Here is a 144,179-nt window from a genome sequence, read left to right as displayed (position 1 = left end):
AATTGAGACTTCATCAAAATAAGAAGCTTCTGCACAGCTAAAGAAAACATCAGCAAAATGAAAATGGAGCCAACCATATGGGAAAATATATTTGCCAATGATACCTCAGACTGGGGTTTGAACTCCAAAATATATGAAGAATTTACACATCTTCTCTCCAGGAAGATAAACAATCCAATTTAAAATGGGCAAAGGACCTGAAGAGACACTTCTCCAAGGAGGACATACACAGGGCCCAGAGACATATAAAAAGATGCTCATCATTTCTAGCCATCAGAGAAATGAAAATTAAAACCACAATGAGATACCACTTCACACCAGTCAGAATGGACATCAAAAATAAACAATGGGTGTTGGTGAGGTTGTGGTGAATAGGGAACCCTAGTACACTGTTGGTGAGAATGCAGACTGGTGCAGCCACTGTGGAAAACAGTGTGGAACTTCCTCAAAAAGCTAAAAATGTAACTACCTTTTGACCCAGCTATTCCACTGCTGCGATTATACCCTAAGAATCAGAAAACATGAATTCAAAAGAACCTATGTACCCCAATGTTCATAGCAGCACCATTTGCAATAGCCAAGTGCTGGAAGCAACCTAAGTGCCCATCAGTAAATGAGTGGATCAAAAAACTGTGGTACATTTACAGAATGGAATACTATGCAGCAGAAAGAAGGAGCTAATGCCCTTCCCAAAGGCATGGATTGAACTGGAGTGCTTTATGTTAAGTGAAATAAGGCAGGAGTTGAAAGACAAATACCATATGATCTCATGTATAAGTGGAACCTAGCCAGAAAACAAGGAGGCAAGGAAAATATGACCAGCAACATTGAAATAAAGAAGAAACCAACTGGGACAGGAGGGATGGAGGGAAGAGTGTAGCGGGGAGAGGAAGGTGACAGGTCAGATCAAGGAACAGGTGTGATGGACACATGGATGAAGCCAAGGTAGGGAAGGATTAAGGGTGGTAGGTGGGAATGGTTGGGCTATGGGAGAGTGGTGGCGGGTAAATGGAGATAAATGTATTAGAACAATAAAAAAATTTAAAAAAATAAAAAATTTAAAAAATATATTGTGAAGAATAAATGAAGTAATTTAGTGAAAACATTTTGTTTACTATGGAAGAACTAAACAAGTATTTTTATTTGTTACTACTGATATTTATGATATATAATGATATCATAATTTGTATATACAAATTGGGACACCAATATTCAACTGAGAGAAACTATGACTATCTAAATTTTAATCTCATGTTATTGAAAGAAAAGTGAGAAATGCACTGTAGCACAGGAGCCCCAAACTGGGGAGCTGTTTAGGTGTTCATGATTTCAAAAAAACCACCTGGAGGCCTGGCAGATGTGGACATGCTGTTTATTACATTACAGGGGAGTGCACTGATGGCGATGGGTCGGTGGGAGAGAGACTGCATCTTCTCCAATCTGAGGTTCATTATAAGGGATCCCAGACAAAGGCAGCATGAGTTCAGGCAGCACAACCTATGTGTGCCTGGAGCTACATTACATCAGCGTGCATGTCCAGAAGGAACAGGTCACAAAGCAGTCACAGGACAAGAAGCTGCTCCCAAGAGATAAAGAAGGAGTTAAAATCCATTCCCCAAACAATACACATTCCTTCTGACCAGGTACACCCCTGGCCAGCCCTCATAATGAGTGGTGGGAGATCCATGTATTGGTCCCACACTCTACCCCAACATTGCTCTTCTACCTCATATTCTTCACATTAATTTTTCTCGTAGGGGACCTGTGTGGTAAGCATGTTGGCACTTTGCATCCATATAGCACAGATACAGTAAAGGCTACACTACAAGACCATAAGTGTAATGCAGAAGCCAAAGACATCCAGAAGGAGAGAATATCACCAAGAACCTAAAGATTAATCTCAGTTTCTAGGGCAGTTAACGCTTGGGAATACATTGTGAGAATTTTCAGGGATATATACATAACATTGAGTATGCAGAATAGCCCAGGTGACCCCCTTGGGCAGGAGTGAGTAGGTCTAATGCTATTCTTTTTTTAAAAATATTTTATTTGTTTATTTTTAGAGAGGGGAAGGGAGGGAAAAAGAGAGGGAGAGAAACACCAATGTGTGGTTGCATCTCGCGCTCCCCCTGCTGGGGACCTGGCCTGCAATCCAGGAATGTGCCCTACACTGGGAATTGAACGAGCAACCCGTTGGCTTGCAGATGGGTGCTCAATCCACTGAGCCACACCAGCTAGAGCTAAAGCCATTCTATTCTACAACAAAACTTTCCTCATTTGAGTTACTTCACAGAAAAAAGAGCTATAGCATGTCTGGTATGTTTAAGGGCTACCACACTGTGATTTGCTAGGGCCTGAATGTTTTTGTATAAGGCTGCCAGCATCCAACCCATGAGCTGAACAGTTTCATTTGCCATCCCATTTCTGCATTCATTGCATATGGACACAAATTGTCACACCTCTACCTGTAATGCTGACAGCCATCCACACTGTTTCAAACTGCATTCATGAGCTACAGCTCGGTGTGGTTAGCCTGCTCTCTCATGTGGTAAAACACCTTTTCACATATCTCTTTAAAGAAGGGGTCAGAAGCCTTTCAGCCTTGCAGCCAGTCCTAGCACGTCTGGTTCACAAGTGAATCCACCATGGGTGGACAGAAGAGGCCACGGTTGGGAACTTTGTGCAGACCCAATAGTCTGAGTGGCTTTTCATAGTACCTAGCATTCCCACCCATTGAGGGAAGGTGTTGTTTCCACAGAATCTAACCAGACATTGCCCAAGAATTTGACAGAGAAACCAGGCAAAAAATGTCATAGTATACATTCTTTGAAAACAGAAAAAAACACAAAGGTTAATAAACATAGTAAATCATAAACCATTTTATGAGTCCCCAAGTACATCAAATGAGAAGACTTCCGAATGCAAGGCTTTTGCTCAGATGGAATTAAGCAGTGACAATGTGATATATCCTCTTTATCTGTAGTTTAAACATCTCTGATGAGATCATCAGGTGCTCAGGTAAATTCTGTATGGTTGATATTGCATCAATAGTTCTCAGTAATTCCAAATCAAATGATGAAAGAAAAAAGAAACAATAGTTTGAAAGAAAACTGGAGAAATTTAGGGCCCAGTCTAGTTCATAGGTAAGAAATAAAATTTTACATTCAGTTCACTGAATTAGAGTCTACTTTCCATAATTGTGTATAATAGATTTTATTGAAATATAATTTTTCTCCTAAAATCACCCTCATTTTTATCAAAGAGCCAAGTCAAGACCAATTCATTTACTACTTTAAGTCTGATTTCAATTTGGCCAGATTATTTGCATAAACATAACAGGAATAACAATGGATCATACAGGCTCTCTTAAATCTATCGTGCTTTGTTACAAATCTATTGTGGAATGTTACAAGGAGTTCCTAAACTGAGCTTTAATTAGCCCCTCAGGGCTGGGAAGCCAAGCCACATGGCGGCCATCAGGCTTTGCCTGTATTACCTGTCAATTTGGATGAGTTTCTCAAGTTTCCCAGGTCCCCAAAATGTCTTTAGGTTCCTTCCTTGCCATCTTTCCAGAAGTAACCTTTGCTCCTTACCTAGGAAGACTGCCATGAACCACATAACCAAACTAGATACCAGACCATTTCTCCAAGGGGCTTTTATTGGCTCCAAAGTCAATCTCAGCTTTTCAAGGCTTTCTGGTAACAACCAGAGTCCAGGCATGCCTCCTTCAGGAATGATATTCTAGTCAAAGTCTTGGTTAATATAATCACAACTGGGGGCTTCCTGTCAAGATGGAGGCATAGATACACATACTTTGCTTCATTGTACAACCATAAGAAGGAACACAACAAACTTAAAAATGAAAAACAGCCAGAATTTCCAGAAAATCATCCAGAAAAAAACACCCAGAACTGTATGGAGTCTAACAACCAAGGATTCAAAAAAGCTATATATATCCAGACAGGTGGGGATGGTGGAGACGGGGAGTCAGGGTGGAGAGGATGCAGTGTGGCAACAGTGAGCTGGGGGAATCTGGTAGAATAGGAGGTCCCACATTCACCTGTGGTGGATAAAAATCAGGGGTACACCTTGTGAGCAAGCAATCTCAGCCTGTGTCTAGACCATGCAGCCCAGGGTTCCATTACCAGGAAAAAAATTAAAGCCTCGTCACATCTGGCTGTAAGCCCAGTGGGGGTTGGGGTGGCAGAAGAAAATGCTTGTTTCTCAAAAGAGCCTGAAGCATATGCAAACCCACCTATTCTAGGAACGACAACCAGGACAGCAGCTGGAGGGGCGCCAGTCCCATATGGGAACTGGGTGAACTGACTGGAAAAGGGACGAATGCCAGGAAAGCCCCCAGAAGTCATCCAGCAGCAGCACTGTCCCTTCTTCAACCCCTCCCCCAAACACAGAGCCACAAAGCAGCAAAGAAGGTTGCCCTGCCCTGGTGAATAACCAAGGCTCCACCCCATACAACTTAACAGGTACATTAAGACAGAAAATCAAAGCAGCTCTACCTAAGACACAGGGAGGCTTCCAAAATGAGGAGACAAAGAAATATGGGTCAAATGAAGGAACAGAACCCCAGAAAAATAACTAAGCAATGCAGAGATAGCTAACCTATCAGACCCAGAATTCAAAACAGTGGTGGTCAGAATGCTCAAAGTTCTTGTTGAATAAGACAAAAGCATAAGGGAGAAAATGAAAGAGACACTAAGGAAAATAAAGAAAAATTCACAGGGAACCAACAGTGAATGGAAGGAAGCAGGGGTTCAAATCAACAATTTGGAACATAAGGAAGAAATAAACATTCAGCCAGAACTGAATGAAGAAACAAGAACTCAAAAAAAAAAAAAAAATGAGGAGAGTTTAAGACTCTGGGACTTCTCCAAACGTGCCAACATCCAAATCATACAGATGCCAGAAGCAGAAGAGGAAGAGCAAGAAATTTAAAACTTATTTGAAAAAATAAAGAAAACTTCCTTAATTTGGCAAAGGAAATAGATATACAAGTCCAGGAAGCACAGAGCGTCTCAAACAAGTTGGACTGAAAGAGGAACACACCAAGACACGTCATAATTAAAATGCCAAAGATTAGCCTTGCCTGGTGTGGCCCAGTGGATTGAGCATCAGTCTGTGAAATGAAGTGTCACCAGTTCGATTCCCTGTCAGGGTACATGCCTGGGTTGCAGGCCAGGTCCCCAGTTGGGGGTGTAAGAGAGACAACTGACTGGTGTTTCACACATTGATGTTTCTCTCCCTCTCTTTCTCCATTCCTTCCCCTCTCTCTGAAAATAAATAAAATCTTCAAAAAAATGCCAAAGGTAGAGGTAAAGAGAGAATCTTAAAAGCAGCAAGAGAAAAGCAGAGAATTACCTTCAAAGGGGTTCCCATAAGACTATCAGCTGATTTCTCAAAAAAATCTTTGCAAGCAAGAAGGGACTGGCAAGAAGTATTCCAAGTGAAGAAAAGCAAGGACTTACAACCTAGATTACTCTATCCAGCAAAGCTACCATTTAGAATTGAAGGACCGATAAAGTGCTTCCCAGACAAGGTAAGCTATGGGTGTTCATCATCACCAAGCCTTTATTATATGAAATGTTAAATGGTCTTATTTAAGAAAAAAAACAACAACAAAACTGAACGTTAAGTTGACAACAAACTCATGACTACCAACAACTGAACCTAAAAATCAAAAATAAACTAAGCAAACAGCTAGAACAGAAATAGAATAATAGATATGGAGATCATTTGGAAGGTTATAAGCTGGGAGGGGAAGAGGGAGAATGAGGGAAAGGTCTAGATTTAGAAGCATAATTGGGTAGGTGCAAAATAGGGTGATGCTAAGAACAGTACAGGCAATAGAGAAGCCAAAGAACTTATATGCATGACCCATGGACATGAACTAAGGGAGGGATTTCTGGAGGGAAGAAAGGTACTGGGAAAAGGGGTGCAAAAGGGGAAAAATTGGAACTGTAATAGAATAATCAATAAAATATACTTAAAAAGTAAAATCACATTTGGAAACTGACTATGCATCCTGTTTTGAAGAAATTAGATTCCTTTTGGATTTATACAAACAAACATATTGCCATAGAAAGAACAATATTCATTAAGAACTCCACATTCCAGCAGGATATGGTAAGGAGAAAATTTAAGTGCCTCAATATTGCTTAAGAAAGTATAGTTTACCAAATTGCTTTAAGAGGGTTTTCTTATGTTTGAAAAAAACAAATGACTAAAAATTAGCAATATTTTTCAACAAATGGTTATAAAAGCCACAATTATCTTCAGTTTATTATGTCCCATAATTAACCTCTGTTTATCCTGATCATCTACAAGCATCTCGATAAAACCAGTCATTTCACAGGGCTCCAGCAATCTTCACTCAGTTGAAAGGTATGATCTGAAAATCCCTTCTCAGAAATATGTAATCCAAAAACAGTCAGAGTCCTCTCTATGAACCCCTCCAAAGATATATTTTTGCAAATGCATTAGAGCAAAATAATGATTTTAAGTGAAAAAACTTAAAATTGCATGGTTACAGAGTTGACTATAATGCAATTGACAAAGGAATTTGCTTTCCTACAACTCTATAACAACTAAAATTACAAATAAAAGTATATCAGAATTTATATCATTAGAACATCTACTTTAATAATTAAAAAATAGGTGTATACAAATAGAACGTTTTTATTATTTCTTTATTTAACAGAGCTTCCCATGTACTTTAAGCATATTAAATAGGCCTAAAGCTCCAAAACTTCTCTTTTATAAGAGAGGGAAAACAAATACTTGAGGTATCCAGGGGCCAATTGGAATAATCTAATGTCATTTCTCAATTAAAAAGCCTCTTAAAATTTGAACTTTGGGAAGGCTGTGGAACAAACTTGACCAAAAGATTATAACATAAACCTTTGTAAAACAACACATATTTTATGCTTATAACTTTAAAAGACAGTGATTAAAGTTAAAAGTGGCTTTTCACATCAAATAATCTGTGCAGACCACAGGATCCTGCTAAATTTATGTAAGTGTTTAGTTTCTTTAAGCCAATGAAATATTATACCCTAATTATGCCATTTAGGGGTAGAAAACATACCACATGTAATACACATACAAACACATATCCCATAAAGACCATACACGTGACGACTGAACACATAAAATCTATACACATAATTTGACTTACTAATTTGGTTAGAGAAAGAACACAATGTTCTCGCTTGCTTGTCTTTTTGCTTCTTCACTCTACACAAACCTTCTGCGACATTCCTAATCCCTTTTAATTCATTCAAAAATGAGAACAATCTACTTTTAATTGTATTTCTTTAATTTTTTTGCCATAATTTACATCTTTTATTACTAAAGCCATATATTCCTCCCTAACTTAAATGTAATTAATTAGCATTCTTTTTTATTTTTATTTTTAAATCATGTTTATTCTATTACAGTTCTCTCCATTTTTCCCCCTTTGCCCTCCTTACACATCCCACCTCCACCCAGACTCCAACAGTCAATTCCTACTCTGTTGTCCATGTTCATGGGTCATTCATACATGTTCTTTGTTTAGTCCTTTCTCCTTTCCACCACTGTCCTCCTTCCCCATCTCCTCTGGTCACTTTCAGTCTGCTCCATGTTTCCATGCCTGTGGTTTATTTTGTTGAGTAGATTCCAATTATAGGTGAGATCATATGGTATTTGTCTTTCACCAACTGGCTCATTTTACTTAGCATGATATACTCCAGTTCCATCCATGTTGTTGCTAAAGGTAGGAGTTCCTTCTTTCTTTCTTTCATTTTTTAAATACAGACTCATTTTATTTATTTTTTTTTAATGTCAAGATCCATTATAAGAAAAACAAAGTAGGAGGGATCACAATACCGGACATCAAACTCTACTACAAAGCCACTATACTCAAAACAATCTGGTACTGGCACAAGAACAGATCCATAGACCAGTGGAACAGAATAGACAGCCCAGAAATAAGCCCAGGTCTCTATGGGCATCTCATATTTGACAAAGGGGGCAGAAGCACAAAACAGAGCAATAATAGCTTCTTCAGCAAATGGTGTTGGGAGAGCTGGACGGCTACATGCAAAAAATTGAAATTGGATCATCAGCTGATACCATACACAAAAATAAACTCAAGATGGGTAAAAGACTTCAATATAAGTCACAACACCATCAAAGTCCTAGAGGAGAACATTGGCAGGAAACTCTCAGATATCCCACGCAGCAATATTTTCACTGATATGTCTCCTAAAGCAAGGGACGTAAAGGAAAGAATAAACAAGTGGGATCTCATCATAATAAGAAGCTTCTGCACGGTTAAAGAAAACATCAGCAAAACGAAAAGGGAGCCAACCGTATGGGAAAATATATCCGCTAATGATATGTCAGATAGAGGTTTGATCTCCAAGATATATAAAGAACTCACTCGACTCCACTCCAAGAAGACAAACGATCCAATTAAAAAAATGGGCCAAGGACCTGGGCAGATACTTTTCCAAGGAGGAGATACAGAGGGTACAGAGGCATTTGAAAGGATGCTCAGCATCACTAGCCATCAGAGAAATGCAGAGCAAAACCACCATGAGGTACCACCTGACACCAGTCAGAATGGCCATCATAAACAGATCCACAAACAGCAGGTGCTGGCGAGGCTGTGGAGAAAAGGGAACCCTAGTCCACTGTTGGTGGGAAGGCGGACTGGTGCAGCCACTGTGGAAAGCAATGTGCAATTTCCTGAAAAAGCTGAAAATGGAACTGCCTTTTGATCCAGTGATTCCCCTGCTAGGACTATACCCTAAGAATCCCAAAACGCCAATACAAAAGAACCTCTGCACCCCAATGTTCATAGCAGCACAATTTACAATAGCCAAGTGTTGGAAGCAACCTAAATGCCCATCAGTAGATGATTGGATCAAAAAGTCATGGTACATATACACAACGGAATACTACACAGCAGAAAGAAAAAAAGAACTACTGAACTTTGTGACAGCATGGATGGAAATGGAGAGCATTATGCTAAGCGAAATAAGCCAGGGAGCGAAAGACAAATACCATATGATCTCACCTATAAGTGGAACCTAACCAACAAGACAAAGATCCAAGGAAAATAAGACCAGCAACAATGAAAGGAAAAGAAACCAACAGAGACAAGAGGGAAGGTGGGGGCAGGGAAAAGGAAGAGAAGGGGAAAGTCAAGTAACATATAGCAAGGACTCATGGACAAAACCAAAGGGGAAGAGCTGAGGGAGGGAAGGAGGGAGGGGGCAAGGGAAAGTGGTGCGGGGTAGGCAGAGACAAATGTATTTGAAAAAATAAATTTAAAAAACAAATTAAAAAAAGAGAAATATTTGAGGTTTGATTTCATCATCAGAGTTGATGAAATACCCATTTTGTTTTCTACAGAAAGCTTCAATAATCTTTGTATTATTAAAGTGTCTCCAAAATAATTTTTTACTATTTAATAATTCTATAAAATAAATTTGGCAAATTATTAGTAACTGATGAATTTAGGTAAAAGTGATATTCTTTAAAATTTTTGTAGTTTAAATCTTTCAAAATAAATGTTAGGAAAGCACATAAAAATGAAAGTTTTAAAGAACTGTAAAAATTTCAATGAATATTAAATAATTAAAAATTTAATACATAAATAAATAAAATATGAATGATTTGGCAAGATGTAGATTAAATGTTCTTTAAAGTGTGTGGATTTACAATCTAAAATAATGTGGTAAGGGGGCGCTCTGAGCCTCATGTCATGCCCTGCATTGCCCTGACTAGTGAACAATACAGTCAGGACGGCTAAAGGTGATACCAAGAAGCCAAAGGGCAAGATGTCTGCTTATGCCTTCTTTGTGCAGACATGCAGAGAGGAACATAAGAAGAAAAATCCAGAGGTTCCTGTCAATTTTGCAGAATTTTCCAAGAAGTGCTCTGAGAGGTGGAAGACAATGTCGGGGAAGGAGAAATCTAAATTTGATGAGATGGCAAAGGCAGATAAAGTACGCTATGATTGGGAAATGAAGGATTATGGACCAGCTAAGGAAAGCAAAAAGGAGGACCTGAACGCCCCCAAAAGGCCACCATCTGGATTATTCCTATTCTGTTCAGAATTCCACCCCAAGATCAAATCCACAAACCCTGGCATCTCTACTGGAGATTTGGCAAAGAAGCTGGGCGAGATGTGGAATAACTTAAGTGACAGTGAAAAGCAGCCTTACAACAATAAGGCTGCCAAGCTGAAGGAGAAGTATGAGAAGGATGTTGCTCACTATAAATCTAAAGGAAAACTTGATGGCGCAAAGGGTCCTGCTAAAGTTGCCCAGAAAAAGGTGGAAGAGGAAGAGGAGGAGAAGGAAGAAGAGGAGGAAGAGGAGGAGGAGGATAAATAAAAAAACTTTATTTGTCTCCTTGTGAATACCTTAGAGTAGGGGAGCACTGTAATTGACACAGCTCTTATTTGAGAGGTGTCTGTTGCCCTCATTAGGATTAATTACACAATTGGATCATGATCATATATAGTCTTTCAAAGTGCTCTAGAAATTGTCAGTGGTTTACATGAAGTGGCAATGGGTGTCTGGAGCACCCTGAAACTGTATCAAAGTTGTACATATTTCCAAACATTTTTAAAATGAAAAGGCTCTCGTGTTCTCCTCACTCTGTGCACTTTGCTGTTGGTGTGACAAGGCATTTAAAGATGTTCCTGGCATTTTCATTTTTTAATCTGTAAGGTGGTGCTAACTATATGGTTATTGGCTAGAAATCTTGAGTTACCAATTGTACATATCTATAGTTTGTGAAAAGAACAAAACAACCGAGACAAACTCTTGATGCTCTTTGCCTGGCGTTTAGGCTGTGAGGAAGGTGCCTTTTGGAGAGGCTGTAGCTCAGGGCGTGCACTGTGAGGCTGGACCTATGGACACTGCAGTGGGCATCCATTTAGCTTAAGGTTGTCTTGTTTTTGTATATAGTGACATTGCACTCTGCCATTCTTAGCTGTGGAAAAGAGGGGGGTCAGCTGGCATGAGAAGTGTTTGAATCTTTTTTAGTTAAGTGCAGTCGTTTTAAACTGTTTTTAAACAAACTGTAGAACTCTTGTCAGCAAAGTGCAGTCGCTGCACCAATGAAAATTTCAAGAATTTTCTGTACTAAACAATTTGAAATATTTTGTTATTTTTTGGTATGTTTAGAATGCTGAAATGTTTTTGAAGTTAAGTAAACAGTATTACATTTTTAAAGCTGTTCTCGACTCAGCAGTCTTAGTGGTAAAACAACCAACTCCACTGTATTTGGTGACTAACCTCCATGTAAATCTGGCAACCTAACGTGACCAGTTTAGGATGAGATGGAAGAGGGGTACTTGAAGCTACTGCTTGATTTTGTTGTGTCTGAATGGCATTAAGATGAAGTCTTAACTATTGAATGTAGGAGCTAAGATAACTTGAAACAGGCAAGGTTTAGTAGCCTTTAGAGGTTCGGGAAGGTGGGTGGTTAGGATTGAGTCTACTATGAGATTAAATATATTTGCCTCCTGCCTCACCACTGATACTGTGGGGCCGAACTCATTGCTAACCAGCAAAAACATCTTCCTGAGGGTATAATGTGTCAAACATTCAGATGTCATTAATTTTCTCCATCCAACCTAGAACGATTGTTCCACTCGACACACTCAACAATTGAGGTCTTGAGCTTCTGCTTCTGTCTCTTGGACCCCAATGACCTGGGTGGGGTAGGGAGCAGTATCCATTCCCTTTACTAGCCCCCCTGCCCCCCGCAACTTCAAGGAACCAAACAACCCAAGAAAGATTGCTCAGGCTCCTGTTGGAGGCTCTGTGTTGGGGCACCTGTGAGGTAGGCTGATGGAATCAAATGTTTCTAAGCACTGAATCCATCAGATGGAAAGAATAGTCTACACAAGACGTGGGCTCCTTTATTGGAAACATGGACTATTGTTAAATATTCTTGAAAAAGCTTGGGTTGTGTTCCAGTGCTTATTTCATGTTGGTAGATGGTGTAACATTTTCTTTAAGTTGTGGTGAGGGATGATGGTCACAGTGGCAAAATCCTGACATTAATATTTTGAGGGCTGTTATGTACATATTAACTGTTAGTAATGAAGGGTAGTGTGTTATGGTTGAATGTTGGCATTGCATGTATTGACACTCAGATATGTATGCTTGAGGTTTGGAAGCACTCGAGAGTGTTTTAACAACATTACTCAGGAGAAGGCAGCTTTTTGTTAAAATTGACTATTTGGAAACCTGCATGTCTGCAGATGGTGTCCTCCCCACCCTGTCAGATCCTGGGTTGGTACAAATCATAATCATGATCACTGGCCTGATCTCTGATCTCTAATCTGTATTCATAGCCTTTCCTTCTCACATCAGAACTGTTTGTCTTAAATGTGTTTTTCTAGTTCTTCTATAAAATAGCCACTAATTTAAAATCCCTTGATCCTGCCTTGGCTGGTGTGGCTCAGTGAATTGAGTGCCAGCCTGTGAACCAGAAGGTTGTTGGTTCGATTCCTAGTCGGGGCACATGCCTGGGTTGTGGGCCAGGCTCCCAGTGGGGAGCGCTCGAGGAGCGGCCACATGTTGATGTTTTCCTCTCTTTTTCCCTTCCACTCTCTAGAAATAAATAAAATCTTTTTTAAAAGATCCCTTGGTCCTGAGGTTTGCCCAGAGGCACTTGCACTTGTTCCAGGATTGCCCCTCCTGCTTCAGCCATGCCCGTTTTACTTTCCTCCAGCTATCACTTGGCATTGTAGCCTGAAGCTGCAGCTGCCCAACACTCAATGGTGTCATGCCATGCTAAGATTGGGAAACTGTGGGCAACCTTGTCACACATGTAAGAGAAGCTCAACTTGTCAAAAAGGAGAGATTTCTACTAAGTTGGTGCCCCTCTATCTGGTTGTAGGTTGTAACTGAACATGCCAACTAAAAAAGGGGGTGACTTTCCTTTGTTCTCCCACAGTAGCTAAATAGAAGTAGGGAAGCTGTTAAGTGATCTTTGATTAAGCAGACATTTAGTTCTAAAGAGACTGAAGGCCATTTGGCCCATTAGCTGCTTGCAGCAAGACCACTACTCATCCCATCAAAAGATTGCTTCTTTTGATGGAACAATGTTCTCTAGCTTCTTTGAGATGAGGTAAGTGGCATGGTGTCACTACTGTAAGGCTTAGGCTTACCTTGATTTCTGGGCCCACATTTGGTACTTTTGCAATGTCAACCTGTTACTTTTCTTTTTTAATCTAAAGGACAGTACCTGCTTTCTCTAACCACCTCTCTCTTCCAGTCCCCTCACTGTGTTCTTGAATGGTGTTTTATCCTTTGGAAAGAACAAGGCTGTGATTTAGCAACTATTGTCTGTGTCTCCTGTGTGTCTATTCTTGTCACAAATGTATTTGGGGATGTTGGATATGTTCATTTTCTGTAATAAAGTTTCTTAATCAGTCATCCCCCCCAAAAAATAATGGGATAAATGCATTTCAAATTTTATTAAGCTACATTTTTTACTCTTTTTAAACATACTTAATATCCCTCAGCATCTGCAGTCATTCCTTCACATATTTATTGAACACCTCCATTGTGGCTTGTAATTCTCTAGATGCTATGTGAGATACAATGATCTATAAGACACGGCCTGTGCCCTCAAGGAATTTACAAGCTAGGAGTAGTATCATATTCTTTAAAAAGCTTTGACAGTGTAAAAAGAAAATGTAAGCTTATAAAAGCAAGCAAGCAAATCTACTCCAGAAGTCCATTTTGTAATATTACTACACTTGATTCTGCAGTTGAACTCTTTTTTCTAAAGCAGAGACAATTCCTACCATTACCTCTTCATTTTCTTTGTCCTTCTCTTTCTCTGCTTTTTTCTTCCTTCCCTATTTTTTGCTTCTTTTTTCTTCATTGTTCACATTATCATATTTTCATTCACATTTTTAAAGTGCTTGCAAACATTTCTTGATCCTTAAAGTTACTTACTGGTTTTATGCTTTTAAACAGTAGGAGGGGCAGAAATACAAACTATAATTGACCTAGGAATATTAGAAACAATTTTTAAATAAAACAAAAACATTAGCTTCACATGATCAATGTTCTCTCCACTAAATAGTGTTTTATTGTTTGATCCAATAAGATATTAAGATGTCTTTTAAAATCCCATAATAGAGAACTTCCTGTGTGAAAAGATATCTTCCTTTATGATTCCCATCTTTAGTTCTCCTTTGTCCTAGTCTTAACTCAGTTTTATGAGGATACAGCATAAAATCCTCAGAAATATAGGTGGAGAGGTATGACTTTTACATATTAGCAACAATTATCATAGAATATTATTTCTTTCTGCCTTTTTTTCACTTCTCTTGGTCCTTTTCCATTGCAAAGGAAACTAAGTGATCTAATATATGTGTTTGTATTTAACTACAGAAAAATGCTCATTTTATGTCAACAAAACATGGGGAGTCCATGAACAACAGAAACAAGAAGGATGGTGAGGGGCTTATTCTAATTTAAGATTCAAGGCTGAGTTATTTTTTTTAAGGGAGGAAGGGAGCGACCAATAAGGAGAAGTAAAGAGGGTGCCTACTCCACCTCCTTACGAAACTTGGAGATTTTTCTGTGTCAAGTATAAATCTACTTTATTAATCTGCTGCATCCTATTTTGTAATGTGGATAGGCCTAAATATATTTAGCTTTTCCCGTAGCTAATGGATATTTAGGTTATTTTTATTTTTTTATATTACATACAATCCCATGCATTTTTTACTAAGTGTCTTATACAGAAAGAATTTGCTTTTCACTCCAAAGGGGAGAAAGTGAAGCATCTTTATATTTTGTCTTGTGGTTGAAGATCACAGAAGAATGTCAGAACTGAAAGGGACTTTAGACATCCTCTTTCTCCTCAAACTTCTATACCTCCTCTCCTATCTTCACTTTATTCAGTTGACTTTGTTTCCTATTTTCTTGAGAAAATAGAAGTAATCAGAAGAGATAATCCACAAGTTCCCATTGCCACATTACACAATCTACCTTCAGCTTCTGTACTTTTATACTTGGCCTTCTCTCCAGAAATTATGGATGAGCCATTTGTGCTACTGGCTAAGGATAATGTCTCCTCATACACAGTAGATTCTACTCTCCTTGCATTCTCAAAGATATGGCTGGAACAATTCTCCCCTCTCCCTTCTGCACCTCAATTTTTCTCTCTCTAATGGGTCATTCTTGTTAGCATACAGTCATGTTATTTCTCCCATCTTAAAAAGAGTACTCTTTCTTGACTTGACTTGCTCTACTAGATACTGCCCTACTTTGCTTCTTTTTGCAGCAAAATTTCTCAAAAACGTTGTTTGTACTCATGGACTTAAATTATCCTTCTCTCATTCTGTTTTGAGTTTGATTCACTCAGGCTTTTGTCCCCACTACTTGCCAAAAATGGCCTTATCAAGGTCATACACAGGTGAATTCTACCAGTGGCTTTTTTTTGATCTATCATCATCATGTGACACAGCAGTTATTACTTCCTACTTTGACACACTTCCTCTACCTAGCTTCTAGAACACCACTTGTAATGATTTCTCCTCTCTCATTTCTGACATTGGTAATTTGTATTCTTTTTCTCTTTTCCTGATCAAATAAAATTTATCAATTTTATTGACCTCAATGAACCAGCTTTTGATTTCATTAATTTTCTCTATTGTTGTCCTATTCCCTATTTCATTGATTTCTACTCCGTTGTCTATTTTTTCCTTTCTTATACATACATTGGGGTTTTCTATTATCTTTGTTTTCTAATTTTATTAAGGTGCCAACAGAGGTCATTGATTTCAGACCATTTTTTAAAAAAATACAGGTCTGTAGTGCTATAGATTTCTCATGAAGTACATCTCTTAAGTGGCATACCATAATTCTAATTTGTTGTGTTTTCATTTTTATTCAGCATAAAATACTTTCTAATTTCTGTTTTGTTTTTTTTTCTTTGACCCATAGGTTATCTAGAAGTGTTTTTGTTGTTGTTTGTTTTGTTTCCAAATATTTGGGTATTTTCCACTTAGCTTTCTATTATGTATTTTCCATTTTAATTCCATTGACTCAGAAAACAGACTGTGTTATTTGATTACTTTAAATTTTATGAACACTTGTTTTATAGACTAAAATATGGTGTGTATTGATAAAGTTCCATATGTACATAAAAAGAATGTGTATTCTGCTGTTGTTGTGTGGAGTGTAACATAAATGACAATTAGGTCAAGGTAGTTGATAGTGTTTTTACAAACTAATATATTCTTGCTTGTTTTTTGTTTACTTGTTATATCAATTATTCAGAAAGTTACTGACATATTTAGTCATAATTGTGGATTTATTTCATCTTGTAGTTTTACTCTTCTCCAACTTTCTCCTCCACATTCTTTTAAAAGTTGTCTTGACTATTCTTGTTCTTTTATTCTTACATAAGAATATTAGATTAACTTGTTGAGTTCTGTGAAAAACCCATACTTGGAATTTGTTTGAATTATAGATTATTTAGCAGAAATAATTTGTATCTTTTTTGAAAAAAATTCATACCTGAGGATATGTTTATTGATTTTAGAGAGAGAGGGAAGCATTAATATGAGAAACATCAATCATTTGCCACCTGTATGCACTATGACCAGGAATCAAACTTGCAAGCTATGTATATGCCCTGACTGGGGATTGAACCCACAACTTTTTGGTGTACCAGACAATGTTCCAACCAACTGAGCCACCTGGTCAGGGCAAGAATTTGTATTTTTATGATACTATGTCTTCTCATCCATGAATATAGCACAGTAAGTCCTCATTTAATATCATCAATAGGTTCTTGGAAATTGTAAAACCATGTATAATGAAACCAATTTCACAATCAGCTAATTGATATAAATAAAAGTTAAGTTCCTATGGAATATTTGTGGTTACAAAAACATCACCAAATTTCTAAATAAATAAAAACATCACCTCAAATACTCCTAATATTCAACATTGAAATAAATGTGGAATCTAATGAACAAACTGAACTAATAAGCAAAATAGAGACAGACTCATACATAGAGAGCAGGCTGACAGGTTTGTGGGGTGTGGGCTTAGGGAGTGGAAGGAATGAGCAGAAAGGAAAGAGGACTCATGGACATGGACAATGGTCAATGATATTGTAATGACTATGTATGGTGCGAGGTGGGTACTGGAAATATTAGGGGAAACACTGTCAATTATATGGTTGTTTAACCACCATGCTGTACACATGAAACTAATACAGTAATATTGAATGCAAAATGTAATTTAAAAATTAAAAAAATAAAAATAAAATAGAATTTAAAAATAATGTCCAATCAGAAAAAAATGTGAACTATACAGACATTTAAGAAAATTAAAACAAGCATGTTTTCAACTTTTTCATTCTTGTTCAGGGTCTTGGGTGACAGGAGCCTGTCCTGGCAAGGCAGGAGCTGACCCTGGACAGGAACTCCTTCCATGGAAAGGTGCACTCACACACACCCACACTCACTCAGACTAGCACAACGTAAACATGACAGTTCACCTCACACGCATACCTTTGGGAAGTGGAAGGAAACCAGAGGGCCTGGAGAAAACCCAGGCAGACATGAAGAACATGCAAACTCTACACAGACAGTGGCCTTGAGCAGGAATCATTTTTTTTTTCTCATCAAAGTTGTAAAAAAAAAAAAAAGGATATTGAAAAAAAGTTACTTGAGGAAATGTTATATGTTACTCCATTTATTGAGGTCTTTAATTTGCTTTTCCATAACTTTTGTTAGTTTGTTTCTATAAAGGCTCAGAAAAGGAAATCCATTGATCAAATACATATTGAATTTCCACTTTGCATTAGGCAGTGTTCTAGGCACTAAGGACCCACTGACAAGTAAGCAAAAGTAGACATGGTATTTATCTTCCTGGAGCATTATATTTGGGGATGTAGTGAACAAGTATACAATAAAGAAGTAACAAATAAATAATGAAATTTTTCAAAGAATAACAGGCTCTCTTAAGAAAACAAAACAGAGGAATAAAAGGAAGAATATTGAAGGAAGAATTCATTAGCTTTACATAATCAGGAGAGTCTCTCTTGAGGGGGTAACATTTGAGCAGAGTCAAAAGACATGGAGAGAGCAACCACAAGAAATCCCAGGGAAAGAAAAATGCAGATAGAGACTACATAAAGCACAAAGGACCTGTTGAGGAAATATAATAATATCAATACCCCTAATAATAATAGCTATGTCATTTGTATTGTACCAAGATTATTTTAAACATTGTATTTTTATTATACCATCATTAATGCACACACAGTATCTCTATGAAGCAGGTACTCTTATGGACCCCTTTTAAGATAAGAAAAAGAAATAGAAAAATAAAATAAGTTGCTGAAATTCATACAGCTACTAAGTGCCAGAACAAAACTTTAAACCCAGGCAGCCTGGCTTTTAAGCCCATCCCCTTAATCATTACGCATTACTAATCTCCTCCTTAAATACAAACCAGTGTGGCTAAATTGTATGGTGTAAATTGTATGAATTCTGTGGTAGTATTTGAGGTTAGAGAAGAAATGTTTTAATAAGACCTCTCCCAGGTGATGCAGATACTTCAGAGACTACATGCAAAACAAATATATAGACTTTATGTAATATATTCAGAAAGGTCACTTAACAAACATCCAACAACAAACAAGAACAACAACAAATTCTGGGATTGGAGAGAATCTAATTTTCAGAATTGCCACATTATATTGTTTACGTGCCAAATTTGCAACACAAAAATATCAAACATGCAGATAAAAACTGTGGTCCGTACATAGGAAAAAAATGAATAGAAATGTTTCTGAAGAAGTTCTGATGTGCAATTTACTAGACAATGAATTAAAATCAGCTATTTTAAATATATTTAAGAACTAAAGGAAACCATGTCTAAAGAACTAAAGGAAACTATGAGAAAGATGCCTCAGTAAATATCGAAAAAGGAACATAAATTACATATATAAAAAAAGAATCAAACAGAAACTCTAGATATGAAAAACAGAATAACTGAAATGAAATTGTCACTAGAGGAGCTCATCAGCAAATGCAATTAGGGAGAAGAACCATGGAACTTAAGTCAATTGGAATTATACAATATGACACATAGAAAGAAAAAATAAGAATTAATGAAAATTAACAGAGCTACAAAGAACACTTAAAACTCATCAATAAGTAAACAAAGAATCCCATTAAAAATGGGTAAAAGGTCTGAAGAGATACCTCACCAAAGAAGATATACAGATGGCAAATAATCACCTGAAAAGATTTAGAGAGTTGAGCCATTAGGGAATTACAAATTAAAAACAACAGTGAGATACCATTATATACCTATTAGAATGGCCAAAATTCAGAATACTGACAGCACTAAATGTTGATGAGGATGTGAAGCAACAAGAACATTCATTCATTGCTGGTGGGAATGTAAATGGTACAGCCATTTTGTAAAACAGTTTGGTTATTTCTTAAAAAACTAAATAATCTTTTACCATGTGAAACAGCAATCACACTCCTTGGTATATACCTGAAGGTGTTTAAAACTTATGTCCACACAAATTCTGCATATAGGTGTTTATATCATCTTTATTCATCATTACCAAACCTTGGAAGCAACCAAGGATCCTTTAGTAGATGAATAAAATGAAGTATTATTCAGTGCTAAAAAAAAAAAAATAAGCCATCAAGCAATGAAAAGACATTGAAAAACATTAATGCTTAATACTAAGTGAAAGAAGCCAATCTTCTAAGTGAAAGAAGAAAACATACAAAGCCAGGCTGTATGATTTTGAATTTTGACTACTGACATGATCATCTACCTTAGCTTGGTTATGATTTAATAACCATGGTAGATTCAATAACGTGGTCCTAATTCTTTATTACATCAATAGGCAATGGTGGAAAGAAGGAGAAGGGACTAAACAAAGAACATATATGAATGGACACGGACATGTCAATGGGCATGGACAACAGAGTGGGAATAGACTGTGGGAGTGGGGGTGGGATGGGTGGCGGGAGGTAAAGGGGTAAAAACTGAGACAACTGTAACAGAATAAACATGATTTATAAATTTAAAAAAATTTAAAAATAAAGATAAAACAAGGAAGAAAAATAAAAGCATTCATACTCTTGTCATTACATTATGGTGAATGGATTATACTTTTGAATCTCCTGATATTGGGATTGGTCATATGACTGACTTTATCCAACAGAATGTTGGAGGACATATGCCAGTAGAATATTTGAAATATGCTTGGAGAGTTGAGTTTGCCCTCTTGCAGTTGTGCCATTGCATGTTTTTGAGAAAAACATGTCACTGATAGTTAAGGGCTCTCCATCCTGGGCCCTCATTGACCTGCCAACTTGAAAGCAAGAAATAACTAAATGCCAATGAGATCTTGTGGTTGTTTGTTACACTGCCAAACACATGAAGAAATAACCCAAGCATTTTGGTAGCTTACAATTACAATGATTTAATTTTCAGTCATGTTCCATATACTCTCTGGGTCAGCTTCATTCTGCTCCAACTGTCTTCATTATCAGATCCAATATGAAGGAGTGGCTCCACTCTCAAACACTCTTGGTCTCATGGGACAAAAGAAAAAAAGAACATGGTGAACTCAGAGATGACTTCAAGACTTTCGTTCAGAATGTTTTACTTCTGTTCATATGTCATAGGACAAAGCAAGTGACATGGCCAAAGTAAATGTAAATGGTGAGGTGAAAAGGCACTGAAAGTAACATAGCCAAAGCTAATGTAACCAAGAAACACCTAACATTTTAAACACAAATATAATCCTCAGTAGTGGCCTTGAGCATGTTATTTTACCTCTTTGTGCCTTGGTTCTCTCATTTCTAAAGTAAGAATAATAACAGAACCTAACTAACAGGGTTGTTATAAAGATTACAAGACTTATTCTGGTAGAGCACTTAAAATAGTGACTGGCTAAATAGCAAATAATCAATGCTAGATAAGTTTGTTAAATAAATAAAATACCGTCTATATAATATCTTCTTGCCATAGTGAAAAATCACATATTCAGCGCTCTGCCATTGCATGCCTAGCAATAAATGTAATTTATTTATAGGTGTTAAAAATCAAGACATTGTTATTTTAAAAAAATCTGTAATTTCAAAATTAAGCCCTAAAGAACTATATGACTGTTTAAACTCCTTTGAAGATCTTCCTATTATGGGTTTGCAATCAGATTAGTTCCTTCTGGAAAGGGGAGAACAGTTTCTGTGTGGTAGGAATAGGACAGCAGGTGGTGGTAGCATAAAACAGAAGAGCTTCATGGATGAAACAGGATGGCAGTCAAAAGGTCCAAAAAGCTGTTCACGGCTGTGATGAAAAGAGTATCACAGGAACCCAGATGTATGAACTGCTATTTGAGTTGCCACCACCCTTGGAATAAAAGGATTTCTATTCACTTCTTGCTTTTCTCTTTTTCCTGCTATACTCCCAGTGGCAGTTGTACATTTTGATTGAAATACTCTGCTAACTCAGCAGGCTGGTTATTCCCCTCCAGGAAGATCTGAACACACACCTGGGATTTGCTAAAAGCACTGAAATTTTTTTTCCCCCTCAGTCACTTTGCATCTTGAGTTAAAAAAGGCAAAAAGTGTTCTACTACTGAAAGCAGGGAAAACAATGTAACAAGACAAATGCAGCCTTTTCACCACCTCTTCCAATTTCTTGCAAAAGAACAACTAATTGTGTGAAAATTGGGAAAGAAAGGGCCTGAATATTTTGACTTCTAGACCCTGCCCAGCAGAAAAGGGAGCTTGATAGATGTCTATGATACTACCCTTCTTGTTAAGTATTTTATATACCCTCTCTGAGACCTTTAAGGTGCCTTTCAGTCCTGGAGGTTCTTTACTGGATATAAATATAATTTAAAGCTTCACTGTGAGGCAGGGAATATCTAAATTCCTCTGTCTCTAATCATTTATTCTTTACAATCTTAAATTAGAATGAGGTGATCCATTTCTACCTTAGAATGAATTGACTCATTTTCCAGCTTACCCAGAAAGACTCACTTTACGTCCTAACGTCTGTAGACCAGATACATAATCCACACACTTTACTGACTTCTCCAGGCCTGAGAGTTAATAGTAAGGTTACAGTAACCACCATACTTGCCATTCATTGAGCACTTTTACCTTATGTCAAGTACTTGCACTATTTCATTTCATATTTGAATGAGTTAGGATTTCTCTGTTTCAAAACTAAAGAAATGAAATATCCAAAGCTAGTGTATATTTTTCAAAGTTAGCATATGGTGGTGATTGTGTACATATTGTAGATTGTGAAATTAGATAGCTATGGTTTAAATTCTGACTTTGCTACTTACTACATGTTCTAACTTGTTTAATTTATTTGCCCTTCCTGTCCCTCAGTTTTCTCAACTTTGAAAGATGATGATATTTGATAATAGCTACCTCTTAAGATTGATGTGAGGATTAAATGAGTTAATTTAAAAAGTTAATTGTGAACATAGTAAGCATCATAAAAATTTTTGCTAATTCAACGCCCATTCATGATAAAAAGAAGCTGTCAGCAAAGTAAGAATGGAGACGGAATCTCTCAAAGTGATAAAGAACATGTAAAAACACTGACCACTAAGATAATATTTAACGGTGAAAGATTGAATGCTTTCTCCTGAAGGTTGGGAAAAGGCAAGAATGTCTGCTCTTACCACTCTTACTCAACATAATAGTGGAAGTCCTAGCCTCTGTAATGAGGCATGCAAAGGAAATAAAAACTTTGCAAATAAAAAAAAGCAACAAATAAAATAATGCCTATTTGCAGATGACATGATTGTCTATCTAGAAAACTCCCAAGGAACACAAAAAAAGCTCCTAGAACTAATAAGTGAGTTTAACAACATTGCAGGATATAAGATCAGCATAGGAAAATCAACAGAATTTCTATGTATTAGCAATAAACATGTAGACACGGAAATGAAAAATGCAATACAATTTATAATCACTAAAAATATTGAAATACTTAGGTGTATATTTAACAAAAAATATAGAATTTATATGAAATAGCTACACAGTGCTAATGAAATAAATGAAGTAAGATAGATAAATGGAAAGGAATATTATTTTCAAGGATTGGAAGATTCAAAAGAGTAAAGATGTCAATTCTCCTCCAAACTGACCTATAATTTGAATGTAATTCCTATCAAACTCCTGGTAAGAGTTTTGTGGAAATATTCTAAAATTTATAATAACAATAAAAAAATGAATATGTAACCTACAGATAGGGAAATATTTGCAAATCATATATCAGATAAGGAATTAGTATTCAAAATATATATTAACGATTCACAACTCAATAGCTAAAATCCCCAAATAATCCAATTTAAAATATGCAGAGGGATTGAATAGACATTTCCACAAAGACATACATGTAGCCCACAGGTACATGAGAAGGTACTCAACATCACTAATCAGCAGAGAAATGCAAATTAAAACCACAATGAGATTTCACTTCACACCTGTTAGAATGGCCCTCATCAAAAAGACAAGAGATTACAAGTGTTGGCAAGGATGTGGAGTAATGGGAACCCTTGTTTTCTATTGGTAAGAATGTAAATTGGTGCAGCCACTATGGAAAACAGTATACAGGATCCTCAAAAAATGAAAAAGAGAACTACCATAGGATCTCGCAATTACACTTTTGGGTATATATCAAAAAGAATTGAAATCAGAATCTTGAAGTCATATTTGCACACCAATGGTTATAGCAGCATTATTCACAGTAGCTTAGATATGGAAATAACCTAAGTGCCCATCAGTAGATGAGTGGATAGAGATGTAATATATATCAGAATATTATTCAGCCATGAGACAGAAGGACATCTTGCCATTTGTGACAACATGGGTGGAACTTGAAGGCATTATCTTAAGTGAAATAAGTCAGATAGATAAAGATAAATACTGTGTGACATCATTTATATATGGATTCTTAAAATAGCCAAACTCATAGAAACTGAGATGAGAATGGTGGTTACCAGGGGCTATAGTGTGGGAGACAGGATTTAAAGAGGTTAGTAAAATGGAACAAACTTTCAGTTATAAGTTCTGGGGACCTTACATACAGCATGGTAATTATAATTAATTATTATATACTTGCAAGTTGCCAAAAGAGTTGATCTTAAATGTTTTCACCAGCCCTGGCTTGTGTGGCTCAGTGGATTGAGTGCTGGCTTATGAACCAAAGGGTCACTGGTTTGATTCCCAGTCAGGGCACATGCCTGGGTTACGGGCCAGGTCTGCAATAGGAGGTGCGCTAGTGGCAACCACATATTAAATGTTTCTCTGCATCTCTTCCTTCTTACCTTCCCCTCTGTCTAAAAATAAATTAAATCTTTTAAAAAATGTTTTTACCACAAAAAAAGAAATAATAATTGTGTGACATGATTCAAGTGTTGGTTAATGCTAAGGTGGTAATCATTCTGCAATATATAAGCATATCAAATCAACATGTTGTACACATTAAATTTCCATAATGTTATGTGTCAATTGTATCTCAACAAAGCTGAAAAATATAAAAAAATAAAATTTCTATGGAGCTGTTGCTTAATGGTTACATTTTCTGTTTGGGGTTATGAGAAAGTTTTGGGAATTGATAGTGGTGATGGTTGTACAACATTGTGGATACAATAAATGTCACTGAACTGTATATTTAAATTTAGTTAAAATGGGAAAATTTATTTATATATATTTTACCAAATTTTAAAAATTTAAATACATAAATAATGAGGATGTGTATAGTATGGTGACTATAGTTAATAATACTATATTGTATATTTGAAAATTGCTGAGAGAATAAATCTTAAAAGGTCTCATCACAGAAAAAATTTCTGTAACTATGTATGGTGAAGGATGTTCTTTAGACTTTCTATGGTGATCATTTTACAATATATACAAGCACTTAATCATTATGTTGTACATCTGAAACTAATAAAATATTGTATGTCAATTACACTTCAATAAAAATAATAAAAATTTGAAAAAAATACATATGGTATAATCATGCCATAGAATACCCTACAACAGTGAAAAAGAATGAATGACAGCTGTACTCATCAATATGGATGAAGTTCACAAGCATATTATAAAGACACAGCAAGTTACAAAGAAACATGCATATTATAATTTCACTTGTATAAATTTTAAACATAAGCAAGCATAAACCACATTGTTTAGGGACTCATCTACAAGTACAAATATATAAAGAAAAGCAAGCTAATGATTACTATGGCAATCAGGAGAGTGGTTAACTTGAAAGTATCCAGGAATGGATTGATGGATTTTCGGCATGGGGGCAATATTCTGTTTATTGATGAAGATGGTGACTACATGGATGCTGGATTTTTATTTATTGTTTCAATTCTTGCTACCAGAAGCATTGGAAATGCAGAATGTCAGGCTTTATCTTAGACTTGCATTTGAACAGATCCCCAGGCGATCTCTGTGCATATTAAAATTTAAGAAGCACTGCCCTGTGAAGTTTATATGTTTAATGCACTTTTTCTGAAGATGTGTTACACCTCAGAATTTAAATTATTATTTTTATTTTTTAGTTGTTGTCACATTACAGATGTCCTCCATTCCCCCCCTTTGCTCCCTTCATCCAGCCCCCAACCCCCCACCTTCACCATATCGTTGTCTGTGCCCATGGGCTATATGTATATGCATACTTGTATATGTTCTTTGGCTAATCTCTTCCAGCTACTCCCACTCCCTCCCCTCTGAGATTTACCAGTCTGTTCCATGTGTCCATGATTCTATTTCTATATTGTTCATCTGTTTCTATTTTGTTCATCAGTTTATTTTATTCATTAGATTCCACAAATGAGTGAGATCATATGGTATTTGTCTTTCTCTGACTGGCTTATTTTGTCTAGCATAATAATCTCCAGGTCTATCACAAAGGATGAGAGTTCATTATTTTTTTACAGCCTCGTAGTATTCCACTGTGTAAATGTACCACATCTCTTTTATCCACTCATGTTCTGATGGGCAATTGTGCTGTTTCCAGATCTTGACTATTGTAAATAACACTGTTATGAACATAGGGGTACACATATTCTTTCAAATTAGTGTTTTGGGAGTCTTAAGATATATACCCAGAAGTGGCGTCCCTGGGTCAAATGGAAGTTCCATTTTTAGCTTTATGAGGAATCTCCATATTGTTTTCCACAGTGGCTGCACCAGCCTGCATTCGTACTAGCAGTGCATTCAGGTTCCTGTTTTGCCACATCCTCTCTAACACTTGTCCATGGAATTGTTTACACATTTATAGGACAGGAGGCAGGGCTACTGGAGCTTAGGTTCTTGGGTTACCTGGCAGGACCTGGAGCCTTCCATGAGATATAGCCACTGCTGGGGACACTAAAAAATGTGATGTATTTTTTTTCAGGTTCCATTAGGTTATCAACGGAGCAGTTGTCTATCACTGTTAAGACTCGAGTCATGCATACATATAATAATAGTTATAATGCTAATAATGAACATCTATGTGCCAGACACATGCACAATTCACTTCGAGTCTTAAAGCAACCTCAATGTAAGCTCTATAATTCTCTTCCTTTTACAAATAAGGAACCTGAAATGGAAAGCAGTCAAGTAGCAAATCTGGGATTCAAGAAGCTTCTGTTAATCTTCAAAGCCTACACTCTGAAGCCCCACATTAAGATTAGTGAATCCCTTGTTTGTTGCAGCAGGAAGGAGAGCTGTGGGCAGCTGCATTGGTCAAGGAGGGCCTGGGCCTCCTTGGGCTGCTGTGGTGGTTTCCACCTGCCCCCATCAGGCGGCTCCTCCAGACCACTCTGACGGTTCCCCTTATCCTCTGTAGGCCGAGTCTACAGCCCTCATATGTCTGCAAGGCATGTTGGGGTGAGTGTTGGGATACAGCCTGCCTTGCCTGCCTGGCCTTCCTGGCCTGCCTGCGAGCCTTCCCTGCTCCACGTGCCGCCTGGGTTGAAAACACCCACTTGGGAAAAGGCAATAGAAGTCTTGGACTCTCTCCTGTGTCGGTATCACCTGAAATCTGGAGCCCTTCACTGAGCATGCCTACCCTGGGACTGGCGGGCCGCTCCCCATCTGAAATAGAGGGATTTTCAAAAGGTAAATGGGGCCAGGCTAGCAAAGGACTGCTGGAGCACACGGTGAAAGGCTTGGGCCTTGAACTTCTGGAGCTCTTCACCTCTCAGAGGTGCTAGCGTAGCCTTCCCAGAGCCTGGACCTGGCACACCGAATTTGGGCTCCCAGTTTCCGATCCTGGACAGTGTTATTCCTTAATTGACAGATTTTGTGCTTTAGCTCCTTCCAATCTTCAATAATAAATAGACCTAAATGCTGCAATTTTCTGATATTCCCCACCTCAATTTTTTCCTACACGAACTCCTTTAATGTGAATCACAATATAACGAAAGGTATGATGCATTTAAAGATGCTTTGAGAATTACCTCGGGTTTCTACCTAGTGTCCTTGGTTAGCTGATGATCCACAGTATTATTTTCTAAGTGTAAAAATTATTTGTGGTGAGATGGGAATGAGAAGACATTATTCTTGTGGAAAGCCATAAGTGAAAAATGCTTTTAAAAATCAGTACCATAGTTGGTAACCTACTACAGGAAGCGACATTATTTTTCTAGTAATTCATTATTCATTACAGTTACTGTACAATAAAAGATGCATGGTATTAGTATTTAATATAGAATGAAATATTCTTTCTTCAAGGTTTACAAATACAGCTGTTTGTTTTCCATATTTCTGGGTACCTATTAGTTTTAATTACAATAATAACTTCCCTGCATTCTTAAATTTACAATAGCCTGTGAAATGTAGAGAAAATATTTCTCATATAATTTAATCATTTGCACAAATGGAAGACAAGGGAGTTATTGGTTTGTATTGTAATTATTGTAGTTCATGTTTTGAGCTCATTCATACAATTGCTAAATTAATAATTATCATTTACGTAAGCAGGTCATCTGTACTCATTTACAATTATAATTCAGAAATGATTAGATGTTCTTCAAATTTACCAATTTCTTTAACACCTTTATTAAAATTGTACATTAAAGAATTTTCCAATTAAGTCTATTATCATAAGTAAATTTGGCTTACTACATATAATTACTCCCATGCTATTGCATATGAATTTTCAATTAATCGTCTCTTTTCCAAAGTGTATGGCAAAACAAGTTGATTGCCATAATGTTTGCAGCATTTGCTTAAAAGCCATCCTTGTTAAAATTCACAAAGCCAAACCATTATGAGTAGTATAAAATAGTATATGAAATTATTCTATAAAAGAGATATCACACCAGGTATAGCTTGAATGTTCCTTTCTCTTTAGTGTGATGTTTGTGGGAATAAATTTTGACTTACTTCATAGATATTTTCAATATGATAGAGTGCAATGTTTAAAATTTACATATAGTTTAAAAGACAATGACTTGTTTCAAATTATAAATGTAATACATATTTATTGTATAGCATTTGTAAATACAGAAAAACATGAAGAAAGGAAAGAGGTTATATATAATTTCACCCAGAGATAATCTTTGTTATCGTTTGGTTTTTATGTTTCAAAGCTTTTCAATGGATTTTTATCTATTGATCCATTTATGTGTGTGCTATGCAGTAACAATCTTGGAGTTATATTATACACACTGTTCAAATTCTTAGTTTGTATGGCTCTAATGAAAAGAATGGTTTCTTCCATTTTGTCTTTCCCATAGAACTGATTATTGTATTTATTATAAAAGTTCTATGTTTTGAAGAACAAAGGTCCTTGTAAGCAAAGATAATTGAATCACAACTCACACTTACTAACTGTGTGACCTTGGGCAAAATACTTAACCAATCAGTGCCTCAGTCTCCTCATTAGTAAAATACTAATTATAGTATTGTAAAGTTCAAATGGATTAATTTAAGATGAAGGTCATAGAATAGTGCCTGATACATAGTAAGTGTGATGTAAATGTTTACCATATAAAGCATTTGACTAGTTTTCTGATAGTTATTTTGCTGCTAAGGAATACAATTATTGGAGGTTTTTTAGGTTAGTGATATTATTACTCTGTGAGAGTAATACAGTCATCTTAGATGGTACATGTACAAACCACAGGAAGACCAGCCCAGGGAGTGGAGAATTGGAGGTAGAGGAGGAGAGACAAGCAGGAAAACAATTTAGAGATAGTGTAGAAAGGGTAAGAATAAAGGATACTTTTTAAGTTAAAGATGGATTAACAATGTACTTTCCCAAGGTGCTAGAACTACTCAGTGTAGGATTTTTATGAATGCTTTCAAAGGAAGATTGTATATTTAAATGTGTGTGTGTGTGTGTGTGTGTTTGTATAAAATTAAGTTCTTCCATTAGTGAAAAGCCAAAGTAATGGACATAAACTTGAGGGAAAGCTTCCTAGTCAGTGGGCAAAAATTAAAAAAATAAACTTTTTAAATGAACTGTATGGAGATACAATTCACATATAATAAACTACACCTATTTAGAAGATAGTTTGATGAGTTTCAATAAATATATCCACTTGAGTAAATGCTATCACAATCACCTTCACTACCACCCCACTTAGAGATTCTGAGAATCACTGATCTTTTTCCTGTCATCTATTTTTTGTTTGCATCTTCTAGAATTTCATATAATAGAAGTATAAGTATGCACTCTTTTGTGTCTGGGTTTTTTCATTTAGAATGTTGTGTTTGAGATTCATCCATGTTATAGTACGTATCAGTAGTTTACACCTTTTAATTGCTGAATGGCATTCCATTACATTGAATATACAGTTTGTTTATCCACTCACTGGCTGATGAATGGGTCATTTCAAAATTTGAGCTAAAAATGAGTGGTGTGCTGAAACTGTTTCATACTCATTTGCAAGAGCTGATGGTACACACCCCTTCTCATCTCCCTGTTCAATGACACCAGGTTGGTAGCTTGAAATAAACCATGGTGGTAGTTACACCAAGGAAATTGACAAAGCAGGACTTTTTCTACCAAGGAGCCAGTTTTACTAGTATTCTAGTGGCTATTAAGAATAAAGATGCAGGGGGTGAATCAAGATGATGGAGGAGGGAGTGGAAGTCATGCTGACCTCCTCCCAGGACCAACCTGGAATTACAACTAAATTATGGAGAAATCACCTGGAACAAACAACTGAACAAGAGAGAGAGGAGAGCCTTGTACCCTTGGAGACAGAAAAATCAGCTTTAGCGCAATCTAACCGGTAAGTAGTGCGGTAGAGACTTGAGAAAGCGGACGAGGCACCGACAGGCGGCAGCACAAGAAGGATATTGAAACGGCCAGTTGGATCCCATGAGAAGAGCAGGGTCTAAACCAAAAGCGGGGATCTCTAACCCACAGCACCAGAGCACAAAAAGTGCATGGAAAACAACCAGCTGCAAAAAGCAGCAGGGTTGCTCTCTGCCAGAGACAGAGGGCTGGAGATGCAAAGAACTGTTTAAAGGGCCAACACATAAATTTTTATTTGCAGCCACTTACCCTGGTCTCCAGCAAAGTCGAGGACACTGTGGGCTAGAGACGCCCAAGGAGAGATTGGGGAAGGAGGCTTTGGGGAGAGAACTGGGAGAGTAGCCAGTGGGATCTCGGTGCTGACTCATCCCCCATGCGGCAGCAGCCATTTTTCTCAGGAAGAGGCCACTCCCTCTGAGCGGTACCAACATAAAAGGACCCAAGAGCCCCACGCCCAGGTGGGATTCCACTCTGTCCTGTGCTGTCTAAGCTGCCTGCTGAGTGCAGAGTGGCAGCCACAGACAGTAGATCCCTGGATACAGGGGGCACAGACAGGTCTGGCGACACTTGAGGACAGACGGGGGACTGAGACGCTGGGGAGAGAATGGAGAGAGTAGCCTACGGGATCTCGGTGTGGACTCCTCCCCCATACACACCAGCCAGAGAGGACCCAATAACCCTGCTGCCAGGAGGGACTCTGCCCCACCCTGAGCTGTCTAAGGCACCCTTTTGAGTGCAGAGTGAATAGATTAACAGCTGAAGGAGACAGCCACAGACAATAGATTCCTGGAAGTCTCGAACAGACTGCTTAAGGTCAGCTAGGATCAACATCTGACATCATCAGAGGCAGATCGAGAAAGTTAAAAAAACAGCAGTCTCCAACCATAGAGGTTCACACCACAAAGTAAGGAAATCAAGACAGATCAACTTAAGAATCAGAAGCAAATTAGAAGAGCCTGACAAATAATGGGAAGACAAAGAAATATGTCCTATTTGAAAGGAAAGGAGGAATCCCCACAAAGACAACTAAATGAAACAGAGGCAAGTAAACTATCAGATCTTGAGTTCCAAACATTGGTTCTAAGGAAGTTCAATGAGCTCAGTGAGCTCAGAGAGCTCAGAGAGAATTACCAAAAACTACAGGGAAACTATGAGGAACTTACTACAAACTAAATCAGCATGAAAAAGGACATAGAAATTATCAATAAGAGACAAGAGGAAATGAAGAATACAATTTCTGAATTGAAGAACACAGGAGAAGGAATCAAAAAGCAGGCTAGATGAAGCTGAGGACCAAATCAGCGAGCTAGAAGATAAGGTAGAAAAAAGCTCCAGAATGAGCAAGAAAATGAAAAAAAGACTCAGGAAGAATGAAGACAGATTGAGGGAAATGCAGGACAACCTGAAACGTAATATCTGTATAATACGGATACCAGAAGGAGAAGAGGATGAGGAAGGGATCGAGAACCTGTTTGAAAAAGTAATGATGGAAAACTTCCCTCGTTGGAGGAGAGAGAAAGTCACAAAAGTCCAGGAAGCCCAGAAGGTACCATGCAAGAGGAACCCAATGAGGCCCACTCCAAGACACATCATCATTAAAATGGCAAATATCAAAGACAAACAGAAAATCCTTAAGCAAGCAAGGGAGAAAGAGGTAACAACATATAAGGGAGCCCCAATACAGTTAGCAGCTAACTTCTCAACAGAACACTGCAAGGCAGAAGGAAATGGCAAGAAATATTCCAAGTATTGAAAAGCAAAGCCTGCAACCAAGACTGCACTACCCAGCAAGGCTCTCAATTAAAATGGAAGGCGAAATAAGGAGTTTCCAAAACAAAAGAGGGCTGAAAAAATACACCTCCACCAAACCAGCACTGCAATGTATGCAAAAGGGACTGTTTTAAGATGAAGAAAAAGTTTCAATGAATACTTACTTCCTTTCAGGTTTGCAACACTTGATATTACCAATATTTGTAATACTCATTAATCTGATTGTGACAATGATATTATTTTAATTTTTCCTTTATATTTGTTGAAACTAAACCTGTTTTAGTATTTTTCTTGACTATTTCTATTATTTAAAAAAACAACTTTAAATGACTATTTGGTAGTCTTATCTATTTATTGATTAAAGGTTTGTAGAACTTTTTTGAAAACAAAAACAAAAAACTATTAACCATGTTTTAGATGTGTTGCAAATACTTTTATAATTTATCCTTTGTCCTTTAACTTATTTATATGTATATTACTATATAGTTGAAAGTTTAATATAGTCATATTGTTAATATTTACTTCATAGTTCTGGGTTTGAATATTTTACTTCAGGTCATGAAAAATATTAGTTCTATTTTCTCCTAAAACTCCTTAGACTGTATATATTCACTTTTAACTCACCTGAATATTTCTTCTATAATGTGTGAAATAGGCTCTATATTTGTTTTATTTCAAGTTATACTGATCCATGCACCTTATTTGTTGAATAAGCTTTATTTTACCCATTGATTTTAAATAGCAACTGAATCATATATTATTAGACAGATATATACGTTTGTCTCTAGAATTTTCATTATATTTCATTGTTCTACTTGATTATTTCTGTGCTGGTGTAACGTTGGTTTAACTGCTGAGACTTTATAATAGTATTAAAAAATTTATTTAATTTTATTTAAATTTATTTTTTCAAATACATTTGTCTCTGCCTACCCCTCACAACATTCCCTTGCCCCCTCCCTCTTTCCCTCCCTCAGCTCTTCCCCTTTGGATTTGTCCATGAGTCCTTGCTATATGTTACTTGACTTTCCCGTTCCCTTCTTTGTCCCTGTCCCCCCTCCCTCCTTCTCTCTTATCTCTGTTGATTTCTTTTCCGTTCAGTGTTGCTGGTCTTATTTTCCTTGCATCTTTGAATTGTAGGTTAGGTTCCACTTATAGGTGAGATCATATGGTATTTGTCTTTCGCCTCCTGGCTTATTTCACTTAGCATAATGCTCTCCAGTTCCATCCATGCTGTTGGGAAGTTTAATAGTTCTTTTTTTTTCTTTCTGCTGCGTAGTATTCCATTGTGTATATGTACCATTACTTTTTGATCCAATCATCTACTGATGGGCATTTAGGTTGCTTCCAACACTTGGCTATTGTAAGTTGTTCTGCTATGAACATTGGGGTGGATAGGTTCTTTTGTATTGGCGTTTTGGTGTTCTCAGGGTATAGTCCCAGCAGGGGAATCCCTGGATCAAAAGGCACCTCCATTTTCAGCTTTTTGAGGAAATTCCACACTGCTTTCCACAGTGGTTGCACCAGTCTGCCTTCCCACCAAGAGTGGATTAGGGGTCCCTTTTCTCCACAGCCTCGCCAGCACCTGTTGTATGTCGATCTGTTTATGATGGCCATTCTGACTGGTGTGAGGTGGTACCTCATGGTGGTTTTGATCTGCATTTCTCTGATGGCTAGTGATGCTGAGCATCCTTTCAAATGCCTCTGGGCCCTCGGTATCTCCTCCTTGGAAAAGCGTCTGCCCAGGTCCTTTGCCCATTTTTCAGTTGGATCGTCTGTCTTATTGGAGTGGAGTCGAGTGAGTTCTTTATATATCTTGGAGATCAAACCTCTATCTGATGTATCATTAGTGAATATATTTTCCCATATGGTTGGCTTCCTTTTCATTTTGCTGATGTTTTCTTTAGCCGTGCAGAAGCTTCTTATTATGATGAGATCCCACTTGTTTATTCTTTCCTTTACGTCCCTTGCTTTAGGAGACATATCAGTGAAAAAATCGCTGCGTGGGATATCTGAGAGTTTCCTGCCAATGTTCTCTTCTAGGACTTTGATGGTGTTGTGACTTATATTGAAGTCTTTTATCCATCTTGAGTGTATTTTTGTGTATGGTGTCAGCTGATGACCCAATTTCAATTTTTTGCATGTAGCCGTCCAGCTCTCCCAACACCATTTGTTGAACAGGCTATTATGGCTCCATTTTATGCTTCTATCCACTTTGTCAAATATTAGATGCCCATAGAGACCTGGGCTTATTTCTGGGCTTTCTATTCTGTTCCACTGGTCTATGGGTCTGTTCTTGTGCCAGTACCAGATTGTTTTGAGTATAGTGGCTTTGTAGTACAGTTTGATGTCCGGTATTGTGATCCCTCCTACTTTGTGTTTCTTTCTCAAAATTGCTGAGGCTATTCGGGGTCGTTTATGGTTCCATATAAATTTTTGAACTGTCTGTTATATTTCTGTGAAATATGTCATTGGTATCTTAATAGGGATTGCATTGAATCTATAAATTGCTTTGGGTAGTATGGACATTTTGAGGATATTAATTCTTCCAATCCATGAGCACGGTATATGCTTCCATTTATTTGTGTCTTCCTTAAATTCTTTTTTCAATGTTTTATAGTTTTCTGTGTACAGGTCTTTTATGTCTTTGGTTAAATTTATGCCTTGGTACTTTATTTTTCTTCTTGCTATATCGAGTGGTATTTTTTTTTCTGATTTCTTCTTCTTCTATTACATTGCTAGTGTACAAAAATGCCTTTGATTTCTGAATGTTGACTTTGTATCCTGCTGTTTTGCCAAATTCACTTATAAGGTTGAGGAGTATTTTGGTAGAGTCTACAGGGTTCTCTATGTACACTATCATGTCATCTGCAAACAATGATAGCTTTACTTCCTCCTTTCCTATTTGGATGCCTTTTATCTCTTTCTCTTGTCTGACCGCTGTGGCGACTACTTGCAATACGATGTTAAAAAGAAGCAGTGAGAGCAGACATCCTTGTCAAGTTCCCGATCTTAGTGGGAAAGCTCTCAGTTTTTGCCCGTTGAGTATGATGTTGGCTGTAGGTTTTTCATATATGGCCTTTATTATGTTGAGGAATGTCCCATTTATTCGCATTTTGCTGACTGTTTTGATCATAAATGGGTGCTGTACCTTATTGATTGTTTTTCTGCATCTATTGAAATGATCATGTGATTTTTGTTTTTTCTTTTTTTTATGTGATGTATCACGTTTACTGATTTGCGTATATTGAACCATCCCTGCATGCCTGGGATGAATCCCACTTGATTGTGGTGGATAATCTTTTTAATGTATTGCTGGATGCGGTTTGCCAATATTTTGTTGAGGATTTTAGCATCTATGATCATCAGCGAAATTGGCCTGTAGTTTTCTTTCTTTGTAGGGTCTTTATCTGGTTTTGGGATCAGGGTGATGCTGGCCTCACAGAAAGAGTCTGGGAGTCTTCCGTCCTCTTGGATTTTTTGGAATAATCTGATAAGGACAGGGGTTAGCTGTTCCTTCAATGTTTTGTAAAATTCTCCTGTGAAACCATCCAGCCCTGGGCTTTTGTGTTCTGGGAGTTTCTTGATTACTGCTTCCATTTCTCCAGCTGTTATTGGTCTGATCAAGCTTTCTGTTTATTCCTCCTTCAGTTTTGAAAGGTTATATTTCTAAAAATTTGTCCATTTTATCGAGGTTTTCAAATTTCTTGGTATATAATTGTTCATAGTAGTGTCTGACGATCCTTTGTATTTCTGTGGTATCAGTTGTTATTTCTCTTCTTTCATTTCTGATATTATTAATTTGGGTCCTCTCCCTTTTTTCCTTGATGAGTCTGCTTAAAGGCTTGTCAATTTTATTTATCTTTTCAAAGAACCGGCTTTTGGATGAGTTGATCCTCTGAATTGTTCTTTTCATCTCTATGTCATTCAGTTCTGCTAAAATCTTGACTATTTCCTTCCTTCTCCTTGCTCAGGGATTTATTTGTTGTTGTTTCTCCAGTTCTTGAAGTTGTAGTGTTAGGTCTTTTATTTGAAATGTTTCTATCTTTTTTAGGTAAGCCTGTATTGTTATGAACTTCCCTCTCAGGACTACCTTTGCTGTGTCCCATAGGTTTTGGACTGTTGTCTGTTCATTTTCATTTGTTTCAAGAAATTTTTAATTTCTTCTCTTATCTCATTATTGACCCATTCATTGTTTAATAGTGTAGTGTTCAGTCTCCATGAGTTTGCAAGTTTTTGAAGTTTCTCTTTGAGGTTGATTTCCAGTTTCAAGCCCTTGTGATCCGAGAAAAAGATTGATATTATTTCATTTTTTCTGAATTTGCTGAGGTTTGCTTTGTGTCCTATCATGTGGTCTATCTTTGAAAAACTTCCATGAGCATTTGAAAAGAATGTGTATTTTTCTTATTTGGGGTGTAAGGTTCTATATATGTCAGTTAACTCTCTTCCATTCAGTGTGTCATTCAGTGCCACAATATGTTTATTAATGTTTTGTTTGGAAGATCTGTCCATTTTTGACAGTGGGGTGTTGAAATCCCCTACTATCAGGATGTTGCTATCTATATCTTTTTTGAAGTCATCCAACAATTTCCTTATAAACTGGGGGGTTCCTCTATTGGGAGCATATACGTTTGCAATGTTGATGTCTCCTTGATAGATTCCTCCTTTAAGTATGATAAAGTGCCCCTCTGGGTCTCTCTTTATGGCCTTTCTTTTGAAATCTACTTTGTCTGATACAAGTATGGCAACCCCGACCTTTTTCTCATGCCCATTTGCTTGGAATACTTTTTTCAATCCCTTACATTCAATCTGCGTAGGTCTCTTGCCCTGAAGTGGGTCTCTTGTAGGCAGATATGTGTGGGTCCTGTTTTCTTATCCATTCAGCTACCCTGTGTCTTTTGATTGGGGCATTTAGTCCATTCGCATTGAGAGATATTACTGATAGAAACTTACTCATCTTTTCTCTTTGTACCTGTGTTCCTCTCTCTCTCATTCTTTTCCTTCATCTGCTTAAACCAGTCCCCTTAGCATATCTGGGAGTGCTGGATTCATAGAGGTGTATTGTTTTAGTCTTCTCTTGTCTGGGAAACTCCTTATTTCCCCTTCTATTTTAATGGAGAGCCTAGCTGGGTAGAGCAGCCTTGGCTGTAGGCCCTTGCTTTTCATGGCTTGGAATATTTGTTTCCATTCCCTTCTGTATTGATGTAGGCAAGTGGTGCTGGAACTACTGGATATACACCTGGGGAAGAATAAATGTCAACCTTTATCTCACACTGTACATAAAATAAACAAAATGAATAAAATCTGCATAAAAAAGCTAAAACTATAATATTTCTAAAAGAAATAATAAAAAAGTTCACCTTGAATTAAGCAAATATTTCTTATATAGTATACAAAAAGAACAAACCATAATAGAAATGATAAAATGGACTTTATAAAAATATAAAATTTCTGCTCTTTGAAAGATTTAAGAAAATGAAAAGGCAAGCCACAAACTGGGAGAAAATATTAGCAATGCGTACATCTGATAGAGGACTTATATCAAAAATATGTGAAGTCTTATAGCTCAATAAGTAGACGACCAACCTCCCCTTCCAAAATGTTCAAAAAGTATAAACAGAAAGTTAAAAAAAAGATATACAAATAGCCAGTAAGTACATGAGAAATGCTTGACATTATTTGTCTTCCTATAAATGCAAATTAAAATCACATGAGATACCACTACACACCCATTAGAATGGCTAAAATGGAAAGACCGACCATCCTAAGTACTGATGAGGATGTGGGGCAAGTGGAACTTTCATATATTGCTTTCGGGAATGTACAATGCTACAACTACTTTGGGAAACTCCTTGGCAGTTTCTTATAGAAATTAAACATCCACTAATTATATAACCCAGATTTCCTACTGCTAGGTATTTACCCACGATAAATAAAAACTTTTGTCCACTCTACACAAATACTCACTGCATCTTTATTTTTTTATATAATCACTTTATTTTTATTTATTATTATTAAATTATTTATTTTTAAATTTATCAATCATCTTTATTCTATTACAGTTGTCTCAGTTTTTACCCTTTTACCCCCTCCACCCACCCCACTTACACAGTCAATTCCGACTCTGTTGTCCGTGTCCATTGGTCATTCATACATGTTCTTTGAATTGTCCCTTCCCTTTCTTTCCACCATTGTCCTCTTTCCCCATCCCCTCTGGTCACTTTCAGTCTTCTCCATGTGTCCATGCCTGTTTATTTTGTTCATCAGTTTATTTTGTTGAATAGAGTCCACTTCGAGGTGAGATCATATGGTAATTGTCTTTCATCAATTGCCTTATTTCACTTAGCTTAATATTCTCCAGATCCATCCATGTTGTCACAAAAGGTAGGAGTTCCATCTCTCTCTCTTTCTTTCTTTCTTAAATGCAGATTGATTTCATTTACTTTGTTAAAGGCAGGCAGGGGGATCCTGCAGCACTGGAAGCGCGCTCAAGGAGCCCGTGTGAGAGTGCAGAGAGATCCCAAAAAATTGCCCAGCCCTAACCGAAGGGGTCACAGAGTTGCACCATGCCGGAGTCAGACAGGAGACTCCTGGAAGGCTCAAACAAACAACCCAAGGTCCTATAGGGTCAACAACTGACACCATCAGAGGCAGGACCAGAAAGAAAAGTAAAGGACAAAAATGCTTAACAGACTCTCCCAAAAATGGGAAGAAAAAGATGTTCCCCCCAAATGAGTGGAAAAGGGGACTCCCCACAGAGAGAGCTAAATTAAATAGAGGCAACGGAACTATCAGATACTGAATTCAAAAGAATGGTTCTAAGGAAGCTCAATGACCTCAGCCAGCTCAAAGATAACTATGAGAAACTGCAGAGAAACTATCAGGATCTTACAGCAAACTATATCAGCCTGGAAAAGGACATAGAAACTATCAAGAAGACACAAGAGGATAGGAAGAATACCATTTCTGAATTGAAGATCACAGTAGAAGGAATCCAAGCAGGCTGGATGAAGCCGAGGATCGAATCAGTGAGATGGAGGATAAGGTAGAGAGAAGCTCCCAGATAGAACAAGAAATGGAAAAATGGCTCAAAAAGAATGAAGAGGCATTTAGGGAAATTCAGGACAACCTGAAACACAATCATATTCGCATAATATGGATACCAGAAGGAGACGAAGAGGAGCAAGGAATAGAGAACCTCCTCGAAAAAGTAATGATGGAAAATTTCCCTAATTTGAGGAGAGAAAGGCTCTTATGGATCCAGGAGGCACTGAGGACCCCACTCAAGAGGGACTCAAAGAGGTCCACTCCAAGACACATCATCATTAAAAGGGCAACTATCAAAGACAAAGAGAGAATCCTCAAGGCAGCAAGGGAGAAGGAGAAAGTAACATACAAGGGGGCCCGGATACACCTAGGAGCTGACTTCTCAACAGAAACACTACAAGCCAGAAGGAATGAGCAACAAATATTCCAAGCCATGAAAAGCAAGGGCCTACAGCCAAGGCTGCTCTACCCAGCTAGGCTCTCCATTAAAATAGAAGGGGAAATAAGGAGTTTCCCAGACAAGAGAAGACTAAAACAATACACCTCTATGAATCCAGCACTCCCAGATATGCTAAGGGGACTGGTTTAAGCAGATGAAGGAAAAGAATGAGAGAGAGAGGAACACAGGTACAAAGAGAAAAGATGAGTAAGTTTCTATCAGTAATATCTCTCAATGCGAATGGACTAAATGCCCCAATCAAAAGACACAGGGTAGCTGAATGGATAAGAAAACAGGACCCACACATATCTGCCTACAAGAGACCCACTTCAGGGCAAGAGACCTACGCAGATTGAATGTAAGGGATTGAAAAAAGTATTCCAAGCAAATGGGCATGAGAAAAAGGTCGGGGTTGCCATACTTGTATCAGACAAAGTAGATTTCAAAAGAAAGGCCATAAAGAGAGACCCAGAGGGGCACTTTATCATACTTAAAGGAGGAATCTGTCAAGAAGACATCAACATTGCAAACGTATATGCTCCCAATAGAGGAACCCCCCAGTTTATAAGGAAATTGTTGGATGACTTCAAAAAAGATATAGATAGCAACATCCTGATAGTAGGGGATTTCAACACCCCACTGTCAAAAATGGACAGATCTTCCAAACAAAACATTAATAAACATATTGTGGCACTGAATGACACACTGAATGGAAGAGAGTTAACTGACATATATAGAACCTTACACCCCAAATAAGAAAAATACACATTCTTTTCAAATACTCATGGCAGTTTTTCAAAGATAGACCACATGATAGGACACAAAGCAAACCTCAGCAAATTCAGAAAAAATGAAATAATATCAATCTTTTTCTCGGATCACAAGGGCTTGAAACTGGAAATCAACCTCAAAGAGAAACTTCAAAAACTTGCAAACTCAGGGAGACTGAACAGTAGACTATTAAAGAATAAATGGGCAATAATGAGATAAGAGAAGAAATTAAAAATTTCTTGAAACAAATGAAAATGAACAGACAACTGTCCAAAACCTATGGGACACAGCAAAGGTAGTCCTGAGAGGGAAGTTCATAGCAATACAGGCTTACCTAAAAAAGATAGAAACATTTCAAATAAAAGACCTAACACTACAACTTCAAGACCTGGAGAAACAACAACAAATAAATCCCTGAGCAAGGAGAAGGAAGGAAATAGTCAAGATTTTAGCAGAACTGAATGACACAGAGACGAAAAGAACAATTCAGAGGATCAACTCATCCAAAAGCCGGTTCTTTGAAAAGATAAATAAAATTGACAACCCTTTAAGGAGACTCATCAAGAATAAAAGAGAGAGGACCCAAAATAATAATATCAGAAATGAAAGAGGAGAAATAACAACTCATACAACAGAAATACAAAGGATCGTCAGACACTGCTATGAAGAATTATATGCCAAGAAATTTGAAAATCTTGATGAAATGGAGAATTTTTTAGAAAAGTATAATCTTCCAACACTGAAGGAGGAAGAAACAGAAAGCTAGAACAGACCGATAACAGCTGGGGAAATTGAAGCAGTCATCAAGAAAATCCCGGCACACAAAAGCCCCAGGTCAGATGGTTTCACAGGAAAATTTTACAAAGCATTTAAGGAAGAGCTAACCCCTGTCCTTCTCAGACTATTCCAAAAAATCCAAGAGGAAGGAAGACCCCCAGACTCTTTCTATGAGGACAGTATCACCCTGATCCCAAAACCAGGTAAAGACCCTACAAAGAAAGAAAACTACAGGCCAATTTCACTGATGAACATAGATGCTAAAATCTTCAACAAATTATTGGCAAACCGCATTCAGCAATACATTGAAAAGATTACACACCACCATCAAGGGGGATTCATCCCAGGAATGCAGGGATGGTTCAAAATACGCCAATCAGTAAACGTGATACATCACATAAAAAAAAGAAAAGACAAAAACCACATGATTTTCTCAATAGATGTAGAAAAAGCATTCGATAAGGTACAGCACCCATTTATGGTCAAAACACTCAGCAAAATGGGACTAAATGGGGCATTCCTCAACGTCATAAAGGCTTATATGAAAAACCTACAGCCAACATCATACTCAATGGGCAAAAACTGAAAGCTTTCCCACTATGTTCGGGAACAGGACAAGGATGTCCGCTTTCACCGCTTCTTTTCAACATCGTATTGGAAGTCCTAGCCACAATGGTCAGACAAGAGAAAGAGATAAAAGGCATCCAAATAAGAAAGGAGGAAGTAAAGCTATCATTGTTTGCAGATGACATGATAGTGTACATAGAGAACCCTGTAGACTCTACCAAAAAACTCCTCAATCTAATAAGTGAATTTGGCAAAACAGCAGGATACAAAGTCAACATTGAGAAGCCAAAGGCATTTTTGTACACCAGCAATGCAATACAAGAAGAAGAATTCAGAAAAAAATACCATTCGATATAGCAAGAAGAAAAATAAAGTACCTAGGCATTAATTTAATAAAAGAAGTAAAAGACCTGTACGCAGAAAACTATACAACATTGAAAAAAGAAATGAAGGGAGACACAAATAAATGGAAGCATATACGGTGCTCATGGATTGGAAGAATTAATATCCTCAGAATGTCCATAGTACCCAAAGCAATTTATAGATTCAACGCAATCCCTATTAAGATACCAATGACATATTTCACAGAAATAGAACAGACATTTCAAAAATTTATATGGAACCATAAACAACCCCTAATAGCCTCAGCAATTTTGAGAAAGAAAAACAAAGTAGGAGGGATCACAATACCGGACATCAAACTCTTCTACAAAGCCACTATACTCAAAACAATCTGGTACTGGCACAAGAACAGACCCATAGACCAGTGGAACAGAATAGAAAGCCCAGAAAAAAGCCCAGGTCTCTATGGGCATCTAATATTTGTCATAGGGGGCAGAAGCATAAAATGGAGCAATAATAGCCTCTTCAACAAATGGTGTTGGGAGAGTTGGACGGCTACATGCAAAAAATTGAAATTGGATCAACTGCTGACACCATACACAAAAATAAACTCAAGATGGATAAAAGACTTCAATATAAGCTGCAGCACCATCAACGTCCTAGAGGAGAACATTGGCAGGAAACTCAGATATCCCACGCAGCAATTTTTTCACGGATATATCCCCTAGAGCAAGGGACATAAAGGAAAGAATAAACAAGTGGGACCTCATCAAAATAAGAAGCTTCTTCATGGCAAAAGAAAACACCAGTAAAATGAAAAGGGAGCCAACCGTATGGGAAAATATATTCACTAATGATACATCAGATAGAGGTTTGATCTCCAAGATATATAAAGAACTCACTTGACTCCACTCCTAGAAGACAAACGATCCAATCAAAAAATGGGCAAAGGACCTGGGCAGACACTTTTCCAAGGAGGAGATACAGAGGGCCCAGAGGCATTTGAAAAGATGCTCAGCATCACTAGCCATCAGAGAAATGCAGATCAAAACCACTATGAGGTACAACCTCACACTGGTCAGAATGACCACCAGAAACAGATCAACAAACAACAGGTGCTGGTGAGGCTGTGGAGAAAAGGGAACCCTAGTACACTGTTCGTGGGAATGCAGACTGATGCAGCCACCGTGGAAAGCAGTGTGGAATGTCCTCAAAACGCTGAAAATGGAACTGTCTTTCGATCCAGTGATTCCCCTGCTTGGTCTTTACCCTAGGAATACCAAAATGCCAATACAAAAGAACCTATGCACCCAAATGTTCATAGCAGCACAATTTACAATAGTCAATTTTTGAAAGCAACCTAAATGTCCATCAGTAGATGATTGGATCAAAAAGTAATGGTACATATACACAATGGAATAATATGCAGGAGAAAGAAAAAACCTCTACTGAACTTCGCGACAGCATGGATGGAGCTGGAGAGCATTATGCTAAGTGAAATAAGCCAGGGGGGCGAAAGACAAATACCATATGATCTCACCTATAAGTGGAACCTAAGCAACAATGCAAAGATTCAAGGAAAATAAGACCAGCAACACTGAAAGGAAAAGAAATCCACAGAGACTGGAGGGAAGGAGGGAGGGGGGCGGGGATTGGGGGAGGGGGTGTCGAGGACCATGTAGCTGGGAGTCATGGACGGAGCAGTGTGGAGGAGCTGAGGGAGAGAAGGAGGGAGGGAGGGAGGGAGGGAGGGGGCAGGGGCAAGTGGTGCATGGTAGGCAGAGATAAATGTATTTGAAAAAATAAATTAAAATAAAATTTAAAGAATAATAGAAATAGGCACAATATATACAAAAACAGGTTTTGTCTCAGCAAATAATAAAGTAACAATTAAAATAACACATCATTGTCACAATCAGATTAATAATTATTGAAAGTATTGGTAATATCAAGTATTGGTGACTGCGTAAAGAACTGGGTATTCATAGACTCTTTTTCTTCATCTTCTTAAAGCAGTCCTTTTATCATATCTTGCAATGCTCTTTTGGTGGTGTATTCTTCTAGCCTTCTTTTGTCTGGGAAACTATTTATTTCACTTTCCATTTTAATTGAGAGCCTTGCTGTGTAGAGCACTCTTGGTTGCAGGCCTTAGCTTTTCAATCCTTTGGATATTTCTTGCCATTCCCTTCTGGCTTGCAGTGTTTCTGTAGAGAAGTCAACTGCTAGCCATACCGGGCATCCCTTACACGTTACTACCTCTTTCTCCCTTTCTTACTTTAGGATTCTCTGTCTTTGAATATTGCCACTTTCATGATGATGTGTCTTGGAATGGGACTCATTGGGTTCCTCTTGAATGGTACCTTCTGGGCTTCCTGGACTTGTGTGCCTTTTTCTCTCCAATTAGGGAACTTTTCTATCCTTTTTTTTTCCAAACAGGTTCTCTATCCTTTCCTCCTCTTTTTCTCCTTCTCATATCCCTATTATATGGATATTATTACACTTCAGGTTGTCTTGCATTTCCTTAAATGCCTCTTCTTTCTTTTTGATTCTTTTTGCTTTTTCTTGCTCTTTCTGTGACCTTTTTTCTACCTTTTCCTCCAGCTGACCAATTTGATCTCCTGCCTCTTTGATCCTTCTTTCAATTCCTTCTACTGTGTTCTTCATTTCTGAAATTGTATTCTTCATTTCCTCTTACCTCTTATTAATAGTTTATGTCTTTTTTCGTGCTGATATAGTTTGCAGTAAGTTCCTCCTAGTTTCCCTGTAGCTTTTTGTAATTCTCTCTGAGCTCAGTGAGCTTGTTGAGCTTCCTTAGAACTGTTGTTTGGAACTCTGTATCTGATAGTTTACATGCCTCTGTTTCATTTAGTTATTTTTCTGGGGATTCCTCCTTTCTCTTCAACTGAAGGGGGTTGTTTCTTATTCTTCTCATTATTTGTGAGGCTGTTCTTTTTTGCTTCTGCATCTTAAATTGATCCATCTTGACTTCCTGACTTTGTGGAGTGAAGTTTTATGGTAGGAGACCACTTTTTTATTTCTTTCTGGATCTGCCTCTGATAATGTCAGCTGTTGACCCTGTCTGACCTTAGGCAGACATTAAGGGACTTCCAGGAATCTACTGTCTGTGGTTGTCTCCTTCAGCTCGTAGTCTAGTCACTCTGCACTCATCAGGCTGGCTTAGAGGCATCAAGGGTGGGGCAGAGTCCCTCTTGGGGGTGGGGTTTTTGGGTCCTCTCACTGTGCTGCTGCTCAGGGAATTGGTCTGCCTGAGCCAGATGGCTGCTGCCATATGCGGGAGGAGTCAGCACTGGGATCTCCCCGGCTACTCCCTCAGTTCTCCCCCCAACGCCTCTGTCTCCATACTCTCCTAAGGCATTTCTAGACCACTCTGCATCCCCTTTAGCCAAGGATCTACTATCTGTGACAGCCATCCTCTACTCAGTACCCAGGCCTGTCCAATGCCTGGCTGGGCCACAGCTTCCTGGGGGCGGGGCAATTGTGCTCTTACATGCTGCTGCTACTCAGGGGAGTGGTCTACCTAAGATGGCTGCTGCCATATGAGGGAGGAGTCAGCACCAGGATCTCCCTGGATAATCCCTTAGTTCCCTCCCCAATGCCTCTGTATCCAGACTCTCCTCAAGCGACTCTAGACCACTCTGCATCCCCTTTAGCTAGGGATATACTATCTGTGACTGCTGCTCTGTATTCAGAACCCAGGCCTGTTCAATGCCTGGCCAGGGCAGAGCCTCCTGGGGGCAGAACTATTGTGTCCTTTCACACTGCCGCTGCTGCTCAGGGGAGTGGTCTGCCTGAGCAAGATGGCAGCTGTGGAATGGGGTGTGAGTCAGCACTGGGACCCTGCTGGCGACTTTCTCAGTTCTTTCCCCAAAGTCTTCCTCCCCAGTCTCTCCTCAGGCATCTCCCGCCCACTCTGCCCCCGACTCCACCAGAGTCCAGGGTTAGTGGCTTCCACTACAAATTTCTGTGCTGGCCCTTTAAACGGCTCTTTGTGTCTCCACCCGCCTGTCTCTGGCAGAGTGCATCCTGCCTCTTTTCAGAGCTGGCTGATATCTGTGTGCATTTTGGGCTCTGGTGCTGTAGGCTGTAGATCACCCCTTATAGTTTACACCCTGCTCTTCTCAGGGAGATCCAACTGGCCATTTCAATATCCCTCTGGCACTGCTGCCCATGGGTGCCCCGTCCACCTTCTCGAGCCTCTGCCACGCTCCTTATCAGTTAGGTTGTGCTAAAGCTGATTCCTCTGTCTGTTCGAGGTTTTAAAGCTCCTCCTTCACTATTGTTCATTTGTTTTCAGTTGTTTTCCAGGTGATTCTCCACAATTTAGTTGTAATTCCAAATTGGTCCTGGGAGGAGGTCAGTATGATTTCCTCTCACTCCTCCACCATCTTGACGTCTCTGTTAGTTTATTGATGATAGCCATTCTGACCGGCATGACATGATATCTCATTGTGGTTTTAATTTGCATTTCTCTGATGATTAATGAAATTAAGAATTTTTTCATACATTTTTGGCCATCTGTCTGTCCTCCTCTTTGGAGTAGTGTTTATTCAGGTCTTCTGCAAGTTTAAAAAAAATGGGTTGTTTATCCTTGGCTTGATGTTGAGTTGTTAAAGTTCTTTTTGTTTTAAGATATTTTATTTATTTATTTTTGAGAATGAAAATCAGAGAGATATCAGTGTATTGTTGTCTCTCATGGACCTCCTACTGGGGACCTGGCCTGCAAACCAAGCATTTCCCTGACTGGGAATTGAACTGGTGACCCTTTGGTTTCCAGGCCAGCACTCAATCCACAGAACCACACCATACAGGGTTGTATAAGTTCTTTATATATTTTGTGAATTAACCCCTTATCAGATGTATCATTGGCAAATATGTCCTCCTATTCAGAGGGTTCTATTTTCGTTTTTTAATGGTTTCTATTGATGTAGTGTCATTTCATTTATTTCTTCCTTTCTTTTCCTCTCCCAAGGAGGTATATCTGCAATAATATTGCTACAAGAAATATCTGAAATTTTACTGTCTACATTTTCTTCTAGGTTTTTATGGTTTTGTGACTTACATTTGAATATTTAATTCATTTTGAGTTCATTCCTGTGTGTGGTGTAAGTTGGCATTCTAGTTTCATTTTTTTGCATGTATCTGTCCAATTTTCCCAATGCCATTCATTGAAGAGAATTCTTTTCCTCATTGTTTGTTCTTGCCTCCTTTTCAAATATTAAATGACCATAAAAGTATAGGATTATTTCTGTGCTCTCTATTTCATTTCATTGATCTGTATGCCTGTTCTTGTGCCAATACCATGCTGTTTTGATTACTATGGCCCTGCAGTATAGTTTGATATCAGGTAGTGTGATACCTCTAAGTTTGTTTTTCTTTCTCAAGATTATTGAGGCTATTTGGGTCTTTTTTTGGATCCCTATAAATTTTTGGAATATTTGTCCTATATATTTGTCCAGTATATTTGTAGATGTGCCATTAATATTTTAATAGAAATTGCATTGAATCTATAGATTTCTTTAGGTAGTATGGATATTTTAATTATGTGAATTTTTTCTATTCATGAACATGGTATAAGCTTCTACTTATTTGTATCTTCCTCAATTTCTTTCTTCAGTATCTTATAATTTTTGGAGGAGAAGTCTTTTACTTCCTGGCTAAATTTATTCTTAGGTACTTTATTTTTTGTTGCAATAGTAAATGAGATTGTTTTCTAAAACTTTCTTTCTGATAATTAATTATTAATGTATAAAAATGCCACCGATTTCTGAATATTAATTTTGTATTCTGCTACTTTGCCAAATCCACTATTATATCTCATTGTATTTTGTTGGAGTCTTTAGGGTTTTCCATGTGTAATATTATGTCATCTGGAAATTATACTTTTACTTCCTCTTTTCCAATTTAGATGCCTTTTATTTCTCTTCTTGTCTTATTGCTGTGGCTAGTACTTCTAGTAATATGTTGAATAACAATGGTAAAAGAAGAAATCCCTGTGTTGTTCCTTATCTTAAGGGAAATGATTTTGTTTTTTGACCATTGAGTATGATACTGGTTGTGAGTTTGTCTTATATGGCTTTTATTACCTTGAGGTATGATTCCTCTATTTCCACCTAGCTAAGAGTTTTTTCATATATGTGTACTGAATTTTATCAGATGCTTTTTCTGCATTTATTGTTATGATCATGCTATTTTTATCTTTCTTTTTTTATGTGATGTACCACATTTATTGATTTGTGAATATTGTACCAACCTTGCACTGTGGAATAAATCACACTTCATAATGGTGAGGGATCTTTTTAATGTGTTGCTGGATCCAGTTTGCTAATATTTTTTGAGGATTTTAGCATCTATGTCCATCAGGGATATTTGCCTCTAGTTTTCTTTCTTTGTTGTGTCTACCTAGTTTGGAATTAAGATAATGCTGGCCTCATAAAAAGAGCTTGAAAGTCTTCCATCTTCTTGGAATTTTTTGAATAGTTTGAGAAGGACAGAGGTTAGTTCTTCTTTGAATGTTTGATGAAATTTACCTGTGAAGCCCTTTGTTTCAGGACTTCTGTTTGCTGGAATTCTGTTTTATTACTGCTTCAATTTTAATAATTGTACTTGATCAATTCAAGTTTCCTGATTCTTATGAATTCAGTTTTGGAAGATTTTTTCTAGGAATGTATCCATTTCAACGAGATTGTCCAATATGTTTGTATATAATTGTTCACAGTACTTTATTCAGAATCCTTTATATTTCTGTGGTGTCAGTTGTTACTTTTCTTTCATTTCTGATATTATTTATTTAGGTTCTCTCTTTTTTCTAGATAAGTCTGGGTATATATTCATCAACCTTGTTTATCTTTTCAAAGAACCAGCTCCTTGTTTCATTAATCTTTTTTTTAAAATTTATTTTCTAGAGAGAGAGGAAGGGAGGGAAAAAAGGGAGAGAAACATCAATGTGTGCTTGCCTTTCACATACCCCCTACTAGGGGCCCAGTCTGCAACCCAGGCATGTACCCTGATTGGAATCAAACTGGTGGCCCTTTGGTTTGCAGGCTGGCACTCAATCTACTCAGCCACTCCATTCAGGGCTAATCTTTTGTATTTTTTTCAGTCTCTTTGTCATGTATTTTCACTCTAATCTTCTTTCCTTCCTTCTACTTACTCTGGGATTTGTTTTTTGTCCTTTTTCTAGTTCTTTTAGGTGTCTTTTAGATTGTTTTTTGAGATTTTTTTTCTCTTGAGGTAGGCCTGTAATGCTATGACTTTTCCTCTCAAGACTGTTTTTGCTGTATCCCATGGATTTTGGGTTGTTGTGTGTTCACTTTCATTTGTTTCCATGTAATCTTTGATTTCTTCTTTGATCACCCTGATAACCCATTCATTGTTTAATAACATGCTCTTCAGTATCCATGTGTTTGAACATTTTGAAATTTTTAAATTGTAGTTGATTTCTAATTTCATGCCATTGTGATCTCAGAAGATGCTTGATATGATTTCAGTATTTTAAAATTTATTAAGACTTACTTTGTGTCCTAATGTGTGGCCTATCTTTGAGGATGTTCCATGTATATTTGAAAGGAGATGTATTCTGCTGCTTTGGGATGAAATGTTCTATAAATATCAACTTCATCCATCTAATCTGGTCGTGTTAAGATCACTGCTGCCTTGTTGATTTCTGTCTGAAAGATCTATCCATTGATGTCACTGAGGAGGATTTTCTTTATAATTATAGGGGCTCCTATGTTGGGTTCATATATTTTTACAAGGGTTTTCTCTTCTCGTTGGATCAATCCCTTTAGTACTACATAGTGATCCTCTTTATCTCTTGTTAGGAAAGGGAAGGGACTAGGCAAAGTACATGTATGAATGACCTATGTATATGGCCACCATTGTGGGAACTGATGGTGGGAGCAAGGGGTGGGATGGACAGAGGAAGGCCAGGGAGAAAGCTGGGACAACTGTAACAGGTTAAAAATGAAAGTGATTTAATAAAAAATATATTGTTAACCAGCTTTTTTTGTTGTTTCATTTTCATGGAATATGTTTTCCATCCCCTCACTTTTGGTCTATCTGTATTTTTTGTTTTGAGGTTGAGCTCTTCTAGGCAGCACATATATGGGTCATATTTCTTATCTACTCAGCCACCCTGTGTTTTTTGATTGGAGAATTTAATCTACTTATATTTAATGTCATTTATTTTAAAGATTTTTATTTTTAGACAGAGGGGAAGGGAGGGAGAAGAAGAGGGAGAGAAACATCAATGTGTGTCTGCCTCTCACACACCCCCTACTGGGCAATTGGCCCACAACCCAGGCATGTGTCATGATTGGGCATCAAACAAATGACTCTTTGTTTCACAGTGCAGTGCTCAATCCACTAAGCCACACCAGTCAGAACTATTTACATTTAATGTTATTATTGATAGGTAACTTATTTATTGTCATTTTTTAAATACTTATATTTATCTCTATTTCATTTTTTTGTCCTCTTCTTCTTTCATTGTTCAAATACATTTGTCTCCATTTACTTTCCCCTGCCCAACTCACCCACAACTCCCCCTCTCAATCTTTCCCACCTTTCGTGTTTTCCATGGGTCCTTTATACATGTTCCTTGGTTTGACCCTTCCCATTCCTTTCCCTGTTACCCACCTATCTCCATCCTTCTCATTACTGTCAAGTTTCTTTTTTCTTTCAATGGTGCTGGTTACATTTTCCTGGCTTGTCTGTTTTGGTGAATAGGTTCCACTGATAGGTGAGATCATATGGTATTTGTATTTCACTTCCTGAATTATTTCATATAGCATAATGCTCTCCAGTTCCATCCATGTCATAGCAAAGAGTAGAGCTCTTTCTTTCTTTCTCCTGAGTAGGATTCCATTGTGTAAATGTACCACAGTTCTTTGATCCAGTCATCTACTGATGGGTACTTAGGTTGCTTCTAGCACTTGACTACTGTAAATTGTGCTGCTATGAACATTGGGGTGCATAGGTTCTTTTGAATTGGTGTTTTGAGATTCTTAGGGTATAATCCCAGCAGTAGAATCACTGGGTCAAAAGGCACTTCCATTTTTAGCTTTTTGAGGAAATTCCAAACTGTTTTACACAGTGGGTGCACCAGTCTGCATTCCCACTAACAGTGTACTAGTGTTCCCTTTTCTCCACAGCCTCGCCAGCACCCATTGTTTGTTGATTTATTTATGATGACTACTCTGACTGGTGTAAAGTGGTATGTAATTGTGGTTTTAATTGGCATTTCTCTGATGTCTAGTGATGTTGAGCATCCTTTCATATGTTTCTGGGCCCTGTGAATGTCCGCCTTGGAGAAGTGTCCGTTCAGGGCCTTGGCATACTTTTTAATTGGATTCTTTGTCTTCCTGGAGTGGAGTCTTGTGAGTTCTTTGTATATTTTTGATATTAAACCCTTGTCCGAGGTATCATTGGCAAATATATTTTCCCATATGGTCGGTTACCTTTTCTTTTTGCTGATGTTTTCCTTAGCCATGCAGAAGCTTCTTAATTTGATGAAGTCCCATTTGACAATTTGCTCCTTTATGTCCCTTGCTTTGGGGGACATATCTGAAAATATTGCTGCCTGGGATATCTGAGTTTCCTGCCTATGTTCTCCTTTAGAACTTTCATTGTCTCATGACTTATATTGAAGTCTTTTATCCATCTTGAGTTTATTTTTGTGTATGGTGTCAGCTGATGATCCAATTTCAATTTTTTGCATGTAGCCATCCAGCTCTCCCAATACCATTTATTGAAGAGGTTATTTTTACTCCATTGTATACTTCTGCCTGCTTTGTTGAATATTAATTGACCATAGAGACCTGGGTTTATTTCTGGGCTCTCTATACTGTTCCTTTGATGTATGTGTCTGTCCTTACATCCATCCTAGACTGATTTGATTATAGTGGCCTTGTAATATTGTTTGATGTCAGGAACTGTGATCCCTCCTACTTTGTTTTTCTTTCTCAAAATTGCTGTGAGTATTAGGGGTCATTTATGGTTCCATATAAGTTTTTGAAATGTTTGTCCTATGTGTGTGAAATACATCATTGGTATTTTCATAGGGATTGCATTGAATCAATAAATTGCTTTGGTTAGTATGGATTTTTTGATGATGCTAATTCTTCCAATCCATGAACATGGTATATGCTCCATTTATTTGCCTTTCTTAATTTATTTCTTCAATGCTGTATAGTTTTATGTGTACAGGCCTTGCATCTCCTTGGTTAAGTTCATTCCTAGGTACCTTATTGTTCTTTTTGCTATAGCAAGTGGTATTTTTTCCTGATTTATGATTCTGATATTTCATTATTGGTGTCCAAAAATGTGTTCTTTTTCTGAACTTTGACTTTCTTCTGCTGTTTTGCCAAATTCATTTATTAGTCTGAGTAGTTTTTTGGTGGAGTCCATGGAGTTTTCTATGTACACTATCATATCATTTTCAAACAATGACAGTTTTACTTCCTCCTTTCCAATTTGGATACCTTTTATTTCTTTTTCTTGTTTCATGGCTATGACTAGGCTAGGACTTCCAATACTATGTTGAATAGAAGTGGTGAAAGCACACATTCTTTGTATTGTTCTCAATATTAGTGGGAAAATGTTTAATTTTTGCCTGTTGAGTATGATGTTGGTTTTAAGTTTTTCATTATTGGCCTTTAGTACGTTGAGGTATGCCCCCTTATTCACATTTTCCTCAGTATTTTTATCATAAATTGGTGCTGTACCTTATTGAATGCTTTTTCTGCATCTAATAATATGACCATGTGGTTTTTGTCTTTCCTTTTTTTTATGTGATGTATTATGTTTATTGATTTGTGAATATTGAACCATCCTTGCATCCCTAGGATACTTCCCCCTTGATCATAGTGGATGATCTTGTTAATGTATTGCTGGATGTGGTTTGCCAATATTTTGTTGAGTACTTCAGTCTCTATGTTCATTAGTTATATTGGGCAGTAGTTTTCTTTCTTTGTTCTATCTTTATCTGGTTTTGGGATCAGGGTGATGCTGGCATCATAGAAAGTGTCTGGGAGTCTTCCCTCCTCTTGGATTTTTTGGAATAGTTTGAGATGGACATAGCTTAGCTCTTCCTTAAATGTTTTGTAAAACTCTCGTCTGAAACTATCTGGTACAGGCCTTTTGTGTGCCAGGAGCTTTTTAATTACTGCTCAATTTCACCAGCTATTATTGGTTTTTTCAGGCTTTACACTTCTTCCTCCTTCAGTGTTAGAAGATTATATTTTTCTAGAAATTTGTCTTTTTTACCCAGGTTTTCAAATTTCTTCACATACAACTGTTCATAGTAATATTTTTTTAATTTTCCTTATGATTTTAATAACATTTTCTTTTTAAAATTTTATTTTAATTTATTTTTTCAAATACATTTGTCTCTGCCAACCCCCCAACACTTTCCCTTGCCCCTTCCCTCCTTCCCTCCCTCAGCTCTTCCCCTTTGGTTTTGTCTATGAGTCCTTGCTATATGTTCCTTGACTTTCCCCTTCCCTTCCTTGTCCCCGCCCCACCTCCCTCCTTCCCTCTTGTCTCTGTTGATTTCTTTTCCTTTCAGTGTTGCTGGTCTTATTTTCCTTGCATCTTTGTATTGTTGGTTAGGTTCCACTTATACTTGGGATCATATGGTATTTGTCTTTCGAACCCTGGCTTATTTTGCTTAGCATAATGCTCTCCAGTTCCATCCATGCTGTCGCAAAGTTCAGTAGTTCTTTTTTTCTTTCTGCTCCATAGTATTCCATGGTGTATATGTACCATAACTTTTTGATCCAATCATCTACTGATGGGCATTTAGGTTGCTTCCAACACTTGGCTATTGTAAATTGTGCTGCTAAGAACATTGGGGAGAATAGGTTCCTTTGTATTGGTGTTTTGGTGTTCTTAGGGTATAGTCCTAGCAGGGGAATCACTAGATGAAAAAGCAGTTCCACTATCAGCTTTTTCAGGAAATTCCACACTGCTTTCCACAGTGGCTGCACCAGTCTGCCTTCCCACCAACAGTGTACTAGTGTTCCCTTTGCTCCACAGCCTCACCAGCACCTGTTCTTTGTTGATCTGTTTCTGAGGGCCATTCTGACTGGCGTGAGGTGGTACCTCATGGTGGTTTTGGTCTGCATTTCTCTGATGGCTAATGATGCTGAGCATCCTTTCAAATGCCTCTGTACCCTCTGTATCTCCTCCTTGGAAAAGCGTCTGCCCAGGTCCTTTGCCCATTTTTTCATTGGATCATTTGTCTTCTTGGAGTGGAGTCGAGTGAGTTCTTTATATATCTTGGAGATCAAACCTCTATCTGATGTATCATTAGTGAATATATTTTCCCATACTGTTGGCTTCCTTTTCATTTTGCTGATGTTCTCTTTTGCCATGTGGATGCTTTTTTATTTTGATGAGGTCCCACTTGTTTATTATTACCTTTATGTCCTTTGCTTTAGGAGACATATCAGTGAAAAAATTGCTGCATGGGATATCTGAGAGTTTCCTGCCAATGTTCTCCTCTAAGACTTTGATGGTGTTGTGCCTTATATTGAAGTCTTTTATCCATCTTGAGTTTATTTTTGTGTATGGTGTCAGCTGATGATCCAATTTCAATTTTTTGCATGTAGCCATCCTGCGCTGCCAACACCATTTGTTGAAGAGGCTATTATTGCTCCATTTTATGCTTCTGCCCACGTTGTCAAATATTAGATACCCATGGAGACGTGGGCTTATTTCTGGGCTTTCTATTCTGTTCCACTGGTTTATGGGTCTGTTCTTGTGTCAGTACCAGATTGTTTTGAGTATAGTGGCTTGTAGTATAGTTTGATGTCCAGTATTGTGATCCCTCCTACTTTGTTTTTCTTTCTCAAAATTGCTGAGGCTATTAGGGGTTGTTTATGGTTCCATATAAATTTTTGAAATGTCTGTTCTATTTCTGTGAAATATGTCATTGGTATCTTAATAGGGATTGCGTTGAATCTATAAATTGCTTTGGGTAGTATGGACATTTTGAGGATATTAATTCTTCCAATCCATGAGCACCGTATATGCTTCCATTTATTTGTGTCTTCCTTCATTTCTTTTTTCAATGTTGTATAGTTTTCTGCGTACAGGTCTTTTACTTCTTTGATTAAATTTATGCCTAGGTACTTTATTTTTCTTCTTGCTATATCGAATGGTATTTTTTTTCTGAATTCTTCTTCTTGTATTGCATTGCTGGTGTACAAAAATGCCTTTGGCTTCTCAATGTTGACTTTGTATCCTGCTGTTTTGCCAAATTCACTTATTCGGTTCAGGAGTTTTTTGGTAGAGTCTACAGGGTTCTCTAAGTACACTATCATGTCATCTGCAAACAATGATAGCTTTACTTCCTCCTTTCTTATTTGGATGCCTTTTATGTCTTTCTCTTGCCTGACCGCTGTGGCTAGGACTTCCAATACGATGGTGAAAAGAAGTCGTGAGCGTGGACATCCTTGTCCTGTTCCCGAACATAGTGGGAAAGCTTTCAGTTTTTGCCCATTGAGTATGATGTTGGCTGTAAGTTTTTCATATATGGCCTTTATTACGTGGAGGAATGCCCCATTTATTCCCATTTTGCTGAGTGTTTTCATCATAAATGGGTGCTGTACCTTATCCAATGCTATTTCTGCATCTATTGAGATGATCATGTGGTTTTTGTCTTTTCTTTTTTTTATGTGATGTATCATGTTTACTGATTGGCGTATATTGAGCCATCCCTGCATGCCTGGGATGAATCCCCCTTGATCGTGGTGGGTAATCTTTTCAATGTATTGCTGGATGCGGTTTGCCAATATTTTGTTGAGGATTTTAGCATCTATGTTGATCAGGGAAATTAGTCTGTAGTTTTCTTTCTTTGTAGGATCTTTATCTGGTTTTGGTATCAGGGTGATGCTGGCCTCACAGAAAGAGTCTGGGAGTCTTCTGTCCTCTTGGATTTTTTGGAATAGTCTGAGAAGGACAGGGGTTAGCTCTTCCTTAAATTTTTTGTAAAATTCTCCTGTGAAACCATCTGGCCCTGGGCTTTTGTGTGACGGGAGTTTCTTGATGACTACTTCAATTTCCCCAGCTGTTTACGGTCTGTTCAAGCTTTCTGTTTCTTCCTCCTTCAGTGTTGGAAAATTATACTTTTCTAGAAATTTGCCCATTTCATCGAGGTTTTCAAATTTCTTGGCATATAGTTGTTCATAGTAGTTTATGACTATCCTTTGAATTTCTGTGGTATCAGTTGTTATTTCTCTTCTTTCATTTCTGATATTATTAATTTGGGTCCTCTCCCTTTTTTTCTTGATGAGTCTGCTTAAAAGCTTGTCAATTTTATTTATCTTTTCAAAGAACCAGCTTCTGGATGGGTTGACCCTCTCAATTGTTCTTTTTGTCTCTATGTCATTCAGTTCTGGTATAATCTTGACTATTTCCTTCCTTCTACTTGCTCTGGGATGTATTTGTTGTTGTTTCTCCAGTTCTTGATGTCGTAGAGTTAGGTCTTTTATTTGAAATGTTTCTATTTTTTTAGGTAAGCCTGTATTGCTATGAACTTCCCTCTCAGGACCCCCTTTGCTCTGACCCATAGGTTTTGGACTTTTGTCTGTTCATTTTTATTTGTTTCCAGAAATATTTTGATTTCTTCTCTTATCTCATATTGACCCTATCATTGTTTAATAGTGTAGTGTTCAGTCTCCATGAGTTTCCAAGTTTTTGAAATTTCTCTTTGAGGTTGATTTCCAGTCTCAATCCCTTGTGATCTGAGAAAAAGTTTGTATTTTTTCAATTTTCCTGAATTTGCTAAGGTTTGTTTTGTGTCCTATCATGTGGTCTATCTTTGAAAAGCTGTCCTGAACATTTCAAAAGAATGTTTATTTTTCTTCTTTGGGATGTAATGTTCTATGTATGTCAGTTAAGTCTCTTTCATTCAGTGTGTCATTCTGTGCCACAATATGTTTATTAATGTTTTGTTTGGAAGATCTGTCCATTTTTAAGAGTGGGGTGTTGGAATCCCCTACTATCAGTGTGTTGCTGTCTATATCTTTTTTGAAGTCATCCAACAATTTCCTTAAGTACTTATATGCTCCTATATTGGGAGCATATAAGTTCACAATGTTGATGTCCTCTGGATAGATTCTTCCTTTAAGTATTATAAAGTGCCCCTCTGGGTCTCTTTTTATGGACTTTGTTTTGAAATCTACTTTGTCTGATACAAGTATGGCAACCCTGGCCTTTTTCTCTTGCCCAATTGCTTGGAATATTTTTTTCCATCCCTTTACTTTCAATCTGTGTGGGTCTCTTGCTCTAAGGTGGGTCTCTTGTAGGCAGATATGTGTGGGTAATGTTTTCTTATCCATTCAGCTACCCTGTGTCTTTTGATTGGGGCATTTAGTCCATTCACATTGAGAGATATTACTGATAGAAACTTATTCAACTTTTCTCTTTTACCTGTGTTCCTCTCTCTCTCATTCTTTTCCTTCATCTGCTTAAAGCAGTCCCCTTAGCATATCTTGCAGTGCTGGTTTGGTAGAGATGTATTCTTTTAGCCTTTTCTTCTCTGGGAAACTCCCTATTTCCCCTATTATTTTAATTGAGAGCCTAGCTGGGTAGAGCAGCCTTGGCTGTAGGCCGTTGCTTTTCATGACTTCGAATATTTGTTGCCATTCTCTTCTGGCTTGTAGTATTTCTGTTGAGAAGTCTCCTAGCTGTATGGGGACCCCCTTGTATGTTACTTTCTCCTTCTTCCTTGCTACCTTGAGGATTCTCCCTTTGTCTTTGATAGTTGCCATTTTAATGATGATGTATCTTTGTGTGGACCTCTTTGAGTCCCTCTTTAGTGAGGTCCTCTGTGCCTCCTGGATCCATGGGAGCCTTTCTCTCATCAAATTGGGGAAATTTTCCATCATTGCTTTTTTGAGGAGGTTCTCTATTCCTTGGTCCTTTTCTTCTCCTTCTGGTATCCCTATTATATGGATATTACTTCGTTTCAGGTTGTCCTGAATTTCCCTAAATGCCTCTTCATTCTTTTTGAGCTGTTTTTCCATTTCTTGTTCTTTCTGGGAGCTTCTTTCTACCTTATCCTCCATCTCACTGATTCGACCCTCGGCTTCATCCAGCCTGCTTTGGATTCCTTCTACTGTGTTCTTCAATTCACAGATGGTATTCTTCATATCGTCTTGTGTCTTCTTGATAGTTTCTATGTCCTTTTCCAGGCTGATATAGTTTGCTGTAAGATCCTGATAGTTTCTCTGCAGTTTCTCATAGTTATCTTTGAGCTGGCTGAGCTCATTGAGCTTTCTTAGTGCCTTTGTTTTGAATTCCATATCTGATAGTTCTCTTGCCTCTATTTCATTTAGCTCACTCTGTTGGGAGTCCCCTTTTCCACTCATTTGGGGGAAACTTCTTTTTCCCCATTTTTGTGAGAGTATGTTAAGTAGTTTACTCATTTTTTAAATTTATTTTTGCTTCTGCTTCAAATGTGCCATCTAGATTTCCTGACTTTGTTGAATAAACCTCTATTGTAGTAAGTGGGTCTTTTTATTTGTTTATTTATTTATTTATTTGTTTATTTATTTATTTTTGTCCTTTAGTTTTCTTTCTGAGCCTGCCTCTGATGATGTCAGTTGTTGACCCTATATGATATAGGGTTGTTTGTTTGAGCCTTCCAGGAGTCTACTCTCTGTGTCTGACTCCTGCTTGGGGCAGCTCTGTGACCCCTTCTGTCAGGGCTGGGCTATTTTTTGGGATCGTTCTGCGCTGTCACTCCGGCTCCTTGTGCGCACTCCCTGCGCGACAGGATCCCCCACCTGCCTGGGCTCGCATGTGCTTAGCCCAGACCAGGGGGCTTATTGGCGACCTCGCATACTCATCTGGCCCCCCTGGCCGGTGAGCTCCCCGGCACTGGTCAGTTTAGGGTATTGTATTGTGTGTTTTTCCCGCTTTTGGCTCTTTGGGTGTGTTGCTTGCCCTCGCCAAATGGGGACTACGGAAGTGGGAGGAAGTCAGCTCCAGGACTCTCCGGTTAATTCTGTTTCTGGTGTCTCCTCCAGGGACTCTGGGCAGGTCTGTGACCTCTTCGGCCGGGGATCTACTAAATTTTTTTTGGCTGCTCCGCAATCGCGAGCTGTTTGGCCAATTTACGCCTGCCCTTGCTCCTCTGTGCACTCCCTTGCAGGCCATATCTTTGCCAATCTGTGGGAGGCCTTGCCGTCCAGTGCAAGCATTTGTCAGCTCGCGCGGGTCACACACACGCTCCCCAACCCTTGCCGGTCACTCGGTACAAATGTGCGTGTCTGCACTGGGTGTTTTTGGGGTGTCTATGTGTGCTTTTTGACTTTTGGCTCTTTGGGGGTGTGGCCTCTTCTCGCGCAATGGAGACTATGGCAAGGAGAAGGAGTCGTGACTCCCTGGTTCCTCCTCCTGTATTTTCTCCAACACCTCCATTTCTAGTCTTTCCTCAGGGGTCTCTGGGCAGTTCTGTGACTCTTTCGGCCAAAGATCCACCCCCTGTGCGGACTGTGTTTCAATCTCAGGTAGTCTGGTTCATGTGTGCCCCTATTCTGCCTCTTTGGAGTCCCGCCTTTCCAGCCCACAATGGAGACTACAGAACGGGGAGGGAGTAGGGACTCCCCGGTTCCTCCTCCCTTTCTTTCCCCAACTCCTCTGTCTCCAGTCTCTCCTCAAGGCTCTCCCAGCCAGTCTTCACTCAGTCCCCCAGCTCACATGCAGAAGCTGTGTGCGGAGTGCACAAAAGGCAGGTTAATTGATTCCCTTATGCCTCAGCGAGATGGTAGCTGCCGAGTGGGAGGTGCTTATCACCTGGGTTCCACCGGCCGCCTTGTCAGTTCTCTTCACAGAGTTTTACTCACCAGACTTTTCCCAGGTACAAGCCCACCCTGCTGCTGCCTCTACCTAAAGATCAAGGAGGGTGGCTGCCACTGCAATTTTTGCGTTGGCCCTTTAAATGTCTCTTTGCATCCCCAGCCACCTGTCTCTGGCAGAGAGTGCCCCTAAACTTTTCGGGGTTGCGTTTTGTCTGTATTTTCTTGGTTTTAGCTGCTGTAGCTTAGGGGTCCCAGTTTATGATTCAGACCCCGTTCTTCTCGGGGGAAGCTAACTGGCCGTTTCAATGTCCCTCTGGTGCTAGTTCCCGTGGGCACCCAGCCCACCCTCTCTAGCCTCCACTGCACTTCTCACCCGTTGGGATGTGTGAGAGTCGAATCCACTGTCCACATCTCCAAGGGTCCTCTCCCACTATCGTTCCATTGTTTTCCAGGTGATTACTCCACTATTTAGTCGCTATTCCAGTTTGGTTTTGGGAGGAGGTCAGCGTGACTCCCATTTACTCCTCCGCCATCTTCTACCCCTTTTCTTCATTTAAATTGAAGTCATTTGAGCCAGGCTAGCATATAAATTAATGCTCGTGAGTTTATTAATGAAGATATATGAATGTCTTTAAGATTACCAATTAGGATTAGAAATGATAAGGAAGGATGACAAATTACAAAGAAAAAATAAATTCAATAATACTCAAATAACTATGTTCCAAATCTTGCTCAGAATTTTTCAGACTGTATTTTTGTTTGGTAACATGATAATTTTAGGACTTTTGGGATGGCAAATAAAACAAGAATCGATCTGTCTTTAGAAGAGTCATTCAAATTGAAGGGAAGGTGTATATTCAGTATATATGCGACTCTGAAAAAAGTCTACTTGTAGTGAAAGACCTGTTTAGAATAAGATCTGGCACACAGTAGGCACTCAGTCAGTCTTTGTTTAATAAATTATACTAAAATTTATTATGATGAGAACATACTGGGCTGAAGTTTATTTTTTATTGAGCATGGGGCAAAAGATATGCCTAGCAAGCATGCATCCTTAACACAAAGAAATGTTAGCCTAATTGGTAATGTAGGCAGACTATGGGGTATAGAGAAAATATTTTTGAGTATCTGCACAGTTTTGAGCCTTATAAATAAATTTGTTGAAAACTTGAAATCTATGGCTAAGAGTAAGACTTGGGAAGGTAATTTACAACTTTATAGATATTGATAGAACTTCAAGGAGATTTATCTAACTCTGAAGGTATATGTTTACATTTCAAAGAAAAATAAGGCAAGGGGCCTTGGAGACATTTCTAGGTCATAAAAGTTGGGTTCATATCTGGTCCTTGGAAAGATGAATTTATACTGTTTTGAAAGGTTGGGGTAGGAGCCCACGGTCCTTTTCATTTTGTCTCCATAGAGCAAAGGTTTCACTCCCTCCTTTTGAGCGGGAAGGAGGACGTAGCTGCTACTTCCTCTGGTATTTACAGAAGAGAAAATCCATTTTTCTGTTTCTCACCTGTGATACAGACTTTGCATGTGTGGGAGATTTGATCTGTCTTTCATCTAGTAACCCCAGGGGTAAGAATCAGAGTATAGAGAATAGAGGTCATTATTTATTTTTTAACTGAATAACAGTAAGCTGTCTCTGCTCCAGAACACTCCATGTGTGTATTCAGAATGAAATTAATAAATATGAATTTTAAAAACCCAGCACAGACAAGTTTTTTTTTTCAAAAACTGTTGTCACAGCAGCATTTTCATTATAATAACAATGAGCAACTTTTAAAACCACTTACAGGATTCTCAAGTACAATACTTGAAAGTAATAACATTGTAGGCTATTTTTAAAAGTCCGTAAGTCTGAGTTCTCCCTCAGTCTGATTGACCATCTAACTAATGGGATCAATAATGGGGGTTTTTGCAAAAATTGAATATAATTTGTATTGTATGACTCTGAAGAAATAAGAGCTTTTCTTCCCAAATTAGAACAAAAATACTAAAATGTTAAATGTTTTATATTGTTGTTGCTAAGATGATTTCATTTGTTTTTAGCTTGCAAAGAACATATCCTATCAACTGGGAGACAGGCTTTCTATGAAGGAACAGCTACAGATATTTCATTTCCTGCTCACAGATATTGAAACAGCTTAGAAAAATTACATAATATTGTTCAGTTTGTGGTAAATGAAAATCATATATGTTCAATTTTTTGTTTAATTTAGATTAAAATGATAACAGATATAGAGAAGTCAAAGAATGAGATTTGGAAAATTAAGCTGACATGTGGCACCAGAAAATAACTTTTTTTAAAAAAAACTGTTTTGCTATGAATGGCTTCAGACATACTGAATAATTGTATAGGCAAAGCCAAGGGCAAGTATAGAAAGAAGGTTCACTATTGCCCAGCTTCCTGGCTTCCATAAAGGTTCAAGCTCCTTGGAGTGGCCCCTCATAACCTAGCCCATGTAAAACTTTCTATGTCATCCCATCTCCTCTTCCCCTGTCCTAATAGACATTATGCTCCAGCAATGATTAGTTACCTAAAATTTTACAAACTTGCTCATGGTGTCATACCTCCATGTATTTGCACATATTTTCCCTCTTATTTAAAGTGGTCTTCCTACATTAACCTTGCCTTCCTGGAAAATCTCCAGTTCATCACTCAAAATTATCCTCAGGCCTAATTTCTCCTTTCTCAGATTTTCCTAGACTCTACTTCCCCATAATATCTACATGACTCTTTCTGTTACCGGTACATACATCTATCTTTGCATGCATCATTCTATACTGTAATAATTTATTTACATTTCTCTATCCTAAATCTCTGGGTGTTATATCTTTTGTGCTTAACATAGTACTTAGCACATAATAGTCACTCAGTAAGTGTTTGTTAAATGAATTAATAAATGGATGTTTGGATGGGTGACTAAATAAAGGTATATTCTTCTGTTTTCCTAGTTTTTGACTGGCATAATAGAAAAAAAAGACTTTAGAGTTTGAAAGGTATAACTTTGGAGATTAACTTATCTGTTTCTCACTCCTGTAAGCATCCTTTCCACAAGCTTCCTACCAGAGGCTAAGCCCTCTTGAATATCTCCAGGAAGAAGTCTATACTTTCTGAGTAGATGTGTTCTATTTTTGGATAGTTTTAATTTTTATGTTTTTTAAAATTTATACTGTTTATCTGAAATGTACTTTATTGTAATTTTCATCTATTTACCTTAGAGTTTTTTTCTGGAGTAAAACAAAATAAATGTACTACCTCTTCCATTGTCTAATCTTTTAAATGTCAGTATGGGTTAGTTTAGTCTTCTTTCCTCCAGACTAAACACACAGTTACTTTAACTCTTTCTTGTCTGTCATGGTTTATAAACCTTTCTTCATCTTCATCACCTTCCTAGGTATATTGTCCCAAAGTCACTCTAAATGCAACGTCTACCGTTGAACATGATGTTCAGATGTGTTCAGACTCATGTTCAATAGAATTGTTACTTAGTGCATCCGTATACTATTAGCTTGAGAAACTATCTTTTCTATCATTCCTACCACATTCACATTTCTGGAGATCCTACTGTCTTTAAAAAGAGATTCTACTTTTTTTGAATATATAAACAATGATCTGTCCTTATTATAAAGCTCAGTATGGTGAGCGTGGATTCATGAGCTGGTAAATAAAAATGTTTCACAAAGGAAGAAATAAAAAAACATGTTAAGAGATTAGGAGAGCATTAGCTGAATGCACAAATTGAGTTTTATAGGCAGGCTGACAATTACTTTCTGAATTGTCACCAGCTCAGTATATATAATAGAAGATGTAGATGTAATAAAGAGGCAAAGCTTTTGGCAATGTTGTTACATGCAAGTTTAGTCTAAAGAGACAACCCCACTTTGCACCTCCTCACATGGACTTACAAAGTTATTGCTTCTGTCAGTTTTGCCAGAGTACACTTAGAAATGATGCAATAGTGCTACATAGGTGATATGAAAGTCAAGAAACAGCTGTATCTTAACTGGATCTGGCTGTCCTGCCCTACAAACATTAACATGAGCAAGAGGCTCTTCACCATCAGATTAAAAAATAATTATCACACTGCTTGCTCTTTCAGGTGACACATAAAATAATACATACCTAGGTGGGCAAAATGAAATCTCCTGGCACTAGCCCTAGATCTCATCTTTTCATGTCCAGGTCTTCTACCATCTTACATGGCCATTTTGGTTTCAACATTGTTGACAAGTAAAAAACAGTGAAAATCCAGTGGAGAAGAAGAGAGACAACTGTCTTTTCATAAAGCATTTATTTTTATTATTTTTATTTTTATATGATACTTTTAAATGGTTTTATTACAGCTTTTCTATAATTACATAGTGACATATAAAAATCAACTTTTAAATTTCTCATAAATCAAGCTTAAAATTAAGTTCATTACATTAAATTAAATCCATATTAGAGAGTTGCTGAGTTTTATTTTGTTAATTCACTCATTCAAAAACCATTTAATTATTGAGAATTTACTATGTGTAAAAATTCTGTTTTAAGCATGGGACTAAAGCAAAGAATAATACAAATACAACCCCTTCACTTACAGAGTTTATAATCTAGAAGGGGAGTGGAGAACATAAAAATGATCAATATATGTATAAGGTGGTATTTAATGCCATGGGGTGGGGGGGATCCAAAGTAGTGGTTGTATGAAGTGTTGGGGAGGAGAGGGATTTGCTGTTTTATTTCTGAAAGAAAAGGCCTCTCTGATGAAATGCCATATAAGTATAAATTATGGATGTTGTGAGGGAACTACATGTAGACATCTAGGGCAAGACCATCCCAAGCAGATGAAAAAGCATATGCAAAGTCCCTGAGGCCTAAATCTGCTTGATGTGTTTAAGATAAAAGAAGGACTATATGACTAGAGCCAAGAGGGTAAGGGGGAGGAGAAAAGGAGAGAAGTCAAAGGGAGGCAGGCCATGGAGGATCTTACAGGTTATAATAAGTGAGGTGATGTACGTTGAGCAGAGTAGCTTGACGGGACATATATTACACTCTCCCACCTCTAACACTAGCTGCTTTAAAAGAGAAATGTTCTTTTTTTAATTAAATTTATTGGGGTGACATTGGTTAATGAGATTATATAGGTTTCAGGTGTACAATTCTATGATACATGATCTGTATATTACATTATGTACCCACCACCCAAAGTCAAATTATTTTCTGTCACTATATATTTGGCCTCCTTTACCCTTTACTACCCTCTTACCCTGCTTCCCTCTAGTAACCACCATACTGTTCTCTGTGTCTACTAGTGTTAGTCTTATATCCCACATATAACTGAAATCACATGGTTCTTAGCTTATTCTGGCAGAATTAATCTCACTTAGCATAATATTCTCAGAGTCCATCCATGTTGTCACAATGGCAGTATTTTATCTTTCCTTATGGCTGAGTAGTATTCCATTGTATATATGTACCACGTTTTCTTTATCTAATCCTCTATTGAAGAACACTTTGGTAGTACCTGCATCTTGGTCACCATCAATAGTGCTGCAACCAACATATGGGTGCATATATTTTTGTCAATAAATGTTTTCAATTTTTTCAGGTATATACTCAGAAGAGGAATCACTGAGTCCTATGGTAACTCTATTAATTTTTTAAAAAGATTTTATTTATTTATTTTTAGAGAGGGGATGGGAGGGAGAAAGAGAGGGAGAGAAACATCAATGTGTGGTTGCCGCTTCCGCACCCCCTACTGGAGGCCTGGCCCACAACCCAGGCATGTGCCCTAGACTAAGAATCAAACTTGTGACCCTTTGGTTCACAGGCTGGCACTCAATCCACTGAGCCATACCAGCCAGTGATGGTAATTCTATTCTTAATTTTTGATGAATCTCCATACTGTTTTCCACAGTGGCCATACCTGTTTACATTCCCATCAGAAGTGAATGAAAGTGCTTTTCTTTCTTACCACACTCTCTTCAACACTTGTTAATTATCTGTCTTGTTGATAATAGCTATTTTAATTGGTATGAAGTGGTATCTCATTGTAGTTTCATTTGCATTTCCCTAATAGCTAATGGAGCTGAGCTTCTTTTCATGTATCTGTTGACCATTTGTATGCCTTCTTAGGAGAGGTGTCTGTTCAGGTCCTTTGCCCATTTTGTAATTGGTTTGTTTGTTTGTTTGTTTGGTGTTGACTTGTATGAGTTCTTTATATATTTTGGATATTAATCACTTGCCAGAGTTGTTGTTTGCAAATATCACCTCCCGTTCCATTGGTTTCCTTTTTATCCTTTTGGTGGTTTCTTTGGCTGTGCAGAAGCTTTTTACTTTAGTATAGCTTATTTATTTATTTTTTCCTTTACTTCTCTTGCCTTTGGGGTCAAGTTGATGAAATCTTCTCTAAGACCAAGGTCCATGACTTTAGTACCCATTTTTCTTCTATGTCATTTATTACTTTGGATCTTATATTTAGGTCTTTGATTTATTTTCAATTAATTTTTTTTTGCATGGCAAAATATTTTTTTCTTTTTCCATGTTTTTTATTGTTATTCAATTACCTTTGTCCCCATTTTTCCCCCATTACTCTCCCCTGGACTACCCATCCCCCATCTTCCACTTTCAATCCTCGCCACCATTGTCTTTGTCCATGTGTCCTTTATACATGTTCCTTGAATTGACCCTCCCCCTTCTTTTCCCTCTCCCCTCACCCCTCTGGTCACTGTCAGTTTGTTTTTTATTTCCATGTTTCTTGTTCTGTTTTGCTCACTTGTTTGTTTTGTTGAATAGGTTCTGCTTATAGGTGAAATAATATGCTATTTGTCTTTCACCACCTGGCTTATTTCACTTAGCATAATCCTCTCCAGCTCCATTGGAACATGCTATTGCGAAGGGTAGGAGTTCCTTCTTTCTTTCTGCTGCGTAGTATTCTGTTGTGTAAATGTAGCACAGTTTTTTTGATCCACTTATTTACTGATGGGCACTTATGCTGTTTCCAGCACTTGGCTACTGTAAATAATCTGTTATGAACATTGGGGTGCATAGGTTCTTTAGAGTTGGCATTTCAGAATTCTGTTGGTGGGAATGTAGACTGGTGTGGCCACTGTGGAAAACAGTACCGAATTTCCTACAAAAAACTAAAAATGGAACTGCCTTTTGACCTGGTGATTCCACTACTAGGATTATATCCTAAGAATCCTGAATTAAAATTTTCACATGGGGACAAACTGTAGCCATTTAGTTATTTTCCATGTGGCTTTCCAATTTTCCCAGCGCCATTTATTGAAGAAGATAAAGCACTTTTAATTAGTTTCCCTGATCAAAAAATAATTCTCACAGTCTATTTTATACAATTATATACATATTGATTATTAAAGGTCTATGTAGGAAATGTTAGCCTGAATTCAGTAAGCGCGCACGCGCGCACGCACACACACACGGACTCAGAATTTTAAAATAATGCCACTGGTTCTGTGCTGAGGATTTTGATGATTTTTACTCTAGGAAGTTCCATAGGCTTTCATGAGTCAATCTCTTTTCCCACACATATGAGATGAATGTCAAACAAACTACACAACAATTACTGAATGCTTATAAAACAGTTCAAAGTGAATTTCTATAATATTACCTTTACAAAGATAACAAAGGAAAGTTTTTGGATTACTGACAAATGTAGTAAATCCTTTATTTCTTTCTTATGGGCTAAAGCACAAGCTGATGTGAGAATCTTCTACTATTTCTTCTGTAGACATCAGTATTAAATATTTGCCTTCTCATTCTTTGAGTCTCATGGAGAAGAATCTTTTCAGAAACAATTCTATGAAATAAAGAAAAGGGGCTGCTTCCAGCATTTGGCTATTAAGTGCCCATCAATAAATGAGTGGATCAAAAAACTATGGTACATTTACAAAATGGAATACTACACAGCAGAAAGAAAGAAAGAGCTTCTACCCTTCATGACAGCATGGATGGAACTGGAGAGCATTATGCTAAGTGAAATAAGCCAGGGGGTGAAAGACAAATACCATATGATCTCTCCTATAAGTAGAACCTAATCAACAAAACAAACAGGCAAGAAAAATATAACCAGCAACATTAAAAGAAAAAAACAAACTGACAATGAGAGGGATGGAGGGAGAGGGGTAATGGGGAAAAGAAGGGGAAATGTCAAATCAAGGAACGTGTATAAAGGACCCATGGACAAAGCCAAAGTGGGGAAAGATTGAAGGTGGTAGGTGTGGGTGGGTGGGGCAGGGGAAAGTGGTAGCGCAAAAATGGAGACAAATATATTTGAATAATAAAAAGAAATTTAAAAAGGGTAACAACAAGCCTTCTTATTAACTTTGTAACAATTATTTTACAGGCTAAATTCATAAGTTTTACATATCTAACATGTTTGAGATGCTAAGTTAATAAGTGTTACAAAAGTCAAAAATTGAAGAAAAATTTCACTTAAAATGATACTACAAATTTACTGATATTAAGTGTTCACAGAAGGTCAGAGTCTGAAGGAGCCATCATGATTTAATTTAACCTGGAATTCTAAAAATTATTTGTGTTTCCTCTGCATTATGTGCCAGGCACTGTACTAATAATTTACATGTACTTTCTTATTTAACCTTCATAAAACAGTATAAGGGCAATATTATTACTACCTACATTTCTCAGGAAAGGAACTGAGGCTCAGAGAGGTTAAGTGAGTTTTTCAAATCTACTCAACTGGTAATTGAAAGAACTGCCTCTTAACTTCCATTCTGTCCCCTTAATTTTAGAGAAATGGAAATAGAGGTCCAGAGATTATCATCTATTTTTCCCAGGTCATACATATACCTAGCATCAGAGTCAGGACTATAAACCTAACTTTCTGACTCCTAATCCAGTGCTTTTGAATGGCTTCCAGCCTCTAATGTCTTCAGGAAGATGGAAGATGTTCCAGGCAGTTGAATCAATATCCTCCTTTAATAAGACCTAAAAACAAAAGCCAAACAGGAAATAACCTTGGTTTTTTTCTTGAAAAGCTTATTTATTAAAAAGAAAAAAGAAAATCTTCTGTCCCTTAAAATAGCCCTTTCTGGGTATGCTGCTACATAATGGGCATACTCAGGCAAATGGAAGGTCAATAGCATGGCACAGAACAGCTGTCTTTGCACAGAAAATGATTCAATAGATCTGAGTTCATTGGCTACTTTAGGCACTGATTATATAAAACATCCATTACAAGGGAAGGAAAAGCTAAGAGACACTTCAAATATAATTCTCAGTAAACTTCCCAAAATATTACCTATTAAAACTATACATTTAGGCTGCTATTCTTGATGCTTGGATGCTAGTCAATAGTGAAGTAAGGTAGAGTGGGGTTCTAGGAATGGATTTGAATATGTGTTTCATATAAGCCTGAAGGCAACACTTGGTTGCTGGGTTTATCCAAGGTTGGTGCAGGTCACAAATGAAAATCAATATACTGGGTTCCAGATTGAATAGCTAATGGTTACATACTGTCTGAAATTTTTCATCCTCTTTGACCTCCAGACCCTGCTTTGCAGACTCTCAGGACCAAGCATAGATTATAGCATATAGTAGGTGCTCAATAATTGTTGGCTGATTCAATGACTGATGTGTAGGTTGGCTAAGATTACCAAAATTAGAAGGGCTGGAACTTGCCTTTTAAAAGGATTTAAAAAAACATAAAAGGGGATATATAGGAGCTATCTGCTCTTTTATGAGGCTTCTTTAAGGAAACAGGTTTGCAAATATTATTTGCTGTTTTTTGCTGTTGTTGTTGTTCTTTTTTTTCCCTCCACACACTGGGCATTTGCAGCTTCAAGCATATCTATGGATAGTGCTCTGTCCTTAGCTCTATATATGAAATCCTGACATTTCCACTACAATGTGTGAGATAATTAACCTTATGTCACAATATGGCATTGGAAGAACACTGGTGTGCACTTTGCCAAATTCATAATGATATAGATAATTGCTTGCTCACCCCTCTCTATATTCACACTGCCTGGCTGTAGAGCCATAGGAAGTCCTAATAAAGGAAGGATTCTTTTTCAATCAATGTTAATCTGTCTTCCCTGAAGGGCAAAAAGCAGTCAGGGAAAGGCTCATCTCCTGAGAAAGAGGGAAGCAGCAACTGAACCCTTTGGCATCATCCATCCTTCACCTAGATATCCTCTTGGTTCAGTCTTCCAAAAAGACATTTCCTGCACATCATTTATAAACTTGAAATGGAGTCAGTTGATCAGAGCAGTTGTTCCAATATTCCAGGGAGAAGAGATGGATTTAAAATAGTCTTAAAATCTACCTGCAGGTGCCGATTTCTCATGACTGTTTTGAGAAGAAAAGGTCATTGGTGAAACCTTAAAACAAGTAAATGTTACCTTGCTTCCAAAGAGTTCATGCATTAATACCTTGAATTTCATTTCTTCAAGGACATAAAATGACCCCTTTTAAAAAAAACTAGTAAATGTCAGAAGTATGGACTTCCTGGTTTCCCTGCCATTTCTCTCCTAGCTTTCCCAGATATTAGCCCAGCCAGGCATTTTTTGAGGCTTCGCCCTTTAAACTCCATACAAATTGTAGAAAAATTCCTGGGTCCTTGGAGCTACTACTTTAACAATGAAGGGGAAGCTTTTACCATGGGTTTAGTAGACTGAAGGAAAGCATCTGAGCTGGGGAGAAAGAGAGTCAGTCTTCTCTCTGCTACTTTCCACTGTGTGCTCTTCAGCAAGTCAACTCCCCTCTCTGAGCAACAATTTCCTCATCTATAAAAGGAAGGAGGTTGGAATAGATGCTTTGTGATGTCCTTTTGGGGTTCAGCAATATATGGTTCATCATCATTTCTGACATCCTTACGATGATGGACCAAGAAAAGCTAATGACATAAAAATAGTTTTACTTGTAGTGAGAGTACCAATTTCCAAAGAGTTGGATAGGAATTAACACTACCATAAATTTATACTAGAAAAAAAAATGAAGCTCTTCATTTGGCATTATAACTGCAAAAATGTGTTCTAATCAAAATATCATGTCCCCTGAATAATTAAAGCCTCAGCGAGAAATCCCAATGCAGCCAAAATTGCCTAGAATGAGTGTGCTGTATGGAGTGGTGGAAAGAGCAGAGGGTTGGAGTGGGGAGTTTCAAGTTCAAATTATGCCTTCACCACTCATTAGCTGTGTGACTTTGGTGAAGTTTCTTAATCTCCCTGGGTCTCAGTTTCCTCTTTTGTAAAATACTGTCAATTTTCCCATATTGTTGAAAGACTTAAATTAGATACTGTACTTTAATACCTGGGCAAGTAGCAGATGGTCAAGTAATTAGTCCCTTCCTCTTCCTACCCACTTCCCCTATGTAATACATAGCAATAAGTTCCTGATCTTCAGAAATGTATAATTTAGTGATCAAATCAACAATAATACACTTGAGAAAAATCAGGTAACAGTGTCTGACAGTAGATAAGTAGTGAAGACCCAAAGGGGCTCCAAACAGACTAAAATGGCTGTGGAAGCTTATTAAAGGAGGTAGAATTTATTAGGATAGATCTCATTTTTATCTTTGCATTTAAAAATGTATTGCATGTGGAGAGGTTTTTGTTCTAAGTATACCGATGAGGAAATGAGATCAGGGAAGGTCAGTGACTTGTCTGAAGTTACACAGCTTATAATGAGAAAAGCTGGTGCTTGAATCCAGGTATTCTGGTACCAGATACAGTGCTCTTTCCAAACCAAAGAGTTTGAGTCTGAATGGGTAGAGAAGATTTGGTGAAGGAGAGAGGCAGAAGTTACAGCAGGAGAAGATACACAGGTATGGCAGTATCATCCATCAAAGCAGAACTACCGCATTTTCTCACCACCAATTCCATGAACCCAAATGCTCTGACTCTGCCTTCCTTCTTGTAACAATAGGTAATATGCTCCTTCTTTTATCTAAGTCCAAAGCCTAGATTTCAATGCATCTCACCTTTTTAAGGGCTTTGTACCTGAAATTTTAAAATTTCTCACTTCTCATTTATTTCCCCCTATTCAAAGAAAAATTTCTTAGAAGAGTTGTCTTTAGTTTCCATCTTTACATTCTCACTTCCCTTTCTCTTTTATCAGGCTTCCAATTGTACCACTCAACTGAAATGGCTATTATCAAGGCCAACATTGGCTCCTATCTTTGTCAAATCTAATGATCACTCTCAGTTCTCATTTTTCTTCATCTATCAGCACTATTTGACATGACTGAATACTCCTCCCTTTTGAAACTTCTTTCTTCTCTAAACCTCCAGAAATACATACTCTCCTGGGTTTTCCTTTATTTGGTTACTACTTCTCAGTCTTTTCTATTGGCCCTTCTTTCTTTTTCCTTTACCTGACTTATAAATGTTGGAGGATCAAGGCTCAATTCTTGGACCTTATCATGGGCTTAATTGTGTCCTTCTGAGTTCACATTTTGAAAACCTAAGCCCCAGTACCTCAGAATGTGACTGTATTTAGACACAGGGTCTTTTAAGATGTAAATAAGTCAAAATGAGGTTGTTAGGGTAAGCTCTAATCCAATATTACTGCTGTCCTTATTAGAAGAAATTTGGACACACAGAGACACCAAAGACACACACAGAAAGAGGCAAGGCCGTGTGAGTATATAGTGAGAAGGCAGCCATCTACAAGTCAAGAGAGAGGCCTGAGGAGAAACCAATCCTGCTGACACTTAAACCGTGGACCTCTTATCTACAGAAGTGTCAGAAAATAAATTTCTGTGGATCTTCTTTATAACCCAGTGATTCTACTTCTGGAGTTCTAGCCAAAGAAATCCAAACCACTAATTTGAAAGAATACATGTAATCCTATGTTTATTGCAGCATTATTTACAATAGCCAAGCCATAGAAGCAACCCAAGTGACCATCAATAGATGAGTGGATAAAATGTGGTGGTTTATATATAATATGGAATATTACTCGGCCATAAAAAGATTGAAATCTTACCATTTCCCTCAGTATGGATTGACCTACAGGGTTTTATTTTCAGTGAAATAAATCAGTCAAAGAAAGACAAATACCATATGATTTCACTTATACACAATACATGGAATCTAAAGAATAAAATAAATGAACAAACAAAATTAGAACAGACTCATAGACACAGAGGTTGAACTGATGGTTGCTAGAGGGGGTTGGGGTTAGGAGGACTGGATGAAAGAGGAGAAGAGATTAAGAAGCACAAATTGGTAGTTATAAAATAATCACAGGGATATAAGTAAAGCATAGTAAATATAGTCAATAATATTGCAATAACCAATTATGGTGACAGTTACGGTACTGGAAGTATCATGGGGAACACTATATAAAGTATATGATGGTCTAACCACTTAGCTGGACACCAGAAACCAAAGCAAAATTAAAAAAAACTAAAAATGAAAAAAAGGAAATAATTTTCTGTTGTTTAAACTACCCAGTAGGTGGTATTTTGTTATGACAGACCTAGAAAACTGTTATAGACATCTTTTCTGTTTTTAGTGTTAACACTCATGTCTTTTGATTTGATCTAGTCTCATGGCTCTAAAAACTATCTATTTTCTGAAAGTCCTAAATTTATATCTCTAAGCATGCAACAGTGCTTTCTTACTTCCAGACCCATACTTTTAACCACTCAATTAAATTATAACTATTTCTTTGTACATCCCTATTAATGTGGGCTATAATTGCTTTATTAGTTTTTTGGTCCATTTGTTTTTGTTCTTATCAAAATATTGGTGACTCAACATTGGGACTTCCAGCCAAGAAGGAGGTGTAGGTAGATATACTTTGCTTCCTTGCACAACCAAAAGGACAACAACCAATTAAAAAAAAAAACAGAACTGCCAGAAAATAGAACAGTATGGAAGTCTGCCAACCAAGCAGTTAAAGAAGAAACATTCATCCAGACTGTTAGGAAGAACAGAGAAGGGCAGCTGGGGTGGAGAGAACACACAGCAAGGTTGCAACAGGTGGACTAGGCTGTCCCACATTTGTGTGCAGATAAACTAGGAGGAGCAACTGGGGAGTGAGACAGACTGTGCAATACAGGATTTCAGTGTGGGGAAATAAAGCCCCAAAACCTCTGGCTATAAAAACCTAAGGGTGTTGTGGTAGTGGGAGAAACTGCCAGTCTTATAGGTGAGTCCATTGGAGGGACCGATGGAGTCCTAGAACCTACACAAACCCACACACCCAGGAATCAGCAACAGGAAGGCCCAAATTGCTTTTGGGTAGTGGGGGAAGTGACTGAAAGTGGGGCAAGACCTGAGAAATTGGCATTGTTCCCTCTCTCCTAGCCCCCACATACATGGTGAAGTGGGTTGACCCACTCTGACAAATACCTAAGGCTCCACCCTATCAATATACTAGGTGTGCCGAGACAAAGAAATATGGCACGAATGAAAGAACAGATCAAAACTCCAAAAAAAAAAAAAAGAACTAAGGGACAAGGAGATAGTGAATCTATCAGATGCAGAGTTCAAAACACTAGTAATGAGGATGCTCACAGAAATGGTTGAGTATGGTTTCAAAATAAAGGAAGAAGTAAAGGCTATGCAAAGTGAAATATATAAAAATATTCAGGGAACCAACAGGAAAGGGAAGGAAACTGAGACTCAAACCAATGATTTGGAGCAGAAGGAAGAAATAAACATTCAACCAGAACAGAATGAAGAAAGAAGAATTCAAAAAAAAAATTGAGCAGAGACTCAGAAACCTCTGGGACAACTTTAAACGCTGCAACATCTGAATCACAGAGGTGCCAGAAGAAAAAGAGGAAGAGCAAGATATTGAAAACTTATTTGACAAAGCAATGACGGAAAAAAATCCCCAATATGGTGAAGGAAATAGACATGCAAGCACAGGAAGCTCAGAGAGCCCCAAACAAATAGGACCTAAGGAGGATCCTAAAGATAAGGAGAGAATCTTAAAAGCAGTAAGAGAAAAGGAGACAGTTACCTACAAAGGAGTGCCCATAAGACTATTGGTGGATTTCTCAAAAGAAACCTTACAGGCAAGAAGGGGCAGGAAAGAAATGTTCAAATTCATGGAAGGCAAGGACCTATATCCAAGGTTATGCTATCCAGCAGAGCTATCATTTAGAATGGAAAGGCAGCCCTGGCCAATGTGGCTCAGTGGATTGAGCACTGGCTTGCAAACAAGGATGGAAGGGCAAATAAACTGCTTCCCAGATAAGGTCAAGTTAAAGGAGTTCAACATCACCAAGCCCTTATTATAGGAAATGTTAAGGGGGCTTATATAAGAAAAAGAAGAAGACCAAAAATATTAACAGTAAAATGACAAAAAAAATCACAACTATCAACAAATGAACTTAAAAAGAAAACAAAAATCAAAAAGAATAACTAAGTGAGCAACTAGAACAGGAAGAGATTCAGAGAAATGGGGAGAATCAAATGGTGGAGGAGTGAGGGAAAGTCACACTGACCTCCTCCCAGGATAAACCTGGAATTATAACTAAATTGTGGAGAAATTTCTGGAACAAACAACTGAACAATAGTGAGAAAGGAACTTTATAGCCTCAGACAGACAGAAGACTCAGTTTTAGCATAGCCTAACCAGTAAGGAGTGCAGTAGAGATGTGAGAATGAGCGCAGGGCACCTACGGGTGACAGCACCAGAAGGATATTGGAACAGCCAGTTAGATCCCCCTGAGAAGAGCGTTGTCTAAACAATAAGTGGAGCTCTCCAGACTACAGCACCAGAGCCCCAAAAGTACACAGATACAACCAGCTGCTAAAAGTGGCAGGGTTCCTCTAAGCCACAGACAGGTGGCCGGAGACACAAAGAGCCGTTTAAAGGGCCAATGCATAAATTTTTATTTGCACCCACTTACTGCAGTCTCTGGCAAAGGCGGGGACAGACTGGGCTTGAGGCGCCTGAGGAGAGAGTTGGGGAGAAAACAGACAGTAGCTGGAGGGATCCCGATGCTGACTCATCCCCCCTATGGCAGCAGCCGTCTTGCTCAGGCAGACCACTCCTCTGAGCCACAAAAGCATGAGAGGACACAATAGCCCAGCCCCCCAGAGGGACTTGGCCCTGACCCAGTGGTGTGAAAGCTTGATGCTTCAGTACGGAGTGCAAGCCACTGAGTGTAGATCCCTGGCTAAAGGGAACACAGAGTAGTCTGGAGACACTTGAGGAGAGATTACAGATGAAGGCTTTGGGGAAAGGACAAAGAGTAGCCAGCAGGATCCCAGTGCTGACTCCTCCCACATATGGCAGCAGCCATCTGGCTCAGGCATTCCACTCCACTGAGCAGTGACACCATAAGAGGACCCAATAACACTGCCCCCAACCAAGGAGGGATTCTGCCCCACCCTGTGGTGTTTAAGCTGGCATGCTGAGTGCAGACTGACTAGATTAACAGCTGAACGAGAAAGCAACAGACAGTCTATCCCTAGAAGTCTCAAACAGACTGCCTAAGATCAGATGGGGTCAACATCTGACATGATCAGAGGCAGATCAACAACAACAAAAAAATATTGGCCTCATATCATGGAAGTCCACAGCACAAAGTCAGGAAATCAAGACAGATCAATTTAAGAGGCAGAAGCAAAAAAGAAGAGTCTCACAAAAAATGGGAAGAAAAAGTAACACCCCTCAGTCGAAGGGAAAGGAGGAATCCCCACAAAGAGAACTAAATGAAATAGAGGCAAGTAAACTCTCAGATATTGATTAAAAAAAAATGGTTGTAAGGAAACTCAAGCGTCTCAGTGAGCTCAGAGAGAATTACCAAAAACTACAGGGAAACTATAAGGAACGTACTGTAAATGATCAGTAAGAAAAAGGACATATAGGGGGAAATAAGATGGCTGAGGAGTGAGTGGAAATCATGCTGATCTCCTCCCAGGACCAACCTGGAATTACAACTAAATTGTGGAGAAATCACCTGGAACAAACAACTGAACAAGAGTGACTGAGGAGCCTTGTAACCTTGGAAACAGAAGAATTGGCTTTAGCGCAATCTAACTGGTAAGGAATGCAGTTGAGACCTGAGAAGGAGAGCAGGGCGCCAACGGTCGGCAGCACCAGAAGGACATTGAAATAGCCAGTTGGATCCCCCTGAGGAGAGCAGGGTCTAAACCAAAAACGGGGGTCTTTAGCCCACAATACCAAGGCCCAAAAAATTTCACGGAAAACAGCCAGCTGTGAGAAGCAGCAGGATTGCTCACTGCCAGAGACAGGCAGCTGGAGACACAAAGAAGTGTTTAAAGGGCCAATACATAAATTTTTATTTGCAGCCACCAACCCTGGTCTCCAGCAAAGTCAGGGGCAGGGTGGGCTAGAGATGCCTGAGGAGAGACTGGGTGAGGAAGGAGGCTTTGGGGAGAGAACAGAGAGAGTAACAGGCAGGATCTCGGTGCTGACTCATCTCCCATGCGGCAGCAGCCATCTTGCTAAGGCAGAGAACACTCCCCCTGAGTGGTACCAGCGTCAAAGGACACAATAACCTCACCACCAGGTGGTATTCGATGCCACACTGTGCTGTCTAAGCTGCCTGCAGAGTGCAAAATGGCAGCCACAGACAGTAGATCCCTGACTAAAGGGGGGCAGAGAGGTCTGGTGACACCTGAGGAGAGACTGGGGATGGAGGCTTTGTGGAGAGAACAGAGCGAGTAGCCAGTGGGATCCCAGTGCAGACTCCTCCCCCATATGCACCAGCCTGAGAAGAACCAATAACCCCGCCCCCAAGAGCGACTCCACCTCTCTGTGAGCTGTCTAAGGCAGACTGCTGAGTACACAGTGAAATAGATTAACAGCTTCAGGAGATAGCCACAGACAGTAGATTACCAGAAGTCTCAGACAGACTGCCTAAGGTCAGACAGGGTCAACATCCGACATCATCAGAGGCAGATCCAGAAAGTAAAACAGCGGTCTCCAACCATAGAAGTTCACACCACAAAGTCAGGAAATCAAGACAGATCAACTTAAGAATGAGAAGCAAAAAAAAAAAAAAAAAAAAAAAAAAAGAGTCTCACAAATAATGGGATGATAAAGAAATACACCCCACTTGAAGGGAAAGGAAGAATCCCCACAAAGAGAACTAAAACAAATAGAGGCAAGTAAATTATCCGATAATTGAGTTCCAAACAATGGTTCTAAGGAAGCTCAATGAGCTCAGTGAGGTCAGAGAAAATTACCAAAAACTACAAGGAAACTATGAGGAACTTACTGCTATCTACATCAGCATGAAAAAGGACATAGAAAATATCAATAAGAGAGAAAAGGAAATGAAGAATACAAATTCTGATTTGAAGAACACAGTAGAAGGAATCAAAAGCAGGCTAGATGAAGCTGAGGATCTAATCAGTGAGCTAGAGGATAAGGTGGAAAAAAGCTCCCAGGAAGAGCAGGAAAATGAAAAATGACTCAAAAAGAATGAAGGGGTATTTAGGGGAATGGAGGACAACCTGAAACGTCAAAATATCCATATAATAGAGATACCGGAAGGTGCAGAGGATGAGGGCATTGAGAACCTGTTTGAAAAAGTAATGATGGAAAACTTCCCTCATTGGAGGAGAGAAAAAGTCACACAAATCCAGGAAGCACAGAGGGTCCCATTCAAGAGGAACACAAAGAGGCCCACTCCAAGACACATCATCATTAAAATGGCAAATATCAAAGACAAACAGAGAATCCTAAAGCAAGTAAGGGAGAAAGAGGTAATAACGTATAAGGGAGCCCTGATACAGCTAGTATCTGACTTCTCAACAGAAACACTGCAAGGCAGAAGGGAATGGCAAGAAATATTCCAAGTCGTCAATAGGAAAGACCTGCAACCAAGAGTGCTCTACCCAGCAAGGCTCTCAATTAAAATGTAAGGCGAAATAAGGAGTTTCCCCGACAAAAGAAGGCTGAAAGAATACACCTCCACCAAACCAGCATTGCAAAATGTGCTAAAGGGATGCTTTAAGATGAAGAAAAAGCATCTATAAATACCCAATCCCTTTCACAGTTACCAATATTGATATTACCAATATTTTTAATACTTATTAGTCTGGTTGTGACAATGTGGTGTAATTTTAATTGTTGCTGTATTATGTGTTGAAACTAACCTTGTTTTTATATATTTCTTGCCTATATCTATTATTTTTAAAAAGCTTTAGATGACTTTTAGGTATTTATCCATTTTGCGATTGTTTGTTGAATTTCTCCCCCCCCCCAAAAAAAACAACTGTTAACTCTTTTTTAGATTTGTTCCAAATACTTTTCTATTACTTTTCCTTGAACTTTTGTAATATATATATTACTGTATAGTCTTAAATGTTTTTTAATATAGTCATATTCTCAGTATTTTTTCTGTATAGCTTCTGGGTTTGAATATTTTACATCAGGGTAAAAATATATTATTTTGTATTTTCTCCTAAATGTCCTTAGATTTTACATATTGATTTTTAATTCACCTGAATATTTTCTGTATAATGTATGAAATAATGCTCTGTATTTGTTTTATTTCAATTGTGGTCCATGCACCTTATTTGTTGAATAAGCCTTATTTTTCCCATTGATTTGAAATATCAATTTAATCACATATTACATTTGTTAGATGTATACATTTGTTTCTGGAATCCCCATTTTATTTCATTGATTTACTTGATTATTTCTGTTCTGGTGTCATTTTCTTTTAATGCCTGAGACTTTATAATAATATTTTTAAAAATAAATAAATAAAACCAATCTGCATTCTTAAAAAAAGCAAAAAAGGAAGAAGGAATTCCTACCTTTTGTGACAGCATGGATAGAACTGGAGAATATTATGCTAAGTGAAATAAGTTAGTCGGAGAAAGACAAATACCATGTCATCTCACCTATAAATGGAATGTATTTAACAAAATAAACCAACAAAATAAACTACAGGCATAGAAACATGGAGCAGACTGAAAGTGACCAGAGGGTATGGGGTAGGAGGACAATGTTGGAAAGAAGGGGATGGGACTAAACAAAGAACACAGAGTGGGAATTCACTGGGGTAGAGAGGGGCATAGTGGGATGGGTGGAGGTGGGCAAGAGGGGGAAAATTGAGACAATTGTAATAGAATAAACCTGATTTAAAAAAAATTGTAAAAGCATTTTAAAAAGGAAAAGAAACAATGTCACTACTGTAACAGAGATGTTCTCTTTAACCTTAAAAAAGACATTTCCATTTTAAAAAATCAGAAAAAAATGGAGATCACATGGAGAGTTATGTGCAGGGAGAGGGAGATGGAAGAATGAGGGGAAAGGTATAGGGAATAAGAAGCATAATTGGTAGGTACAAAATAGACAGAGGAGGTTAAGAATAATATAGGATATAGAGAAATCAAAGAACATATATGTTCAACCTATCGGCATGAATTAAGGGCAGGGGGACTGCAGGAGGGAGGGGGATTGCAGGGCAAAATGGGATAAAGGGGAGGAAAGAATGGGGCAACTGTAATAGCATAATCAATAAAATATACTTAAAAATAGTGATGACTGGCACTGTACTTGAGATATTTTTCACTCAGGGTGCTTTCAGCACAAATATTTTTCTTGATGTTCTTTTGCAATTGACTTTTTTTATTGTTTAAGTACACTTGTTGCCATTTATGGACCACCACTTTCCCCTGCCCCACCCACCCACACCTCCCCCCCTCAATCCTACCCCTCCTTGGCTTAGCCCATGTGGCCTTCACAGCTGTTCTTTAATCTGACCCTTCCACTTACCCTCCCCAATACCGCCCTCCTTCCCTCCCACCCTTCCCTGTCAGTTTATTCTTTCTTTAAATGTTGCCGGTCATATTTTCCTTGCTTCCTTGCTTTGCTGATTAGGTTAAACTTATGGATGAGATGATATGGTATTAGTTTTTTGTTAATTCTCTTTGAGGTTACTCAGTTCACTGAGCTTCTATAGAGCTGTTGTTTTGAAATCAATATCTGATAGTGTTCTTGCCTCTATTTCATTTAGTTCTCTTTGTGGGGATTCCTCCTTTCCTTTCGAGTGGGGTGTATTTCTTTATCTTCCCATTATTTATGAGACTCATCTTTATTGCTTCTGCTTCTTACATTGATCTATCTGGACTTCCTGACTTTGTGATGGGAACTTCGATGGTAGGAAACTGATTTTTTTGTTTCTTTCTCGTTCTGCCTCTGATGATGTCAGCTGTTGACCCCATCTGACCTTAGGCAGCCTTTTCAAGACTTCCAGGAATATACTGTTTTTGGCTATCTCTTTCAGTTTTTAATCTAGCTATTCTGCACACCATATTTAGGCTTAGGCACCACAGGGTGGGGTAGAGTCCTTCCTGTGAGTGGGGTTATTGTATTCTTTCACACTGCTGCCATTCAGGGAAGTGGTCTGCCTGTATAAGATGGCTGCCTCCATATGGGGGAGGAGTCTGCACCAGGATCTCCCCAACAACTTCCTCAGTCCTCTCTCCAATGCCTCTGTCTCCAGACTGTCTTCAAGTGACTGTATACCACTCTGCATCTCAAGATTTACTATCTGAGACTGACTCTACTGAACACCCAGGCCTGCAGAATGCCTGTCCGGGGAAGAGCCTTCTGAAGGATGGGCTATTCTGTCCTTTCATGCTGCTTCTGCTCAGGGGAGTGTTCTCCCTAAGTAACATAGCATCTGCGGAATGTGGGGTGAGTCAGCACCAGGACCCTGCTGGCCCCTTTCATAGTTCTTTTCCCAAAGCCTCCTTCATCTGTCTCTCCTCATGCAGCTCCAGCCCACTCTGCCTCTGTATCCGTCGGAGCCCCAGGTAAGTGGCTGCCACTACAAATTTTTGCATTGGCCCTTTAAGTGGCTTTTTGCATTTACAGCCACCTGTCTCTGGCAGAGAGCACATGTATACTTTTCACAGCTGGATTTTGTGTGTGCTTTTTGGGCTCTGGTGCTATAGGCTGGAGATCCCTGCTTATGGTTTAGACCATGCTCTTCTCAGAGGGATCCTACTGGCCATTTAAATATCCCTCTGGCGCTGGCATCCGTGGGCGCTTAGCACACCTTCTCGAGCCTCTACGGCACTCCTTACGAATTAGGTTGTGCTAAAGCCTATTCCTGCTTGCCTGAGGTTATAAGGCTCCTCTCTCACTATTGTTCAGTTGTTTTCCAAGTGATTTTCCCACAATATTGTTGTAATTTCATATTGGTCCCAGAAGGAAGTCAGTGTGACTTCTACTCACTCTGCTACCATCTTGAAGTAGATCTGCAATTGACTTTTGAAAACCTAAATGCATTACTTTCACATTTTCCTTGTTAGTTATGTTATCCATAATGTTACTCTCTCCATTATCTTTGTGTCATTTGCAACTTGAAAGCATGACTATTTATATCTAGTTTTGAAAAAATGTTGAACAGTGTAAGATCAAGAAGAAACTTCTGTGGTACTCCAATAGCAAGTCTCCTCCATGTTATCTTCTGTTTATAATCTCCACCCTCCCAATCAGCTCCCAGTTACTGATATAGCTAACTAAACCATCATCTAACTCTTATATCACCATCTTGTTCTCTGGGATGTCACATAAGACATTTTCAAATGTCCTGGTGAAACCAATCTATTATAGAATGATTGCAGAGTGGTAACAGTGAGAAAGGAAAGAAGACAGATATGATATTACAAAGCAACATGAAGTTGATGGTACTTCAAAATGAGAAGAGAGGAGGTATTCAAGTACAGTGTAGAGATTACCTCCTGATATCCTTGGATTACAAATGTGTTTTATTTTTCTGTTCTACACAGAAATTTAAAAAATTTGGTAGGTTGCCCAACAACATGAATTACTCTCAACAGCATTATTTTGAGTACAAAATAATACATAATGTATGGGTCTATGTGTATGAAGTCATAGAATATGAAAACTAATCCATGATAGAAAAAAAAATCAGATCCATGGTTATCTTTGGTGGGGAGAGGTAGAATGTGACTGGTCAGAGGCACAAAGGAACTTTCTGAAGTGATAAAATTTTTTTTTAATATCTTGAAAGACATTTGGGTTATACAGGTGAACATATTTGTCAAAATGCATCAAATAATACACTTAATATTGTGTAATTTATTGTTTGTAAAATTTGCAGAAATAACAAGAACAAAATGCTATGACTTAATACTTAATTCAAATAATACACATTGCAAAGTATTTACAGGAGAGTGTTCTGATGTCATCAACTGACTTTGGAATGCATTGATACAGGAAACAACTGTAATAGCATAATCAACAAAATATGCTTAAAAAAGAAAAGATAGACTTCAAGATGGCAGAAGAGTGTGTGGGACTCACGCTAACCTCCTCCAAGGATGAATCTGGAATTACAACTAAATTGTGGAGAAATCACCTGGAAAACAACTAAACAATAGTGAGAGAGGAGACTCATAACCTTGGACACACAGAGGAATTGGTTTTAGCATAACCTAACTGGCAAGGAGTGTGATAGAGGCTCAAGAAGGTGGGCTAGGTGCCCACAGATTGCAATGACAGAGGGGTATTGAAATGGCCAGTAGGATTCCCCTGAGAAGAGCATGGTCTAAACCATAAGCAGGGATCTCCAGCCAACAGCACCAGAGCCCAAAATGCACACAGATATCAGCCAGCTCTGAAAAGAGGTAAGATGCACTCTGCCAGAGACAGGTGGATGTAGATGCAAAGAGCCATTTAAAGGGCCAATGCAAAAATTTGTAGTGGCAACCACTTATCCTGGGCTCTGGCAGAAGTGGGGGCAGAGTGGGCTGGAGCTGCCTGAGGAGAAACAGATGAAGGATGCTTTGGGGAAAGAACTGAGAAAGTGGCTGGTGGGGTCCTGGTGCTGACTTGCGCCCCATTCCAGAGCTTCCATCTTGCTCAGGGAGACCACTTGCCCATGCCACAGCTGCGAGAAAGGACACAAGAACCACATTCCCAATAAACTTGGCCCCAACCTGATATTACGCAGGTCTGAGTGCTGAGTACAGAGCAGCAGTCACAGATAGTAGATCCCTGGCTAAAGGGGGTGCAGAGTGGTATAGAGACACTTGAGGAAAGTCTGGAGATAGAGGCCTTTGGGAGAGAACTGAGATAGTAGCTGGGGGGATCCCAGTGATGACTCTTCCCTCATATGGCAGCAACCATCTTGCTTAAGGAGACTACTCCCCTGAGTGGCAGCAGCATGAAACTGCAAAATAGCCCCACCCACAGGGAGGACTCTGCCCCACCCTCATTGCTTGAGGGCAGAGTGACTAGATTACAACTGGAGGACACAGAAGCAGACAGTAGATTCCTGGAAGTCTCTTATAGACTGCCTAAGGTTAGATGGGATCAACAGCTGACATCATCAGAGGCAGATCCAGAAAGAAAGGAAAAAAACAAAAAACGGTCTCCTACCATAGAAGTTCACAACACAAAATCAGGAAGTCAAGATACGTCAATATAAGAAGAAAAAGCAAAAAAGAAGAATCTCACAAATAATGGGGAGAAAAAGAAGCACCCCCAAATTGAAGGGAAGGGAAGAATCCCCAAGAAGAGAACTAAATGAAATACAGATAAGTAAACGATCAGATATTGAGTTCCAAACAAGAGTTCTAAGGAAGCTCAGTGACCTCAAAGAGAATTACCAAAAACTAATGGGAAAATATGAGGAAATTATTGCAAAATATATCAACATGAAAAAACACATAGAAAATATCAATAAGAGGCAGGAGGAAGTGGAGAATACAATTCTGAATTGAAGAACACAGTAGAAGGAGTCAAAAGCAGGCTGTATGAAGCAGAGGATCGAATCAGTGACCTGGAGGACAAGGAACAGAAGAGCTCCCAGAAAGAGCAAGAAAATGAAAAAAGACTTGAAAAGAATGAAGAAGTGTTCAGGAACATGCAGGACAACCTGAATTGTAATAATATCCATATAATACAGATACCAGAAGGAAAAGAGGAGGAAGGGATAGAGAACCTGTTTGAAAAAGTAATGATGGTAAATTTCCCTAATTGGAGGACAGAAAAAGTCACACAAATTCAGGAAGTACAGAGGGTCCTATTCAAGACGAACCCAATGAGATCCTCTCCAAGACACATCATAAATAAAATGGCAAATATCAAAGATAAACAGAGAATCCTAAAAGCAGCAAGGGAGAAACAGGTATTAACATACAAGGAATCCACGATATATCTAGCAGCTGACTTCTCAACAGAAACACTAAGCCAAAAGTGAATGGGAAAAAATATTACAAGTCATGAAAAGTAAGGGCCTTCACCCAAGACTACTCTACCCAGGAAGGCTGTCAATTAAAATGGAAGGCAAAGTAATGAGTTTCCCAGACAAAAGAAAGCTAAAAGAATACACCTCCACCAAACCAGCAGTAAAAGATATGGTAAAGGGACTGCTTTAAGAAGAGGAAGAAAAAGAGTGAGAAAGAGAGGATCACATATACACAGGTAAAAAATGACTAAGTATCTATCAATATAGCCACAGCAATTTTGAGAAAGATAAACAAAGTAAGAAGGATCACAATACCTGACACCAAACTATATTTCAAGGCCACTGTAATCAAAACAGTCTGGTACTAGCATAAGAACAGACACGTAAATCAATGGGACAGAATAGAGAACCCAGAAATAAACCCATGTCTCTATGGTCAATTAGTATTTGACAAAGGGTGCTAATGCATAAAATGGAGTAAAAATAGCCTCTTCAACAATTAATGTTGGGAGAGCTGGACAGCAAATACAAAAAATTGAAATTCAACCACCAACGACACCATACACAAAAATAACCTCAAAATGGTAAAAGACTTAAATATATCTTGTGAAACCATAAAAGTCCTAGAAGAGAACATGGGCAGGAAACTTTCAGATATTCCATGCAGCAACATTTTCACCAATATGTCCCCTATATCAAGGGACATAAAGAAAGGATGAACAAATGGGACTTCATCAAAATAAGAGGCTTCTGCACGGCTAAAGAAAACATCAGCAAAGTGAAAAGGAATCCAACCATATGGGAAAATATATTTGTCAATGACACCTCAGACAGGGCTTTGATCTCCAAAATAAATAAAGCACTCACATGACTGTACTCCAGGAAGACAAACATCCAATTAAAAAATGGGCAAAGGACCTGTACAGACACTTCTCCAAGGAGGACATACACAGGGCCCAGAGACATATGAAAGGATTCTGAGCATCACTAGACATCAGAGAAATGCAAATTAAAACCACAATGAGATATACCACCTCACACCAGTCACAGTGGCCATCATAAACAAATCAACAAACAATGGGTGCTGGCGAGGTTGTGGAGAAAATGGAACCCTATTACACTGTTGGTGAGAATGCAGACTGGTGGAGCCTCTTTGAAAAACAGTTTGGAAGTTCCTCAAAAAGCTAAAAATGGAACTGCCTTTTTAACTCAGCAATTCCACTGCTGGGATTATACCCTCTGAATCCCAAAACACCAATTCAAAAGTACCTATGACCCCAATGTTCACACCAGAGCAATTTTCAATAACCAAGTGCTGGAAGTGACCTAAGTGCCCATCTGTAAATGAGTGGATCAAAAAACTATGGTACATTTACACAATAGAATACTATGCAGCAGAATGAAAAAGCTCCTACTCTTCGAAACAGCATGGATGGAACTGGACAGTGTTATGCTAAGCGAAGTAAGCCAGGCAGTGAAGAGGCCAAATACAGTATGATCTCACCTATAAGCAGAACCTAATCAGCAAAGCAAGGAGGCAAGGAAAATATGACCAGCAACATTGAAAGAAAGAAGAAAGTGACAGGGACAGGATGGAGGGAGAGAGGAGGTAGTGGGGAGGGGAAGAGGAAGGGTCAGATCAAGGAACAGGTGTGGACACAGGGATGAAACCAAAGTAGGGAAAGATTGAGGTGGGGAGAAGGGGGTGTGTAGGGCAGGGGAGAGTGGTTGTGGGTAAATGGAGACAAATGTATTTGAAAAATTAAAAAATAAATAAATAAGTAGGTAAAAAAAGAAAATCATAAAAAAATATATTGATATAGTCCCATGTGTTTATTTTATGTTTTTACTTCCCTTGCCCAAGGAGATATATTGGTAGCAATACTGCTACATGGGATCTCTGATATTTTACTGTGTTTCCTGCTAGGACTTTTATGGCATCATGACTAATATTTATGTCTTTTGTCCATTTTGAGTTTATTCTGGTACATGGTGTAATTTGATGGTCTCATTTCATTTTTTGCATGTACCATCCAGTTCTTCCAACATCATTTATTAAAAAGACTATTTTTACTCCATCGTATATTCATGCCTCTTCCGTCAAATATTAATTGACCATAGAGACATGGGTTTATTTCTGGGCTCTCTATCCTGTCCCATTGATCTATGTGTCTGTTCTTATGCCAGTACCAGAATGTTTTGATTACAATGGCCTTTTGATATAGTTTGATATCAAGTATCGTGGTCCTTCCAACTTAGTTCTTCTTTGTTAAGATTGATGTGGTTATTTGGGATCTTTGCAACAGCATGGATGGAACTAGAGATTTCTTATGTTAAATGAAACATTCAAGTCAGTGAAAGACAAATACAATATGATCTCACTTCTAAGAGGAATCTAATGAACAAAATAAACTAATGAGAAAAACAGAACCAGAACATGGAAACAGGGAACAGACTGAGAGCTTCCAGAAGAAGGGGGGTGAAATGGTGGGAAGAAAGGGGAGGTATTAGTCAAAGAACATGTATGAATGATGCATGGACATGGACATCGGTGTGGGGATGGACTATAGGAGAGTGGGTTGGGATGGATGGAGGAGGGGAAGTATGGAAAAATTGGGACAACCGTAATAGAATAAACAAGAATAAAATAAACAATTTAAAAAAGAAAAGATACATTGAGCAATATATATGTGAAAAGCAAGTATAGCAATATGTTAATGGTAGAATCTTGATGATGGGTATATATAGAAGTATTCATTGTAAATGTTCCTCAATTCTGTATATGTTTCAAATCTTTATTAATAAAATTATAGGAAAAAACCCTGATTGGTTGCTTACATTTAAAATTTTTGATTTCTCACAAAAGTCTAGACATCTACCTTCTCTTAAAAAGTTGGAAGATCTGGCAAAGATGTTTTTTTCCATGGCTGAAATTGAGTTGTGTACTATGAAATGTACTGCTCTTTTTGTTTCCCCAGTGGAGACAGGTTGTACTGTTATTTTTTTCTTAAATCTGGTCTGCTTTGCTCATTTACACTGCCTGGCATCTTTTAATAAGTTGAGTTTTTTTTAACTTATAGTTGACCTATAATATTATATTAGTTTCAAATGTACAGCATACTGACTCAACAGTTATATGCTTTAGGAAGTGATCACCACAAAAGTCTAGTACCCATCTGTCACCATACATAGTTATTATAGTATTATTGACTTTATTCCCTATGCTGTACTTTACATCTCTGTGACTTATTTTATAACTGAAAGTTTGTATTTAATCTCCTTCCCCTTCTCCAACCCATCCCTTGTCCCCCTCTCATCTGGCAACAATTGATTTGTCCTATCTGTGAGTTTGTTCATTTGTTTTGGGATTTTTTTATTTTTGGTTTCCACATATGAATAAAGTCATATGGCATTTGTCTTTCTGTCTGACTTATTTTACTTAGCATAATACTCTCTAGGCCCATCCATATTGTTACAAATGACAAGTTTTTATGGCTGAGTAATATTCCACTGAGGAGTGTGTGTGTGTGTGTGTGTGTGTGTGTGTGTGTGTGTGACATCTTCTTTATTTATTCATGTATCAGTGAACAGCTAGTTTGCTTCCATAGCTTGGCTATTGTAAACAATGCTGCAGTGAACATAGGGGAGCATATGTTGTTTTGAATTAGTGTTTTTGCTTTCTTCAGATAAATACCCAGAACTGGAATTTCAGAGTTGTATGGTAGTTCTATTTTTAATTTTTTAGGAATTTCCATCCTGTTTCCCATAGTAGCTGCACTGGTTTACAATTCCACATCAGTTGAGTTTTTGACCTCTGCAGTTTGGTTAAGAACTCAGGCTTTGGCTTCAGATGGACATGGAATTACTCCTGGAGCATGTTATCTTCTCTGATCTTCAGAGTCCTCACCTGTTAAATGATCATAATACCTACTTCATGGGACTGTTGTGAATATTCAATGATGTAATATACAGTTTCTGGCACATAGTATGTTCTTAATAAATAATAGAACTATTTCTTAATGATTTGAGTCAAATCTGTTGTCAAGATCATTAGTCTTAATAAATGGTAATTAGGGGAACAATGCTAACCTTGAGAGAAACAGGGAAATTGATTCAGGATTTGGGGAAGAAATAGATGTGGAATAAGATGTGTCCCGTTTTAAGCAAGTAGAGTAGAGGTAATGGCTGGATATACAAATTGTAGCATGTACTAGACAGGAAAGTGAAGTTCACAGCAGAAGTCTGTGCTAGAAACATAGTTTAAGGCATTCTCCATTAAATAGGTGATAGTTGGAATCATAAGAATGGGTGAGAGCTTTGAAGCAGACAATGGAGAGGTGACCAGATGTTCAAAAAGTGAACCTCAAGGACCATCCACAAGATAAAATCACGAAAAATACAAAGAGACAGAGAAGCAGGAGTATACTCTCAAAACCAAGGAAAGAGAGTGTTTTGAGAGAGAGGTATAAGTAATCTAAAGTTTGTGGAAGCATAATGTAGAAAATTGTTTTACACCCACTTGTCAAACAATAGAAAAACCATGAGACCCAAACAAGTGTTTTGTTACAGCCTTTGTTTGACCCAATTGCTACTTCTAGGTTGTAGGTCTTAATATGGTAGGGAGACCACAGTCTCATATGGAAACCAAATGTCATGTTCTTTAGGAAATAGAATCATCATCTGGTTGCAATTATAATTCTGGGAGTCTTACTGAGGTGAGGCAATATACATTATTATAAGAAGTTATAAGAAAGTGAAGTAAAATGCCTCCTTTATACTAGGTAAGATCAGACCCTGGGGAATTGGGAGAGGACATATACCTCAAGCTTTTAAACTTTTCATTGTGGCTTGGTATGAAACTGATGTTGAAATTAACAGTATGTTTGTCATTAATTTATAAATATGGGACTCAAATAGTATTTAGTTATATTTATTATATATACATTATATTCCTAAAATCCATGGCTGAGTTACGTTAATTCTTTTTTTAAATTTAAAGCATTTTTTATTTTTAAATTACAGTTGACATACAATGTTATACTGTATGTACAGCCCAACGATTATACATTATATAACTTAAGTGATCATCCCAATAATTCTCATACCCATCTGACACTATGAATAGTCAGAATATTATTGACTACATTCCCTATGCTGTACTTTACATCCCCATGACTATTATGTACAACCAATTTGTACTTCATAATCCTTTCACCTTTCTTGCCCATTACCCCAACCACCCTCGCATCTGGCAGCTGGCAAAATGTTCTCTGTATCTATGAGTCTGTTTCTGTTATGCTTCTTCATTTATTCCGTTTTTTTAGATATGTATTTCTTTAATTGTTTTATTGCTAGATATGTATTTTTTTCATTTTATTGTTCATATTTTTAATGTTTTTTTCTTCTTCTTAAAGGAAACTCTATAATGTTTTGTGTAATACTGGTTTGGTGGTGATGAACTTTACTCTTTTAGCTTTTTCTTGTCTGGGAAACCCTTTATATGTCTTTTGATTCTAAATGATAGCTTTGCTAGCTAGAGTAATCTTGGTTGTATGTTCTTGCTTTTCATCACTTTAAGTGTTTCTTGCCATTCCTTTCTGACCTGCAAAGTTTCTGTTTAGAAATCATGTGCTAGTCTTATGGGAGATCTCTTGTAGGTAACTAACTGCTTTTCTCTTGTGGCTTTCAAGATTTTGTCCTTGCCTTTAACATTTTGCATTTTAATTATAATGTGTCTTGGTGTGGGCCTCTTTGAGTTCATCTTGGTTGAGAGTCTCTGTACTTCCTGGATTTGTATGTCATTATTGTTTCAAATAGGTTGCTCTCTTCCCCTCTGGCACCCAAATGATGCAAATGTTGGTACATTTGCAATTGTCCTAGAGGCTTCTTACTCTATCTTCATTTTTTTGGATTCTTTTTTTCTTTTTGATATTTTGATTGGGTTTTTTTTGCTTCCTTATGTTCCAAATCATTTATTTAATTATTAAAGTTATATACTCTACTATTGATTCCCTTTAAGTTGTTCTTCATTTCAATTAGTGTGTCCTTCATTTCTAATTGGTTCTTTTTTATGGTTTTTATGTCTTTTTTTTATGCTGTTGAAGTTCTCTCTTAAGTTAATTTACTCTTCCTCTAAGTGCATTGAGCATCCTTGCAACCAGTGTTTTGAACACTGTATCTAGTAGTTTGTCTGTCTTCATTTTGTTTAGTTCTTTTTCTGGAGTTTTGTTCTCTTCTTTCATTTGGCGTTTCTTTGTCTCCTCATGATGGCAACCTCTCTGTTTTTGTTTCTATGTATTAGACAGAGGTACTCTATCTCCTGGGCTTGGTAGAGTGACCTTATGTAGTAGGTGTTCTGTAGTGTCCAGGGGCACAGACTCCCTGATCTACAAGCTGAGCATTCCAGATGCACCCCCAAACATCTGTGTAGGCTGTGTATATTCTCCTGTTGTAGTTGAGGCTTGACTGGTGTTGGCACATCAGTAGGAGTGATTACCCCCAGGCCAATCTGCTGCAATGACTAGCTACTAGCTGCAACCACTGATCACCATGGAGGAGCAGCTCTGCAGGGGCCCACCCCACAGAGAAGGACTTATTTCAGTGGGGCTCTGGTGCCTGCAGAGTCCACCCCTTGAGTATGTTACTGAGGAGGTGATTGGATGGTGTTTCAATGTTGTCTGAAGCTGTCCTCCAGTGTGCAGGCTCCAGGGCCTCCAGGGAGGTGTAGGCCAAGATCCCCTGCCACCTCTGTTCTACCCAAGGAAAGCCAGTTTGAGTTGCAAAATGATTTACAGATAGCTGTCATTTATGTTGGGCTTGCAGGTGCCAGGAGAGGCCGAGATATGAACCACGGCTGGTTTCTGCTAGTGTTGGGCCTGGGGCCACTTAGCGAGATGTCCAAGGCATGCTGAGGCCAGATGCTGTGTGTTTGAGAGATTTTAGGAAAGTTTGAAGCATGAGCCCAGCCAAGCCATTTGTATGGAAAAGCCACTAGAAAGAGATTGGGTGGGCTCCAAAGTTTGGTAAGGCAGGGCCTCAGGGAATCACCAGGGTGGGGCGAACAGTGGGAGTCAGGTGGATGGAGACCTAGATTAGGCACTCACCTGTTGGCTCTGAGGGGAGGGCTTATCAAAGGAACAGTGGCCTATGTTGTCTGAGAGAAAGCTGCCCCCAGATTGTGCCTTGATGCCAGACAATTGAGTTTCCCCCTGTATGTCCCTGGTGCCTTTTGAGCTGCTGTTCCAATGCTTTAGCTCAGAAGGAGTGAGCCAGAGTAAGTCTGTGAGTGGTCCTGTTATGAGGAACTGCCTGGGACTCCAGAAGATCTGTCTTCCTCAACCACAATCCCTGCTGGTTTTTACAGTCAGAAGTTACGGGAACTTCTCTTTCCAGCACTGGAATCTTGGACATGGTATGGGACTGGGACCCTTCACTCCTGAGGAAGTCCTCTACAGTCAAGATATCCCTCTTGATTTTTATCTGCTACATGTGGATGTAGGACCAGCCCAGTCTAGGGCTCCACCCCTCCTATCAGCCTCAGGCTTCTTGAAATCTCTAGTGGTAGGACTTCTATTTGACTAGATTTCAGGAATTTATGAATGATGATTTTTCTGTAGTTTAGCTGTAATGTTGATGTGGTTGTGGTAGGATACAAGTACTACATTTACCTACACTGCCATCTTGACAGGAAGATTACATTAATTATTTCAACATTCCATAGTAAATGAAAATGTTCTAAATCAAGGTAGCACCATGATTTAAAAACTGTTTTTAAATCAATACTTTAAAACAATATTATACTGGAAACATGTAGTTATTTTAAAGTCTTTGGTTATATTCATATACTAATATGATGTGCTGGGAAAGAATAAGCTCCTCATCTTAGCTCAGTGTCAGATTTTCTGTTTGACACCAGTTGTACATTGATATTAAATAAATACATAGAAAATGAATTCTTAATCTTTTAAAAAGCTATATTATTAATTCTCCAATTTATCTTAAATAGTATTTAAAATTATTTAATTAGTATTGCAGTTTGCTTCAAATTTAAATCCAGTAAGGATTTTTTTGTACAGCAGCTTGTAGAAGATTTTTACAACAAGCTAAGTTCTAATCACCTTGTCTTTAAAAAGAAGAGATTTGAAAAGAATCTTCTATCCTTTAATGAAAAGATATTCTTTTGTATTTGAAGTCATCCATCTTCTTTTAAACTTTATTACATGTTCTCTAATCTATTGTATTTGTCAAATCTTCTATGGGATTCTTTTTTTTCATGTACAGATAACTCTTGATTATCTCAATTCAACAATACAATTGGACAAATATTTATTAAGGATTTGTTAATGGTGCAGCTAATCTAAAACAGCAGATCATTTTAAAAATAATTCATGTTTGATTTTGTAATACAGTATGATTTTATTATAAAAATACCTTGATTTGTATAGTGCTTTATAATTTTCAGGGTACTTTCACATACATTAATACATTATCTCATTTGATTTTATGCAGATTCACTTCTCTGTTTTTGAAAGGATGATTTGGCTTAGGCTGATTGATATTAATATTAATTTGCATTCACTAAGCACATACTGACTGAACAGCAGGAGCAGGCGGCTGCTAGAGTGTGCTGGGGAGAAAAGGAAGCTCATCTGCGATTACGGTTCTGAGATGGACAATAGAGCTGATGCACATAATAAGGCGGTAATGACCACACTAATGACCACACATACACACTGGCATATATGCCTTAATTTATTTTTCCATTGCTATTAACCACTGAAACAGGCATTTTGGAGGTTTAAAATGAATAGCTAATTATGATGGGCAAATAGATGGCATAATAATTGTGTTTGGATGAGCCACTCACTCCAGATCTAGTAGTTGAAGAAACCTTTGTGACTATTAGTATTGACTGTGGAAAAAGAATTTAAATGGAAATGAACAAAGTAACCACAGAGAAGACTTCAGCACCAGTTCAGAAAGGGGAGGCTGTTGGCAGCATATCCATTAGCAGAGGAGCATTAGATACTGATTTTAGCCAAAGAAGTAGCAGCCGCCATTTTACCTCTGGCAGCATGCTCATACTTTGGTTTCACTGGGAGGACAATATGAAGGGTGTGGAGAATATACACACTGTTTTGGAAATTAGGTTTCAATTTCAACTCTTGTACTTGTTAACTGTGAACTTCAGCAGCCCTGTCTGCAAAAGCAGTTCATGCCTCACAGGGATGTTTTGGGGATTCCAGAAAATAATGTGTATGACATGTTCTGCATAGGTCCAGACACATAGGAAGCACTCAATAAATGATAGCTATTACTTGTAGTAGTTTTTTAAAATTATCATTACTCATTACTTATCCTCTCTCAAAGAATCACCCACATTTTCATGCCCAAGACAGCTATTGAAACAGTGGCTGCAGCAGACATCAGACTGCTGCAGCAGGTTGAAGAATCAGGTGCAATACACAGGGACAAGAAACTAGAAAAAAAGAAATTTCCCTTAGAGAGTGTACTTGGGACAGACAGGATTTTGAGCAGACTGACCAGCAGAAGCATTCAGGCAGAGGCAAGGAGCCAACCTCATTGCTTCCCATGTAATTATGAGACGGACAGTTGGAAGAAGCCCTTGTCTTCTCTTTACTGAATGTTGATCACAGAAGTCTTGATATCCATGACAGATCTCTCCAGTCACCTTCAGCTGTCAGAGGCTAACCTTATGTCTGCAAACACAGCAGCCTAGAATGGCAGGAGAAGACCATAAGTGTCTAAGCATGGAGAGAGTAAGTTTAAACAAGGATCCAAAGCATCAAGCCAGTCCAACTTAACTGATCAAGGCCTCTATTAGAAGAGGAATGCACACAAAGGATATGGAAGGGGAGTATCCCTCAGAAACAAGTAGCCTGTGAGAAATGAAGACATGAAGCATGTAGCAGTCATTCTGAATTAATGCAATGCATTTCAAACTGAAAAGAAACATGACAGGTCAAGTTTTTTTTTTTTTTTTTTTCAGACCAGGAAGTTGTTAGTCTTTTTGGGGCCACCACCATTTTGGAAATCCAATGAAAACTATGTATTTTCTGAGAAAAGAAGCAGATGTATCCCTACCCACAAAAGGTTGGTTAAAAGCATGCTGTTTCATGGGGCTTATGGATTGTGTGGAACTCAGATTAAGAACCTCTGCTATCAAAGGAGAGAGGTTACGCTAGAACTGATATCACAAAGGTGTGCTGGGAGTTCCAAATCTCAAGAAAAAATAAGAATTGTCCAGTGTTCACCTCAATGCTGAATGAAATGGGAAGCAATTAGTTAAGCTTTCTCACCAGTACATGGGCCTAACAGTCCCAAGAAACTACCAAACAATCCCTAGTTTCCACAAAAGGAACCATATTAGCACTAGTGAATACCTTCTGGGTCCTAAGGGCTACTCTAATAAGAAAAAGTAAAAGAAGAGTAAGACTCCAGAAAAGTCTTTTTCCTTGCCGGGCAAAAGACAGTTTCAGAATTTCAGTTCATAATCTGTTACTTACCTCTTTACACCTCCACATCTTGCACTAATAAAGAAGTATTGGTATTGGGCCCTAGAGCCATGATTTATTTTATGTACTGCCTTTCTCTTCCTCAGCCCTGCCACTAGCACAGACTACATGGTAACGATAGAAGAGCAGTAGCTGAGCACTTCAATGGTCACAGATTGAGCCACCACTGTAACTAATAGAATATTTCTTGTTTGGACAATTTCAAGTTCCACAACTCTAGAAATAGCAATTCAAGTGGCTAAGGAACATCTCCTTAGGTTTAGCCATCTGACAAACATAAACTCTCAAATAGTGCTGCAAATGTTTGAGTTGGGACAACAGCATTTGAGAAATGGACTTTGGTTATGCAACCGAAATATGAACTTGGATTACAAGTAAATGCTCTTATGACAAAACCCAAAAAGGTTATGTGCACATTTTTAAATTTAACGCACTCCAATACAACTGCAGTAACATTTAAAACACTTAAGCTGGGGACTTAAACCTGCAAGACACTTACACTTCTTTTTATTTTGTTTAATTTTTCCCTCAAATATACTTTTAGTATACAACTATCATACTAGGATGCTTGGATACTAGAACTTTCCCATTTTCCCATTTCTGGAGGCCAATCAAACCAAACACAGCCTTGAGTGGAATCATACAGGCTTTTTGTCTGAGTGCCAGCACTGAGGAAGGCCAAGGGATCCTCCGAGCCACATGAATTTATTTTATGCTGGAGGACACCGAGGCTAGAGATGGGAAACACTACTGAGTAATCTGGAGGCTGTACATGAAAGGGCAAGGCTAAAATAAGGGTATGATAATGATGAAAGTAGGTGTCAGAAAGTACAGGGAACACAGAAGTGAAAATTCTCAGTCCAGAATCACTTCATGATGTTAAAATAATTTTTGTTGCATTTTTTCCATTACCATTTAGTCCCCTTAAACCCTCTCCCCAGCAATCACCACACTATTGTCCATGTCCATGGGTCCTTTTTTCTTTTTGCTCAATCCTTCCACCCCTTAAGTTCCCCCCACCTTAGCTGTCAGCCTGCTCTCTACCTATTAGTTTGTCTCTATTTTGCTTGTTAGTTCAGATTGTTTATTAGATTCCATATATGAGTGAAATCATATAGTATTTGTCTTTCTCTGACTGGCACATTTCACTTAGCATAACATTCTCCAGGTTTATACTTGCTGTTGCAAAGAGTACAATTTTCTTCTTTTTATGGCTGAGTAGTATTCCATTGTGTAAATGTCCTATAGTTGTTTTATCCACTCATTTACTGATAGACACTTCCATATCTTGGTGAGTCTAAATAATGTTGCAATGAACATAGGGGTGCTTATGTTCTTTCCTATTAGTATTTAAGGTTTCTTTGGATAAATTCCCAGAAGTGGGATCGTTGGGTCATAAAGAAGCTCTATTTTTTTTTATTTTTAAAGGTATCTCCATACTGCTTTCCACAGTCACTGCACAAATTTGCTTCCCCACCAACAGTGCAAAGGGCCGCCCTTTCTCAAAATCCTTTCCAGTATGTGTTGTTTGTTGATTTATTGATGATAGTAATTCTGACAGGTGTGAGATGGGATCTCACTGAGGTTTTAATTTGCATTTCTCTGATGATGAGTGACATTGAGTATCTTTTCATATGTCTATGGGCCATCTGTATGTCCTCTTTGGAGGAAAAAAATGGGCAAAAGACCCAAATTTATATTTAAGATCAAGATGTCAATTTTCCTGGATTTAAGACATTGATAGCCAAATATAATCAAAACTTGCCTGGAATGGGCATACGTCTTGTTATAAGTACCTTCCTTTTTTGCATTTCCTGTATTTTATATGACCTTAAGATAGTAACAAAAATATATCATGTATTCATTTAAATGTAATGACAATACTGTATTAGCTAGAGTTAAATAGTTTTCTTTCTTTTTCTTAAATTTATAAATCCCTTTTGTTCTATTACAGCTGTCTCAATTTTCTCCCTTTGCCCCCCTCCACCCATCCCACCCCTCCCTCCGCTCCCATAGTCAATTCGTACTCTGTTTTCCATGTCCATGGGTCATTCACACATGTTCTTTGTCTAGTCCCTTCCCCTACTTTCTACCACTGTTCTCCTTCCCCCTTGCCTCTGGTCACTTTCAGTCTGCTCCATGATTCCATGCCTGTTGCTTATTTTGTTTGTTAGTTTATTTTGTTGAATAGAGTCCACTTATAGGTGAGATCATATGGTACTTGTCTTTCATCAACTGGTTTATTTCACTTAGCATAATATTCTCCAGTTCCATCCATGTTGTCGTAAAAGATAGGAGTTCCACCTCTCTCCCTCTCTTTCTTTCTTCTTTCTTTCTTTCTTTCTTTCTTTCTTTCATAAATGCAGATTGATTTTATTTATTTTTTAAATGGCAAAGGTAATTATAAAATATTAAAACATTTAAAATCAGTATAAAGTCTCAGCAATTAAACTAACATGACACCAGCATAGAAATAATCAAGTAGATCAATGAAATATAATGAACATTCTAGAGAAAAATGCATATATCTGTATAAGAATATAATATATGATTAAATTGATATTTCAGATCAATGGGTAAAATAAGGCTTAACAAATAAGGTGCATGGACCATTATTACTTGAAATAAAAAAATATAGAGCCCTATTTCACACATTATATAAGAAATATTCAGGTGCGTTAAAAATCAATATGTAGAATCTAAGGAGTTTTAGGAAAAAATACAAAATAATATTTTTCTTATCATGAAGTAAAATATTCAAACCCTGAAGCTATAAAGTGAAATATTGACAATATGACTATATTAAACATTTAAGACTGTACAGTAACATACATATAAAAAAAGTTAAAAGACAAGTAATACAATAGGAAAGTATTTGCTACACATCTAAAAAAGGGTTAATGGTTTGTTTTGTTTTTCTTTTTTTAGGGAAAAAATCTACAAACATTTAATCAAAAAATGGATAAATGATACCAAAAAGTCATTTAAAGCTTTTTTAAAATAATAGAAATAGGCAAGAAATATACAAAAACCATTTTGATTTCAACAAATAATAAAGGAACAATTAAAATAACACATCATTGTCACAATCAGATTAATATATATATTAAAAAATATTCGTACTATCAAGTACTGGAAACTGTGAAAGGAACTGGGTATTCATAGACTCTTTTTATTCGTCTTAAAGCAGTCCCTTTAGCATATTTTGCAGTGCTGGTTTGGTGGAAGTGTATTCTTTTAGCCTTCTTTTGTCTGGGAAACTCCTCATTTCGCCTTCCATTTTAATCGAAAGCCTTGCTGGGTAGAGAAGTCTTGGTGGCAAACCTTTGTTTTTCATGACTTGGAATATTTCTTGTCATTCCCTTCGGGCTTGCAGTGTTTCTGTCGAGAAGTCAGCTGTTACCCTTATCGGGGCTCCCTTGTAGGTTACTACCTCTTTTTCCCATGTTTTCTTTAGGATTCTGTTTTTCTTTGATATTTGCCATTGTAATGATGATGTGTCTTGGAGTGGGCCTCTTTGGGTTCTTCTTGAATGGGACCCTCTGTGCTTCCTGGATTTGTGTGACTTTTTCTCTCCTCCAATGAGGGAAGTTTTCCATCATGACTTTTTCAAACAGGTTCTCTATCCCTTCCTCCTCCTCTTCTCCTTCTGGTATCCCTATTATATGGATATTATTATGTTACAGGTTGTCCTGCATTTCCCTAAATGTCTCTTCATTCTTTTTGAGTCTTTTTCTTTTTTTCATTTTCTTGCTCTTTCTGTGAGCTTTTTTCTACCTTGCCCTCCAGCTTGCTGATTCGATCATCTGCTTCATATAGCCTGCCTGGATTCCTTCTACTGTGGTCTCAATTCAGAAATTGTATTCTTCATTTTCTCTTGTGTCTTACCAATAGTTTCTAAGTCCTTTTTCATGCTGATATGATTTCCAGTAAGGCCCTCATAGTTTCCCTGCAGTTTTTAGTAATTCTCTCTGAGCTCATTGAGCTCACTGAGCTTCCGTAGAACTGTTTTTTGGAACTCAATATATGATAGTTTACTTGTCTCTATTTCATTTAGTTCTCTTTCTGAGGATTCTTTCTTTCCCTTTGAGTGGGGGGCGGTATTTCTTGGTCTTTCCATTATTTGTGAGACTCTTCTTTTTTGCTTCCGCTTCTTAAGTTTATCTGTCTTGATTTCCTAACTTTGTGTTGTGAACTGCTAAGGTAGGAGACTGCTGTTTTTACTTCCCAGATCTGCCTGTGATTTTGTCAGATGTTGACCCTGTCTGACCTTAGGCAGTCTGTTTGAAACTTCCAGTAATCTACTGTTTGTGACTGTTTCCTTCAGCTGTTAATCTATTCACTCTCCACTCAGCTAGCCACCTTAGCCAGCTCAGGGCAGGGTGGAGTCCCTCCTGGGGGCAGGATTATTGGGTCCTCTCACACTGCTGCAGAATGGGGGAGGATTCAGCACTGGTATCCCACAAGCTACTCTCTCTGTTCTCTCACCAAAGCCTCCATCTTCAGTCTCTCCTCAAATATCTCCAGAACTCTCTGAGTGCCTTTTAGCAAGGGATCTATTATCTGTGTCTGCCACTATGCAGACAGCACAGGGTGGGGTGGAATCCCACCTGGGGGCAGGGCTATTTTGTCCTGTGGCACTGCTGCCACTCAGGGGGAGTGGTCTCTGCCTGAGCAAGATGGCTGCTGCTGCATGGGGGATGAGTCAGCACCGAGATCCTGCTTGCTACTTTCTCAGTTCTCTCCAAAAGGCTCCTCCTCAGTCTCTCCTCAGGTGTCTCTAGCTCACTCTGCTCCCACCTTTGCTGGAGACCAGGGTAAGTGGTTACAAATAAAAATATGCATTAGCCTTTTAAACATTTAATGTTTTTTGTTTATTCTTTTTTTAATTTATTTTTTCAAATACATTTGTCTCTGCCTACCCCCCACCACTTTCCATTTCCCCCTCCCTCATTCCCTCCTTCAGGACTTCCCCTTTGGTTTTGTCCATGAGTCCTTGATATATGTTCCTTGATTTTCCCCTTCCATTCCTTTTCCCTTCCCCACCTCCCTCCTTCCCTCTTGTCTCTGATGATTCCTTTTCCTTTCAGTGCTGCTGTTCTTATTTTCCTTGCATCTTTGTATTGTTGGTTAGGTTCCACTTATAGGTGAGATCATATGGTATTTGTCTTTTGCCCCCTGGATTATTTCACTTAGCATAATGCTTTCCAGTTCCATCCATGCTGTTGTGAAGTTTAGTAATTCTTTTTTTCTTTCTGCTGTGTAGTATTCCATTGTGTATATGTACCATGATTTTTTGATCCAATCACCTACTATGAGCACTTAGGTTGCTTCCAACACTTGGCTATTGTAAATTGTGCTGCTATGAACATTGAAGTGCAGAGGTTCTTTTATATTGGCATTTTGGTATTCTTAGGGTATAGTCATAGCAGGGGAATCACTAGATCAAAAGGCACCTCCATTTTCAGCTTTTTGAGGAAATTGCACACTGCTTTCCACAGTGGCTGCACCAGTCTGCATTCCCACCAACAGTGTACTAGGGTTCCCTTTTCTCCACAACCTCGCCAGCACCTGTTGTTTGTTGATCTGTTTCTGATGGCCATCCTGACTGGTGTGAGGTGGTACCTCTTCGTGGTTTTGATCGGCATATCTCTGATGGCTAGTGATGCCGAGCATATTTTCAAACGTCTCTGAGCCCTGTGTATCTCCTCGGAAAAGTGTCTGCCCAGGTCCTTTGCCCATCTTTTGATTGGACCGTTTGTCTTCTTGGAGTGGAGTTGAGTGAGTTCTTTATATATCTTGGAGATCAAACCTCTATCTGATGTATCATTAGCGAATATATTTTCCCATACGGTTGGCTCCCTTTTCATTTTCCTTATGTTTTCTTTAGCCATGCAGAAGCTTCTTATTCTGATGAGGTTCCACTTGTTTACTCTTTCCTTTATGTCCCTTGCTTTTGGCAACATATCAGTGAAAAAATTGCTGTGTGGGATATCTGAGAGTTTGTGTCAATATTCTCCTCTAGGACGTTGATGGTGCTGCAGCTTATACTGAAGTCTTTAATCCATCTTGAGTTTATTTTTCTGTATGGTGTCAGCGGATGATCCAATTTCAATTTTTTGCATGTAGCCATCCAGCTCTGCCAACACCATTTCTTGAAGAGGCTACTATTGCTCCATTTTATGCTTCTGTCCCTTTTGTCAAATATTAGATACCCATAGAGACCTGGGCTTATTTCTGGGCTTTCTATTCTGTTCCACTGGTCTATGGGTCTGTTCTTGTGCCAGTACCAGATTGTTTTGAGTATAGTGGCTTTGTAGTAGAGTTTGATGTCCGGTATTGTGATCCCTCCTACTTTGTTTTTCTTTCTCAAAATTGCTGCAGCTATATGGGGTCGTTTATGGTTCCATATAAATTTTTGAAATGTCTGTTATATTTCTGTGAAATACGTCATTGGGATCTTAATAGGGATTGCGTTGAATCTATAAATTGCTTTGGGTAGTATGGACATTTTGATGATATTAATGCTTCCAATCCATGAGCATGGTATATGCTTCCATTTATTTGTGTCTTCCTTAATTTCTTTCTTCAATGTTGTATAGTTTTCTGCATACAGGTCTTTAACCTCTTTGGTTAAATTTATGCCTAGGTACTTTATTTTTCTTCTTGATATATCGATTGGTATTTTTTTTTCTGATTTCTTCCTCTTCTATTGCATTGCTGGTGTACAAAAATGCCTTTGATTTCTGAATGTTGACTTTGAATCCTGCTGTTTTGCCATATTCTCTTATTAGGTTGAGGACATTTTTGGTAGAGTCTACAGGGTTCTCTATGTACACTATCATGTCATCTGCAAACAATGATAGCTTTACTTCCTCCTTTCTTATTTGGATGCCATTTATCTCTTTCTCTTGTCTGATCACTGTGGCTAGGACTTCCAATACGATGTGGAAAATAAGCGGTGAGAGCTGACATCCTTGTCGTGGTCCCAATCTTAGTGGGAAAGCTTTCAGTTTTTGCTCATTGAGTATGATATTGGCTGTAGATTTTTCATATATGACCTTTATTATGTTTGGGAATGCCCCGTTTATTCCCATTTTGCTGAGTGTTTTGATCATACATGGGTGCTGTATCTTCTCGAATGCTTTTTCTGCGTCTATCGAGATGATCATGTGGTTTTTGTCTTTTCTTTGATTTATGTGATGTATCACGTTTATTGATTTGCATATATTGAACCATTCCTGCATGGCTGGGATGAATCCCTCTTGATCGTGGTGGTTAATCTTTTTAAAGCATTGCAAGATGCGGTTTGCCAATATTGTGTTGAGGATTTTAGCATCTGTATTCATCAGCGAAATTGGCCTGTAGTTTTCTTTCTTTGTAGGGTCTTTATCTGGTTTGGGGATCAGGGTGATGCTGGCCTCACAGAAAGAGTCTGGGAGTCTTCCGTCCTCTTGGATTTTTTTGGACTGATCTCAGAAGGTCAGGGTTTAGCTCTTCCTAAAATGTTTTGTAAAATTCTCTTTGAATCTGTCCGGCCCTGGCTTTTGTGTGCCAGGCGTTCCTTGATGACTGCTTCAATTTCCCCAGCTGTTATCGGTCTGTTCAAGCTTTCTGTTTCTTCCTCTTTCAGTGTTGGAAGATTATACTTTTCTAGAAATTTGTCCATTTCATCGAGGTTTTCAAATTTCTTGGCATATAATTGTTCATAGTAGTTTCTGACAATCCTTTGTATTTCTGTGGTATCAGTTTTTATTTCTCCTCTTTTGTTTCTGATATTATTAATTTGGGTCCTCTCCCTTTTTTTTCTTGAATAGTCTGCTTAAAGTCTTGTCATTTTATTTATCTATTCAGAGAACCAGCTCCTGGATTGCTTGATCCTCTGAGTTGTTCTTTTCTTCTCTGTGTCACTCAGTTCTGCCCCAATCTTGACTATTTCCTTCCTTCTACTTGCTCTGAGATTTATTTGTTGTAGTTTCTCCAGTTCTTGAAGTTGTAGTGTTAGGTCTTTTATTTGAAATGTTTCTATCTTTTTTAGGTAAGCCTGTATTGCTCTGAACTTCCCTCTCAGGACTGCCTTTGCTGTGTCCCATAGATTTTGGACTGTTGTCTCTTCTTTTTCATTTGTTTCCAGAGATTTTTTGATTTCTTCTCTTATCTCATTTTTGACCCATTCATTGTTTTATAGTCTACTGTTCAGTCTCCATGAGTTTGTAAGTTTTTGAAGTTTCTCGTTGAGGTTGATTTCCAGTCTCAAGGCCTTGTGGTCCGAGAAAAAGTTTGGTATTATTTCAATTTTTCTGGATTTGCTGAGGCTTGCTTTGTGTCCTATCATGTGGTCTATCTTTGAAAAACTGCCATGAGCATTTGAAAAGAATGTATTTTTCTTCTTGGGATGTAAGGTTCTATATATGTCTGTTATGTCTCTTTGAATCAGTGTGTCATTCAGTGTCACAATATGTTTATTAATGTTTTGTTTGGAAGATCCGTCCATTTTTGACAATGGGTGTTTAAATCCTGTACTATCAGTGTGTTGCTGTCTATATCTTTTTTCAAGTCATCCAACATTTTCCTTATAAACTTGGGGACTCCTATATTGGGAGCATATAAGCTTACTATTTTTATGTCTTCTTGATAGATTCTTCCTCTAAGTATTATAAACTGCCCCTCTGGGTCTCTTTTTATGGCCTGTGTTTTGACATCTACTTTGTCTGATACAAGTATGGCAACCCTGGCCTTTTTCTCTTGCCCATTTGCTTGGAATATTTTTTTCCATCCCTTTACTTTCAATCTGTGTAGGTCTCTTGCTCTGAGATGGGTCTCTTGTAGGCAGCATATGTATGGGTCTTGTTTTCTTATCCACTCAGCTACCCTGTGTCTTTTGATTGGGGCATTTAGTCCATTCACATTGAGAGATATTACTGATAGAAACTTACTCATCTTTTCTCTTTGTACCTGTGTTCCACTCTCTCTCATTCTTTTCCTTCGTCTTCTTAAACCAGTCCCCTTAGCATATCTTGGAGTGCTGGTTTGGTAGAGATGTATTCTTTTAGCCTTCTCTTGTCTGGGAAACTCTGTATTACCCCTTCTACTTTAATAGAGAGTCTAGCTGGGTAGAGCAGCCTTGGCTGTAGGCCCTTACTTTTCATGACTTGGAATATTTGTTGCCATTCCCTTCTGGCTTGTAGTGTTTCTCTTGAGAAGTCAGCTCCTAGGCATATCGGGGCCCCCTTGTATGTTACTTTCTCCTTCTCCCTTGCTGCCTTGAGGATTCTCTCTCTTTGTCTTTGATAGTTGCCCTTTTAATGATGATGTGTCTTGGAGTGGATCTCCTTGAGTCCCTATCGAGTGCGGTCCTCTGTGCCTCCTGGGTCCATAAGAGACTTTCTCTCCTCAAATTAGGGAAATTTTCCATCATTACTTTTTCGAGGAGGTTCTCTATCCCTTGATTCTCTTCTTCTCTTTCTGGTATCCCTATTATACGGATATTATTGCATTTCAGGTTGTCATGCATTTCCCTAAATGCCTCTTCATTCTTTTTGAGCCATTTTTCCATTTCTTGTTCTATCTGGGAGCTTCTTTCTACCTTATCCTCCATCTCACTGATTTGATCCTCGGCTTCATCCAGCCTGCTTTGGATTCCTTCTACTGTGATCTTCAATTCAGAAATGGTATTCTTCATATCCTCTTGTGTCTTCTTGATAGTTTCTATGTCCTTTTCCAGGGTGATATAGTTTGCTGTAAGATCCTGATAGTTTCTCTGCAGTTTGTCATAGTTATCTTTGAGCTGTCTGAGCTCATTGAGCTTCCATAGAACCATTGTTTTGAATTTAATATCTTATTGTTTTCTTGCCTCTATTTAATTTAGCTCTCTCTGTGGCGAGTCCCATTTTCCAATCATTTTGGGGGAACTTCTTTTTCTTTCTATTTTTGTGAGAGTCTGATAAGTAATTTACTTATTTATTTTTGCTTCTACTTTAATTCGGCCATGTATATTTCCTGACTTCAGGGATTAAAGTTCTATGGTAGTAAGTGGGTCTTTTTATTTATTTATTCATTAATTTTTCTCCTTTACTTTTGTTTCTGGGCCTGCCTCTGATGATGTCAATTGTTGACACTACATGACCTTGGGTTGTTTTGTTTGAGCCTTCCAGGAGTCTACTGTCTGTGTCTGACTCCTCGTGGGTCAGCTCTGTTACCCCTTTGGTCAGGGCTGGACTATTTTTGGGGATCGCTCTGCACTCTGAGGCCGGCTACTTGAGCCCGCTCCCCAGCGCGGCAGGATCCCCCACCTGCATGGGCTTGCGAGTGCTTGCCCCAGACCAGGGGGCTTATTCACGACCTCGCATACTCGTCTGGCCCCCTTGGCTGGCCAGCTCCCCGGCAGTGGTCAGTTTAGGGTCCTCTATTGTGTGTTTTCCCCACTTTTGGCTCCTTGGGTGCGATGCTTGCCCTTGCCAAATGGAGACTACTGAAATGGTAGGAAGTCAGCTCCAGGACTCTCCGGTTAATCCTGTCTCCGGTCTCTCCTCCAGGGACTCTGGGCAGCTTTGTGATCCCTTCGGCCAGGGATCTACTAATTTTGTGAGCCTCTCCGCAAATGCGGGCCGGGCGGGTCAATTTATGCCTGCCCTTGTCACTCTGTGCACCTCCTCGCAGGCCATATCCGTGCCAATCTGTGGGAGGCCTTGCCAGCCGGTGCAAACTTTCACCAGCCCTCCGGGTCACACACATGTTCGCCAACCCTTCCAGGTCACTTGGCGCAAGTGTGCGCGCGTGCACTGGGTGGTTTTGGGGTGTCTATGTGTGCTTTTCGGCTTTTGGCTCTTTGGGGGCGTGGCCTCTTCCCACTCAATGGAGACTATGGCAAGGAGGAGGAACTGGGGACTCCTGACTCCTTCTCCCTCTCTTTCCCCAACGCCTCTGTTTCCAGACTCTCCTCAGGGGTCTCCATGCAGTTCTATGACCCCTTCGGCCAAGGATCCACCCCCTGTGCGGACTGCGTATCAATCGCGCTCAGTCTGGTTACTGCGTGCCCCTCTTCTGCCTCTTTGGGGGCGCGCGTTTCCAGCCCACAATGGAGACTACCCAGTGGGGAGGGAGTCGGGCCTCCCTGGTTCCTCCTCCGTTCTTTCCCCAATGACTCCATCTCCAGTCTCTCCTCAAGGCTCTCCCAGCCAGTCTGCACTCAGCCCCCCAGCTCACATGCGTACAAGCTGTGTGCGGAGCGCACAAAAGGCAGGTTAATTGATTCCCTCATGCCTGAGTGAGATCATAACTGCAGAGTGGGAGGTGCATTATTACCAGGGCTCCACTGGCCGGCTGCCGTCTCAGTTCTCTTCACAAAGTTTTCCTCACCAGTCTTTTCCCAGGCACCAGCCCACCCTGCTGCCACCTCTACCCAGAGATCAAGGAGGGTGGCTGCCACTGCAACTTTTGCGTTTGCCCTTTAAATGTCTCTTTGCATCCCCAGCCACCTGTCCCTGGCAGAGAGTTCCCCTAAGCTTTTTGGGGTTGCGTTTTGTCTGTATTTTCTTGGTTTTAGCTGCTGTAATTTAGGGGTCCCTGTTTATGATTCAGACCCCGTTCTTCTCGGGGGAAGCTAACTGGCCGTTTCAATGTCCCTCTGGTGCTAGTGCCTGTGGGCACCCAGCCCACCCTCTCAAGCCTCCACCGCACTTCTCTCCCATTGGGATGTGTGAGAGTTGAATCCACTATCTGTGGCTCCAAGGCTCCTCTCCCACTATCGTTCCATTGTTTTCCAGGTGATTACTCCACTATTTAGTCGCAATTCCAGTTTGGTCTTGGGAGGAGGTCAGCGAGATGCCCATTCACTCCTCTGCCATTTTAATTTCCTAAACGTTTCTTTGCGTCTCCAGACACCAGTCTCTAGCAGAGAGCAACCTTGCCGCTTTCCACAGCTGACTGTTTTTTGTGTACTTTTGGCCTCTGGTGTTGCAGGCTGGAGATTCTTGCTTATGGTTTAGACCCCACTATTCTCAGCGGGATCTAACAGGCTGTTTCAATATCATTCCGGTGCTGCCACCCATTCTCTGTTCTGTGCCCACGTTCTCAAGTCTCTCCCACACTCCTTACCAGTTAGGTTGCGCTAAACCCAATTCTTCTGTCTCTGAGGTTACAAGGCTCCTCTCTTGCTCTTGTTCAGTTGTTTGTTCCAGGTGATTTCTCCACAATTTAGTGTAATTCCAGGTTGGTCCTGGGAGGAGGTCAGTGTGACTTCCACTCACTTTTCTGCCATTTTGATTCCTCCCCTAGTTTTCATTACTAATTGTAAAATGTTTTGTCATTTAATCACATTTATATCCCGGAGCTAAACTAATAATTATCATACCCTGAACATCCCCCTCACTTGCAGCTATATTCAGTATATTAGATCACCAGTTTCCAAATTAATTTACCTGAATGGTGTCAATAAGAGTGACAATTGTCAGTGTGGACCAGCACCTTCTTACAATGATACATCAAGGTTAAACTCAGAGGAGCCCAAGTGTCTGGGCTGGGTTGGAATGGTCTAGAACATAATGAGAGAATGGGGAGAAGAAGACATGGAATCCTAAATCTTTGCATTCTCAAAATACCAGTTCTTTTATTCTTCTCTTCACCTCTCCCACTATAAGTACTTGAGTAGTTTCAGACTGTGGGACATTGTTTTGAAAAGGTAATAATATAAAATACTGTGCCTAATAGCTTATGTTTACATTGCTCTTACTATATGCCAGGTACTATTCTGCATGCTCTACACATTCAGATGATCACATTTAATGCTCACAAGTATCTGCAGTAGGCACTGATATAACCTTCATTTTATAGTTAATAGGCACAAAGGTTGTCACTTGTCTAAGGTTTCCCATTTATTTATTTTTTAAAAAAGGTTTTAATATCTATCTTTAGAGAAAGGGGAAGGGAGAGAGAAAGAGAGGGAGAGAAACATCATTGTATGGTTGCCTTTCATGTGCCCCCTACTGGGTACCTGACCCACAAACCAGGCATGTGCTCCGAATGGAAATCAATGGAAGACCCTTTGTTTTGCAGGCTGGCACTCAGTCCACTGAAACACACCAGCCAGGGTGGGTCTCCCATTTACTGATGTGTAGATCCAGGATGTGGATCTGGGTATAAGTGACCTCAAATCTCATGTGGAAGGCTCTTCTTCCTCCTAATCCACAAATTTATATACAGGTGCTGCTTTGCTAGGTTTATATCAGCTCTAAAGATAACAGAACATCACAAAACTAGGAGGTCACTGGCCTGATCATATGATGACTCCAAGGGCTTAGAATTTGCATGTTGATCTCAACTTTACACCATCTACCTCCTTGTTACTGATCACACTTGTGCTCCTCAGGCTCATGTGTCTTCATTTAGGATCTGGAAAATCCAACCTATTGAGGGTTTTCTTCTCTTATGAGCTGGGCAGTCAGCATGGGGTGTGGTGTCGGGGAGAGGAAAGGGATAAGACAGGTTCCAGCCTCTGTCCTTGAAAAGCTCATATTCTCTCTTGTCTGGATTTAATGAAAGCTCAATTGATTGATTGCAGAATCCTATCTCCAACACCAATGGATAGATGTATGTAACAGTCTGTAGGAATAGGGCAGAGGAAAAGAAGTTTGAAACAGATGCATGGTGAAGTCAGTGGCCCAGAGAGAGCCCAGGATTATTTGGTTGAAGACACCAAATCCAATTTGTATGTTCAAAAGCTTTTGTGTACAGATAGAGATATCTATCTTCTCCTTTTGGTCACACAATTAGACAAGCATTTGAAAACAACCAGATGGGTCCTTTGCTAATTGTTCTAAAATGTGGAGATGAGCCTCAAGATAAAGTATGCATCTTAGAAACTTGATAACAAGTCAAATATTCCCCAAAAATGTCTATAGTTGATCAGAGAAACTCAAGTACAACCCTTGCTGATTGATAGGTGTGACCAAGCAATTCCCCACACTCTATAAAACGGCTTCATGTAGCCACCCACATATCTGCTGATACCTGGGAGAAGAACAATATAGTTCATACTCTGGTGGAAATGAGAGGAAGCTTTGAAAAGGCTGTTTTTTTTTCCATCCCAGAAGTAATATATTGCCCATGACCATCATTTCTCAATCTCCCTAAAGAGCCAGATTTCAAAGGTTTAAATAACTACAAGGGATTTAGAAAGTCAGAGCAGAAAGAGCCACAGGCAAAGATTAGTGTCAGGAAGGCTTATAGGTAAATTGTCATTATGATATGCTAGGTGAAAAGAAATGTGTGTAGACCATCACTAATTTCCCTCAATAAGTTCCCCTACTAATTTCCCCTAAAAATGGGTTGGCCCAACCCACATGATTCAACTCCATGGATTAGGAAGAAAGCAAAAATAATAATAATGAGTATAAATCAAGCTTATTGCTGCACTAAACATCTTATTATTGTTTAACACTTAATCAGCATGGTAGTTGGTTTGTCTCAACAATAGCAGCATATTTTTATTCATAACACCTCACGGAAAGTGGGTAATACATTGTAACAGTTCAAGTTCACTTCAAGCTTCTAGTTCCTCAGAGGTGCAGAATAATGTTATTGGGGCTCAGCCAGATTTGTAAAGACAATGAAAAATCATTCCTATGGCTGTTTTTTTTTTTTTTTTTTTTTTTTTTGCTTCATCAGGAATAAAAAATAAAAGAAGAAAAAGAAAGAGAAAAGAAAGCCTGTAAGAGAGGGAATCAGATTAGAGGAAAAGCAGACCAAATTCAGAAATGAGGAAAACTACCCCCATTAATAAAAGAAGCAAATGCCTTGGTCCTGTGTGAAGAACTGTTCATTCAGCAGTCATGAATCATCAGCCTCTGATGCTTCTTTCAGGACAAGTGTAAAACCTTTGTCCTGAATGGAGCAGTTCAGTCATTTCTTCCCCCAAGGGGACCCGCTACTCTCTCATTCTTGCTATGCCTACATTCCCACTGTTCCTGAATTTCCACTGTTCCAAGGCTGGCATAGTGCCTGGTCTGAGTGAAAGCTTAGGGAATCGCTGTTTATACATTTCCTTCTTAGACCACAAGCAGACCTATGTTTGTACATAATCCAAACATAGGCAATATTATTTGCTTTGGGAACTGTTTTTAATAGATTTGGGAAGGAGAAGAGAGAAACAACTGAGTGAAGAGCCAATATCTCAGAAAATGTAGAAAATATAAAAGTTGTCCTGGACAGAATGTTGGAGTGTTGGTCTGTACACAAAATGTTTATGGGTTTGATTCCCAGTCAGAGCACTTACTGAGGCTGTGGTTTCAATTCCCGTATGCGAGGCAACCTGTGATGTTTTTCTCTCACATTCTCACATCGATGTTCCTCTGTCTCTCTCCCTTCCTCTCTCTCTAAAAATCAATAAATGTATCGTTGGGTAAGGATATATATATTTCACATGTAATTCCATCCATATATTACCACTCTTCACATTTCAGAATAGTCTTTATTTTTTTTTCCCTTGATTGTGATGGTCTGCTGGACAATTCTTTTCTTTCTTCACTTTTTCCTTTCTCATAGAACTCTGTGTCAAGACTCCACAGTAATTAACACTCATTTCTCTAGCATCTCATAAAATACTCAGAGTGGGAAATAACCCCAGTTGTCATATCATCCAATCCTGTAATACTGCAGATGAGCCACCTGAGGGCCAGATGGGGGTAGAGACTTTCCAAGGTTGTACAGCTAGTAAGTAGGAAACTCACAATTTGAGTTCAAGTTCAAAGTCAGATACTTGGCTACTACACAATGCATATGGAATAGACCCTTTTTCCTTCTTAGAAGAAACAAGACCTGTTTATGAAAATATGATCTCTAATATTACACAGTAGCAATACTTTTAAATGGGAGAGAGAAGCATGGTCAGGGAGAACCTGGGTCTGAGAGATTAAGAACGATGTAGTTCATTGCATTAATTGGCAGATGTTTTCTGAGCCAGGTCCTGCAAGTGTGAAGCTATTGGGCGGAAGGAGGGGAACAGACAGTTCAAGCAGGGAGGAAGGTAGAGACAATACAGGAGTGGATGTGAGCCTGTGTTTCTCTGGGGCAGAGTGGAGACAAGCTGAATGAAAGACAGTATACATTAGTAACTAGGAACATTTGTGTCCCTACGCCTTCATTCAACTCACATTTACTGAGCAGTTATTATGTCTAAGGAACTGTAAGATGCAATGGTTAGCAAAAATACACACCATTTCTGCCTTATGGAGCTTACAGTCTTGTGGGAAAGACAGATTTCAGTTAAGCAATCCAATTAATATAATAATGCACTGAAATATGTGCTCTAATGGGAAAGAATGTATGGCTTTACAAGATCTGAAGCCAGGGAATCAGAGGAGGATGGCTCACACAAGGGACTGATACTTGAGCTGAGATCTGAGAATGAATAGTTCTCCTCCGGCTTCCCACAGTCACCTGGCTTATCTCTGTCCTAGCACCATGTTGCAATTTCCTGCTTACTTCTCTGACTCTCCTGCTAGACTGGAAGCTCCTTGACAGAAGGAACCAGACCTGTCATGTTCACTCTTTTAACCTCATTCCCAATAGTGCCTGACCCATAGTAAGTGCTCAGTAAGTATATGTCTAGTGAATTTGTGGATGTGTGTACATGCATGTACAAATACACACGTATATAGGGGATAGTAGTTGATAAGAAGAACCTAGAGGAAGATGCCTCACTGGGGCATCGTGAGTGAATGTATGGTTATAAGGGAATTTAAAACTGTTGTACCCTCTTCAGATGCTATATTGAATAATAATAAGAACTACCATTTGCTGAGCACCTACTATATGCCTGGCACTTTGCATATGTATTATCTCATTTAATTCTCATGAAAACACTTTTAAAATAGGCATCCCAATTTTACAGATAAAGAAGTAACTAAGTCTAGAAGTATTAAGTAACTTTTTCAGTCACTTAGGCAGTAAATTGCAAAGAAAAGACTTTGACCAAAATCTGTCAGACTTCCAAACCTGAGTTTATTGCCACTATGCTGAAAAAAAAAAATGCTGTTGTTACTTTAAGTGGGGTGTTGCTTTTTGGTAGTCTCTTTGATGCCTATTCCAAATGTCCCTGTGCTCCAGGCACATCCAGCAGAACTAGAGAAATGTAATACCTGAAGACAGGAGGCAGGAGCCAAGAAAATACAGAGGGATGCTCTTCCTGCTGAAAGACCACACTTCAGTGATAGAACTTTAACACACAGGTGCTTTGATCTTTTTCTGAGCATTTCTTATAAACTCTCTAAAGCCATGATTCTCATATGTTTTTGTGTCAGGATCACTTTATACTTTTAAAAATGATTGAGAACCTCCAAAGCTTTGGATTTTGTGGCTCATATTGTAATGGGGTACAGAGTGAGGGTCCCCTGAAATTAGGAGAACCACCCCACAATCCTTGGTTGGGGAAAGGGAAAAGTGGATGATACAGCATTTAAGATAATTTGCTTAACAATGGCAAGTTAATAGCTGTGCCTTTACTGAAGGGAATGGGACTGCTGCCCAGGGTGAAAGGTGTACATGAAGTTTAGAGAGTATAGTGACTCATGACATTGCCAGGGGAGGTAGATGACAACCCCAAATGTCCTGGTGTCACTAGGAACTCTTGTCCTGACTAAAGATGGCAGCTAAAAGAAGGTAAAAGATACAGGGAAACTGGCAAAAAAAATGGCACATCATAGGAGGGGTCACATATTAGGTCACATAGGAAGTTCCAGTCTAAACATTTTAAATGAGTATGGTCTGAAAGAGAAGAAGAAGAAACCATGTGATCTAAAAGGGTGTAGATGGGAGTCAGCTATGAGGTCTGGTGTTAAAGGGGGAAACCACATGGTTTTGAGTAAGAGCATGCAACAAGGTCTAGAGTAAGAAGAAGATGATGGCAGAGCTGATGCACCTGTGGGGACCTGCCTAACCAAGTATGGATTCATGAGAGATGCTTGGAGCTGAACTGGAACTTGGAATGTTGAACCATAGACTTCTGCTTCTCTGAAGGATGTATGGAGAAGCCACTCTCTTGGGACATGTGCCTCCCTGGGTTCCACCATGATGTAACATGGCACATGTTTCCCTGAACCACTACATGAAGGCTGGGAACAACATACCCCAGATCTTGAAGAAGAGAGCTGCTGTGAGAGGACGGTGACTCTGAAACCCATAAGTGCAACTTCCAGAAGGAATGGAGACCTATTTGCTAAACCAGCTTAAAGACAGATAAGGATATAGGGAGCTTCTGGGCATGGTTTTGGCTTATAGCCTTTTGAGGAGCATGGGAAGTACTGGGTCTCATGGGAGAGGAAGGCTCTGAGCAAGAGTGCTCTTAGCCACCTCCCAAGGTTGGAACCCTATTAATAAAAATCTGTTTCCTTCAACACTAATCATTGGGCCATGCGTCAAGATGTTACATGGCTGAGCCCTGGTTTGCTCAGTTTGCTATGTCTTATATTAGAAATTAAAACTGAGAAATTTAAAAATATCTACTTATTAGTTCATTTACAAAGAATAAGAAGCCTGTCACAAATATTTTTATAAACAGCAACTATATTTTCTAAAACAAAAGAAAATTTAACAAAGAGTGGCGTTCATTCACATTTTAACAATTTCTTTAATGTCTGGCTTAATGAAAGATAGCTGGATTCTCATATCTGCTTCTGCATTCAGTCTGCTGCTATGTTGTTTGAGATGCAGTATATGTAGAGAAACCTGTCACACACAGTTATGTAGTTGGAAAAAGGAGGGAAGTATCTCAAGGACCCACAGGGTTCCCCAAATCCCACTTTGAGAACACAGACTTTGAGACTTGCTGTTCTAAAATCTCCTTGCTATGTGCAAACATTATATTAGGGCCACATCTGTGCCAAAGAAAAACAAAGGAGTGCCAGGTCTTTTCAGAAGGAAAAACATTTCAGAGCTGACAGAGCACACAAAAATAGATTTGGCTTAAAAAAAATAGCCCTCCATGAACTGAATCAGTCCAGGAAGCTAAACAGCCTGATTGCCCAGGCTCAGAATGGGCTAATTTAAGGATTGACATAGGGGCATAGAATGCTGCTTGGAAATTGGTGGCACAACTAACTTCTTCCCAAAGTGCTCAGCTGGAAAGGGCCTTCTTAAACAATCTTATTTTTATCTCAGATTTTAAGAGTAGCAGAGCCAATTAAACACCCACTCCAATGTTCCAGGCTAACCCATTATGTTTCCATTCAAGTCTCATTATTATTAAAAGTAATTGTAGGCAGAAGAGCAAAATCCAAAAATGTCTGTTGAGGCCCTCACACCTTCTTTTTTTTTTAATTTTAAGAGAGAGAGAACAGGAGAATACCTTTGACAAGGAGAGGACCTAGCTGAAATCTGGGGTTTTGAAATTTTGGGGGGCTTTGTGTTCATTTATAATTTGACAAAGTACAACCTCCTGACTCTAGGGAGTGGAGAAAGTTTTCTCAACATTGGTTACAAAGTAACACTGAACCTGACCGCCCACCTGATTAAGATTCTCTCTAATAAGAGGGTTAAGAGCAGGATGGGTCATGGGGAAACATTGTACATCCAGAAGGCGCATGTTTGAAGAAAGTTATAAGATGTCGCTCCCACATCTGGGAATCCCAATCATCCACTACTAATGTCATTGTCAACAGAAGACTGGAGTCCTGTTCTAAAGAAACAAAATGTGAAGTGTGACCTGAAAACTGTATGTCACTTAACGCCATGCACAAGATATCCTTCTTTCAAGTTTGTCAAGGGGTCCAGGAAAGAGCCAAGTGGAAGGAAGCTTTGGGAGACGGGCTGGCTCTGCTTTGTCAGATCTTTGAAGGGTGGGGATCCAGCTGCAGGATTGCGTTATCTTGACATTATCTGTCTATCCTGCTTGGCAGTGCCTGGTTCCTTCTTTGGCAACATCCTGTCTTCTGATAATGTCATTTTCAGGAATACCTGCTGGCTTGCTGAGATCCAGAGAAGAAAAACATTTGCACATGTCAATTGCATGTTCTGCTCTATGATGGGTGCAAGGGCTTTGTGCAGACAATGCAGGGAAATCATTAAATTTGGGGAGCCAAATGTGTATCTCTCCATCTTCTTGTCTCCTACCCTTTGACCTCCCCCACAAAAACATGCATATGATTTCATACCAGGTGTTGTATAATGCTATTTTGGAAGGTGGCAAACTTAGATATTTAGATAAACATGGGCTAAGCTAGGACATTTTTGTGGTGGGGCAAAATTTCATGTTATATCTAAGCACCTGTAATTTGGAAGTTCATTGCCCCTGCTGGTCAGGTATTCTGGCTAGGGATGGCAAAAGGACAGAAAAGTCTTCTCAAATGATTAGAGAGGTCTGGAAAGTTTCTATTGTCTGTTTATGCACTTACAGTGGGAACTGGGACATTTCTGGAACTGTTAAAGTGCTCTCTGACATTTCTAGTGCCCTGGTGGGGCTGTAAAAGTGCTACCTGGGTACATTCTCTCTTTTTCTCTCTGCCTCTGTGTCTCTGTCTTTGCCTTTCTCTTTTTCTCCATCTCAGTTTCACTCTCTCTGTCCCCCATACACACCCACACTTCAGTATCAGAGAGCTCTGTAGAGGGTAGTATTTAAGCCCCCCCAACCCCCATCTTCTGTCCTTGGATCCCCTATGTCTTAACTGTAATTCATGCTGTGGAATCTCTTGCCCTGCCTGGTTACCATGTGGTCTAGAGCCCTGCTCTACCAGCTGTTCTGGCTCAGCCTCTCTTTCCGTGTCCCCATCAGACCCAATTATTCTGAGGCATTCACAACTGTTACCCAATGCCACTGCAGATGGCCTGGGCCTCCAAGAAGTTCTCCATTGGCCTAGACCTGGCAGATTTCCCCAGGTGCTCTGAGCTTGTTACGGCTTCAGCTCACTAACATCAGAGGCATGAAGAAGACTCAAACTTCACATTCTCAAGCAGCATGGATATTCACAGAAGAATTTAACAATTTGTTAAAAAGAGAAAGCAGGTTTTATGGAGGCTGCATGGTGTAATACCTTTAGAGTATTCTAGACCTCCTAGTCCCCATTTGGACCTGTATTAGCTGCTCAACCAAGGGAAGAGTTTTAGAGACAAATTAAGCAAAACAAGAAGGGGACCTGGAAAGCAAGGTTGAATTTCCAGCAGGGAGAGTAATCCCATTTGCTAGAATTACAGATGGAGGTCAAGAGGATGTAGTAGTGGAGGTGAAGGTGGCAGCAGTAGTATTGGGCCTGAAGGAATTAAGAGAAGCAGAAAATGTTGAAAAGTTAGCCTAGGGACAGATAATGGGGAGGGTTGTTGTTTTGTTTTTTTCTCTAAGTGATGGGGGAGCTATCAAGATTCATCAAAGTTTTCTAATGGAAAACTAAAATGTAAAATGTTTCTATAAATAGTGATCACATATAACTAAAAATGATCATAATCACATTTAGTGTGGCCATAACCAGACATCCTAATTCTCACTTGGCAATGTGACATCACATATCTCTCATTGGAAGACTACATAGACAACAGTTGCCCCGAAAAACAAACTTAGAGAGTGTTAAAAGTCTGTCAAGTAATTATTAAAAAACATTCTAGCAGGATTTTTAAAAACTTCTTTCTATATAATTTTCTCACAGATTAAATCTTTTCACTTTGGGTGGGATAAAAGGCTCTTTGATGCTGGGAGTAAAATGTAGGATCCATAGACAGGGTATTTTTTTTCCATTCAAGGATGTGGTCTTGGTGCCATTTGTTCTTTCCCCAAACTCTTCTCCCAGTTTCATCTGACTGCACAGCCTCCCACAAGCTGGCAGTATATTTCTACAGCAGAAATATATTTTTTTGATTCATGAATCAGTCTCAGTGTGCAGCAAAGTGATGACAGTCATTGTCTCTGGATGGAGAGGTTACAGATGACTTTTTTTTTTCTTTTTCATTATCTGTGTTGTCTGGTTTTGCTGCAGTTAATATGTATCATCAGTGAACAGAGATATAATAGAAGGAGTTCTAAAGAAGATTCAGTTTCATTATGTCAAGTAAATGAAGTTGGATCCAAAATTGTATGAGTAATATGACCTCAACTTAGTGAAATAGATAAATGATTAAGGGAACAAATCAGAAGGAAATGTACCAACTTGTTAATAGTTGTTTCTGGGATCAGGACTCTGCATACTATACTAGGCTGAGAAAGGGGAGAACTAAGGGTGCAAAATTTAAGGAGGCACTCACTTTCAGGGTCTGGCAGGACTGGCACTTAGTGAGTGCATCCTTAAATTTTGTGCTCTGGGCACTTTGCTTGCCTCCTCCTAGCCTGGGCCCAGCATGTATAATTGAGATACTAAGGTGTTTTAACTCTTTAACCAACCTATTTTGAAATGACTATTTTGATTGTACACTTGTAGGGAGCAATGTAGTCATTATATTACCCATTTTCCCCAGCCTATCAGCAACCAGTTAGCTTCACAATTTCTCTTTCCAAGCTTGTTCTTAAGTCAGCCTGCTTTTCAACTTTTTTTTTAACCAGTACTCTGAACTTATTTGGCCTTTGGCAAAATTCTTATGAATCCAGACAATCAACAGCTTTCTCTGATTCTACATATGATCGGTTTCCAGTCTCAGCTGGAGCTTTTTCTCAACACTGCCCAGCAATCCTGCATGTCATTTTATCTATTCCCATTCCCCATGAAAGTTATTTCAAACCTTCTCCATTTTCCTTAAACTACTCCTTATATCATCTCCCTCATTCTTAGTAAATGACTTTGCCTCCTGCATCAGTCTGGGTCCTGGCAGGAATCAAATGTCACATTCAAATTGGATAATTAAAATAAGTTTAATGAAAGGACCATTTACAAACCAACATGACATAGTGCAGATCCTGAGGCTAGCAATAGTGGGGAGTGTTAAATCCCTAGGATTTTGGGGATAGAAAAGCAAGTGGTCATGAGAACTTGCAGAGGACAACTATCAGGAACTGTGGCCTTTAATAGAAAGAAATGGTTGACCTGAAGCAAACCAGTAAGGAGGGAACTAGGGAAATAAATGCCCAGGCCTCAATTATCTTACACTCTACTATTTCCTGCTGATGCTTCCCATTGTCCAAACACAAATTGAGTGCCTTAGAGGTCAGCCTTCTGCTTACAGAGCAGGATAAAAAAGGGTGGAGTGTGTATCTGGATGGGTAGACCTCCTATTTCAGAGAAAATAGAGACCATTGAGTAGAATTTTCCTCAATTCCTGCAATATTTTTTTTCTGAATATGATTGAAGTCTTCCCTCTTTATTTCCCTTTCCAATAGAAGTGATGACCCTAGTCCTTTCTAGAGTTAGTCCTGTGCTTTAGTCATCAATTTTACTGACTTTCCTGGGACCTCAGGCCATCAATTATCCCATTTATAACATATCTTCAAGATTTATCCAATTTGACATTTCAACATACACTTACATATTAAAAGTAAACAACAAAACAAAGCACTTTCTCTCATGATTGCACGGCCTCCTTTACAATCCCTCTCCTCTTTTTCACAATGTCTTGATGAAGTCATATACCCTTAAATACATTTTCTTACTTACTTACCTCCTGCTCACCAATTAACCAACTGTATTCTGGCTCTTGACAAAGCTAAAGGACACATTTTCATCCTCACTCTACTTTATCTCTGAAGCATTTGAAATTGGCTAACCCTTCCTTCTGGAAACACTCTTCTGCCTGGTTTCTTATGCAAGGCAAGAAAGTATAGTAATTGATAATATGTCCTGAGTATCAGTTGCCTTTCATTTGAAATTGATGTAATAATATTACCTATGCTAGCTCCTGACACACTGCAAGTCCTTTATAAATGAGAGCTATATCTGTGACTTTACTATCTCTGTTTTCCTGGAAAATTTTGGCAACCCCCATAACCTTTTTCATCATTCTCTTCTCATGTATGTTAACAGAATCATGATTTTTTTTTATCCCTTATTTTCTTTATTCATACTGCATGGGTGAATTTGTCAAAAACTGCTGCTTTAACTACATTTACATGATATTGATTGCACATCTCTATTATCCATCCCAAACTCATTATTCTGCTCAAGATTGTATATTGAATATATTTACATGAATATGCCACTAGCATTTCAAATTCCACATGTCTGAAACCACACTCATGGTCATTCTCTTAACTTTTAGTCAATGCTTCTCTTCCTTTTCCTTATCTCAGGGATACCACCCGATGCTCTCAGCTATACAAGTCAGAATCCTGGGCTCCATTCTTGATATACTCCTCTCCCTAACTGCCCCCTCCCAATTTAATCAATCAATACATCCTTCTGTCCATTCTATTTTTGTGTTTTGAATTCCTCCCTTGCTCATCACTACAAAAATTATTATAGTTCACATTCTTATTTCTGTTTACATGATCACTATAATTGTTCTCTAATTTCTATAGTTTTCTGTCCCAATCCCTCATCCTTACTTGGCATAGAGTTCATTAAAAATGTGATTCTGATAATGTAACTGCTACCCATTGTCTTTAAGACAAAGTTTAGACTCCTTACTCCAACACATATCACATTTTCTTTATCCATTCACACATCGAAGAACATTTTTGTTGTTGGAATTTTTACACTTAAGTGGGATTGGCCTCTACTGAAAATGGGACATAAAATATTTTGTGACCAGAATTGATAAGATAATTTTTCATTATTCAAGAGACCAGAAAAGTCACAGAAGTAGCCCTGGTTCTCATCCAAGGGAGGAATAAAACATAGATGCTACAGAGTATATTCGAATGGCCACTGGGGAAGTTACAGTTTTTCAGTAGAACAAATACAGATACTACATGTACTCAGGTGGTAGAGCAGGGAAAAGAGGCTGAGGATAAGGATGATTGTCCAGGCCATATTACTTGGTGGCTATGTGGCTTTGGACAGGTTATTTGACCTTTAAAAGCCTCAATTTCCTTATTTGAAATTTGGCAGCATTACTTGTCATGCAAAGGTCTTAGGAAGACAAGACAAAGTGGCAAATGGAAAATGCCTGTGTTATCTATGTGAAAGAGAGTACTAACATGTAAAAATCTAAAAATTAAGTTTGAGATAAGATAGCAGAGGCGTGAATGGGAGCCACACTGATCTCCTCCTAGGAACAATCTGGAATTACAAATAATTGTGGGGAAATAACCCAGAACAAACAACTGAACAATAGCGAGAGAAAAGCCATATAACCTCGGACAGACAAAAGAATCAGCTTTAGAACAATCTGACAGGTAAGGAGTGTGGTGGAGATTTGAGAAGGTCGGTTGGATGTCCACAGGCAGCAGCACCAGAGCCCAAAAAGGATACAGATAACAGCCAGCTGCAAAAATGGCAGAATTGCTCCCTGCCAGAGGTGGGTGGCTGGAGATGAAAAGAACCTTTTAAAGGAACAACACATAAATTTTTATTTGCAGCTAATTACCCTGGGCTCCAGCAAAGGTGGGGGCAGAGTGGGCTTGAGACACCTGAAAAGAGACTGGGGAAGGAGGCTTTGGGGAGAGAACTGAAAGAAGAGCCAGTGGGATCCCAGTGCTGACTCATCATCCATACAGCAGCAGCCATCTTGCTCAGGGAGACCACATCCCTGAGCAGCAGCAGCGTGAAATGAAACAATAGCTCCACCCACAGGCGGGACTCAGACCTGCCCTGTGGTGTCTAAGCCAGCCTGCTGAGTGCAGAGTGATTAGATTAACAACTAAAGGAGACAGCCACATACAGTAGATTCCTGGAGGTCTCCAACAGAATGCCTAAGGTCAGAAGTGGTAAACATCTGACATCACTAGAGGCAGATCCAGAAAGAAAAAACAGTGGTAAATACTAGAGGTTACCCAGAAGAAATCCACTGTAATCTTCTCCATAATTCCGATATTTTCTGTGCTACATAGCTTTTTAACATTCATTTCAGGTCCATGAAGTTTGTGCATAATAAATTAGTAGATTTTATAATAATAGTTTATTTCTCTCTTTTCTTATAATACTATTAATCTCTTTATAGCGTTATTAATACTGGTTCACTTGCTGTTGATAGTGGGATTCCATGGGGGAGTTATTTGTGCATATCTGGGTTTCTTTCCTAGGCTTTGTAGTTTGCTCTGTCAGTACCTGCAAAAAACATGCAAGACATGGTTGGGAGAGTGACCTTCAGTCAATCAGCTGAAGGGCGGGACCCACCAAATAATGACCAAACAACAATCAAAACCCAGGGAGCCAACAGAAATGGCATAAAAGGCATCCAAAGTGCATCAAGTTCAGAAGATAAAGGAGACAGCACCACTGAATCTCACAGGTATCCTACCATAGAAGTTCACACCACAAAGTCAGGAAATCAAGACAGTCCAATTGAAGAAGCAGAATCAAAAAAAAAAAAAAAGAGTCTCACAAATAATGGGATGACAAAGAAACACCTCAGTATTGAAAGGAAAGGAGGAATCCCCAGAAAGAGAACTAAATGAAATAGAGGCAAGTAAATTACCAGATACAGAGTTCAAAATAATAGTTCAAAGCAAGCTCAATGAGCTCAGTGAGTTCACAGAGAATTACCAAAAATGACAGAGAAACTACAAGGAACATCCTGCAAACCATATCAGCATGAAAATGGACAGAAACTATCAATAAGACACAAGAGGAAATGAAGAATACAACTTCTGAATTGAAGAATGCAGTAGAAGGAATCAAAAGCAGGCTATATGAAACAAATGATCAAATCAGGAAGCTGGAGGACAAGGTAGAATAAAGCTCCCAGAAAGAGCAAGAGAATGGAAAAAAGACTAAAAAATAATAAAGAGGCATTAGGAAAATGAAAAACAGCCTGAAATATAATAATATCCATGGAATAAGGATACCAAAAGAAAAAGAAGAGGAGGAAGGGATAGAGAACCTGTTTGAAAAAGTAATGATGGAAAACTTCCCTAATTTGAGGAGAGAAAAAGTCACACAAGTCCAGGAAGCACAGAGGGTCCCATTGCAGTGGTACCCAAAGAGGCCCACCCCGAGACGCATCATAACTAAAGCAGCAAATATGAAAGAGAAAGAAGGAATCTTAAAGGCAGAAAGGGAGAAACAGTTAGTAACATACAAGAAAGCCCCAATACAGCTAGCAGCTGACTTCTCAACAGAAACACTGCAAGTCAGAAGGAAATGGCAAGAAATATTTCAAGTAATGAAAAGCAAAGGCCTGCCACCAAGATTGCTCTACACAGCAAGGTTCTCAATTAAAATGTTAGATGAAATAAGGAGTCCCAGACAAAAGAAAGCTAAAAGAATACACCTCCACCAAACCAGCATTGCAAAATGTGCTAAAAGGACTGCTTTAAAATGAATAAAAAGAGTATGAATACCCAGTTCCTTTCAAAGTTGCCAATACTTGATATTACCAATATTTTTTAATACGTATTATTCTGATTGTGACAATGATGTGTTATTTTAATTGTTTCTTTATTATTTGTTGAAATCAAAACTTTTTGTATATTTCTTGCCTATTTCTATTATTTTAAAAAAGCTTTAAATGACTTTTTGGTATCATTTATCCATTTTTTGATTAAATGTTTGTAGATTTTTTCTCTAAAAAACAAAACAAACCACTAACACTTTTTAAGATGTGTTGCAAATACTTTCTTATTCTATTACTTCTCCTTTAACCTTTTTATATGTATATTACTGTACAGTATTAAATGTTTAATATAGCCATATTGTCAATATTTTACTTTATAGCTTATGGGTTTGAATATTTTTCTTCAGTGTAAAAAAAAATTCATTTGTATTTTCTCCTAAAATTCCTTAGATTTTTACATATTGGTTTTTAACTCACCTGGATATTTCTTGTATAATGTGTAAAATAAGGCTCTATATTTGTTATATTTCAAGTAATAGTGGTCTATGCACCTTATTTGTTGAATAAACTTTATTTTACGCATTGATTTGGAATATCAACTTAATCATATATTACATTGTTAGATAGATATATACATTTGTCTCTAGAATGCTCATTATATTTCATTGATCTAATTGATTATTTCTGTGCCGGTGTCATGTTGGTTTAATTGCTGAGACTTTATAATGGTTTTAATTTTTTAAATATTTTATAATTAACTTTGACATTTAAAAAATAAATAAAATCAATCTGCATTAAGAAAGAAAGAAAAAGGAAAGAGAAAGAAAGAAAGAAAAGAAGGAAGGAAGAAAGGAAGAGAGAGAGAGAGAGATGGGACTCTTACCTACTAAGACAACATAACTGATAGATATGGATAGAACTGGGGAATATTAAGCTAAGTGAAATTAGCCAGTTGATTAAAGACAAATACCATATGATCTCACCTATAAGTGGACTCTATTCAATAAAATAAACTAACGAACAAAATAAACCACAGGCATGGAAACATGGAGCAGACTAAAAGTGACCAGAGGCGATGGAAAAATAGGACAATGGTGGAAAGAAGGAGAAGGTACTATACAAAGAACATACATGGATGACCCATCAACATGGACAAGAAAGTGGGAATTGACTTTGGGAGTGGGGGTTGGGGGTGGGATGGGTGAAGGGGGGAAAAGGGGTAAAAATTGAGACAACTGTAATAGAATAAACATGATTTACACATTTTAAAAAAAGGTATCTCAAAACAAAAGAAAATGAGGACACAACAATCCAAACTCTATGGAACACAAGAAAAGCAATCCTAAGAGGGCAATTCATAGCATTGCAAGCCTCTCTCTCACCAAAAAAAAAAAAAAAAAAAAAAGAAAGAAAAAGGAAAAGCTCAAATAAACAATCTAACCTGACACTTAAAGGAACTTGAAAAGTAACAATAAACAAAGCCCAAAGTGAGTAAAAGGAAGAAAATAGTAAAGATCACAGAAGAAATAAAGACATGGAGTCTAGAAAAAAATGATACAAAAGATCAATGAATCAAAGAGCTCATTCTTTGAAAAGATAAACAAGATTCAAACACCTTTAGCCAGACTCATCAAGAAAAAAAGAAAAAGGCCGCTGTTGGTGTGGCTCAGTGGATTGAGTGCCAACCCGTAATCCAAAAGAAAAAAAAGAAAAAGGGCACAAATAAATAAAATCATAAATGACAACTTCTGGCCAAGATGGAGGCATAGGTACATACACTTTGACTCCTCACACAAACAAAATAAGGACAACCACAAATTTAAAAACAAAAAATAACCAGAATTGACAAAAATTCAAACTGTATAGAAGTCTAACAACCAAGAAGTTAAAGAAGAAATATTCATCCAGATTGCTAGGAGGAACAGAGATGAGAAGCTGCAATAGAAAGGACCCATGACAAGGTGGAAGCTGGAGGACAGGGTGGGTAAGGCAGTGACTGGAAGACCATGTGGTCCCATATTTTCATGCAGATAAATCAGGAGGGACAATTAGGGAGTGAGACAGACAGTGCAACCCAGGGTTCCAGTACAGGCAAATGAAGCCTCAAAACCTCTGGCTGTAAAAACCTGTGGGGGTTGCAGCAGTGGAAGAAACTCTCAGCCTCACAGGAGAGTCCATGGAGAGACCTACAGGGTCCTAGAACATATACACACCCATGCACCTGGGAATGGCACCAGAAGGACCCAATTCACTTGTGGGTAGCAGGAGAAGTGAGTTAAAGCCAGCCGAGAGCCAAGCAAGCAGGATTGTTCTCTCTTGGACCCCTCTCCCACATACAGTGCTACAACTCATTGAGGTGGGTTGCCCCACTCTGGTGAATACCTAAGCCTCTGCACCTTACAACATAACAGATGTTCCAAGACAAAAAAAACAAAAACAAAAACAAAAACAAAAAAACATGACCCAAATGAAAGAACAGAACAAAGCTCCAAAAATAGAACTAAGTGATGAACAGATAGCCAACCTATCAGATGCACAGTTCAAAATACTGGTAATCTGGATACTCACAGAAATGGTTGAGTATGTTCACCAATCAGAGGAAAAAGTAAAGGTTATGCAAAGTGAAATAAAGAAAAATATACAGGGAACCGACAGTGGAAGGAAGGAAACTGGGACTCAAATCAATGATTTGGAACAGAAGGGAGAAATAAACATTCAACCAGAACAGAATGAAGGAACAGGAATTCAAAAAAATGAGGAGAGGCTCAGGAACAAATGAGGAGAGGCCTCTGGGACAACTTTAAACATTCCAACATCTGAATCATAGGGGTGCCAGAAGGAGAAGGAGAAGAACAAGAAATTGAAAACTTATTTGAAAGAATAATGAAGGAGAACTTCCCCAATCTGGCCAATAAAATAGAGTTCTAGGAAGTCTGGGAAGCTCAGAGAGTCCCAAAGAAATTGGATCCAAGGGAGCACACACCAAAGCACATCATAACTACATTACACAAGATCAAAGATAAGGAGAGAATTTAAAAGCATCAAGAGAAAAGGAGAAAATTACCTACAAAGGAGTTCCCATAAGACTATCAGCTGATTACTCAAAAGAAACTTTACAGGCAAGAAGGAGCTGGAAAGAAGTATTCAAAGTCATGAAAGGCAAGGACCTACTTCCAAGAGTACTCTACTCAATAAAACTATCATTTAGAATGGGAGGGCAAATAAAGTGCTTCCCAGATAAGGGAAAGTTCAAGGAGTTCATCATCACTAAGCCCTTATTATAGGAAATGTTAAGGGGAATTATCTAAGAAAAATATCAAAATTATGAATAGTAAAATGACAAACTTACAAATATTAACAACTGAACATAAAAAAATTAAAAACTAAGGAAAAAGTGGGACAGTTACAGAATCACACAGATGGAGATCACATGGAGGGTTATCAGCAGGGAGGAAGTGGGGGGAGAATGAGGGGAAAGTTATAAGGAATGAGAAGCATAATTGGTCAGTACAAAATAGACAGGGGGATGTTAAGAATAGTATAGGAAATGGAGAAACCAAAGAAATATGTACAACCCATGTATAAGAACTTAGATGGGGGATGCTTGTGTATGGGGGGAAATTGGGACAATTGTAATAGCATAATCAATAAAATATACTTTAAAAAAATAATATTCTAATAACTGTGTGTGGTGCCAAGTGGGTGCTCATCTTATTGGGGTGTTCATCTCAGAAATGATATAAATCATTTTGACTAATGTACTGTACTGCTGAAACTAATGTAGTGTTGAATGCCAACTGTAATTTCAAAATAGAAGGTAATAAAAAAGAGAAAAATATTTGATTTATGTTTTGAGATTTTGCTCACTGATTGAACCACAGGTGCTGGACTGTCAATGGATCTGTCCTCAGGCAGGCAACACAGGATTGCTCAGGTTGTGTACAGGGTCCCTGTGGGCATCACAGTGCCCACCACACACTGGAGTCACCAGCCTCTGCTTCTATAAAGAAACTGTTTCTCACACCAAGATGTCCAATTATTTTTCATTCTTCTAGACTAAACCAGATGTCAACTCCCTGATATCTCTCAGATGAAATTATAGCATGTATCATGTATCCTTCTCCCTTACTAGGATATACGTTGCCTGAGAGAAGGGACCCAGCATTATCCTTCTCTGCATCCAAAGTGCCAAGCAAAGTTTGGGCCCAGCAAATGTTTGTTGAATGCAATTACATTTTTACTCATGTCAAGTGGAGACCTTCTTGAGACATGATGGCACCCACCCACACTGCAACCTGGCCTCACCTCTCACTTCACCAGGGACCATTGGAAGAAGGGCGTTCTGCCTCTTCTCATCCATAGTGCTTTCTGCCACCAGTCTTATATTTCTTGTTGGAAACACAGAGTAGAGACAGAATGCAGACAAATTTTATTTTATTTTTAATCTTCAGGTGCCTAATTCTCTGAAATCAGTTCTTCAGCCTGAAAGGACAAAACTATCTTAAACAGAGTGTCAGAAAGGCATAGTCAAATATAATTATATTAATATGCAAGAGAAAAAAGATGGCGGAGGAGTGAATGGGAGTCATGCAGACCTACTCCCAAGACTAAAGTGGAATTGTGACTAAATAGTGGAGAAATCACCTAGAAAACAATGGAACAATAGAAGGAGAGGAGCCTTGGAGCTGCAGACAGACAGTGGATTCAACTTTCACACATCCTAACGGGTGAGAAGTGCGGTGGAGGGTTGTGAGGGTGGGCTGGGCGCCCACGGGCACAAGCACCAGAGGGATATTGAAATGGTCAGTTGGATCCCCCTGAGAAGAACAGGGTCTGAATAATAAACAGGGACCCTTAGACTACAGCATCTAAAACCAGGAAAACACACAGACAAAATGCAACCCCGAAAAGCTTAGGGGCACTCTCTGCCAGAGACAGGCGGCTGGAGATGCAAAGAGACATTTAAAGGGCCAACGCAAAAATTTGCAGTGGCAGCTGCTTTCCTTGATCTCTAGGGAGAGGCAGCAGCAGAGTAGGCTGGTGCCTGAGGAAAAATTGGTGAGGAAAACTTTGTGAAGAGAACTGAGACGGTGGCCAGCGGAGCCCTGGTGATAACTCACCTCCCACTCTGCAGCTACCATCTCGCTCAGGCATAGGAGAATCAATTAACCTGCCTTTGGTGTGCTCCACACACAGCTTGTGCGCATGTGAGCTGGGGGCTGAGTGCAGACTGGCTGGAAGAAATAGAGGATCCCTTGCCAAAGGGGATACACAGCTGTATAGAGAGTCTTGAGGAGAGACTGGAGATGGAACTGTTGGGGAAAGAACAGGAAGAGGAACCGGGGACTCCCAACTCCTTCTCGTTTCCATAGTCTCCACTGTATGTGGGCAGGCCACACCCCCAAAGAACCAAAAGCTGAAAAGCACACAATAAACATCCCAAAACCATCCAGTGCAGGTGCACATGTGTGAGCGGCAAGTGAGGGTTGGCAATGGTGTATTTGGATCTGCGACTGCGCAGACTGCCCGCGGCTCCAGCCAGCTAGCGTCCACGGGGCCAGCAAGGGCTCCAGAGGACTGGTGTCCATGGGGCTTATGAGGGAGCGCACAGACTGGCGCGGGCACGTGTGAACAGGTGCCCACGTGGCAGGTGAGGGCTTGGGCTGGCTGGCCCCACCGTGGGCCTGCAAGTGCAGAGCGATCCACATGAATAGTTGTTCCCAGGCCTAAGGGGTCACAGAGCTGCCCAGAGACCCTCGAAGAGAGACTAGAGACAGAGGGGTTGGGGAGTCCCAAAGCTAACTCTTTCCTAGTCCACAATCTCCATCTTGCTCAGGCGGATTACTCCCCTGAGTGACAGCAGCTTATAAGGAGAAAATAGTCCCACCATCAGGAGGCACTGCTACGCCCTGTGGTGCCTAAGCCCGACAGATGAGGACAGAGTAACCAGATTGACAATCACAGGAAACAGACACAGAGAATACATTCCTGGAAAGCTCAAACAAACGGCCCAAGGTCAGATAGGGTCAACAACTAACACCATTAGAGGCAGACTCAGAAAGAAAAGAAAAAACAAATAAAAATACCTGCCTACTACCATTAAAGTTTAACCCACAAAGTAAAAAAATTTAGACGGATCAATTGAAGTAGAAGCAAAGGAATAAATAAATAAATAAATAAATAAACTCTCACAAAAATGGGAAGAAAAAGAAGTTGCCCCCAAATGAGTGGAAAGGGGGACTCCCAACAGAGAGAGCTAAATGAAATAGAGGCAAGGGAACTATCAGATATTGAATTCAAAACAATGGTTCTAAGGAAGCTCAATGAACTCAGTCAGCTCAAAGAAAACTATGACCAACTGCAGAGAAACTATCAGGATCTTACAGCAAACTATGTCAACCTGGGAAAGGACATAGAAACTATCAAGAAGACACAAGAGGATATGAAGAATACCATTTCTGAATTGAAGAACACAGTAGAAGGAATCCAAAGCAGGCTGGATGAAGCCGAGGATCGAATCAGTGAGATGGAGGATAAGGTAGAAAGAAGCTCCCAGAAAGGACAAGAAATGGAAAAAAGACTCAAAAAGAATGAAGAAGCATTTAGGGAAATGCAGGACAACCTCAAACACAGTAATATTCGCATAAGAGGGATACCAGAAAGAGAAGAAGAGGAACAAGGGATAGAAAACATCTTTGAAAAAGTAATGATGGAAAATTTCCCCAATTTGAGGAGATAAAGGGTCTCATGGATTCAGGAGGCACAGAGGGCCCCACTCAAGAGGGACTCAAAGAGGCCCACTCCAAGACACATCATCATTAAAATGGCAAATACCAAAGACAAACAGAAAATCCTAAAGACACCAAGGGAGAAACAGGGAGTAACATACAAGGGAGCTGCAATACGGCTAAGAGCTGACTTCTCAACAGACACTACAAGCCTGAAGGGAATGGCAAGAAATATTCCAAATAATAGAAAACAAGGGCCTACAACCAAGGCTGCTCTAACATGCAAGGCTCTCAATTAAAATAAAAGGGGAAATAGAGTTTCCCAGACAAAGGAAGACTAAAAGAATATATGTCTACTAAACCAGCACTACAAGATATGCTCAAGGGACTCGTTTAAGAAGTTGAAGAAAAAGAGTGATAAAAAGAAAAATACAAATACAAAGAGGAAAAATGAATACATTTCTATCAGTAATAACTCTCAATGTAAATGGACTAAATGTCCTAATCAAAAGACACAGGATAGCTGAATGGATAAGAAAACATGACCCACACATATGCTGCCTACAAGAGACCCACCTCAGAGCAAAAGACCTCCACAGATTGAAAGTAAAGGGATGGAAAAAAATATTCCAGGCAAATGGGAAAGAGAAGAAAGTAGGGGTAGCAATACTTATATCAGACAAAATAGATTTCAAAACAGAGGCCATGAAAAGAGACTGAGAAGGACACTTTATAATACTTAAAGAAAGACTCTACCAAAAAGACATAAACATTGTAAACTTATATGCACCCCACGTAGGAGCACACAAATATATAAGGAGAATCTTGGACGATGTCAAAAAAGATATAGACAGCAATACACTGATAGTAGGGGATTTCAACACACCACTCTCAAAAATGGACAGATTTTCCAAACAAAATATCGAGGAGGATATTGTGGAGCTGAATCATGCACTGAATGAAATGGAATTAATTGACATATATAGAACCTTACATCCCAAAGAAGCAAAATACACATACTTTTCAAATGCTCATGCCAGTTTTTCAAAGATAGACCACATGATAGGACACATAGCAAGCTTCAGCAAATTCAGGAAAATTGAAATAATACCAAACTTTTTCTCAGACCACAAGGACTTGAAACTGGAAATCAACCTCAAAGAGAAACTTCAAAAACTTGCAACCTCATGGAGACTGAACCTTAGACTACTAAACAATGAATGGGTCAATAATGAGATAAGGGAAGAAATAAAAAAGTTTCTGGGAACAAATGGAAATGAACAGACAACAGTCCAAAACCTATGGGACAGAGCAAAGGCAGTCCTGAGAGGGAAGTTCTTAGCAATACAGGCTTACCTAAAAAAGATAGAAACATTTCAAATAAAAGACCTAACATTACAACATCAAGAACTGGAGAACCAACAACAAATAAATCCCAGAGCATGTAGAAGGAAAGAAATAGTCAAGATGAAAGCAGAATTAAATGACATAGAGATGAAAAGAACAATTCAAAGGATCAACCAACCCAGGAGATGGTTCTTTGAAAAGATAATAAAATCAACAAGCCTTTAGGCAGACTCATTAAGAAAAAAAGGGGAGGACCCAAATTAATAATATCAGAAATGAAAGAGGAGAAATAACAACTGATACAACAGAAATATAAAGGATCATCAGAAACTACTATGAACAATTATATGCCAAGAAATTTGAAAACCTCGATGAAATGGACACATTTCTAGAAAAGTATAATCTTTCAACACTTAAGGAGGAAGAACAGAAAGCTTGAACAGACCAATAACAGCTGGGGAAATTGAAGCAGTCATCAAGAAACTCCTGGCACACAAAAGCTCTGGGGTGGATGGTTTCACAAGAGAATTTTACTCAACATTTAAGGAAAAGCTAAGCCCTGTCCTTCTCAGACTATTCCAAAAATCCAAGAGGAGGGAAGACTCCCAGACTCTTTGATGAGGCCAGAATCACCCTAATCCCAAAACCAGATAAAGACCCTACAAAGACAGAAAACTACACACCAATTTCGCTGATGAACATAGATGCTGAAATCCTCAACAAAATATTGGCAAACTGCATCAAGCAATACATTAAAAAGATTATCCACCAAGATCAAGTGGGATTCATCCCAGGGATGCAGGGATGGTTCAGTATACTAAAATTAGTAAATGTAATACATTACATAAATAAAAGAAAAGACAATAACCACATGATCATCTCAATAGATGCAGGAAAAGCATTTGATAAGGTACAGCACCCATTTATGATCAAAACACTCAGCACAATGGGAATAAATGGGGCATTCCTCAACGTAATAAAGGCCATGTATGAAAAACCTACAACCAACATCATACTCAACAGGCAAAAACGAAAAGCTCTTCCACTAAGATTGGGAACAAAACAAGGATGTCCACTTTCATGACTTCTCTTCAACATCGTATTGGAAGTCCTAGCCATAGCGGTCAGAGAAGATAAAGAAATAAAAGGCATCCGAATAGGAAAGGAGGAAGTAATGCCAGCATTATTTGAAGATGACATGATAGTGTACATAAAAAAACCCTGTAGAAACCACCAAAAAAACTACTCAACCTAATAAGTGAATTTGGCAAAATAGCAAGATACAAAGTCAATATTCAGAAATCAAAGGCATTTTTGTACACCAGCAATGAAATAGAAGAAGAAATCAGAAAAAAAAATACCAATCGATATAGCAAGAAGAAAAATAAAGTACCTAGGCATAAATTTAACCAAAGACGTAAAAGACCTGTATGCAGAAAACTATACAACATTGAAGAAAGAAATTAAGGAAGACACAAATAAATTGAAGCATATACCATGCTCATGGATTGGAAGAATTGATATCATCAAAATGTCCATACTACCCAGAGCAATTTAGAGATTCAACGCAATCCCTATTAAGATACCAATGACATATTTCACAGAAATAGAATAGACATTTCAAAAATTTACGTGGAACCATATATAACTCAAAATAGGGGCAGCAATTTTTAGAAAGAAAAACAAAGTAGGTGGGATCATAATACTGGATATCAAACTCTACTACAAAGCCACTATACTCAAAACAATCTGGTACTGGCACAAGAACAGACCCATAGACCAGTGGAACAGAATAAAAAGCCCAGAAATAAGCCCGGGTCTCTATTGGCATCTAATATTTGACAAACGGGGCAGAGGCATAAAATGGAGTAATAATAGCCTCTTCAACAAATGGTGTTAGGAGAGCTGGACGACTACATGCAGAAAATTGAAATTGGATCATCAGCTGACACCATACACAAAAATAAACTCAAGATGAATAAAAGACTTCAATGTAAGGCTCAACACCATCAAAGTCCTAGAGGAGAACATTGGCAGGAAACTCTCAGATATTCCACGCAGCAATTTTTTCACTGATATGTCTCCTAGAGCAAGGGACATAAAGGAAAGAATAAACAAGTGGGACCTCATCACAATAAGAAGCTTCTGCACAGCTAAAGAAAACATCAGGAAAATGAAAAGGGAGCCTACCATATGGGAAAATATATTCGCTAATGATACATCAGATAGAGGTTTGATCTCCAAGATATATAAAGAACTCAGTCAACTCTACTCCAAGAAGACAAATGATCCAATCAAAAAATGGGCTAAGGACCTGGACCAGCACTTTTCCAAGGAAGAGATACATAGGGCCCAGAGACATTAGAAAGGATGCTCAGCATTACTAGCCATCAGTGAAATGCAGATGAATACCACCATGAGGTACCACCTCACACCAGTCAGAATGGCCATCATAAACAGATCAACAAACAACAGGTGCTGGCGAAGGTGTGGAGAAAAGGGAACCCTAGTACACTGTTGGTGGGAGTGCAGACTGGTGCTGTCATTGTGGAAAGCAGTGTGGAATATCCTCAAAAAGCTGAAAATGGAACTGCCTTTTGATCCAGTGATTCCCCTGCTGGGACTATACCCTAAGAATACCAAAACGGCAATTCAAAAGAACCTATCAACCCCAATGTTCATAGCAGCACAATTTACAATAGCCAAGTGTTGGAAACAATCTAAATGCCCATCAGTAAATGATTGGATCAGAAAATGATAGTACATATACAGAATGGAATACTACGCAGCAGAAAGAAAACAGGAACTACTAAACTTCGCGACAGCATGGATGGAACTGGAGAGTATTGTGCTAAGCGAAAGAAGCCACAGGGTGAAAGACAAATACCATATGATCTCACTTATAAGCGGAACCTAACCAACAAAACAAAGATGCAAGGAAAATAAGACTAGCAACACTGAAAGAAAAAGAAACCAACAGAAACAAGGGGGAAAGAGGGAGGGATGGACAGGGAAAAAGAAGGGAAGGGGAAAGTCAAGGAACATATAGCAAGGACTCATAGACAAAACCAAAGTGGAGAATGATTGAGGGAGGGAGAGGGGGAAGGGGGCAGGGGAAAGTAGTGGTGGGAATGCAAAGACAAATGTATTTTGAAAAATAAATAAATTAATTAAAGTAAATAAATAAATAAATTTGTTGGAATGCTCTAAAGAAATAATAATATGCGAAGCTGCTAGTCAGGTAATCTCCATAAATCATTTGTTACCTTAATTGCCCTCTAAGGAAAAATATGAAAAAATGAGAAAGATGAATAACAATTTTATTTAATTCACCCTTCCTCTTCATCCCAACTCCAGTTACTGATGCAGTTCTGGAGCTGGTAATTTTCAGTTAAATTTTCTAACCTCACCTCAATATTCCCCACCCACATCAGCATCTGTCTCTGTTTCTCTGAGTTCAGTTCACTGATCCCACTCAAGGCAATCTTTTGAGTATTTAAGGCTCAAGAAGATCCTCAAAGGAGTGGTGGAAATGACAACATGGTACCATGGAAGGCAATTTGAGTTCTGCATCCCCAAGAAGCAGGAGAGCATCAGATTTAGAGTACTGCTTCTGTAGTAGAAGATTGTACTTCAGTCTGGCTGTACTGCTTAATAGCTCTTTGCCATTGGGAAAGTCACTTGACTTATCCGAGTCTCAGGTACCATATTAGAAAAAGGGAGCAAGGTAGTTCTGGAGTATAAGAGTACCTCCTTACTAGATAGGGCTATTGTGAAGACTGAATTAGATCATGTCCAAGCATATAAGGACATGAAATATAAAAGGTGCTACTCAGTAACATGAATCACAGAAGATGCTGTTCAGCAATGTTAGCTATCTTTTCAACTATTGTTTTTATGGTTTTATCAGATAACTGCAAACAGGGTCTTTTTTTCCCCCACTTACCACATAGTTGTACAAGGGCAGCTGGTGGTGTTTGAAATGGCAATGTTGATGGTTAAGAGAGGGGGAATGAACTTGGCAACTTCCCTGAACCAGCTACCTAAGTCCTTATTATTTCTCATCTAGTCTCAGGAGCTTCCCTTTTCTGATCCCAGCTCTGCCCTCTCAGCATTCAGTAGTTTTCCAGTAGCCTATTTGAATCTGAGAGCATCAAAAGGGATCCCAACAATATGGAAAATGCAACAGAAACTCCCCTGAAAGGAGATTCACTTGAGCGCAATTTACACCTCCAGCTAACACGTGAAGGGTAGCTAGACCTAGAATAATGGTCCCCAACACACGAATGTGTTATGCCTTGAGCACTTATGTGCACATATGCACAAACCAGGAATTCAGAATGAGGAAAGACCATGGAGACTCTGAAGACATATGGTGGAAGTCTATGGATGCCAAAGTTGTTCTAAAGTTCCTTCTTAAGGTTTTAAAACCTTCATCCCTAAGAACAGCTCTCCCCATGACACTCAGTCACTGAGATACTCAATAGCTTCCTCATCTATCAAGTGGAAATAGTAGTACCCACCTTACCAGGGGTGTTGTGAAGATTAAATGACACACTTATGTTATCAATAAAGGTTGGTTTTCCATCCTTCCCACACCTATTACAAGCAAGGTCCCAGGTGATATCTTAGGGAAAGTCCCCACTTATCCACCCTGGAGTCAGCAGTCCTATTTGCATCCTGGGTCTGTAATTTGTGAGCTGTGTAACCATGGGCAGATGACTTAATCTTTTTCAGAGCTCCAGGTTTCTCATCTGTAAATCTGGGATAATATAAACACCTACCTTACAAAGTTGTGAGAATTTAACAAGATAATATCTATAAAGAGCTCAACAGAGTGCTTGCACATGGTGAACACTAAAAAGTTTGCTTACAGTAAAATAACAGTAAACATTGACAATTATTTTTGTGTACCTTGGAAATGACTTCTGGGATCTCCAAACATATTTGATTTTCCTTTCAGTAACTTCCTGAGAATTTTCTATCATTTGTCTCTTGGCCAGTGTGTATACTCTTGCCAAATCCTATATGAAGACAAGTAATTTCCACTGTCTCTATGTCTCCTGGCCCTTCTTGCTCTAAGAACCAGGGTCAACACTGGTACTTTGTCTGCCATTGCATATGCTGCCACAGATCCCTTTGTAATGTGGATTATAACTCAAACCTCCTGTGAACAATTTTGTTGGGTTTCATTATTGGTGCTCAGGGAGTTGGTTTAATTACAATTTTTAATGGCACACATTTTTATACAACTACTCTATTAGCTGCCATCTCCTTATGTGCTGTTTAGTATGTAATGTGTTATACTTCACTGAAGCAGAGATCCAATTTCTCATCTTCAACACATTAGGATCATTTACAAACTTCTGATTCCACTGACATAAAAGAGGCTCAGTTGAGACCTTGTGGTTGAGGACAGAATGTGCTCTTCCCAACTTCCAAGGAAGGAGAACACCCCTTACCCCATGAACTCCAAAGTGACTTTTCTGATAGAGGTAAACTCAAATCTTGAAAGCTGTTCTGAGAACAATGGAATGGGGAATTTTCTGTGTTATTCACAGGCTTCTGTGATGTGGGAGTCTAGAGGGGCTACATATGCACTTTGAGTATGATGTATCCTTATTTTCATGACTAAGCACCATCATTTACACAAACAGAGCAGCAGTGATTGAATTCTGTCCCTCAATCAAAGATTTTTGTCAGTCGGAAACTGAGATCGTGAATAATCTTTTGAGTCCATTCAGAAAACATGAAAGGCCAGGGAAGGAGAGCTACTGTGAGTGACACTTGCTAAATTGCCAAACTCTGTTGCTTGTAGAATGGCCCTTTTGGTGACAGTGCTGCATAAGATGGGGGTAGGATTTTTTAATGAGTCAAAATTCACATAACACAGAATTAACCATTTTAAAGTATACAGTTCAGTGGCATTTAGTACATTCACAACATTGTGCAATCATCACCTCCATTTAGTTTCAAAACTTTGTATTATCCCAACAGAAAATCCTGTATGCATTAAGCACTCACATTATACACACCTTCTCCTGCCTTCTCCTAGCTCCTGGTGAAGACAAATCTGCTTTTGGTCTCTATGGATTTCCCTATTCTGGATATCTCAATTAAATCATACAACATGTTACCTTTTATGTCTGGGTTCTATCATTTAGCATAATATTTTGTTAGGTTTATCCATCTTGTGGCATATATCACAAAATCATTCCTTTTATTGGCTGAATAACATTCCATTATAGAAATATAACACATTTTGTTTATCTCTTCATTAATTGATAGACATTTGGGTTGTTTTCAACTTTTGGCTAAATAGTGCTCTTATGAATATTTGTATATAGGTATTTGTTTGAGTACATGTTTTCAATACTTTTGGTTATATACCAAGAAGTAGAATTGCTGGGTCATATGGGAATTCTGTACTTAACTTTTTGATGAACCACCAAACTGGTTTCCATAGTGTCTACACCATTTTAAATTCCCACCACCAGTGTACAAGGTTTAGATTTTTTTAGAATCTTGCTAACATTTGTTATTTTCCTTTAAAAAAAAAGCCACCCTAGTGGTTGTAAAGAGGCATCTTTGAGGTTTTTATTTGCATTTGCTTAATGACTAATGATATTGAGTATTATTTTATGTTCTTATTGGCTATTTGAATATCTTCTTTGGAGAAATGTGTATTCAATTCATTTGCCTATTTTAAAATTGGGTTATTCTTTTTATATTCTAGATATTAGATATATCAGATATAAAGTTGGCAAATATTTTTCCCATTGTGATGTTGTCTTTTCACTCTTTTTATTGTGTTATTTGAGTCACAGAAGCTTTTCATTTTGATGCAGTACTTTACTTATTTTTTCTTTTGTTGCTTATGCTTTTGGCATCATATCTAGGAATCTACTGGTAAATGCAAGGTCATGAAGATTTACCCCAATGTTTTCTTCTAAGAGTTTTATAGTTTTAACATTTACATTTAGGTCTTTGATTTGTTTTTATTTAACTTTTGCATATGGTATGTCATAGGAACCCAACTTCATTCTTTCACAAATGGATATTCATTTGTCCTAGTATCATTTGATGTAGTAATGGTTCTTTCCACCATTGAATGGTCGTAGTACCTTTGTAAGAAAAGTCAGTTGACCATTGATGTATGGGGTTTTTTTTTCTGGACTCTCAATTCTATTCTATTGATTTATATATCTATGCTTATGCCAATCTCACACAGGCTTGATTACTGTACCTTTGTAGAGCATTTTGAAATTGGCAAGTGTAAATCTTCTAATTTTGTTATTTTTCAGGATTGTTTTGACTCTTTGGGGTTTCTGGTGATTCCACATGAATTTTAGTATCAGCATTTTCATTTCTTCAGAAAAAGTTGTTGTAATTTGGATAAGGATAACTTTAGGTCACTTTGTAGGTCACTTTGTAAGCTTGTAGGTCAATTTGGATAGTTTTAACATCTTAACAATATTGAATTTTCCAATCTATGAACACAGAATGTTTTTCCATTTATTTAGGTCTTCTTTAATTACTTTGAGGGAGCAGGATTTTGATGTTCAACTTTCCACAGGCACTACAGTAAAACTGTGTGGAGGGGAGCTAAAGCAAAGTCTTTTTGGTCCGGACAGGCACCTTCTTATATTAACATATAAGACTGAGTTTAGCACATGCTGCCAGCCTCAGTGAATGGAGATGAACTTTAGAATGTTGATGATAGCAATTTTCAACTGCTCAATTTTTAACTGGGGAAAAAGAAGCCCAGAATGGAAGGAAGGATTGTCTGAGAGAGCATGGGCTTTGTGTTCAGCAGATGTCAGCTGTCCCCTGTGTGTGCCCCAATGCAATGGCTATGAGACTGGAGCCTGATCAAGTAAGACTGGTCTCAGGCCTACAGCGAGAACAAAAGCATGCCTCTATTTGGGAGATCTGAAACAGTTTCCTAATCATAGCTAGTAAAAAAACTGGAAAATTCCCAACAGAGACCTAATGAAGGGCAAAACTGTCCTTCCCATCTATCCATCCTTGTAAGGTACTGGGGGCAGCAAGCTGAATTTAGGGTATGGTGGCAAAATGGCCCATAGGGCCTTTTGCTACCCTAATACGCCCAAGAAAGAGCACTTTTTGAACTAGATATCTAAAACCCAGGCTTGAACCACAGTCTACCACTCAACTTGCTGTGTGACCTTGCGAAAATCATGAAAACTTCCCAAGATTGTTTTTTTATCTGCAAAATGAGAGTTCTTGTAATATATGCCTCAATCACAGAAATGTTGTGGTGTGTAGACAAGAAGTATAAGAAAGTACTCAGGAAAGTGATAATAGAAATTTAAGTGTCAGATACTGTCCTTACTTGAGTGGTTCCAGCCCTTGGGAGAGGGCTCTCACCCTCAGCAGACACTGGTGGTGCTGAGTGGGTCTATATGTGTATATGTGTAGTTCAGAATACAGGGTCCAGACTGGAAGAAAGTGTGTGTGTGTGTGTGAGAGAGAGAGAGAGAGAGAGAGAGAGAGAGAGAGAGAGAGACAGAGAGAGAGCGCAAGAGAGAGAGAGAACAAGTGGAAAGATTGCTGTATAAAAGAATGAAAGTAACGATAAATGAATAAGTGAATGAGTAAAGGCAAAAACAAAGTGAGAGGGCCTAGAGTTTTGCTGTAAAGAGGACCAAGATACAGTAAGGAAACAAGTATATATCGAGTGCCTACTACATTATAAGGTGTCACATGAAACTGTGGGGAATGGCTAGTGGGATGTAGAAAGCTTTATGGGGGATGGAAGGATTAGTCTGGTTTGAAGGCCAATGATTACTGAGGAGAATACAAGGTGACTGTTCCTATTCTTTAGGAGCTTCAACTAAGTAGAGGACATGGGACATACATGTACAAATAATAGTACCATGTAGCAGGAGTTATATTTAAAAGCAACTAAAATCCATTTCATAGAAAATCTTGGGAGAAGAATACAGCACACATTTGTTCAGAAAGTAACCATGCATAGAGAGAAACCAGTCCTCCTGACTCTTTGTTTCCTTGTTTTAAAAAGCAGAAAGGTTGGAAGGACATTTTGGTGTGTCTGTGGAGGTAGGAGTCAATGGTATTTATTTTTGAGCTTATGGACACTCCTGGCCATGGTTGAGTAGGTAAAAAGTTTGTTGACATTTCTCTAGGCTTGACTGTGGAGATTGTGTCTTTAGAGGTGTCAGGTTGAATCTCAGTACCCACTTTTGGACTGGCCTGCACAGGGTATGGGGGAAGGATTGCCTCTTAACACCTAGCCTTTCCACTTACTGCAAGGTGCAATGAAAAAATCATGGTCCCTGTCAGCTCTGTGATCTTGGACAAATGAAGACTTGCCTCAGTCTCAGTTTGCCACTTTGAAAAACTAGAATAATAATAATACCTACTTCATAATTACCTACTTCATTGTTGTTAGAACATAGTGCCTTACAGGATATACAGCAATTGCTCAATAAATGGGGTAGCTCTTACTGTGAGTATTTAATGGTTGGGAAGCCTAATTTTATTGCCATTCTGGGATCAAAGAGAAAATCTGGATTCATTAATAAACTCTCCTGGCATGCGAATGAATCCCTAACCAAGCAGAAACTGGATGTCCAGAAAAATTTGGTCTGGACTCTAATCTTTCAATCCTTCAGAACAGTTGGTCTAGGTCACACAATTACTTAGGGGCTTGGGGCCACTTTTGGTGACTGCCTCTTCTGTGGTTTTTCAATCTATTATAGCATGAAAGAAAGAGGGAAAGGAGGGAAAAAAAGAATATGTTTAGGAAAATAAATCAATTGCAACTAATATTTCTACTGACCTTTATGATTAAAGTCAGAGGTCACTCTTTCCCAAACATGCTTATTTCCTTGTTATTCTCTGGACTCTATCACAGATCACTGGAATAGAGGAATTAGGGTATTCCTACGTTTGCACAGGACACCAAGCATAATTCTCTTGGGAGTACCCAGATCAGATAGTATCCTGGTCAGCCATGCCTTGGTACATTCTTTCTTTATTCAATCAACAAATATTTAACTGGTGAGCATTATGTGAACACCTTTGTTCTATTGTCCTAGTTGGGGAAGGGGTTTGGGTAGGAGGCAGAAAATAAACAAATAGCAATATAAATATATGATGTCCAGTGGTAATAATATTATAAAGAAGAGACGGATAAAGGGAAATATAGGGTAATGGTGAAGGAGTCTCATTTTATTTAAGGTTCTCAGAGATGATCTAGTTAATGAGATGACATTTAAACCTGAAGGGAGTGAGGGATTGAGCTATGTGGCTACCTGAAGGAATAATCTTCCAGGCAGAAGTTGTTAAAGGTTTATCTTCAACAACCCTGTGCTGATCCAACTTTTGAACTTCTGTCTTTCTAATTTCCTTTCCTCTTTCACTGAAAAAACAGGTTATATTTTTCTTGATTCTTGGAGCATTCTCAAATATAACTTTGCATTCACACTCTAGCTCCTCTATCTGTTGGCATTCTTGGGGGGCCCTCCCTTTACCGCATCAAGTCCCTGTCCTTGGAACCTAATTCTCTTTCTTGACTGACACACCCTCTCCCACCTTAGGGATCAGAAACATAGTATACTACCTTGTTAGGTTTGTTGAGCTACTAAGTAAATGAAAGAGGTAATCCCAATCAAGGGACAATGTTTTAGTCTGTCCAGGAAAACACACCATTTCTAAGCAGTGCAATAGCTTCATTTTCTGTATAATTCAAATGTTGATTTATAAATGCCTACCTGGGATGGGAACAGAAGAGAAGATAAATAAAAGCATGACACAGGCAAGTGATTGGCTGGCTGCCTTTGGATAATTGTATACCTACTCATAATAAGAAAACCCACAGAGAAGACAACAGTTACCAATCTCACTGCAGCTACACATGACACTTAATAGTGCTGACCTTTATGGGGCAGACTTTCATGGGAGTGCATAGGAGGTGGAGGTGACAGACATACTTTTAACAAATATTTATTGAACACCTACTATAAGCCAGGTACTATTTACTAAACTCTGGAAATAGAACCATGTAAAAGACAGAAGTCCCTTATATTTTGGAGATTTCTATCTAGTGGCTAGAGTCTATTGAGAGAACCAGGCAATAAATATGTAGTCATATAGATATCTAAGGTAATATAAGATAGCAATAATTACAGAATTATGAATGTAATTTAAGAAGAGTTCAATGATAGAGACCTATGGGGCAGGGGTACTATTTTAGATAGAATAGTCTGGGAAGGGCTCTCTAAAGTAGTGTCATTTGAGCAGAGGCCTGAGGTAAGAAGGTGGGAGTCATACAAATGTCTGGGGGAAGAGCTTTCCAGCCAGAGAGAACAGCAAGTGCAAAGGTTCTGAGGTGAGAATAAGCTTTGTGAATTCACAGAGAAACAAGGTCAGTGGGCAGAGCAATAATTCTGAGTGGGTCATCAGTGCCCCCTGGAGGTAATTTTGAAAATGTGTGCAGGCATTTTTGTTTTTGTTTTGTGTAATTATTCCAATGATTAGAGGACCTTACTTGGAAAAGGAGTGTTGGTGGCAGGAAAAACCATATTTCATTTTGCCTTGAATTTTATCAAGAAATATATGACATTTCAGAAAAAAATCACTTAACCACACAACGCAGTTAGAATAGCTTCTACGACATGCATTTATCAATCAGCATTGGAGCTGTCACTTTCATTATGAGTTTTCATTATAAGTACAAAGCTTCTTACTACTTCATTATATTGTCAAGTGTAGTTGTGTCCCAGGATTTACATATTAAAATATGTACTATTTTGTTATAAATTTGTTCCTTATATTTCTTTTGTTATTTGAAGGAGAGACATTATACTAGTATTTGAAAGATATGTATAAGCAAGTTATATAGTTTATACATTTCATTTTGGGATAATAAAAAAAGGTGTTTATAATCAAAATAAGATGTTATATCTTACTAGGGTTGAGACCCTCTAGAGTAGAGCAGAGTAAGCAAGGGGAAGACTGGTAAAAAATAAGGTCGGAAAAGTAACAGGTACCAGGTCATGTATAACCTTGTAGGCCATGGCAAACTTAGACTTTATGTGAGATGGGGAATGAATGGAGGATTCTGAGCATAGGGGTGATATTATATGACTTTAGTGTGTGTAGAATATACTTTGGGGCACAGGAATAGAAGCAGAGAGGTAGGTTAGAAACTCTTACAAATAGTCCTGGGAAGAGATGATGGTGGCTTGAATCAGGATGGTAGCAATGGAGGTGGTGAGAGCAGGTGACCTGACTCTGGATATGTATTTTGCAAGTAAATCCAAGAAGATGCATGAAAGAGACAGATTTTGAGCTGAGCCTTCAGAGGATGGGCAAGGACAACAAGTATGATGGTAAGGAGGTGGGGCTACCTATGGAGTGTCTATAATAGGACTGGAACAGAGGTTAGGTCTTGAAGAAGAGGAAAAGGAAATAATGGCCAGAGAAGATAGCCTCACTCTTTCAGAGGCAAAGGGCTATGAAAACTCAGGAGAAGAATTTTGACATTTAAGCCCTTGAAGTCTTTGGAGCAGAACTGTACATGGCTTGGCAGCAAGGGCCCTGACCCTTCAACTGTCTTCCTTCATCTGTCACTGTACTCCTACCATAGAACTTATGCATGGTAGGATGTTGAATGGATAAACTAATGTATGATAGACCTTAAAGAGGTTAGTCTTCATGAAGAGAATTCAAAATGGAATTATTTTAAAAAATTACAGAACATTTCAGTGTAGTTCTAAACTTGGTTAAAAACATGAAAAAAGAAAAATGTACAAGAAACATACACTGCTTGGAGGCTGAATGTGCTTTGCCACTTCTGCAAAGTTTGCTGGACTTAAATGTCAGAGAAGAGTCTTATCAGATCATCTAACACTTAAAGGTTCAACTTTACAGTTCTTTCTCTTCATGAGAAATCAAAACAATTATTTTCTCTTAACTTCATTGTTGCAGGAATAAGATTGATAACAGAAATTAATTTTATGAGACTACTGAATTAAAAAAAACAAACAAACTGCTCAGCCCTTGCTGATGTGGCTCAATGTATTGAGTGCTGGTCTGCAAACCAAAGGGTCACCAGTTCAATCCAGTCAAGGCACATGCCTGGGTTGGGAGCCAGGTCCCCAGTAGGGAGCACTCGAAAAGCAACCATACATTGGTGTTACT

General features: G+C 38.6%; 1 protein-coding gene across 1 annotated transcript; it reads left to right on the top strand.

The window, feature by feature from the left end:
• The first annotated feature begins 9,809 nt into the window (after positions 1-9,809).
• On the top strand, positions 9,810-10,403 carry LOC129075436 (high mobility group protein B3-like). Its single transcript, XM_054579523.1, has one exon. It carries the CDS (start codon positions 9,846-9,848, stop codon positions 10,401-10,403), a length of 558 nt encoding a protein of 185 aa, XP_054435498.1. The 5' UTR covers positions 9,810-9,845.
• Positions 10,404-144,179: the final 133,776 nt, after the last annotated feature.

Source organism: Pteronotus mesoamericanus, unplaced genomic scaffold (genome assembly GCF_021234165.1).
Source record: "Pteronotus mesoamericanus isolate MK-2021 breed Mesoamerican mustached bat unplaced genomic scaffold, CSHL_Meso_final contig_55, whole genome shotgun sequence".
NCBI lineage: Eukaryota > Metazoa > Chordata > Mammalia > Chiroptera > Mormoopidae > Pteronotus > Pteronotus mesoamericanus.
Note: the sequence above shows the minus strand (reverse complement) of the source record. Positions and strands in the feature narration are given on the sequence as shown.

Coding starts and splice junctions, on each gene's coding strand:
- LOC129075436 (XM_054579523.1), top strand. CDS start 9,846: ATGTCTGCTTATGCCTTCTTTGTGCAGACATGCAGAGAGGAACATAAG.